General features: G+C 36.0%; 7 protein-coding genes and 1 long non-coding RNA gene across 8 annotated transcripts; 3 read left to right on the plus strand and 5 right to left on the minus strand.

Annotated features, from left to right (window-relative positions):
• The first annotated feature begins 12,477 nt into the window (after positions 1–12,477).
• LOC104115591 (uncharacterized) lies at positions 12,478–13,498 on the plus strand. Its single transcript, XM_009626261.2, has 2 exons — positions 12,478–13,188; positions 13,283–13,498. Exons 1-2 carry the CDS (start codon positions 12,478–12,480, stop codon positions 13,496–13,498), a joined length of 927 nt encoding a protein of 308 aa, XP_009624556.2.
• Positions 13,499–14,574: 1,076 nt separating this feature from the next.
• On the plus strand, positions 14,575–16,318 carry LOC104115590 (uncharacterized). The gene is made up of 2 exons (XM_009626260.1): positions 14,575–15,384; positions 15,761–16,318. The coding sequence occupies exons 1-2, from the start codon at positions 14,575–14,577 to the stop codon at positions 16,316–16,318; spliced, it is 1,368 nt and encodes a 455-aa protein (XP_009624555.1).
• Positions 16,319–24,928: 8,610 nt separating this feature from the next.
• Positions 24,929–26,647, minus strand: LOC104115589 (delta(8)-fatty-acid desaturase-like). The gene has a single exon (XM_009626259.4). The coding sequence runs from the start codon at positions 26,360–26,362 to the stop codon at positions 25,043–25,045; it is 1,320 nt and encodes a 439-aa protein (XP_009624554.1). The 5' UTR covers positions 26,363–26,647; the 3' UTR covers positions 24,929–25,042.
• A 1,109-nt stretch (positions 26,648–27,756) lies between these two features.
• On the plus strand, positions 27,757–30,712 carry LOC138896630 (uncharacterized). Its single transcript, XR_011410000.1, has 3 exons — positions 27,757–28,007; positions 29,060–29,178; positions 30,520–30,712. It is a non-coding gene; the product is annotated as an uncharacterized lncRNA (long non-coding RNA).
• Positions 30,713–60,386: 29,674 nt separating this feature from the next.
• On the minus strand, positions 60,387–62,254 carry LOC104095460 (delta(8)-fatty-acid desaturase-like). The gene has a single exon (XM_009601609.4). It carries the CDS (start codon positions 61,915–61,917, stop codon positions 60,598–60,600), a length of 1,320 nt encoding a protein of 439 aa, XP_009599904.1. The 5' UTR covers positions 61,918–62,254; the 3' UTR covers positions 60,387–60,597.
• A 23,804-nt stretch (positions 62,255–86,058) lies between these two features.
• Positions 86,059–86,514, minus strand: LOC117277377 (uncharacterized). The gene has a single exon (XM_033656796.1). It carries the CDS (start codon positions 86,512–86,514, stop codon positions 86,059–86,061), a length of 456 nt encoding a protein of 151 aa, XP_033512687.1.
• Positions 86,515–87,647: 1,133 nt separating this feature from the next.
• On the minus strand, positions 87,648–89,219 carry LOC104098848 (acidic endochitinase-like). Its single transcript, XM_009605675.4, has one exon. It carries the CDS (start codon positions 88,678–88,680, stop codon positions 87,784–87,786), a length of 897 nt encoding a protein of 298 aa, XP_009603970.1. The 5' UTR covers positions 88,681–89,219; the 3' UTR covers positions 87,648–87,783.
• Positions 89,220–93,023: 3,804 nt separating this feature from the next.
• On the minus strand, positions 93,024–95,813 carry LOC104098846 (reticulon-like protein B1). Its single transcript, XM_009605674.4, has 6 exons — positions 95,555–95,813; positions 94,324–94,504; positions 94,098–94,239; positions 93,520–93,589; positions 93,237–93,427; positions 93,024–93,123 (listed from the first exon to the last, which is right to left on the minus strand). Exons 1-5 carry the CDS (start codon positions 95,781–95,783, stop codon positions 93,258–93,260), a joined length of 792 nt encoding a protein of 263 aa, XP_009603969.1. The 5' UTR covers positions 95,784–95,813; the 3' UTR covers positions 93,024–93,123; positions 93,237–93,257.
• Positions 95,814–144,179: the final 48,366 nt, after the last annotated feature.

Below are 144,179 nucleotides of genomic sequence, written 5' to 3' on the forward strand. Positions count from 1 at the left end.
AGTGTAGAGAAGATACATATAGGGTTTATGTGACCTACTTGTTATTCTATACAATCTGCCATATATGTTATTTGATTTTTCATGTGCACTAGTAGAAACTATGCTTATAGGGAATCACACACTCACTCAACATGTTTTACTATGTTTACTGTCATGCATTATTAGACAACATGCCTATAGGAATAAGGTCTCCACTCCTTCAGTTTGTGCAACTGCAGTGTATTTACTAGATAACATGCCTGTAGGATTATATTAACTTATGATTCTCATCTAGATATCATGTCTATAGGACCTTAATTGATTAATTGGATACTGTTATTGATGTTTCCATTATATTGCTCGCCTAGAAAACATGCCTATAGGGATGATGTGTTATAGAATCAGTTTCAATTGCCAACTCTTAGAAATCCTGCCTATAGGATACTTTACTCGCCTGGAAAGTATGCCAATAAAATCAAACGCGGATAATTTTTAAGCTTTCAAACGGTTTTATTGCCTCATTGCGCAAACAATTTAGAGATCATGCCTATAGGATTTATAATACCTATAATCTGCAAATTAGTTGTTCCAGAACAATAGCACTGCCTGTACGCTTAAAAAATCAAAATCACATAGGAGCATGTCTATAGGACTTAAGGACTCTAATTCGTCTTAATTCTGAAATTTGTCTACTGTCTATAATATGAAATTGCTCGCGTGCATTTGTTTCTTATATGTGGAGGCCAACTTGAGTCATTTATCGTCGTTATGTGCAGTCCTACATGTTTTGAATGTCGCTTAGATTTATCATTTTTGAGCAACCTAAGTAAAGTCTAGAACCATCCAAATAGTAGGTCCAAAGCTTCCTGGGCCATAAGTATTGGACGGGTAGTGCACGTATAGGACACAACTTAGAACGCTTTAGGTAAACAGCTTTAACATAGTAATCGGGTAGCAGGAGATGATAGTCTGTGCCCGCTGAATAATATGAGCAACTCCTATCTAAAAGGAGTTGCGAAGTATTATTTATGTTGCACGGGGTAAAACTTTAGGCTAAAAAACTTAGGACCCTCCCCTTAGGACCCCCCTTTTTATATACTTGATATCTACATTTAGTCGTTTAAACATTGTAGTTGCATCCTTGTAGTCCTTAAGATTTGTACCAATTGTGTTATAATGAACTTCTCCAACCTTTATATTCTCTGTGTTTATTTGATCACCTTGTCTAATTACATAATCCACATAGTCCTAAGTGCGGCCGGGACCTACAGTTGTGGACCTCGAAGAGTGCCTAACACCTTCTCTTTGAGGTAATTTGAGCCCTTAACCAATCTTTGGTGACGTTGACTAGTCAAACAGAGTTATCTGCAAAATAGGTACCCTAACGCACCTTAAAAATTGTTAGGTGGCGATTCTTCTCTTTTAATCTCCTCCTTTAAAAGAGTTGTCACACGTCGAAACCCCGCTTTCGGGAAGAAGAAAAAGGGAGCGTGACACTTGGCTTGCACAATATTGGATTTGGCTTGTTCGAGGTAGGTAACTCTTCTAAAATTGGTGCTTACGGCATGAACCCCTGAATATACGTGATATGGGTTTGGTGTTGAGGTGACGCACATGCTAGGTGACGGGCGTGTGGGCGTGCACCGTGTGAATTATGACTCGGTTATTTTTGTGGTACTGTGTAGTTACCTAATCTTATTGGTATCTATGAAATCTCTATGTGCCAGAGAAATTGAGTTGTGATCCAAGTTAGAAACCATGTCTAGACTATATGCTTATCATGTTGGGACCCACTGAGGTCATTTCTGTTGTTGAGTTATTTGCTTACATTGAAATTACATACTTAGTCATACACATCCATTTGCATATCATATCTCAATCTCTGTTACCATTTATTAATATATCACATCATCATTTTGGGCTGATTTTTATGACATTATGTGCCCGAGAGACTGGAGATATTGATGACTGAGTGAGGCCGAGGGCCTGATGGTAAGAATATTGATGGGATCGGGTTGCACGCCACGGCATGTTTTTATTGATTTATGCCATGATTGGCTTGTTATAGCGCTTGGGCTGAAGGAGCTCCTCCGGAGTATGTACATACCCCAGTGAGCGCAGGTACCTACTGAGAGCAAGTGCCGAGAGCGAGTGCCGAGTGATTGGGAGGACTGAGTGTTTGTGAGGATTGAGTAACTGGGAGGACTAAGTGAACTGATACTCTGAGAGTATGCATGTGGTTTTATCACTGAGTTGCATTGCATTCGACATGCACACTTGGCATACATGCATAGAGATGTACTTTCCTCATGCCATTTGAAAATGAAACATTTACCTGTTGAAAGTTTTGGAAAAAATCACAATTTTATAAACGTACTCATATTTTGGTGATTTTGGCAAAAGATTTGGGTTTTCACCGACATACTTGAAAAGCATGCCTTTTTTCGGGAACTGTGAACGAGCTGAGCACTATATCTCTAAGTTACTTCTTCTATTACTTTTATTATGTTGTTATGAACTACTGTTGGCTATTGGTGTTGGACTCCAACCTTAGTTCCAGCTCGTCACTACTTTCAACCTAAGGTTAGGTTTATTACTTATTGAGCACATGAGGTCGGTTGTACTCATACTATACTTCTGCACCTTGCGTGCAGATGTTGCTGTGCACAGCGGGAGATGGATTTGAAGATGTACCTGCATTCTGGTCGTAGCTACCTCTTGATCTTGATAGCTTTAGAATTTTAATCCGTTCATGTATATTTCAAACAAATGATGTACTTTATTTCATACCAGCTTTTTAAATTTTAAATCTTAAAAGCTCATGATTTGTACTACCAGTCCTTGGGAAATTCTTGTATAAAGAAGTTGTATTTTCATTTCTTTTCTTAATAAATCTCATTTAAATTGGATAGTTATTAATTGGCTTACCTGACGGGTTGGGTTGGGTGCCATCACGACTAGGTGGATACCGGGCCCAGGCGGAAGGTTAACTAGATCCCAGACTTTGTTGGTTTTCATGGACTATAATTCTTCTTTCATTACTTTCATCCACTTATCTTTTTCAGGGCTCGATAAAGCCTTAGTCACAAACTTTGGCTCATCCATTTCTATGGGAGACACTAAGAAAATGTAATCTTCAATCTCATAAGTACGTTTGGGTATATTTTTTCTGGTATTCTTTCATAGTTGAAATTCAGATTCGTCAGAAGAATTTAGGGATTAAGAACTCCCACTCGGATCAAGAATACGAGTTAGAAGACACTTGCTGACTATCTGAGTTTAAAAATGTGTCATCTCGTGATTCAATCTCAGTAACACTTCCATCCTCTAATTCACGAATGAACGCATACCCTTTGGAGTATTCTGAATATCTTATGAAGATACATTTCTTGCCTTTTGGACCTAATTTTCCAAACTTGCTAAAAGAATCTTTTACATACGCAGCACAACTCCATGGTCGTAATTTATTTAAGTTTGGTTTATGACCAGTTCATAGTTCATAAGGAGAGGAAGAAACTGATTTAGAAGGTACTTTGTTCAATATATAGGCTGCAGTCAATAACGCATCTCCCCAAAAGGAGATACGTAAATTTGTCTGCGCCATCATAGATCTTATCATGTCCAACAGTGTTCTATTCCTCCTTTCTGCTACACCATTTTGTTGAGGTGTGTAACGAATAATTAACTGTCTGGTGATGCCCTTTTCATAACATAATTCTTTAAACTGATTTGATAGATATTCATGCCATTTATCGGTTCTTAAGGTCTTAATCCGTTTATCTAATTGAATTTCAACTTCATTCAAATATTTCTTAAAGCACTCTAGTGCTTCAAATTTATGAGAAATCAAATTGACATAAACAAAGCGCGTGAAATCGTCAATAAACATAATGAAATATAAAGCACCAGACCTAGCCCTCACATTTATTGGACGATAGATATCAGAATGGATTAATTGCAATGGAAAATCAGCTCTCTTAGACTTTTTAAATGGTTTACGTGTAATCTTTACGGCAAGACAATTTTCACAAGTTGGCATTTCAATTATAGAGAAAGAACCTAAATATCCTTCTTTAGCCAATATATTTATTCGATCCTGACCTATGTGACCTAATCTTGCTTTCCATGTAATAACATCAACACCATTATTACTAGAATAATATGCCATAATACAATGGTCATCATAATAGTTATACATAGAAAGATTACAATCTAACACAGGAAAAGCATCATAACGATGTCCAAAGCAATAAAAAGCATTGTCTAGAGTAATTCTAAGACCATTGCGACTAAAGTTCAAAATGAAATCTAAATCTAGAAGAACAGACACAAAGACTAAGTTTCATCGAATCTCTGGAACATATAGGACGTCATGCAACATCAAAGATCGGCCACCACACATGTCCATTCTGCAAGTACCTATCCCTTTGACTTCAAGCTTTGCATTATTTCCCACATATATATGCTTTTAATCCAGGTGAAACTTGATGAAACTCTATAAATACTTCTCTATCACGTCTCACATTATCGGTGGCCCCTGAGTCTACAATCCACACAAGATAAGATTCAGTTAGTAAATCAGTGCTAGAAACATATATAGCACTAAGAGATGCGTTTTGAAATGCTACCTTTTTCGGCTCAGTGCTCTCACGAGCAAAAAGCCCTGGAACTTGGCAATTGTAGCACTTCATCTTAGTCTTGTCTTTCTTCTTGTAGAATTGTTTTCCTTTCTTGGAATTTGGCTTGTTTATTTTCTTGGAGGATCCTTCTCCGGTCTCCTTACCCTTTCCATCATTTTTTTAGTTTCTCTTGCGCTTGAAGCTTGATCTTTTTGTACCACTTGATTCTATCACTAAGGCATTAGCAAAAGTTTCTAATTAGCAACAGTTTTGATGCTATCATTGTGGGTCAAGTTAATGTAACGACCCGATCGGTCGTTTTGGGAATTAGCGCCCCGTTCGGAGGCTTAAGGTCTCGAAAAGTTTTGTAATGTATATTATGACTTGAGTGTGTGGTCGAGATTGGTTTTCAGATGTTTCGGGATTTAATTAAAAGAACAATTTTTATTTTTGAAGCTTAAATAAAAAGAGTTGACCAAAATTTGACTTTTATGTAGACGACTTCAAAATCAAATTTTGATGATTTCAATAGCTTCGTATGGTGATTTTGGACTTAGGCGTGCGTCCGGATTTGGATTTGAAGGTCCGTAGGGTAACTTGATGTATTTTGGCAAAAGTTAGAAAAGTTGAAGTTTAGGAAGGTTGAGAGGTTTGACTGAGAGTTGATCTTGGTGATATCGTGGTCGAAATCTGATTCCTAGAGTTGCATTAGCTTTGTTATGTCATTTGGAACTAGCATGCAAAATTTGGCGTCATTTCGGGTTGATTTGATATGTTTCGGCGCGCGTTTTAGAAGTTAGAAAATTTGGAAATTTATAAGTTCGATTCGTGGTGAGATTTGTAGTTTCAACGTTCTTTGATGTGATTTGAGATCTCGAACGGGTCCGTGTTATATTATAGGACTTGTTGGTATATTCGTATGGGGTCCCGAGGGGCTCGGGTGAGTTTCGGATCAATTGGAGCATTTTTGGGTGAGGTTGGCTTGGGCTGAGTTCTGGTGTGGTCGCACCTGCGGACCACTGGGTGCAGGTACGATGTCTGCAGGTGCAAAAATGAAGGCGCAGAAGCGAAAAAGGTTGGGCTTGGCAGTCTTCACAGATGCGGAAATTGGTGCACATCTGCGGCTCCGTAGAAGCAAAATATTGGACGCAGAAGCGAGCTGGAGCGCAGAAGCGATTTGGGCATGCGCAGCTACGGTTCCGCAAAAGCGGAAGAATGCCCGCAGGTGTGAGAGGGAAGCTGGTCAGTGGGCTTCACAAGCACGGTTCTTTTGTTGCAAAAGCGATGCCGCAGAAGCGGCTAATTATGTCACATGTGCGAACAGGCCTGGGCAGACCCTATATTGTCGAGGGTTTTTGAGGATTCATTCATTTTTGGAGTTGTAGACCTTGGTTTTGGGAGAGTTTTCGCGGGTTTTTCAAGCAACTCCTTGGGGTAAGTGTTCTCTACCCGAATCTTGTTATATTTCATGAATCCATTGCTATTTTCATCATTTAATTAGTGAATTAAATTGAACATTTGGGGAAACTTTTGTAGAAATCTTTCAAACTGTAAAATGATAATTTGAAGGACGAATTGATATCGGAATTTGGTTATCCTTGTATGGTTGGACTCGTTATCGAATGGGTATTCGAATTTTTATAATTTAGGCCAGGTTCTGAGGTGCAGGCCCGGAGTTTGATTTTTGGGTTGACTTTTAGTTCTTGTTAAAGATTGAAGCTTTATTATCTAGAATTATTTTCTATGAGTTTTATTTATGAATTGTTTTCTTCGAGGTTTTGTCTGTATCTGCGAGGTCGCAGATACGGAGAAGGGTCGCAGGTGCGAAGTCTTGAAAGGGATCTTGGGCGCAAATGCCGAAAGTTTTCCACAGATGCGGATGCACATCTGCGCATTGGCAATCGCAGATGCGAAAGTGGAATTGATTCTTTGGATCGCAGAAGCCATGGGAAAACTGCAAAAGCGGGACCACAGATGTAGTTAAGTGGAGCGTAGGTGCGAAAAGGCCTGGCAGTGTATAAGATTCAAGGGTTCCGAGATTTTATCATTTTTGGACTTTGCAAGGTCGGATTAAGGCAATTTTTGAGAGGGATTTCGAGTGATTTCTTGAGGTAAGTTACCTTTGATCATTTTTATGCAATAATATTGATTACCCATTGAATTTCCCACCTAGTTTATGTATTTTTGAGGTGGAGTTTTGGGAGTTTTGGGCTAGGGATTAGAGAATGAAATTTGGGGATTTGAGTGACGATTTAGTGTCGGAATTTGGTAAATTTTGTATGGTTGGACTCGTGGTTAAATGGGTATTCGTATTTTATAACTTTTATCGAATTTCGAGACGTGCATTTGGGGTTGACTTTTTGAGTTAACTTTTTGACTTTTGATTTAAGAACTTAGCATTTTCATATGGAATTGATTCCAATAGCTTGAGTTGATTGTATCGAATTGTTTGTGGCTAGATTCGAGGCGTTTAGAGGCCGATTCGCGAGGCAAGGGCTTATTGAAGTAGAGATTTGCACGGTTTGAGGTAAGTAACACTTCTAAACTTGGTTCTAAGGGTACGAATCTCTGAATTACGTGTTATGTGATTGGTGTTGAGGTGACGCACATGCTGGGTGAGGGGCATTTGGGTGTGCACCGCATAAATTGTGATCTGAGGTATTCCGTGGTACTGTGTAGTCATCAGACCTTGTAGCCATTCATGTGATCTCTATGTGTTAGAGTAATTGAGTTACTCATTCATGTTAGAAATCATGTTAGGGTATATCACTACTAGAAATTCTGTAAAAACCGACCAAAAAAACCGATCAAAGTTGTTCGGTAATGGCCAATAACCGACCAAAACACGATCATTTACGTGTGGACGGTATTTTAGGAGTCGGAAAGGAATACCGATCAAAGTTGGTAAAAAATTACCAGCCAACTTTGGTCAGTCAATTAAATTCAAAAAACAAATATTGCAAAAAAAAAGACCAAAGTTGGTCGGTATTTTAATTATGTAATCAAAAGATTTACCATCTGGGAATCGAATCGGGGTCTGTACTATGGCAGGATACTATTCTACTACTAGACCATTGGTGCATTTTATTTTAAGACTATTTTTTATTTGATTTATACTCTTTAATTATATTTTCGCACGAAAATAACCGACCAAAGTTGGTCGGTTTTATTAAAAAGTAAAATTACCGACCAAAGTTGGTCAGTTTTTTTAAATGATTGGCCGAATTAACCGAACAATTTTGGTCGGTTTTTTTAATATTAATTCTTATTTATTTTAATTGAAAAACCGACCAAAGTTGGTCGGTTTCTTGAAAAATAAATTGCGCGGGACTCAAAAATAGTTTTCCGCATTTTTGCGCTAAATAAAACCGACCAAAGTTGGTCGGTTTCGTAAAAATAAATTAAAAAATAAAATATTTTGAAAAACCGACCAACTTTGGTAGGTTTTTTGGTCGGTCAGGTCGGTCGACCTTGGTCGGTTTTTGCCGAATTTTTAGTGGTGTATGTTTATCCTGTTGTGACCCACTCTGTTCATTTCTGCTGTTGAATGATTTGCTTAGATGATAATTTTGTACTCAGTCACATCCATTATTTGCATATTATATCTCAGTCCTTGTTACTATTATTGTTGCGTCATATATCATTGTTTGGGCTAATTGACATGAGATTTGTGAGCCCGAGAGATTAGAGAGATTGATGACTGAGCTGGGGCCTGAGAGTCGTGCTATGAGTGAGATTTGTGGATCAGGTTGCACGCCGCAACATGCCTTAGCGCTATATGTGGATCGGTTTGCACACCGCAACAAGCCTTATGGCTATATGTGGATCGCGTTACACGCTGCAACAAACCTTTTGGCTATATGTGGATCGGGTTGCACGTCGCAACAGGCCTTATGGCCATATGTGGATCGGGCTGCACGCCGCAGCAAGTATCGTACAGTGCTGAGTGATTGAGTGTGACGAGCGAGAATTGAGACTGTCAGATTGAGTGCTCTGAGAGTGTGAGTACTTGAGGGTTCATTGTGTTGCATCACATACAATATACATATTGACATGTAGATATAGAGGTGTCATATTCCTTATATCAGTCACACTTGGCATATTTTATCCGTATTGAACTTAACTGTTAAACTTGGAAGCATGTCTACATTTTCTGTATTGTTAAACTCTATACTTTTTCTGTATTGTTTGAGCTCGTCACTGCGCTCAGCCTAAAGGTTAGACTTGTTACTTATTGAGTTGGTTGTACTCACACTACACCCTATACTTCGTGTGCAGATCCAGGTAGTTGCTTTGGCATCCGCAGACCTTGACTCTCCTCCTCTATCTCTCAGTTTTTACTTGTATTGTTCTACCTTCTTAGACAGTGTTTCGGACTATGTTGTCGTATGGATGCTCATGTACTCAGTGACACCAGAATTTTGGGGAAAAAATTATATTCGATTCGCAGTTGTTTATATCGGCTATTTATGAGAGTTATTACTGTTAAACTTGCTTCATCTTATTTTTAATACAAAATACCTAGTTTTATTGTGAATGTTGGCTTGCCTAATTCTGTGATAGGCGTCATCACAACATGTTGAGTTTTAGGTCGTGACAATCCCACTCAACACAAACAAAAAGAAAGAAATTGAGAATGAATTATCCGAAGTCTCAATCTCCTTTGAAATCAAAAGGAAAAAGAAGTTACGCGAATCAAGACAAAAAACTAAAATAGCCGATGTAACAGACAAAATATTAATTAAAGTGGACCGGAGGGAGAAATAGAATGGACTTCAAAGAAGATAAGGAAGAAAAACTAAGATAACCGATATAAGTTTTCAATCATCTACGACATATATAACAAGAACAATTTAACTACTATATTTCGTAAGCTGACTCGTTATCCTTTCTCAAAAGCTATTGCTTCCTTATACCTTATTTTATCAATATCATAGTACATTTATGCATTTATCATGTTAAAAAAATAATAGAATTTCTGTTACCTTTAGTGTAGTTTTTCTTTTCTTTTGCCATTGTGTAATTTTTCTTTTCTACCTCATAGCCTTTGACATAGAGATAGCCAACCCTTGTAAGCATAATATATCAAGTTGCTCCTTTAAGTATTCCTGCTCCTCTTTCATATATTTAACCAAGAAGCAGTAGAATATCTCAGTTTTATACATTTGCACAAAAATATCCTAATTTTATACATATACGTATTAGAATTACCTAGAACACTTGCACCATTTCACTCCTTCTCTTTTTTGTTTATGCACTTCTTTCTCCATAAAGACTACACCCATTCTTCCCAAAAAGATAAAGAGGAGACAATATAGAAAAGAAAAATTACTCAAAGCCTTTGAAGAAATTAAAAAATAAAGTTAGGAGTTATTCAATTGAAATGAATGAAAATATGTATAGTTCATAAAACGATAAAATCTCTAGATGTGAAATAAAAAGATAAATTAGGCTCAACACTTACCCTAAAGTATTGTATGTATGAATATGCTCTCTTCTCTCTCCTGCGAATTAGGGCACCACTAGGGCAAACCCCATCCATGGCTGCTATGGCCGGCGGCCAGCCCTCTTCAATGGTTGACATGCCCTCCCAAACATCCCCAATTATCCCTAACCCTAACACACAAGCCAGAACGCCCCTGGATTACTCAAACATCCTGAAACCTAGTACAAGTAATTTATCCATTCTCGTGAAATCACATTGTCCTGTGATTGTCGAACCTATTCAAATTAGACGATTGACGTGTCTTAACGAGTAGCCATTAATCAAATTCACTGAATCAGAAGTGGATCGTATGAATATTATAGAAGGATTACAATATGTTGTGGTGGGTAAGTTTGCATACGGTTGGCCAGAACTGCAAGAAGTTCGTCGGATTGTTCCTGCTCAATGTGGTATCAAAGGAGAATGTCATATTGGTCTTCTAAGAGATAGGCATATTCTAATTCGACTAACTCTATGGGAAAAATTCATTAATTTTACAGCAAAAATGGCATTTTACGCCAAAGCAAAGGATGGCAATGAATACCAACTACGGCCACTCATTTACGATGCCAAATTTAAGGCCCGAGAAGAAACCCCAATGGCCATGGCATGGATTTCTTTCCCATGTTTGTTACCGACCTTTTTTGTAAAGGAATATTTATTTTTTCTAACTTCAGCTATTAGGAAACCTCAACACCTTGACATGGCTACTATCAATAAGGCTCGACCTAGTTGTGCAAGGGTCAATGTTCTTATTGATTTGTTAGCTGATCTTCCTAACAAAGTGAGAATGGATATTGAGAACGAGGTAACTGGGGAGATAAGAACTGAATGGGTTAAAATCTAATATGGCATGTTACCTAAGTATTGCAAGGAATGTAGATTACAAGGACATGATAAAATTAATTGTAAGCGTTTACATTCAGAACTGATGGTGAATGACAAAGGAAAGTAGGATGCAGATTTTAATAATAATAACAAGGGGCTGAACAAGGAGCCTTTGCAGATTCTTACGAGTGGAAAAGTAGTTGGGAATGTTGGGAAACAATGGAAAGAAGTAAGGGACAATCGCATGAAGAAAACTGCAAAACAAACAGAAGTTACTATTAAAATTAGGAATGAAATAGTTCCATCTGATGGAAATGTATCTCAGGAAGTTCAAATAGTTAATAAGTTTGCAGCATTAGAGGTGAAGGATGATGACCAAGAAGCAAACAGTCACTTAACTACTGCAGAGGAAAGAATTGTCCAACAAAACTCAAGAAATTACCAGACTAAAGTTGGGGGTTTAAATTCAGCAGCAGATGTTTTCACTCCTAAGCCTATTGGGATTGAATCGAAGATAGGAACCAACACAAATTCTATTGGGAAAAGGAATGAGGCTGCTGAGGGAATTCAAAAGGAATCAACAGCACAATGGGTGAATAGAACTTTTGTTGATAATCTTGTGACTTCCAACCAGGCTTATCAGGAGAAACAATATCAATCTTTGGAAAAATGTGCAACAGATGGTAGGTCCAGGGATGAGGAAACATTAATCCTTAGTGCAGGGAAGTTGAAGAGTGATCACGTTGAAGAAGACTCAGAGGAAGGTGAACTATCACATGGTGTCAATGGTAAAGAAAGCTCAACATATGAAGGGAATCAAGAGGAGGAGCAAAGTGTTAATGTTTAATCTGAACATATAATAGCTGGGCGCAAAGAACTTTACCTCACTAGAACATATAGCTATTTATTACTACCAATAGATACACCTAGATTGAAATCTACCTACGAATTACCAGTCCCTAGGAGGCACCATACAATAGGTGATGGACATTTGAATGCATTTGTGGCAGAAGAGAATAATAACATGACTCCAAACCAACAATAGCAAGACATATAATCACATGTTGATCTAGCAGTGTTTCACTACTCTGTAAGCAAACACAATGACACGATTATAGGTCAAACACAGATTCAGCAAGGATTTGAATCCATTAGCATTCAAGAGAACTAGCAGAAGTCAAGTGGAGATGAACTTCAGCTTGTTATGATACCCATGCAAGAAGGTGCAATTGAGCCAAGAGACATGGAGTGCATTATTGGGAGTAGGCAGCCACTACACATTCACCTCAACAGCCCAGTACATTCACCACTGCAAATGTTACATGCCCTGGTGACACATAAATTTGCACCTATGGAGCTTCAATAACCAACATATGATCAGGAGTTATTTGAAGATGAGGGGGAGGTTGTATCTACAGCAGGGAACTTTAAGGTAGTAGCAAGGGAGGCAGATTTATCTCCTAGAGTAGGTTACAAGAGTGGCAAAAAGGAAAGGAAGCAAGGCCAAAACAAAGAGATTCCACACACTAAAATAATACTGCCTAGAAGGGCAACCTCTATTACCAAATGATGATTAAGACATTAATTTGGAATATAAGGTCTGTCAAAACCCAACAGGCCTTTCAGAGGGTTATTAATCTGCATAGAGAGCATGCATTCTTCATAGTTGCACTAATGGAACCATTCCAGAAAACTAAGCACATTCAGAGATACATGAGAAGGCTAGGAATGGACAATGCATATTCAAACATAAATGGCAAGATATGGTTGTTCTTAGACAGAGTAGTGGAGTGGGAACTACTTAATGATACAGAACAACATGTGACTATCAAGGTCTATCATAAAGACATTGGTAAACACATTATTATAACTTTTATCTATGCTAAATGTTCTTCTCTTGAGAGGCTAGAATTGTGGGACAACTTATATAATATTGCTAATGACATGGAATTACCTTGGGTAGTTGGTGGAGACTTCAATGTTATATTGAGTGAGGAAGAAAAGATAGGAGGCCTTCCAGTTTACCCCTCAGAATATGAGGACTTCACATTTTGTGTAAATTCAAGTGGATTAATTGATCTTGGTTACGAAGAAAGCCCCTTTACATGGTGGAATGGAAGACCAAATGCTGAGTGTATTTTCAAGTGGTTGGACAGGATATTAGTCAATTTACCTTTCCAGAATCTGTTTTCCAGCATTGAAATGGAACATCTTATAAGAACAGGATCAGATCATGCACCTTTGTTGATGATTTGTGGAGAAAACACAACACATCTAGTAAAACCTTTTAAATTTCTGGACAAAGCATGAGACTTTCAAGGATGTAGTTAGCCAGAATTGGGTAGCAGACTTCATTGGAGATCCATTCTAGATGTTCAAACAGAAGTTGAGAAGGGTGAAGATAGCACTTTCTAGATGGAGTAAGCTGACAGATGGAGATATATTTAAGCAACTAGCCATTAGGGAAGATATAGTTAAAATAAAGGAAATGTTATTTGAGGAAGAACCAATTAACAACAGAATTATCTTCCAAAAGGCACCGACAGAATTGAAAAGATACTTGACCATTGAGGAGCAGTACTGGTAACAAAAAGCAGGCATGACATGGTATGAAGAAGGGGATAGAAATATTAGATTCTTTCATAACTTTGTCAATGGCAAGAGGCAGAAATTAAAGCTTAATAGGATCCAGAATGGAGATGGAGTGTGGATTGAAACACAAGACCAATTGGCTAAGGAAGTAGTAGACTTCTTTCAAAATCAGTTTAGTCAGGAGGATGATCCAACAAGCTATGATCTTCTGAGTAATGTTCCTTCTATGGTATCTATGGAACAAAATATGGAACTATGTAGAATGCCTACTATAGAAGAGGTAAAGGGAGCATTATTTGCTTTGAGTAGAGATAGTGAAAGTGGACCTGATGGTTTTACTGGTATCTTCTATCAGGAGTGTTGGGATATAGTAGGTGAAAATATCTTCAATATGCTGCAGATCTTCTACAGTGGAGCTCCATTACGAAAATCAGTAACTCACACAAATTTGGTTCTACTGCCAAAAAAAGCTTTGGTGAGCACATTCTCAGACTTAAGACCAATAAGTCTTAGTAATTTCATCAACAAGATCATATCAAGGGTTATGCATGATAGGTTGGAGAATATTCTTCCTTCTCTAATCTCCTCCAACCAATCTGGATTTGTTAAAGGAAAGACTATATTTGAGAATATTCTACTTACTCATGAAATTATAATTGATATAAGATTAAGGAGGAAGCCAGCTAATGTTGTCATCAAGTTGGATATGGCTAAGGCTTATGATAGGGTATCATGGAAATACCTAATTCATGTGCTGAGAAAAATGGAATTTGTTGAGCACTACATCAACATGATTTAGAATCTGCTCTCAAACAATTGGTACTTTGTCCTTGTTAATGGACAATCAACAGGGGTTTTCAAGTTCATAAGAGGTCTCAAGCAAGGAGATCCTTTATCACCAGCTTTATTCATCATTTTAGCCGAGGTACTATTAAGATCACTAAATATGTTGTTTGAAGATAAAAGATTTAAAGGTTTTGGTATGCCAAAGTAGACTGATCCTTTAAACCATTTGGCTTATGTTGATGACACAATCATCTTTGTTTCTGTTGATCCATATTCCATAGAAAAATGTGGTGGAGGTTATCACCCAATATGAGCACACTTCTGGACAGCTTAGCTAAAGTGGCAAGATCTATTTCCTCTACAGTAGGGACAATTACAGGATTTCAACAAGGGGAGTTTCCACTAACTTACCTAGGACGCCCTATATTCTACACAAGAAGGAGCAAGGATTACTACAATGAAGTCATAAGAAAGGTGAAAGCAAAGTTGCAATCCTGGAAAGGAAAGCCACTATCGTATGGTGGCAAGGCAACACTTATTACTAGTGTCCTTCAAAGTATGCCCACTCATATCCTATCAGTATTGGACCCTCCTCACAATGTGTTGGAACATTTGCACAAAACCTTTGCAAGATTTTTCTGGAGCAACAAAGAAGAAGGAAGAAGCAAACATTGGGAAAAATGTCTTAACTTAAGCTTACCAAAAGAGGAAGGTGGTCTAGGTTTTAGATCTATATTTCATATATCAAAGGCTTTATTTGCCAAGCTATGGTGGAAGTTCAGAACAACTAAGTCCATTTGGTCAAACTTCATGTGGAACAAGTACTGTAAGAAAGAACTTCCTATTGTTGTTCAATTTAGGCAAGGTTCACATGTATGGAAGAAAATGTTAGAAGTAAGGGAAGAGGTAGAGCATGACATATTATGGGAGATGAATAGGGGTTTTACAGATGTGTGGCATGACAATTGGACTAGTTTAGGTACTTTATATCATGTTGTTCCTCAATATTTTCCTATTAATGAAGAACTTCAGGAAGTGGCAGAACTGAGAGACCAAGACAGTTCTAGATCAATCATTCCCTGCAGAACATATAAGGTAAGAAGTGCACTTCAATGGCAGTGATGAATACTGGGATTCTCCTAAGTGGATGCCAACATCCACATAGAGATTTACAGTGGGAAGTGCTTGGCAGAATATAAGGTATAGGGCAGCTACAAATGAAGATTTCAACAGTATGTGGATTAAAGGTCTTCCTTTTAAAATCTCATTCTTCCTGTGGAGGTTGTAGAAAGGTAAGATACCAACAGATGATTTTTGGAGGAGAAATGATTATATGGTAGTATCTAAGTGTTAGTGTTGCTTGGATCCAACAGAAGACACAATCCAGCATATTTTCCTTAAAAGTAAAACTGCAAATAGGGTGTGAAAAACATTCCTTCAAGCATTAGGGATAATTGTCAACATGGTGCAGGTACATCAAGTTATAAGAGTATGCTGGAAAACACACTGCTGCCAAAAGTTTAAGCCACTAATCCAGGCACTGCCTTCAGTGGTTACATGGGAGCTTTGGAAGAGGAGAAATACAATGAAATATGGAGAGTTTGTATCGTGCAATAGGTTCATTCATGAGGTAAATAAGACTCTACATAGTCTGGCAAAGGCAAGATACCCTTGGATGCAAAATATTCCATTACTGTGGCCTGATATGATCAGGTTCTTTGAAGGTTACAAACCTTATGTAATGACCAAGAGAGTCACATGGAAGTTCCCTTTTGAGGGTTGGTTTAAGTGTAACATATATGGTGCTTCTAAAGGGAATCCAAGACCTAGTTCATATGGCTTTTGCATACGTGACTGTCAAGCAAATTTAGTGTATGCTAAAGCTAAGAAAATTGGTGAAACAACCAACATTGTAGCTGAAGCAAAAGCAATTGCAGAAGACATGGACTACTGTGTGGAAAAGAACCTGCACCCTCTCATAATTGAGACAGACTCTTTGATAACGAAGAAGATAATTGAAGGGGAATAGGATACACCATGGTGCATTGGAACAGATGTGAGGAGGATAAAGGAGAAGAAGGATCATTTCAATGTCATTTTCCAACACGAATTAAGGGAAGGAAATACAGTGACAGATTATTTAGTTAACCTTATTTTTTCTGATGCAAGTCCAGTTTCATTTCACTCTTTCTCTGAAATGCCGAAAGAAGGAAAGACATTAATCAATTATGACAAAGCACAGATTCCTAATCTTAGGATCCAGATAGCAAGGAAATTGACTCAACAATGATGGAAGTCTTCTACACTGCAATGCCTATGATTAGTAGAGTTTCATTTCATTGTACACTCCTTTTATCTTGGTTCAAGACTCAATATGAACATGTGGAGATTCCTTACTGTCCTTCAAGCAGTCGAGCAGTGCTACTTTGCTTTACAAAATTTTCAACACAAGAGCAGACAATACATTGTACACTTTCTTCAACTTTAAACTGCTGCAGCAACAGAGATGTTATTTTTATGAGCATTAAAGGATACATCGGTGTACATTGTGCAACGTACATGTATTCTTCAACACAGGTTGGTTATATGAGGATCTTCGATGGAAGGAGGGATTTACTTTTCCACCATACTTTCATGATATCACCATTGTTCTGCCATACCTGCTATGGATGTACACATGCATTGGAATATCATCTAATCTTAGAGTGGTGTTACCTTAGTTTAACACACATTATGTACATTTGGAGGCTCCATATTCTTCAGGTTCTACAACAACTCATTGCTATTGTAACAGAGAGGAAATTAGCAGTTAACATTGACCACTGCGTACATACATTTCATCAAAGGTTTGTAATAAGACAATCTCCTATGGAAAACTGAGTTTCACTGGTTCTGCAGGACATATTTGGACAGTTGTTTGACTGTATGGAGCCATGTCATTTCCCAGTGGTTTTAGAATTTTATAATGCTCATTCTGGGAAAGTCATAACATCATATGGGAAGGGACTGCATTCCAGCGTTGGGATATGTACAGCAGCTTGGTTTAATGAATTGTATCATGCAGCATTTCGTCTGATCAAAATGATGAAATAAACACACGTTATCATATTAACACAAATACTGGAGTTCCAGTACTTCCATACTACAATGAAGAGGTCAAATATACTGTAGTTTAGCTTTTGTCATCTATACATGTCTTCTACTTCGGTTTGTAGACGATGGCGCCCGATGAGAGCTTTGTTGGTGCTACACAAATTAGTTTGCAATTGGTGTGTCAAGTCAAAAGCAACACTACAAGATGGAAGTCTTTAAATACACATTGTGTTACTTTTATTTTTTATGATAGGCAAGTGCTACCATTATTTTTTTCATTTCATTTGAACTATTTGTAATATTTTGGATCCAGTGTGGGATTTATTTAATATAATAACTACTAGGTGAATAACCTAGTGGTATATTTACTTAAAACAAAAAAAAGATAAATTAGGATTTCATAACAAATGATACCTCCAGCACACCTTTACGAAGCACTTCCTATTTTCCAAGTTATCACGTTTCTTCTCATAAGCTTATTTCTATTTATTCTCATAAAAATTTACTGTTTAGAATATATAGTGCTTAGATGGAATATTAAGGGTTTATATAAAATAATGCTGTAACACTCTTTTAAACTAATTATTGTAAAAAAAAAAAATATTGTAACAAAAAAATAACCCCAATCAAGTAACAAAAAAATATTGTAACACTCTTTTAAACTAATTATTTATATAAATTATATAGTATATAGTAATAATAATAATAATAATAACAATAATAATAATAATAATAATAATTTAAAATAAATTTAGGGCCTTCAAATTTTGGGGGCATAAGGCAATGGCCTCACTGCTAAAAGCCTTAGAGTCGTCCTTGTGAATATGCAGTTTTTATGAACGTAATGGAGTACATCATATTGTTGTTCCTTAGAAACTACGTTCATGTTCGTATTTTTGTGAATTGAATTTGAAAATTAATGACCTGCTTATGTTTGTTATCTTATCTTCTCGTAGTTCTGCGTTAATTAGAGCCCGGTACTTTGAAGTGGATTCCATCTTTCTACCTTGTGGGTCATTTGTATGTTTCTTCCCGTTCTTCATCTTTTTCTTTTAAACATTTGGAATCACTATGAAATTATATTTTAATATAAAGAGAGAAATTATAGAAAAGAGAACGGAAGGTAAGGACATAAATATTAAATTGAATCAGGCAAATGCAAAGAGTAACCATTGGGAAGAGGAATAAAAGTAAAGTAATAAGAAAATGAATATCATTGCTCACTACTACTCTATTATTTATCTCTTTTCATAAAATCCCTCTATGTTTTGAGTTCTGTTTCTTCTTCTACAACAGGTATATACACGATCTTACTCTTGCCATGATGATGATTATTTCATAAAATCCGACAAATGCATCATGACATATAGAATTAGCAAATTAAATAAAAAAATTCACCTAAATGGTACATTAGACGGGGTATTAAAACAGGGGATTTTTTATTCATTAGAAATTTCAATCCCCAAATTAGTTTCGTCTTAACTACATTGAGAAATATAATAATCGCGTCACTAACTATCATCAGTTCGTCCAAAAGTATTGAAGGAGAAAAGAGATGTTTCACGTCAAGAATCTCAAAAGATCTTTTGTTGACAAGGGCTACAATGCTGTGACTACCAAACGAAAAATAAAAGGTCAGTTTATATTGTGTTTTTTCATGCTATTTGTCAAAATAAATTATAGAATAACGTGAACCCCTCATAACTATGGGTATATATAAGGATGATGACAAGAGCTACAAGCAGGGGCGAAGTTGCACTAAGGGTGGTCATGGCCGAAAAATTATACTCCGTATAAGGTAAAATATTACTTGTTATTGATTAAAAATAATCTTTGAATATTTTTACATAACCCACTGACAAAGATTTAAACACCCTTATTGAATTTTCTGGTTTCGCCGGCTACAACATCGAGTATGATGTGCCAAGGCTTGGGAATGAGCACGTGAAGATCACACTAAAAGATGAAATCTTGAGTACAAAAAAAGGAGTGTATGGAAGGAGCGATCAGATGTCTGAGTTTCGGTAATCAACAAGTTACTGATACTACAAAAACAACATTGTACTTGCGCCAACATTGTAATCTAAGATCTAATAATAAAACTATTTTTATTTGTCTTATCACAAAGATATAGAATTTTAGTTGTACGGATATAAATAAGAAATTAAAGTTGTCTTATATATATCTCAATTAAATTATTAAAAAATCATTTCAAAATTCATTAATGTTTTTTTACTAGTTACGTACTAATGAAAAGAAAGGCACGTGGGTGTGTGTATGTGTTGTATTTTCCTTATTTCTTTAATGTAAGTTTTGCAGAAGCAAACTTGTGTTCTCTTCTCTGGGCATTCGTAGGAAGCAGTGGCTGGATTTAAGTTTGGGACAGGGCATCTCTACAGCACATGAACTCATTAGAGATGATGGAAACCGTTAGTTAGTTAGTTAGGACTAAATGTATATCAGTTTTTCATAGTTAGAAGACTATTATTAATATTAATACACCCAGTGGCGGAGCCAGAATTTTGGTTAACGGGTGTCAAAATATATAAAAGTAAACATACGAGAAAATTAAGGGGAGTCAATACATAGTATATATATACATATATTTTTTTTACCTATCTACACAGTGTATTTTTCCCGCGAAGAGCAGTGGCGGAGCCAGAATTTTCATTAAGGGGAGTCAAAACATAAAAAAATAAACTCATCAAGAAATCAAGGGGTGTAATTATATAATATATATATACATATTTTAAAAATAATTACCTAGCTATACAGTATAATTTTCCGGCGAAGGAAGTGTCGGTTGACACACCTTTGGTGTATGTGGCTCCGCCACTGGCGAAGAGGTGTCATCTGACACCCCTTCTTGTAAGGCGGCTCCGCCACTGAATGCACCACATGATACATAAATTAAAGGACAAACAGGAGTAAAAGGCACTTTGATCTGTAAGAGCATATTGTTCCTAAAATTGGGATGACCTTGCTCGTTTTGTCTCTTCATAATTCATATAACAGTAAATAATAAAAAACAACAATAATTCAGTAAAATTTTACTAATGGGATATGGGGAGGGTAGTGTCTACGCAGACCTTACCCCTACCCCGAAGGAGTAGAGATGTTATTTCCGAAATACCCTCGGCTCAAAAAATAAAAAGACAAAAGGACAAAAAGGGAGACAATATTAGTATCACAACAACAACCATAGGATAAATAGGAACACCATGAAATCCAAAAAAAGATACAAAACAAAGGGAGACAATATTAGTAAATATTAGTATCACCACAACAGTCATAAGAAAAATAGGAACACTGTGAAATCTAGAAGAAAGATGCAAAACAAAAGCGATAGCTAGTAAATAGGACATTCACTGAAAAGCGAAATAGAAAGCCACAACATTCCCACTAGCTATCTTAGACAAAAACCCTACATGGCTAGTCCCACCATGGTATGAAGTAAGACACGACTCAACTACCTCCTAACCTACAACCCTAATACTCGACCTCCACATCTTCCTATCAAGTGTCATGTCCTCGGAAATCTGGAGCCTCGCCATATCCTTCCTGATCACCTCTCCCCAATACTTCTTAGGCCGCCCTCTACCTCTTCTCGTGCCCTCCGCAATCAGCTGTTCACACCTCCGTACCGGAGCATCTGGGCTGCTCCTCTGAACATGTCCGAACCATCTAAGCCCCGATTCTCTCATCTTGTCATCAATGGAAGCCACATGCACCTTCTACCAAATATCATCATTCCTAATCTTATCTATCCTAGTGTACCCGCACATCCACCACAACATCCTCATTTCTGCTACTTTCATCTTCTCGATATGTGAGTTCTTAACGGGCCAACACTCAGCCCCATATATCATGGCCGGTCTAACCACCGCTTTATAAAACTTACCTTTGAGTATCGGTGGCACTCTCTTGTCACACAGGACTCCAGATACTAACCTCCACTTCATCCATCCTACCCCAATACGGTGTGTGACATCCTCGTCGATCTCCCCTCCCCCGTGGATAACCGAACTAAGGTACTTGAAGCTGCCTCTACTCTGGATAACCTGCGAATCAAGCCTCACATTCACGCCCACTTCTCCTCGCTCAGTGCAGAACTTACACTCCAGGTATTCCGTCTTCGTACTGCTCAGCTTGAAACCCTTAGACTCAAGAGCCTGTCTCCAAACCTCCAGCCTCTCGTTAACACCAACTCGCGACTCATCAATCAGAATTATGTCATCGGCGAATAGCATGCACCATGGCACATCCCCTTGAATATGGTGTGTTAACGCGTCCATCACCAGGGCGAATAAGAACGGACTGAGCGCAGAACCTTGGTGTAACCCCATTACAACCGAAAAATGCTCAGAGTCACCTCCTACTGTCCTAACCCGAGTCTTAGCCCAATCATACATGTCCTTAATCGTCATAATGTAGGGAACCGACACACCTTTTGCCTTCAGGCATCTCTAGATAATTTCTCTAGGAACCTTGTCATACGATTTCTCTAGGTCAATAAACACCATGTGCAGATCCTTCTTCCTCTCTCTGTATAGTTCCACCAACTTTCTAACAAGGTGTATAGCTTCTGTAGTCGAACGACCCGGCATGAACCCGAACTGGTTGTCGGATACAGACACTGCCATCCTCACCCTCGCTTCAACCACCCTCTCCCACACTTTCATGGTATGACTCAGTAATTTGATACCCCTATAATTGTTACAACTCTGGATATCACCTTTATTCTTATACAATGGAACCACTGTACTCCACCGCCACTCATCCGGCATCCTTTTCCCCTTAAAAATAATATTAAACAACCTAGTCAACCACTACAAACCTGCTCTCCCCACACACTTCCAAAATTCCACCGAAAACTCATGTGGCCCGGTCGCTCTGCCCCTACTCATCTTACGCATAGCTCTCACGATCTCCTCAATATCGATACGCCTGCAGTACCCAAAGTCACGGTGACTCTCGGAATGCTCCAATTCTCCTAGCACAATATCCCGATCCCCTTCTTCATTCAAAAGTTTATGAAAGTAAGTCTGTCATCTCCTCTTAATCTGGGCATCTTCCATCAATAATCTACCATCTTCGTCCTTGATGCATCTCACTTGGTCCAAATCCCGAGCCTTTCTCTCTCTCAACTTGGCCAGCCGGAATAACTTCTTTTTCCCGCCTTTTTCCCCAATTCCTCGTACATACGACCATAAGCCGCAGTTTTAGCCTCTATGACCGCCAGCTTAGCCTCCTTCCTAGCTTCCTTATACCTCTCCATGCACACTCATCTCTCCTCCTCACCTATGCTCTCCACTAAATTCAGGTACGCCGCCTTCTTTGCTTCCACTTTACCTTGGACCACTTCATTCCACCACCAGACTCCTTTGTGCCAACCAGATACGCCAGTCGAGACCCTAACACCTCTCTCGCGGCCTCTCTAATACAGTCTGTTGTCGCTGACCACATAGTGCTCGCGTCACCACTGCTCTTCCAAGCTCCCATAGCCGACAACCGCCCCTTCAACGCTTGGTCTTTATCCTTAGTTAAGGCTCCCCACCTGATTCTCGGTCTTCCTCGAGTAGACCTTTTCCTCCTCTTTAACATAATACCAACGTCTATCACCAAGATCCTATGCTGCGTCGCGAGTATCTCATCCGGAATCACCTTGCAATCCTTGCACAACCCTCTGTCACACCTCCTGAGGAGGAGATAGTCAATCTGGGTCTTCGCCACCGTATTCTGAAAAGTGACCAAATGCCCCTCCCTCTTTCGAAAGATAGAGTTCGCAATCACTAACCTAAAAGCCTTAGCGAAATCCAACAACGATGTACCTCCTCCGTTCCTCTCCCCAAAACCGAAGCCTCCATGCACCTCGCCATAACCACCTGCGGTCGACCCAATATGCCCATTGAAATCCCCTCCTATGAATAGCTTCTCAGCAGGCGGAATCTGACGCACAATCTCATCTAACCCTTACCAGAAGCTCCGTTTAACCTCCTCATCTAGGCCCACATGCGGCGCATAGGCGCTGACGATGTTTAGTGTGCACTCTCCGACCACCAACTTAATAGTCATCAATCTATCATTTACTCGTCTAACCTCAACCACAGACTCTCTAAGTTCCCTATCCACCAAGATGCTCACTCCATTCTTACCTTTCTGGACTCCTGAGTACCAAAGTTTATACCCGTCTCAGTCCCTCGCCCTCGACCCTACCCACCTTGTCTCCTGGACACATGCTATATTGACCCTCCTCTTCTGGAGGATCTTCACCAACTCTATAGATTTACCCGTCAATGTACCTACGTTCCATGACCCAATTCTCAACCTACAGATACCCTTGTTCCCTTTACCTCCCGCCCCACCCCCTAAACCCTGCCCTACCTCCCGCCCCACCCCCGGTAAATAATAAGAAGGTTTCTTAAAATTGGCTGCTGCTTAAATATGGTGGTGTATATGATGCTATGGTCTAAGTAGTATAAGTGCGGCAGTGTCTGATTAATTAAAACCGAACAGTTGATGCGATTATGGGTGTTGAACGTTCATAGTGTGTTTATGTACAATCTCATGAGAGAGAGAACTGCACGAATAATCTTCTTTTATTTGAAGGATCAAAGTAAATGGTTAAAGAATCATATAAACAAAGTAGCATCTTCTAATTGGTTGCACCAACTTTCCTTTAACAGTCAATGCTAGCTAGTAATTAATTGGTTCTGAAGCAGGAAGATAAGTTCTCTGCTGGGAACAGAATAGCAATGAAAGATCCTTTAGTCAGTCATCAGTGGCGGAGCCAGAATTTTCATTAAGGGGAGTCAAAACATAAAAAAATAAACTCATCAAGAAATCTAAGAGGTGTCATTATAAATATATATATATATACATATTTTTAAAAAAATTACCTAGATATACAATGTAATTTTCCGACGAAGGGGATGTCGGTTGACACCCCTTTGGTGCATGTGGCTCCGCCACTGTCTGTCAATGCTAAATACTCCTACTAATGACGGACTATGTGAAGGAGGTAGCATTTCTATTGAAAGCCAAGGTTCAACTACTTACCTTCAAATTTGATCTTAATCCACACTAGTCTCCCACTCCAAATCATTCTGTGCAGGCATATCATTTTCCTTGTAGATAAAAACACTGTCTATAGAAATGCTGTTGTGTGCATGTACTTGCATGCACCAATTCAATTTTCATGGGGAGGGTTAATCTGTTGTTTTCACCCTCACCATCCCAAAATGTGTGATAGACATTTGTTTAGAAACCACACAAATTTGTTTAGAAAGTTTGACCAGAATAATGATGTTAGAGCCAAAAGCCTCATCTATCAGATAATTAACCAGATTCAAACTTTGATCATCTTGTAATGAAACCAGGATTAACAAATCATAGAAAGATGGAGATTATTATAAAGATATTTTAAGTATATGACTGCAGATTATACATGCATATGTTGAACAAGTTCTTTTTTGCACTAAATATGATCTAGCAATTTGATGGATGTTCCTGAAACACAATCACAAATCGTATTGCAAGATGCAGAGAAAGCACAACCATTTCCTCTCTGTTCCAACCAAATAACACGAATCCAAAAACAATATCCAATTGCAATTAAAATAAACAAAACTTAAAAAATTTCAACATAGTACAAAATTAATTAGCCATGAGTATTAACAGCTTCCCAGAGCAGATTCCTAGCCTGCATTGCCGCTACCCTAAGCGTCCTTATTGTCCACCTATTGGCTTCAAAGAAAGACAAACTCCTGTAGGGCAAATTGTGCTTTTTGCATAGCTCCTGTACAATAGGAGAAATTTTCCTCAATTGGCACCTAGGTAACCTTGGAAATAAATGATGCTCAAGCTGGAACTGCAATCCTCCAAAGAACCAATCCATCTGACGAGAACAAGCAATGTCAATAGTCCCAGCTGTTTGTTTCTCGAACCAATCGTTCCCCTTGGGCTGTCCAACATAGACGTCGGCAGCAAAATGGTTCAGACAGAATTGAACATGTTGAATCCCTGTCACAACAAAGCTTATGAGGACAAATAACACCCTTTCTGTCCAATTAGGCAAGATGGAAACAAGAAGCGGAAACCAAGTCCAGAAAACCATGATCCCCAATATGTTCATAAGTCTATCAGTCACTTTTCTCCTTGAGAACAATAGCAACAATGTCTGGATAAATAGATTCACCCTGGAAACACAGACGATCGGATAGAATGTAAAATGCTGATAGCTGACGAAGAATTTAGCCAGGGAATCGAATGTCAGCTCTCTTCCATAGAAGGTAGAGTTCAATGATTTAAACAAACTCGAAGAGACAGCAAAAACAGGCAAATGCTGAAGATCAGGGTCATAATCCAGACTATTGCAGGCCACATGATGAGCATTATGTGTCCAATTCCACCAAGCAATACTAATCCCAGTGATGCAATTGCCCGCGAGAATTTGTACTAATTTGTTGAAACCACGAGTTGTCATAATTAAGTAATGACCAGAATCATGACCCAAGTAAGAAACCTGCATCCAAGCCAACCCTAATAACCCCCCACAAAGCATGCGAATCCAGAAACTATTACTATAAAGGACACCATAGACAGTCAAGAAAAGCAAAAATGCTACAAAACATAAGGAATAAATCACCCCATGACCTTTCTTTTCAAATAATCCGGCTTTAGCAAACTCAGAACAGAGTTTCCTGTAATCCCTGGATACTTCAGATACCTCGTAATCCTCCAAATAATAGCCAGTAAAGAACTTGTCAAGATATTTCCAAGCAGTACCTGGATGGAAAGCAATGAAAGCATCAGTTGCTTCTTGGCCAGCCAGATTAAGAATAGGGATATCTCCACCTGGATGTTCCTTAATCCAATTTGTCGCATTGTAAACTTTCCCCTGTATTGAGATCCACAAATCCTCTGAATTGTTATGCTTCTTTAGCTCCTCAGCGGTAATGTACTTCTTAGAATCCCCCATTGTCACAAACAAACACCAAAGTTTAAATCTTTTTCTTATTTACAAGAAAACAAACAACCAATCTATGAATTTGTCCAAGAAATTGATAAATGCAGAACAGATCTAAACATTAACAATAAAACAAACCCCAAAATGTATTTTTTGAACAAAAGAAGAAGATGGGGTTGGTTCTTTATAGGGTTGTTTCGATCTGGTTCCCAAAAATTTTTGAACAGTGTCGATGCTTAGAGAGGAAGTTTTGATGCCTAAAGAGGATATGAGAGAGAGGAATGTGCCGAGACGGTGGGTTTAAAATGGTGTAATACTTGGAATAAATTTACTCGTTTTTTAAGGAAAAAGAAATGGGTGTCACCAGTGTTTCATAGATTTCTTTGCATTTTACACCCCTGAATTCAGAAGTGGAGGCAAAATTTTTACCAAAAATTTTAAAAATAAATATATATATATATATATATATATATATATATATATATATATATATATATATATATATATATAGTGCAATTATCCCGCAAAGAGATTCGAATATTCCCCTCTTCTATAATTTATATGTTTGCGCTCATGGATAATTCAGGAAAAAGAATATCTTTATTATTCTGCAAGGAAATAAAAGAATTACTTCATCCGTTTTAATTTATGTGAACGTATTTGATTAGGCATGTAATTTAAGAAAGAATAAAAAAATTTAAAATTTGTGATCTTAAATAAGCCATAACATTTGTATGACTATAATTCTTTTGAAACTTATAGTGTTAAACATGCTAGAGTGTTTGTATTGCTATAAAAACTTGTCATTGAAGGTAGAATTGAAAGTTTAATTTAAGCTAATTCCTTATTTAGAAAGAAATAATTTTTTTTGAAACAGAATAAAAAGAAATAGGTTTATATAAGTCAGAATAAAGGAAATTAATGCAAACTATTGAAAATACTAATAGAATAAGGTGAATTACAACAAAGATCATATAATTTGGGTGTAAAATGCAAAGAACTTCAGTTTTCCCATGTATACTATTAAGATTAAATTCCGTGCGCGTTCTGAGACTTTTTCCGTCTAGTGATAATTAAAAGGCGACTTTGTTGATGCTACATGCCAATTGCAAAACAGTAAAAGCTAAACAGACAAAAATGCTATTGGCATCATATAGTAAAGTTCAAAGTAATGTCACTTGCTGCAAGAGTAGTATCATAGTAACATGTGGCTATTGGCATATATGATATCATTACAAATATTTTGGCCTGACCTGCGCGATTATTTTCTAGTTACGGAGTAATATCGAAAGGGTCTCTCATTTGGTTGGTGTATTGGTAAAATCTGCCTCGACACGTGTTAGATTTACGTGGCAACACAATGTTGTTTGGGACAAATGTCATTCCGAGGATAAATGCATGACATGAATAACGAAAGTTTGTCCTCGCGAGAAACATCTTTAACTTGATGGCTCCTTTCCGGGGAGATAAGAGCGGTGCCTCATGAAGCACTCCGAAGACGGCTCCGGGGATCCATTAACGAAGCTATAATTCGGAGTCTTGTTTGGTCTTCAACCTCCTTTGAGATATTCGGGATCCACTAATATTTATTACATATAGCGTTTATCCCACAATTGACGAGTATCTCTGAAGTCAATAACCACCCAAAGAAACGTTTGTAAGTTGGATTAGGGATATGAACATTAGGTTTAGACAATAAATACCTCCACTTTCCTCATTTGTAACTCATTCTGATTTCGCTCTACTTATTCATAATTATAAGCTACTGCATTTATATCTTGTCAAGCTGAGGCAATTGAGCTTTACTTTGCAGTATTGTGGCTCATAAGCACTCTCAATAAGATCACTCTTTTCGTTATTTACCTACTTTGATCGCATTATTGCTTATTTGGTCTAGCCAAACAATTTATTCAACTAACCTTTAATTTGAACTGATTATTGTTACCTCATAAAATATAAATTCAATCGTTTATCATGAAGCTATTTTTGGGTTGAACAGTTGGAGCAGTTCTTTCTTTTTTTTTCAGTTTAGGTTAGTGACGAACGCAAACACAACACGAAATTTATGCTCGCTAGCCAAAGATAGTATAGTTATGATTATCGTCTTCACATGGATTGATCACTAGAAGATAGGAGTTGAGAAGAATTGATTTCTTATCAATGTGAGAAATAAGGGTCATGACAGGATAGGTGCAAGATAGTTATTGTAACAACCCGACCGATCATTTTGAGCATTTACGTTCTTTTCAACTATTTGAAATCTTGAATAGGTTCATATGATGTATTATGACGTGTGTGAGTAGTCGGTTTTGGTTTTCAGGTATTTCGGAATTAGCTCGGAAGAATGAATCTCATGTTTGAAGCTTTAAGTTGGACGAGTTGACCAAGTTTGACTTTTTAGTATTCGGCCTCAGATCGGAGTTTTGATGATTCCGTTAGGTCCGAATGGTGATTTGGGACTCGGGGAAAATTGTAAAAATTTTAATAAATAAATTTTTGGGATTTGAATGTCGATTCGGAGTCGGATTTGAGTGAAACTAGTATGGTTGGACTCGTAATTGAATGAGTTATCGGATTTTGTGAGTTTCGTTGGATTCCGAGATGTGGGTCCCACTGCCGATTTTTCGAGCGGAGTTGAGAATTTTTATAAATTATTAAATTGTAAGCATTTGGAGTATATTTTGATTAATTTGCACGTTGTTTGACTAGTTTCGAATCGTTTGGCTTGGAATTGAGGAGATAGGAAGGCATTCGGAGGTTGATACGCGCGGAATGGAATTTCTGGAGTATTGTTTATCTTGCTCGGCATTGGATTCGGCTTGTTCGAGGTAAGTAACATTTCTAAACTTCGAGCTGAGAGTAAACCACGAAAATACGTGTTATATAATTTGCTTGGGGGTGACGCACATGCTAGGTGACGGGCGTGTGGGCGTGCATCGTAGACACTATGACGTAATTATTTCCGTGGAATTGTATAGTCATCATGTTTAGCCTAATGTCCCATGTCTACGTGTTTTAAAATCTTACTTGCAATTTAAACAACATGCTTAGTTGAATTACCTGTTTTTCTTGAATTCGTATTCAGTCTTTAACTATAGGACTCATTGCTGTAAATTCGTCATTCCATAGGTTATGAGTAGTGTATTCACTTTTGGGACTACGAGGTGGTACCTCTGGAGCTCTCCTATTGCATATTTACTTTGGGGACTACGAGGCGGTACCTCAGGAGCTCCCCTGTTGCATATTTACTTTTGGGACTACGAGGCGGTACCTCGGGAGCTCCCCTGTTGCATATTTACTTTTGGGACTACGAGGCGGTACCTCGGGAGCTCCCTTGTTGCATATTTACTTTTAGGACTACGAGGCAGTACTTCGGGAGCGCCCTATTGTTTATTATCCAGATATTGATACAATAGCATGTGAGTTGTCCTTGCAGCACATGAGTTATCCGTGCGGATTATAGCGCTTCGGCTGAAGGAGCCCCTCCGGAGTCTGCCTCCCCCCTCCCCTTCCCCCCACAGTGAGCGCAATTGATTTTATATTTTCGGGATGGACTTCCATGGGCATGAATCTTGCCCGAATCATTTATTATATTTGGGATGGAGTTCCCTGGTCTGGATTGGCCCTGTACAGTACTGAGTGACTGAATGTCAGTTATTATGTATATATATGGGATGGATCTTCCCTCTGCTGGATTGTCCATATACAGTACTGAGTGATTGAGTACTCTAAGAGTGTAAGTACATGAGTTCATCATTGTGCTGCATTGCATTAGACATGCATACTTGATATATAGGCATAGAGAAGTATTTTTCCTCATGCCATCTCATAATGAAATTTCTTATCTGTCGTTAAAGTTTTTGAGAAAAATCACATATTTCAGACTTACTCATATTTCGGTGACTTTCGAAAAAAGAACTGAGTTTTACTATTATACTTGAAAAGAAAATATATATTTTTTTGGAATTGTATACGAGCTGAGAATTTTATTATTGAGTTATTACTTATGCTGTTTTAAATTTTACTGTTATGAGATGATTTTGGTTATTGGTATGGGCTCTGACCTTGGTACAAGCTTGTCACTACTTTCAATCTAAGGTTAGGTTTGTTACTTATTGAGTATATAGGGTCGGTTGTACTCATACTATATTTCTGCACCTTGTATGCAGGTTTCTGATGTTGATGTTGATGTGTATGGCGGGAGCTGGATCTGAAGATGTACCTGCGTTTTAGTCATAACTGCCTCTTGTTCATGGTAGCTTTAGAATTTTAATCTGTTCATGTATATTTCAAACAGATGTTGTATTTTATTTCATACTAGCTTTGTAAACACTAAATCTTAGAAGCTCATGATTTGTACTACCAGTCCTTGGGGAGTGTATTAGAGCCAGTTAAATATTAATTGAATCGAATTATTGTTATTTGGCTTACCTAGCAGGTGAGGTTATGTGTCATCATGACTAATTGGATTTTAGATCGTGACAGTTATTTGGGATCCAACTCTAGTTTAACTCACTCTAATGTTCTAATGATTCTCATGAATTCACTCGATGATTAATTCAAATGTGTAGTCAAGACTCCTCTCCCGATTAAATCTTAACTTGACGAGGTGAACTAATATAAAGCACTGTGAAAATCTGCAAGCATGCGTTACTGGATTAGTCTTCAAGAAAACTTCTCTCAAATATTCTCCTAACTTGATTTAATCAACAATTCAATAAGCTCTTTCGATTACTTAAGAGAATCACTGAATTAAACCAAATAAAATAATGCAAGATAATCACCACAATATTTCTCTTCCAATTAAATAAACTGGTGAATAAAGTTGCAAAATTCAAAGCTCCATAAACGAATTCATGCAAAGAACTAAAGTTAAAATCCACAAATATCAATTAAAATACTATATATGTCAAACCCTAAAGGAAACTACTCCATAATCATGGAGGAAGTCATCACAAATATAATTAAAGAGTAAGAAAATATCAATCTAACGTTACAATCAAAATTTTCGTATTGAATTGATGGAAAGATGATGAAATCTTGTGTCTTGTAGCCTCCAATTCTCTCCAAAATCTTCACAGGTCAAAAGTCCTCTAAAAATCGTATTTTGGTATATTTATACCATGTAAGAATGGGCCTGGACGAAACTACCCTTTCTAAGCTGAAACAGAAAAATACTTTGAGAATTTTGTACACGCGCGTCGTGCCTAGCGTTGCACCATGCGGTGTGGTAGTGGGGAAGTTCAGAGAGTAGATTCTCACATCCAACAGCAATTTACACTGCCGTGTCGCCCCACGCAGCGCGACAGTTTTAGTTTTTCAGAGTAATTCGTTTTCTTCACTTTTTGACATCCAGACTTGGCTCCTGACCCCCCAACACGATTCTGGTTTAATTCCATAGACTTTTACTCAGACTTCAAAGCTCCACATTGTCGATTTAGCTTCAAATTATCTTTTTAACTCGGAATCACTTCCTGCAAGGTATTAAACACACAATAAGTGTAATTCACTATTAAACACACAATAAGTGTAATTCACTATCATTTAAACTCAAATACAAGTAAAATACAGTAATTAGAGTGCAAACTATGACTAAAATACAGGTTTTCTAGCCTACCATCAGTTAGAATGGTTTATAAGAAATTTTTATAGATATCTTAACTCAGAAGGACGTCGTATAGTTTATTAATATTAAACTAGTATTTTAAATACTTCATTGTCTCATTTTATATATTTTAATTTAAAAATACAAAAAATAATATTTTTTTTTGAGCTTAAACTAAAGGTGTGTTTTAGCTAGGTGTCTAATAGGTTAAAGTTTGTTGAAGTGTTTATATTGAAAAGATTTAGCGACGTTGAGGGCTATCTATATCAGGGGCGGATGGTCTTTGGACTAAGGATTCAAGTGAACTTATAATTTTTAACACGAAGTGTAAATTTATATATAAAAATCTGTTAAATCTCAATAAATATTAGATTTGAACTCATAATTTTAATAGTATAATGAATTCTATGTTAAAAATCTTATAAATTGAAGGCCAAATATATAGACAACCCATTAAACTTGGCCCAATTTTTTATTTTGGCACTCTAACTCAATCTTGTTCCATTTTGGCCATCCAACCCCATTTCTTATGTTTCACTTTAACACAAAAGCTGACTAGATTTAGAGTGTAAGTTGCCTCACCCTGTAGGCGCTTGAGAGAGATATTTTTGGACAAATTTCCTTCTCCAACCCATTGAACTTGGCTCCATTTTTTTTTATTTTGGCACTCTATCTCAACCTTGTTCCATTTTGGCCCTCCAACTCTATTTCTTATGTTTCATTCTAACACGAAAGCTGACTAGTCACATATTGTGAATTGACTCACATGGTAGGTGTGTGAGGCAGATTGTTTATGGAAAAATTCCTTCTCCAACAATAATAAAGTAATTGTTGGCCCCATTTTTAATCTTCCAACTTCCTTCCCCCATATTTCATCTTCATTATTTCCTTCCCATTTACTGTTTCTATGAAAACCGACTGATTTTCAGTTGGTTTCTTAAAAAATAAATGTTGCGGGACACTAAAAGAGTTTCCTGCATTTTTATGCCCAAAAAAATGACCGAAGTTGGTCGGTTTCGTAAAAAAAAATTAAAAAATTAAATATTTTGAAATAAATTTTATATTTTGCGAAACGTGTGCGCATGCATATCCTGAATTACCCACAAATTTCATAAACTTTTAAACCGCTAAATTTTCGAAACCGTGAACTTTCGAACCCGTAATGGAACAAGGTTGACATAGAGTGCCAAAATGAAACATAAGAAATAGAGTTGGAGCTTGGAGGGCCAAAATGGAACAAGGTTGAGATAGAGTGCCAAAATAAAAAATGGAGTCAAGTTAAATGGGTTGTCTATGTATTTGGCTAAGCAAGTATGTATACGCGCTGCATTTTTACGTCGGATAAAAGTTTTTGTGTTAAAGTGAAACACAAGAAATGGGATTGGAAAGCCGAAATGGAACAAGATTGAGTTAGAGTGCCAAAATAAAAAATTGGATCAAGTTTAATGGGATGTCTACGTATTTGGCCTAAATTGAACTTATTAAACTTAAATCCCAAATCCGACTCTGATTTATATATGTATTTGGCCTAATGCAAAATAAACATCAATATTATAATAGAATCCTTAGAACCTCTAAAATCCTGAAGTCAAATTCACATGTGTCTTTACAATTCGTACAAAACAGTAAATAACGAAAAGTTTGACTCGTTTTGGGAAAAAGGAGTGGTTGTCACCATTTGTTGACTCAGTTTCCAACCAAAAAAAAGACTCAGTTTCACGTCAATTAAGATTGCGTTGCCCGGCGTTCGAAATTGCATACTATTCTGTCGTCCGTATGTATTCATGGTTGTCAAATTTTAATTAGTTAAAGTTATATACATATCAATATAAAGAATATTTTATACTATTATTCAAAGAATATTTATAATTTTAAAAATAAGACATACAACATATTCCGATAAATAAAGACGACTTGGTGATATTAATTTTTTTTATACTATAGTATATATAACTTAAACTCAATTATATTCATAAGGACACAAAATTTCACATTGTGAACTTCCCCGTGAAATTAACTTCAATACTTAGAGGAAGTTTCTTTTTTTGTTGTGTGTGTGTGTTTTTCACCTGGTGTCTAGCATCAGTATTGAAATCCGACTAAATCACACCAAAATTTCACATTAGGGAGTAAAATGCTCCTAATAAAGGTGATTCCATATACATTTTTCGAAATCGAAACATCTCATTGCTTAGAGGAAGTTTCGATGCCTAGAGAAGATATTTTAAGAGAGAGAAATGTGTCAAGACGGCTAGTCTAAAAATACTTGAATAATTTGACTGTTTTTTTGAGGAAAAAAACGGAAAGAAGAAATGGGCCGGGTGTCACCATCTGTTGAATCAGTTTCACATATATTAAGATTAGTAAATTCCATAGGCATTGACCGACTTTTTCCGTGCGTTTGGACATAAGAATTATAAAAAATAAAAAAAAAAATGAATTTTTTTTAAAGTAAAAATGATATTTAAAAATTAAAGTTGTGTTTGGACATGAATATAATTTTGGGTTATTTTTGAAGTTTTGTGAGTAATCTGAGTAAAAGTTTTGAAAAATAACTTTTTGAAATTTTTCAAAATTTTAAAAAATTCTAAAATACATTTTCAAGTGAAAATTAAAAATTTTATGAACAAACGCTGATTTCGAAAAAAATATTTTTTTTTTAAAAGATAAAAATTTCTTATGTCCAAACGGGCTCTTAGTGTTAAGAGGCTCTTTTAATGCCACATGTCCTACTTGCAGCCAATTGCAAAATATCTAAAGCAAACTAACTAAGTTTTCTTGCTTCTGTCAAAGTTCTAAGTAACGTGTTGTAAGACAACACCATGTGGTGATTGGAATACTATTGTACATATTTTGGCATAATCCGGATCCGCTATTATTTTCTTAATTACTAGCACAAAAAGCGAATTTCATTTCGTTGGAGAATAGTTTTATGGCAAAGGAGAAATTTTATAATCTTTAAGATGGATATCACTTGTTGATTATTATTAAACTTGTATTTAAATAAATAAATAAAAAAAAGAGTCTTCTGCCTTTGCAAACCTTAGGTAAAATTCATGGATGATATTCAAACAATCACAAATTACAAATTATTTAAGAACTTCAAGAGATCCATTTTCCCAATTAAAAATAACTACTAATATGCGTGTACATACACATATAAAGAGAGATTGCTATCGCTTTAAAATAATATAAATTAAGTATTAATCTGAAAGGAAAATGAAATGTATACTACCTGAATAGTTTCATGCGCAAACTCATCTTACTGTTTACATAAAATTCTACATAATTTATGAAAAAATCGACTCGTTTTGAGAAAAAAGAGGTATACGTAATTTACGAAAAAATCGACTCGTTTTGAGAGAAAAAGAAGCGTCTGTCACCATATGTTGAATCAGTTTCAATTCACATATATATGTTAAGAATTTGATGCTTTTATGTCCAAGTGGATGAATGTGCTCTTCATGTTACATGTCTTACTTGGCAATAGGGGCGGATCAACATATATCTTTGTGGATGCTAGAGCACCCATTGCTCCATTGGCGGTACCAAGTATTTTGTTAAGCACCCATCAACAAAGGAACTTCATGTGTGCTTTGGTTTGAGTTCGGAGAAAATTCGGTTGAACTAAAATGTTCTTAGATCGTATCTTTCGACGTTCATTTTTTTCCTTTTCAACTCATGCTTTTTCTTCTCTACCTTTTAGGCTTTTACCGTGAATTGCTTGCCTCTTTATCTTCTTTTGTTCCTTCCAAGAATTGCTTTCCTTTTTATTCTCTTTGCCATTTTTACTTTGCGCAAAACACAACACAAAATTATTACTCGCTAGTCAAAGATAATATAGTTTAATTATCGTCTCCACAAGAAATAGATTTAAACAGTTTTCGAATAATTTTCAGTTGATTACTATCTAGGAAAATTAGCACTTGATTTGATGATTATCAACTACGATTAACTACTAAAAATAAAGCAATTAACAATTGATGAAAAAAGACAGCAGATGAGCAACGAAGAAACATCAATGAGAGAAATAAGGGTAATTGACTAGATAGGTGAAAGATAATTGACTAGGGATCTAATTCTTGAGTTAGTTCACTCTATAATACTATTGATTCTCACGAATTCAACAGGTAATTAGATTACACTTGAAGTAAATGTTCCTCTTCCGATTAAACGCTAATTTCAGTAATTAATCCAATTGAAACACGGTAAACAATTGCAATGAATAAAATAATAGTTATGGTCTAAAGGGTAACTTCTCACGAATATTTTCCTATTTTCTAGTTTGATTAACAATTTAAAAGGCTCTTTTGATTACCTATTTAAATCACGAGCATAAGATGTAAAGAAATTCAATATCAAGATCCTCTTTCGATTAAGCAAAATAAGAAATAACTCCACAATACGAATTAAAACTCCATCAATTAATTCCAACAATTAACAAGAATCTAATCCCTAATCAAGTTATCAAAACACCGTATCTGTCAACACCCTACTGGAAATTACTCCATAGCAATGGAAAAAGTCATCTCAATAAGGTTTAAAAACAAAGAAAATATGAATGCTAATGATTCAATACAAACTCTAGTATTTCACCGATTGTTGGTTGAAATCTTGATAAATTTTTGTGTCTTCTTGCCTTGGTTGCTTCTCAAATCTTTCGTAGGTCAAAAGTCCCTTAAAATCGTATTTTTGGTATATTTATACCCTGTAGGAATGGGCCCGGACAAAACTTTCCTTTCCAAGCCGAAACAGGAATTACTCTAACCAAAATGCACAAATGTGGCGTAGGGCGTGGAACGCCTGAGGAGTTTATCAACAACCTTGAATTTTGTCTGTCATGCAAGTTTTTCACTGTTGCGCCTTGCGGCGCCCCATGCGGCGTGGCAGTGTAGTTTTCCCAGGGTAAATTGTTTCTTTCTCTGTTTGACATCTGGACTTGATCCTCGACCCCCGAGCGTGATTTCGGGTTAATTTCTTGGGCTATTACTCAGATTTCAAAGCTCCAACTTATTCGATTTAGCTCCAATTAATCCTTTTAAATCGTATTCAACTCTTGCAAGGTATAAAACACATAATAAGTACAGTTCATTATCATTTAAGCTCAAACATACGTAAAATGCAGTAATTAGAGTATAAACTGCTGCGAAAATATGGGTTTCTGACCTACCATCAATACCCCACACTTAAAAACCATTGCTCGTCCCCGGACAATCAAACTACACTTTACATAGGGACGACCTCTTGATCACACAACTTCCCTAACATATTATGCCAAGAATATTTAAAGCAGACTAAGCACCCTATCATAACATCCTAATCTCAAAGTTCGACTCAAAAATACCACGCATATTTTCACAACCTGCTCACTTATTCTAACATAGAGGTCAATGTCGTTACCTTTCCTTCACAAGTCATATGACCTCACACCAAAAATAGAGAGTAGTTCCACACACACAATAAAATTTAAGAACATATAGGAACTCAAGATAGACATAATTCACTCACTCTCAGAATCAAAATTCATGTGCCACAGAAGACGTACCATAGGCTTGCCCGTAGTATAATACCCTACTAATTGAGGTCATTCAGTCAAAGATCAAATAGGACTATAATTTGATTGTAATGTAGGCTGTGGGACGGGTAAGATACATTTTACAATAGCACAAACTGCCCTAAAATTCACATAATATTCACCAATTTTCAGCCATATAGGCACCCCCACCAAACTTTATCACAAAATAACTCCAATGCCACCACAACATATGAAAATTCATCTACATGCGTAATAACAACAAAAATCCCCACAAAAGCAAGTACATTCTCGGTAAAATTATGAAAGACAACTAAAAGATTAGCAAAAAGAAAACTACCTAGGGTTAGGTTAAACTAGACTAAAACTATCTAATTCTACAACTGAATAATAAGAAAAGGATAAGAGAAGAGAAGAAGAACTTACCTTGATGAGTGATGAAGGTGGGAGAATTTGAGTGGAAGAACTTCTAAGAGGAAGAATGAGGTATTTGGGGTTGAGTTAGAGATGAGAATGTGAGAAGAGAGAATAATGGGAAAGGAAGGGGGGGGGGGGGGGGGAACGGGTGTTAGAAAGAAAAGAGGCGTATGGTTTTTTTTTCAACTTTTTCAATATTTTTTATTTTTTTTAATTAATGAGCGAAAATTTTACACAACCGCGTCGTGGGGTACGGCGCCCCACGCAGCGCGGAAGTGGACATTATTAGGGAGCTTGCATTTTTTGTGAGAGGGTCGTTTGGCCTGGCGCGGCGCAGGGCACGGCGCCCCACGCGGCGCAGGGCACGGCGCCCCACGCGGCGCGCTAGGCCAATTTCCTCAGAGTTTCGTCATTTTTCAATTTGTAGCCCACTGGTTGCACCCCGACTCTATTATGTACTTATTTTATGTCCAATTCATACTTATACATGTCCAAAAAAATACCATAACTCCTAAACTCTAATAATCTTAAACTACAATAATCTAAATTATTCTACAAAAGCAAGAAAAAAGGATTAGAAATAGTTTTGAGTTATAGTCGTTAGCTTGACTCCGTCACTTAGGCTCATTTGATCACGATACTAGTGGATTGCTTGTCAAATCCTTTAACAAGGTATGGTTTCAACCTGTGCCCATTCACTTTAACGCTTTCATTTCCTTCATCGTCCTGTATTTCGGTGGCGCCATACTATGAAACATGTCTTACCATGTACGGGCATGTCCATCCTGACTTGAATTTTTCGGGGAACAACCTAAGTTTACTATTGTATAGTAAGACTTTGTCCCTTTCATGAAACTCCTTTGGCTTAATCAGACTATCATTCCACCTCTTTGTCTTTTCCTTTAATATTCGCGCATTTTCATACGCATCCAATCTAAACTCTTCCAATTCGTTCATCTGCGCCAACCTGTGTTCACCTGCAAGACTAAGATCAAGATTTAGCATCTTAATTGCCCAATAAGCCTTATGTTCTATGTCAACAAGTAGATGAAATGATTATTTATACACTAATTTGAGCGGTGAAGTCCCTATGGTTGTTTTGAACACAGTTCTGTATGCCCGTAGAGCTTCGTCCAACTTCACAGCCCAATCCTTACGAGAAGTACTAACCATTTTTTCAAGAATTAGTTTAAGCTCATGGTTAGCCACTTCAACTTGCCCACTAGTTTGGGCATGGTACGGGGTTCATGTTTTGTGTGTGACCCCATACTTGGGCAGTAGTGCAAAAAATTGCTTTATTCACAAAGTGCGACCCATTATCATTTATAATCACCCGAGGTGTCCCAAAGTGGGTAAAGATGTCCTTTTGTAGGAACTCACACACTACCCGAGCATCATTGATCCTAGTAGGGATTGCTTCGACCCATTTAGAGACGTAGTCAACGGCTACTAGGATATACTTATAAGAATGAGACGATGGGAACATGCCTATGAAGTCAATGCCCCAAACGTAAAAAAGTTTACATACTAGAATGGAGTTGAGAGGCATTTAATCCTTTTTTGCTAATATTACCTGCCCATTGACACTTTTCACATGCAGCTACAAATGCCTGTGCGTCTTTGTAAAAAGTAGGCCAATAGAAGTCGGATTCCATGACTTATGTTGTAGTGCGATTTCCACCATAGTATCCTCCAATTGCTTCATCATGTAAATGAGACAGAATGCTTGCCATCTCTCCTTGACGCACACATCTTCGAATCACACTATTTGCACACAGTTTAAACAAGAAAGGGTCATCCAAAAATAACTTTTTACCTTACCTTGAAGCTTCCTTATTTGATCACGAGAGAGGTCACAAGGCAACCATCTACTAGCCAAAAATTTGGCTACATCAGCATACCAAGGCGGCCTTTCGGAGACCGCAACAATGGAGAAAATATGCTTATGAAGGAACTCTTCCCTTATTTCAATTATTTCAACCAGAGGTCTCTCAAGTCGAGATAGATGATCTGTGACTTGATTTTCTGTGCCCTTCCTATACTTGATCTCCAAGTCAAACTCTTGGAGAAACAACACCCACCGCATCAGACGTGGCTTGGACTCCTTCTTACTCGACATGTATTTCAAGGATGAGTGGTAAGTATGTACAATCATTTTACTCCCCACTAGATAAGATCTAAACTTGTCAAAATCAAATACCACAGCAAAGAACTCTTTCTCAGTAGTGGCATAGTTGACTTGAGCATCATTCAACATTCTACTTGCATAATAGATGGGCCTAAACATTTTATCTTTTCTTTGCCCCAGTATTGCCCCCAACAACTACATCACTAGCATCACACATTATCTCAAATGGCTGGATCCAATCAGGTGTCACCAAAATAGGAGCACTCACAAGCTTTTTTTTTTATCAATTTGAATGCTCTTAAGCACTCCACAGTGAAAACAAACTTGACATCCTTCGCTAGCAATGAAGTTAAAGGCTTGGTAATGCTGGAAAAGTTTTTAATGAATCTTCTATAGAACCCAACATGTCCCAAGAAACTCCTTATACTCTTCACAAAAGTCAGTGGAGGGAGCTTAGCAACTACATCAATGTGGTGCGGGTGCCTATATGGCCGAAGATTGGTGAATATTGTGTGAATTTCAGAGCACTTTGTGCTATTGTTATAATGTGGTGATGTTATAGTTGTATTGGATGATGTGTTTGGAGTACAATTATGGGTGTTTTATGCTCAAATTAAAGTTGAAGAAAGTATTGACACTAATGCCTATTACATGTTTGAAAAAATGCCACAATGACTCCAATAGTGAAGTATGAACACAAAGTTGATTCTTGTGACTTAGTAATGAACTTGTTGTTACAAGATAAGTGTGGGTGGGCGGTCATGTTCTTATGTTGTAAAACTTTAACGTGTTAGCCCAAGTTCCAATCGATTGACCACCCCATGCTAATGTCTTGCTGGTTGCTAATTGGGGTGTCTTATTCATGTTAAGTACTTGTGTAATGTTGTATTGTAACTTCTTAATTTTGTTAGTAGTAAGTTAGTATAACTTCTTATTTTTCTTTTCTTAGTTACTAGTTTAGCTTCTTAATTTTATATTTTACACTAGTGTAGTTCGTGGCTATGTTGTTATAATATTATATTGGTGGTTGGGTGGGTTGATGATTACTTGTGGCGTGCTTTTAGTGGGGTAGTCATAGTCCCTGATATATATTGTACTTGTGAACATGCCTATGACATAAGTGTGGGGTGGTTCCCCGTTCGGTTTCTTGTTATTCTATATGTCGTGGCTAATGTTGTTCGTCTCGTACAGGTATAATGTCTCGCTTACCCAACAAACGTGCTAATACTGGTTCTTCTAGGGTTTCTTCTAGCAGTTGTAGAGGAGGTAGGCGGTCACCACTCTCTTGCCCAGTTGAGGAAGGGATGGAGCGCATAGACCCGGATGCTAACAGGTCCTAGAGTGCAAATTTGGTATTCGTGCTGTCACAACCCATGCTAGACATTGGTTCCAGATGTTCGTGCCTGCATTAAACTAGGAGCCTGAGGTTGCTATCGATGATGGTACATTGAGATCTACAACAACATTCGGGCTATAGGTTTTGACAGTCTGTTCTGTCCCGGTAATGCGGTGAACGTGAACCTTGTAAAGGGGTTTTATGCCAACTAGCAACCTAGAGCCAACCCGGATGTTATGTACGAGGTACGGGTACGAGGTAAAGTGATTCCCTTCTCCTCCCAAGTGATCAATCGGATTTTAGGATTCACAAAGCACTCCCACAAGCTCTTTCAGAGGTTTCTCTGTCGGCCAGACTATGTTGATATCCGCCGACAGCTATGTGGAGCTGACTCTTCTGCCGCATGGATACGGGATGTTAATGAGTTCCACAAGGACATGAAGAAGGGCACATTCCAGCACCCGACCAGGTTATCTTGCGGTTGATCAATGCCAAAATCATGCCTACCCAAAGTGACACTGATGTCTCACAACTGAAAGTGTGTTTGATTTATGCCTTTTTGACAAGGATACGGTTTAATCTCGAAAAGGTCATGCTTGAGCACATGGCGAGAGTGCGACCAATTGGGGCCCGGGGGCCCGCTGTTGATGGTAGGATATAATATCATATTTTAATCAATTATTACACTCTAATTTACTGTATTTTAATTGAGTTGGAGCTTTAATCGCTAGTGTTTTGCATTAATTATGTGTTTTATGCCTTGTAGGAGTGATTCCGATCTATGTAGATGTTATGCAATGAATTCAAGCTATTTGGGAGCTTCGAAATCTGATTAAAAGCTCAAGGATTAAGTCGAAATCGTGTTGGGATATCAACAGATGATAGTGCATTTTAAGAACAAAACGAAGAATTGAGCAGTCATCTTGTGCATTGTCCAGTAAAATGCACATAACTTTTCGCTTAGAACTCTGTTTGGGCTCCACAATATATCGTTAGAAATCTGTTTAAAAGGGATACAACTTTCATGTTTTACATTTTCCAAAATTCTCAACAGAACACCATCCACATGCGCGGTCGTGCACAGGTCGCGCATTGGGCGCGCACTAGAGGCAGAACAGGGTAAAAATGCGCGGCCAAGTGCGCGAGCACACTTCTAGGTGCGCGGCTACGCATGCCCAGTCCGAAACAAGTGTCTTATTTCGCGTAAGAGAAAGTGTATTTGTTTGGGCCCGACCCTACTTGGTATATATATATGGAAAAATGGAATTTGAGGACTTTTGACATAATTTAGACCTAAGGAATCTAAGGAGAAGAGGGAGAAGCAAGAGCACAAGGATTTCACCATTCATCCTCACTCAAGATAAGGGTTTGGATGTTTTATGTTTTCCTTTGACTTAAACGTAATTGTGATGAATTTTTGCATATCCATGGAGTAATTCTTCCTTAGGGATTGATGGATTTGATGTTTTGAGAATATTTTGTGGATATTAACTCTAGTTTTATGTATTGAAGCGTTTGGGGTATTTTTATTGTTGCATATATATTTACTTGTTTATGCAATCGAAAGAGGCATAATTTGTGATATTTTGCATTATCTTATTGGTTGAATTCATTGATTCTTGTTAGTAATCGAAAGAGGCTAGTTGAATTAAAGTTTAGACCCAGTTAGGAGGATAATCGAAAGAGGTTCTCCAAAGGATCAATCCACTACGAATTCTTGCATATATTCACCAAGCTTAACTTAGTTCATATCGTAAGGTTGAGACTTAATCGAGAGAGGAGTTTCTACTGAATGTTTGAACATAATAGAGTTAATTCGAGAGACTCACTTGAACCATAAAAGTGAAGTAACTAGAGTTAATTCCCAAACAAGTATCTTACATTTATCCAATCAACCCCTATTTTCTCCCTTTGATATCTTCTTGCTTACTCTTGTTGCGATTGTCATTATCCAATAGTTTAGACTTCGAGTAAATTTTAGTTTTAAATCACTCAACTCTAATTGTTGATCATCTTGGATAACAATTAAAACTAGAAGCTACGAAAACATTGTTTAAATCCAATCGATGGGGATACGATATTTTCTATACTATATTCTACTAGCGAGCATAATTTTGTGTTATGTTTTTAGCTCGTCCAATTTTGGCGTCGTTGCCGGGGATTGGCAATCAATAGTGTTGGAAATAGTTTGTAGTGCTAATTCAGGAATTTTTTTTATTTTGTTTTTCTCTTTTTACGTTTGGTGTTTTTTGACTGTGCGCAGGCTATAGGTTAGATTGGTGCATGACCCGATCTTCTGGGAAGGAATTGCTACCATACGAGCCGGAAATTGAAAAGCAATTGTGATATCTAAAGAAAGAAATAAATATCCCCGTGAATACAGAGAAGGTTGGGTAATCCTCAACCAAAGAAGTTATGGTGGGAGATGAGGATAATGTTTATTTGGCTGCAAGAGAGGCAACCCAACAAAGATAAATAACTGCACGAGATGCGGATGAGACAACTCTTCGAAATGCACAACTTGTCTATGAGGAGGAGATGGCTCAAAGAATTGCACAGAATCGACTTGTGGGTGCAGACTAATTCAAAAATATAGCTCCCGGTGCCGGAAGACCACTTGGTGATTATGTTAGACCGGTCTACAACCAAGGTTTATCGAGTGTGAGACCACCTCATGTTGCAGCTAATAATTTTGAGTTAAAGCAGAGGTTATTTCAAACCCTCCAAAACAACTGTGTCTTTAGAGGAAAGATAAACGAAGATCCAAATAATCATCTGATGGGAGAGGTTCACAACTCATTATTAGAAGGGAAATCCACAACTTCTATCAGAATGAGACTAAAACAGTGTTTGAAGCTTGGGAGAGGTTCAAAGAAATAGTGCGTAAGTGTCAACATAGTGGAATAGAACTCTGGATGTAACTCCAGGATTTTTGGGATGGATTGACACCAATTTCACGCAGAACATTGAGCAACGCAGCTGGAGGTCTATTGATAAAAAAGACTCGAGAGGAGATAGTCACTATTCTAGATGAGTTGTCTGAGGATGCAAATCAGTGGCCCTCTAAAGTTGTTGAAAGAAGAAAAATGACTGTTGTTCATCAAGTTGACGCTAACACATCTGTGCAGGTACAACTTGATGCCATGGCAAAGGAAATAAGGAAGCTAACTTTAGCTTCAATACACAGTGAGCTTCCTGCAGCATGTGACATATGTGGAAGAGGACACCCTACTCATGAGTGTTAAGCCTCGATTGAGGAAGTTAATGTTGCTGGTAATTACAACTTCAATGCAATTAGTCAGAAGCACCCAAGCTTTTCATGGAGTTCACCTGGGGTACAAGAAATGCATGACAACAAAATAACTCCAGATTTCAAGGAGCTCTTGGTTTTGTGAATCAGCAGAGGCCGCAATTTCAACCTCAACAGCCAATTCAGCCTAGGTTAGAAGATCTGATGAAGTCATTCATTGTCAAGACATATGAGAGATTAGATGCTAATGGTGCAACTATTAAAGAACTTGGGACAGGTTTGCGAAGTTTGGAGAGACAAGTGGGATAAATTGCAACTATATTATCCGAGAGAATCCCAGGTACTCTACCAGCTAATACTGAAAAGAATCCCAAAAAAACGGTAAATGTTGTGACCTTGAAAAGTGGACAAGTGTTGAAAGATCCCATTCCAATTCACAAAGAAGCTGCGCCTGAAAAAGAAAGTGGGAAGGAGCTGAAAATTGAAGATGATGATAAAAGACTGAGAAGAAGAAAGGCAAAAAGGGAGCTGAGAAAAAGAAAAAGGAGGAAACTTCAAGAAGGGAGAAATCCAATGAAGAGATCAAGCACATGCCTGCATTAACTTTTCCCCAAATATCTATAGAGAAAAGATGGATAAGCAGTTTGAGAGATTTCTAGATATGCTGAGACAGGTTAATGTAAATTTGCCATTCACGGAAGTTCTCTCACAAATACCAGCTTACGCAAAGTTCTTGAATGAGATCCTTACAAAGAAGAGGAAGATAGAATAGACCCCAGTGGTCAAACTTACAGAGCATTGCAGTGCAATATTGCAAAATAAACTCCCACAAAAGTGTGGAGATCCAGGGAGTTTTACGATACCTTGCTCTTTAGGCACTCTTAACTTTGATAATCTTTATATGACTCTAATGCCTCAATTAATCTAATGCCATTTTCTATTTACAAGAAATTAGAGAAGGAGATTGGAGAGATAAGGTCGGTGCCAATATCTTTGCAGCTGGCAGACCAAATGACTATAATACCCGCGGGGATAGTAGAAGATATTTTGGTGCGGGTGGATAAGTTTGTATTCCCTGTAGATTTCATAGTGATGAATATGGAGGAGAACAAGGAGGTCCCCCTCATCATAGGAAGACCATTTTTAGCAACGGGTAGAGCTATACTGGATATACATGATAGAAAACTCATGCTTAGTGTGGGTGAGTAAACGGTGACTTTTTAGATGAATGTAACAACTTGAGTGAAAAAGGAGAAGCCGGCTGCAAGTGTTGAGTGGAAGCTGAAGAGTTCAAAAGAGAAGGCTCCAGTGATTGAAAAATACAAGTGCGGGGTATACCCCAAGAAGGCTGAGAAGAAGTTGTCTGCGTAGATGTGTGCACTAGTTTGGGCGCGTGGAATGGAGCCCGACTTCGACTCAGACCCTAATTGAAAATTCAGGGAAGTTTCCTTTACCTTATGCTTTTTAATTGTGTGTCATGGGGACATGCCACAACTTAAAGTGTGGGGTAGGGGATATTTATATGTTGTATGTATATGTATTTTTGTTTTTATTAATTTTAGTAGTTAGAGATAGAAAAAATTTAAAAAACATAAAAATTTTAAAAATTTTGATTTTTTCCGACGATGGATATCATTCGACAGGTTTCTTGAGGGAATTAAGTCGAAAGAAAAAGATAAAAAGATTTTCTTTTGTAGTTAGTATATTAATTACCCCTTGATTTTTCTTTGTGCCGCAGTTCTTTTCCAAGGGTTTTGTTTGAACCGGGTGTGACGCTTGTGCTATGATTTGAAATGGAAGCAATATCTCTTGACTTGATCATGCCTTGAGAATAGTTAGTGCTTTGGTTGTGACGCTTAGGCTCAGTTTTTAACTCTTGTATAAATGTATTAAATTGTATGATCTTAACTTTGTTTAACTGCTTTGACTAGGGTGTCTTGATGATCCAATTTTGAGTAAGTTATGTGCCATATGTGTGTGAGGTTTGGTGTATTCTGTGCATTGTATTTGATGTCTAGAACTTACCCCGTGTGTTTGCAAAGCGAAATAGTATTTTTGTTCAGTCTTGGAAGTGATATAGGCGTTTCTTTGTTGAGCCAACTATATAGTTTACCCACCAACTTGTTATGTATCGTAGTTAACCCCGTTGAGCCTGTAATCCTATTTTTTGGCAACCACTTTACAAGACTTACCCGTTTGTTATAATTGACTATTTATTTGAACCATTTACCTCTCTTGAGCACTTGAAATTATATGAGCTTTATAAAAATTAAAGTGTGGGCTGATTGGATTGGCTTTTGAGTGGAGCTAATGAAATAAGGAGAAGGTGCACTGAATTGAAAAAGTAAGAGCCACTTGAAAAAAATAAAAAAATAAAAAATTATGTAGTTGTATGATTGTGAAAAATGATCTTTGATAAGTGATAACTCTTGATGTAATTGTGCTTAAAGAAGAAGAGAATTAATGCATATTGATGTTAAGGTGGAGTATGGTTTGACATACGTGTGGAGTTTTGAATGTTAAATGTATGTATTAAAGTGCTTAGGGAGGTGTAGTCACTCTTATATCCAAATATATCTTACCCATCCCGCAACCGACATTACAACCAATAAAAGTCCTACTTGATCCTTGACTGAATGAGCTCAATTAGTATAGTAGTACACTACGGGCAAGCTTATGGTACATCTTTTGTGGCATATGAATGTTGTTTCTGAGAGTGAGTGAGTTCTTTCTATCTTGAGTTCCTGATTGTTCTAAATTTTTATAGTGTGTGGAACTACTCTCTTTTGTTGTGTGAGGGCACTTGATTCATGAAGGAAAGGTAATGTCATTAACCTCTATGTTAGAGTAAGTGAGTAAGTTGTGAATAATGCGTGGTGCTTGTGAGTCAATTCTTGAGGTGTAGATGTTACACTATTGTGCTTAGTCTATTTTAAATATTCTTGGTATGATGAGTTATGAGAGTTGTTTAAAAAGGTCGTGTCATTATGAGGTGTAGTTTGATTGCTCGAGGACGAGCAATGGTTTAACTGTGGGGTATTGATGGTAGGCTATAATCTCATATTTTAGTCGATTATTACACTCTAATTTACTGCACTTTAATTGAGTTGGAGCTTTAATCGCTAGTATTTTGCACTAATTGTGTGTTTTATGCCTTGTAGTAGTGATTCCGATATATGTAGATGTTATGGAATGAATTCAAGCTATTCGGGAGCTTTGAAGTCTGAGTAAAATCCCAAGGATTAAGTCGGGATCGTGTTCGGGGATCAACGGATGATATTGCATTTTAAGAACGAAACGAAGAATCGAGCAGGCATCTTGCACATTATCAAGTAAAATGCACATAATGTTTCGCTAAGAACTCTGTTTCAGCTCCATAATATATTGTTGGAAAGTTGTTAATAAAGGCTACAACTTTCATGTTTTACATTTTCCCAAATTCTCAGCATAACTCCATCCACGTGCACTGCCGCTCACTTGTCGCACATTGGACGTGCACTGGAGGCAGAACGGGGTGAAAAATGCATGGCCAAGTGTGCAAGCATACTTCCAGGTGCGCGGCCGCGCACGTCTTGTCCGGAAAAAGTGTCTTATTTCGCGTACGAGAAGGTGTATTTATTTGAGCCTGACCCTACTTGGTATATATACATGGAAAAATGGTATTTTGAGGACTTTTAACATAATTTAGACCTATGGAAGCTAAAGAGAAAAGGGAGAAGCAAGAGCACAAGGATTTCACTATTCATCCTCACTCAATACAAGGGTTTGGATGTTTTATGTTTTCCTTTGACTTAAACTTAATTGTGATGAATTTTTGCATATCCATGGAGTAATTCTTCCTTAGGGATTGATAGATTTGGAGTTTTGAGAATTGTTTATGGATATTAACTCTAGTTTTAGGTATTGAAGCATTTTGGGTGTTTTTATTGTTGCATATATATTCATTTGTTTATGTAATCGAAAGAGGCATAATTTGTGATGTTTTGCATTATCTTATTAGTTGAATTCATTGATTCTTGTTAGTAATCGAAAGAGGCTAGTTGAATTAATGTTTAGACCTAGTTAGGAGGATAATCGAAAGAGGTTCTCCTAAGGATCAATCCACTACGAATTCTTGCATATCTTCACCAAGCTTAACTTAGTTCATATCGTAAGGTTGAGACTTAATCGAGAGAGGAGTTTCTACTGAATGTTTGAATATAATAGAGTGAATTCGAGAGACTCACTTGAACCATAAAAGTGAAGTAACTAGAGTTAATTCCCAAACAAGTATCTTACACCTATCCAATCAACCCATATTTTCTCCCTTTGATACCTTCTTGCTTATTCTGGTTGCGATTGTCATTAGCCAATAGTTTAGACTTCTAGTAATTTTAGTTTTAAATCACACAACTCTAAATTATTGATCATCTTGGATAGTAATTAAAACTATAAGCTACGAAAATACTGTTTAAATCCAATCCATATGGATACGATATTTTCTATACTATATTCGACTAGCGAGCATAAATTTGTATTGTGTTTTTAGCTTGTCAAACCTATGCTACCCGAGTATGACCACTCAGCAGTTGAGGACGCACCATGTAGAGGAGGAGTTTCATTATGACCGGACCATCCTAGTGTCATATCCTACTTGATCTTACCCGTCCTACAGCCTACATTACAACTAAATTAAAGTCATACTTGATCTTTGTCTGGATGAGCTCAATTAGTAGACTATTACACTACGGGCAAGCTTATGGTACATCTTCTGTGGAACATGAATTTTGATTCTAAGAGTGAGTGAATTCTGTCTATCTTGAGTTCCTATCTCTTCTTGAATTTTATTGTGTGTGGAACTACTCTCTATTTTTGGTGTGAGGGCACATGACTTGCGAAGGAAAGGTAATGACTTTGACCTCTGTGTTAGAATAGGTGAGAAGGTTGTGAAAACATTCGTGGTATTTTTGAGTCGAGCTTTGAGGTTAGGATGTTATGATAGGGTGCTTAGTCTGGTTTAAATATTCTTGGCATAATGTGTTAGGGAAGTTGTTTGATGAAGAGGTCGTCCTTATGTGAAGTGTAGTTTGATTGCTCGGGGACGAGCAACGGTTTAAGTGTGGTGTATTGATGATAGGCCAGGAACCCATATTTTAGCCTTAATTATACTCTAATTACTGCATTTGATGTGTGTTTGAGCTTAAATGATAATGAATTGTACTTATTATGAGTTTTATGCCTTGCAGGAGTTGATTGCGAGTTGAAAAGCTGAATTGGAGCTAAATCGAACATGTTGGAACTTTGAAGTTTAAGTAAAAGCCCAAAAAATTAAGTCGGGATCACACTCGGAGGTCGAGGATCAAGTCCAGATGTCAAAAAGTGAGAGAAACAATTTACTATGGGAAAACTACACTGCCACGCCGCATGGGGCACCGTGGCAGTGAAAAACTTGCCTAATAGACAAAATTCAAGGCCGCTGATAAACTCCACAGGCGCATCTCATGGGCCGCCGCGCCCTGCGCCGCATCTGTGCATTTTGGTTAGAGTAATTAATGTATCGACTTGGAACATGTAGTTTCGTCCGGGCTCGTTCCTACAGGGTATAAATACACCAAAAATACATTTTTGAAGGGACTTTTGACCTACGGAAGATTTGAGAAGCAACCAAGGTAAGAAAACACAAGAATTCATCAAGATTTTAACTAACAATCGGTGCAATATAGGAGTTTGTGTCGATTCGTTAGCATTGATGTTTTCTTTGTTTTTAAATCTTATTGAGATGACTTTTTCCATTTCTATGGAGTAATTTTCAGTAGGGTGTTGATAGATACAATGTTTTAATAACTTGATTAGGGATTCGATTCTTGATAATTATTGGAATTAATTAATGGAGTTTTAATTCGTATTTTAGAGTTATTTCTTATTTTGCTTAATCGAAAGAGGAGCTTGATATTGAATTTATTTACATCTTATGCTCTAATTTAAATTCGTGATTCAAATAGGTAATCGAAAGAGTCTCTTGAATTATTAATCGAACTAGAAAATAGGGAAATATTCGTGAGAAGTTATCCTTAAGACCATAACCATCATTTTATTCGTTACAATATTTTACCGTATTTCAATTGGATTAATTACTGAAATTAATGTTTAATCAGAAGAGGAACATTAACTTCAAGTGTAATCTAATTATCTGTTGAATTCGTGAGAATCAACAGTATTATAGAGTGAAATAACTCAAGAATTGGACCCCGAGTTAATTATCTTGCACATATCTAGTCAATTACCCTTATTTCTCTCTTTGATATTTCTTCGTTGCTCATCTGCTGTCTTTCGTGATCAATTGTTAATTGCTTAATTTTTAGTAGTTAATCGTAGTTGATAATCATCAAATCAAGTGTTAATTTTCCAGAATGGTAATCAACTGAAGATTATTCGAATACTGTTTAAATCCAATCCCAATGGAGACGATAATTAAACTAAACTATCTTTGACTAGCGAGCCCTATTTTCTAGTTCGATTACCTATTTGAATCATGAATTTAAACTAGAGTATAAGATGTAAAGAAATTCAATATCAAGCTGCTCATTCGATTAAGCAAAATAAGAAATAACTCTACAATACGAATTAAAACTCCATCAATTAATTCCAACAATTATCAAGAATCGAATCCCTAATCAAGTTATCAAAACACTGTATCTGTCAACACCCTACTGGAAATTACTCTATAGCAATGGAAAAAATCATCTCAATAAGATTTAAAAACAAAGAAAACACAAATGCTAGTGATTCGATACAAATTCCCATATTGCACCGATTGTTGGCTGAAATCTTGATAAATTCTTGTGTATTCTTGCCTTGGTTGCTTCTCAAATCTTTCGTAGGTCAAAAGTCCCTTCAAAAACGTATTTTTGGTGTATTTATACCCTGTAGGAACGGGCCCGGACGAAACTACCATTTCCCAGCTGAAACAGAAATTACTCTAACCAAAATGCACAGATGCGGCGCGCCTGTGGAGTTTATCAGCGGCCTTGAATTTTGTCTGTCAGCCAAGTTTTTCACTATCGCGCTGCCCCTCGTGCCGCCCCATGCGGTGTGGCTGTGTAATTTTCCAGAGTAAATTGTTTCTTTCACTGTGTGACATCTGGATTTGGTCCTCGACCCCCGAGCATGATCCTAGCTTAATTTCTTAGGCTTTTACTCAGACTTCAAAGCTGCAATTTGTTCGATTTATCCCCAATTCATCTTTTTAACTCGGAATCAACTCCTGCAAGGCATAAAATACATAATAAGTACAATTCATTATTGAGAGCACCTAATTTTTGACTATATTTAAATTTTTATCACCTTCTACTATGTAAATATTTTCAGAATTTAATATATATATTTTTTAGCTTTGTTACACTTATACATATATATATAGAAAAATTATTAATAATTTAAAAGGTCAATTATTACTATTACTATTAGTATTATTTTTATCTTTATTTTTAAATAAAATGAATTAAAAACTAAAAATAAATAAAAATTAATTATTATTATTTTTAAAAAAATAAATTTCGGATGGGAATTAAAAAAATAAGAAAAGTAGAAATATAAAATTAAAAAGTAAAAGTAAAAGTAGGTAGAATTGTTTAATAAAAAAAGTAAAAAAAAGTGGAAAATTAAAAAAATAAAAGTAAAAGAATGTGAAAATTTAAAAAATAAAATGTAAAATAAAGTTGGAATTAAAAAATAAAAGTAAGGGTATCTGATTTTTTTTAAAAAAAAGTAAAAGTAAGTGGGAAATAAAAAAAGAAAAGTAAAATAAGTGGGAAATAAAAAAAAAAGTAAAAAAGTGAAATTTTAAATATATTAAAAGTAAAAAAAGTAAAAAATTAAAAAATAAAAGTAAAGGAAAGTGAGAAATTATTTTTTAAAAAAAATAAGAAAAATGGGAAGTGGAAATTCTTTTTAATTAAAAATAAAAAATAAATTAAAAAAATCTGAAAATTCCGAAAAGGTTTTCTATAAATAGAAGAGAAATGTGATGAAAAAGAAAGAGAGAGAGAGAGAAAGGAAAAAATAGGGAGGAAGGAATTGAGAAAAAAAGTATTTTCTTCTTCTAGGATAAGGAAATTTTTACTGGTGTCATTCTTTCTTCGGCTTTCTTTCAAAAAATCCAGCAATTCATCACCTAAACTCCAGCCCCGAACCAACTGAAAACCAAGCTAAAAAGCACCACAAAAATGAGCCGAAAATCCGGCGAAACAGTCCCTTTTTGTATAGAAAACAATAGCTCCAAAGTTGAGTCGTCGAGTTCGAGCTCCATTTGTCGATTTTGGTCGAGGCTCCATTTATATCCTTGTCCATTGTCCGAGTTTCAAAACAGTCTTGTAAAGGTCCATTTATCTCATCATTGTTTTATTAAGATATTATGCTTGAATATATAATTTGATCTTATTTAGATTCATGAAGATTGAAATAATTTTTTTTGTATTAATTGTTAGGTCTCATTAGCTTTGTTAAATTTTGCTACTTTCTTGATGATTAACATGAAGATTTATAAAAAATAATTTTTGGGCACGTAGTGAATGTTTGAACTTTGGGGATAAAATCTATGTATGCTAGTTGAAATTGAAAAATGAGGTTTGGACTTAAAAATAAAATAAAATGATTGGGCCCGGTGGTTGGGCTATGCTTAATGAAACATGTACTACTACAATTGACTAATTGATAAGGGAGTAGCTTGATGAACTAGTATCTGGGCATACTTATTAATTGGCTTTAAAGGGCAAATTGTACAACGATCCAATTTAATTTATCTGGTCCAAAATAGTTTCTGTCAGGCCCAATTTAGTAAGAGCAAAAGCTGACCCATTTTCCATAATTGATTTCCATAGCTCTTGACCTTACACAGATCTCAAACCCGTAAGAAAAAACAAATCATGAACACGTGCTAGTTGCTTTAGGCGCGATTAATAAATCATCGTGACTATGGGTATGGTTCCTATGGCATGGTCACGATACGTAAACCCCAACTCAAGTGCGCGTTTCACGCGACTTGACTTCAACTTCGAATAATAATAAAAATAAACATGTTGTAAATCGCGGGTGCGTTTCACGTGACGCGATTCGCAATATGTACAAAAACAAATGAGTTTGGGACATCGCGACTTATTCAAATAAGTTCCATAAATATTAAAAAGCAGTAAAAGACAAAAATGCACAATAGGTTTAAAATATGTAATAAATCAGATAATTACGTCAAGTATTAATTGTTAAGCGACCGTGCTAAAACCACGGAACTTGGGAGTGCCTCACACCTTTTTCCAGGTTAACAGAATTTCTTACCCGATCTTCTGTGTTCGCGGACCAAAAATAAGAGTCAAATTTCCTCGATTTGGGATTTTAAAATAAACCGGTAACTTGGGACACCATAAATTATTCCAAGTGGCGACTCTGAATTAAATAAATAATCTCATTTCGAATAATGTCACTTAAATTGGAAAAACTCTCTATCCCCTATCCCCTCGGGAAAAAGAAGGTGTGACAATTATTATTTAAGCTCAAACACACGTAAAATATAGTAATTAAATTATAAACTACGGCTAAAACACGAATTTCTGGCCTACTACCATCATTACCTTTTCTTTTTAGTATATTCTCTTTCCAATTTTTACTATCGTTTCCATTTCCTGGACCTGCTATCTTCCTATATTGCTTTATTTCTCAATTTGCTCTTCCTTTTTATACTTCTTTTCTTCCTCTAGTTGATTTCAACAATTTAACTTTTCCCTCGAAATAATTCTCCCTTCTCTTTTCGTTTTCTCAATATGACCTTTGTGACTGAAGTCAATAATTAACTTTTGAAATTTTTATTCTTTTTTCATTTGTGTAAAAAAGACTTTTCAATTCATATCGACCTAGATCAATGTTGTACTGAATTTGATGTTGGAAATTTAGTGTAACTAATAATGATATTATTCATCGTTTCAAAAGTATGAAAACACCAAGACAAATGTGAATATACTAATCTTTTGATAATAATATTTTATATATACTTGTTCAAATATTTTATCATCAAGTTCTAAATGGTTGTGCAATTGTAATTTATGGTTGTAATAAGTCTCCATTATAGGTAATTGAGCACCCACGACTTTAAAATTCTGGATCCGCAATTAGCAATTGTCAAATACTGATAAGGAAACAAATTAACTTGTCTTCTTGCCCAAGTAAAATATTGATGTTTAATTTTTGTTCTAATTAACGTCACTTTTTTGTTAGAGAGCAACATGAGGTAGTCAGGGGCGGATTTATAGTCCCAATCATGGGGCATGTGCACCTATAATCACACTGTCAAACTAGGTATTTTATGTATATATTTTTTAGAATTAGTTTAATATTATCTATTGACATTCATGCTCCAAAAAGATTGAATTGTGCGTTTGGTTGAATATTGGATTATTTAACCTGAGGAACATAGATTAATTCCCACTTAATATTTTTTATTTATTTATTTTAATGGTGCATCCATATTCAAGGAATTCTAAATCCGCCTTGGGAGGTAATTGGTCAATCACCTTACATCATCATTCTAAATATTTTGACATGAATTATATTTAGTTTTCTAATTACTAATATGGAATCACCCAATGTAACAAACAAACACCAAACTATGAATCTTTTTGGTTTTCATAAGTAAATAACCAGAGTATGAATATACGATAAGAATGATAAATGCAGACCGTGTCTAGCCATTAGCAACAAACCAACCCCCTTATGTATATTAATGAATCAAAAGTATAAGATTGAGTGATTTTTTAATAGGGTTGTTTGATCTAGTTCTTTCGGGGTGTGACGTCGGTCTGAATATACAGATTCGATAGAATGTAGTAACTTTAGCCCAAATCAAAATATATCTTAAAAAATTTATTTAATATGTAAATTAAATACTAATTACTAGCACTTAAAGTCGTTGTCAAAAGATTCAGAACTTATAAAATTAAAATTCTAAATGCATCTGACGTAACTGTGTCTAAATGGGATAACCTGAGAGAAAATTTGGACTTTGTGTTTTTCTTTTTTCTAAAGTTGTATCTGGATTTAGTCGATGCTTAGAAGAAGGTTCGATGCGTTAAAAAGATATTTTAAGAGAGAGAAATGTACCTAGACGGGGTCTAAAAATAATTATTTGAATAATTTGACTTGTTATTTAGGAGGAAAAAAAAAAAGGAAGTGGGTGTCACCACTTGTTGACTCAGTTTCACATATAATTAAAGATTAAATAAATTCCGTAAGCATTATGCTACATGCCCCACTTAGCACTTTCCAATTGTAAAATATTGAAAGCAAACTAAGTAAGTTTTCTTGCTCTCCTAAAGTTCAAAGTAACGTGACGTGATCGGCATATTTATTATATAAATTTTGGCATGACCTGCGATTATAAATTATGCAAAGGCACTTTGAATAATTTTAAAGTGATGAATTGTCAACAATGGTCTAATACCCTTAGGAGGTAGTACTGAGTTAAATTACTAAGTATTGGCATGGAAGTCAGCCCTTTGGTTGGAGGATTTCCTTTCCAAATTAGGTTAGAATAGTTTTAAAGGAAAATTTTATTCATCAATATTAAGATAGACATGCCTTATTTTATTATTGCCAAACTAGTATTTTAAAATACTACACCTGAATAAAGTCAAATGGCCTTATGCATTTCTTCATATCGGAACAGCCAATTGGAGGAGAATTTGCTGTCATTATGACAAAACTAGAAGGTTTATTTATACATAAAATATTTGCTTGACAAGAATTTGTGGGTTCAATGCTAACTCATTTTCCCCCCACTTCTTTTTAATTATTAATAGGGAGTAATGAAAGAATAAAACGATCAATTTTTGAAATTAGGCATGAACATAACACCAAACTAAGGTAGTATTGTGGAGTAATTGAGGGAGTTCAAATGCCTGTCTTAGTTTGAGATCGGATCTTGTTTTATGAAAAACATAGACAACGCCTTAAACTTTTTCATATTTTTTACTTAGACATTTTATCCAAAAAAGTGTTAAAAGTGTATAATTAAAGACCAAAATGACAATCTCCGAGAAAAATGAAGCGTGTGATTCTCACGCACCAAGCAATGAATTAATAACTGACACGTGGAACTTTTAAAAAAATCACTTTTCAATTTAATTTGACTCGAGAAGACTCCTTTTCGGGTCGACTCCAATGCTTTATCTAATAAGGCTTGTGCCTTAGGCCCCAAATTTGGGGGCCCATTTGTTTTTAGAAATAATAGGTATAAGATTATTTAAATAAAATAAATTCTAGAGTTTTTAGTACGAAAGTAGATTTTTCATATAAAACGAAAAAAAACTAGATATATAAATAAAGTAACGATTTGACTTACTTAAAAATTGGCAATATGAATAAGTTTTCTAACGTGTGAATAAAACTGATTTGACAAGAAAAAATAGTACAAATAGAAGATACCATGTACTCAATCAAATAAAAAGTTGATTGATTTTTTTCTAAATATTTGTATTGCTTATACAATAGTGTTATCAGTTCAAATAACAGTTTCCTAAGCGGAAACAAGTTTTTCAAAATTAAAATTGATAAATCTTAGCGAAGATCAATAATGACTTCAGAAAGATTAAATGGATTACTTATAATACCAATTGAGAAGGAATTAACAACTTTGCATCTCAAAAAACTAAAAGAATAGATTTCACAAAAAAAAATATTAAAATTTTTTTAAAAAATAAATTAGGCCTCATATTAAAATTGGCTTTAGGCCACATATGAACTTAAACTGCCCTGCTCATTTTCCACTTCGAAGGGAAATTCCCTAGCCTTTCCTCCCACTATAGGGTTGATACAAGTATGTGAGCATCAAATTACTTTGTTTGCTGGCCATTTTTTAATCAATATCTTGAGTGTTGAGACTCCTTTACAGGCTAAAAGCTATTGATGTCTAATGATATAATATATGCATATAACAGATAAACATCGCTTGACATTCTAAAACCCTTTTGCGCAAATGACCTATTTTTTACATTCGGCATGCTTGCACTTCATTTGGAACTCCTTTATAACCTTAATCTATATTGAATTATTAAGAGCAAAAGATTTTAACCTCCTAAACTATTAGCTACTTCCCGATTTACACCTTAAATTATTCTACTTAGCATTTTCTTTCTTCAACTCTCTACATTTTGTTCAAAAATTTATACCTTAATTTAGTTTGTTAAATTCATCTCCAAAATGATGCCGTACCCGTGTTGGATTCTCCAAAAAATGCACTACTTTTGGAGGGAGGGATCCGATACGCACCCGACAACATTTTAGGAGAGTCCGAGCAACATAAGCTAGCCATCTTTGGCACAATTTCTTGGAGGGAAGTTGTCCTCTTGATCTCTGGTGACTGGTGAGTCGTTTTGGATGGAATTGAGTTTGATATCAAGAGAAGAACAAACCAATACTGGGTTGAAGTTTTCAGATATCTTTTCCATAAACAGCAACAGAGGCTAGCCAGGTTCATTTTAGGGCAGCCTTGCAATGCCCATTTCTTGATATGCTTGGGTTGCGAGCGCCTAAAAAGACAACTCTATAATTGTGGACAAAATTCTACGATGCAACATAAAAAAAAATACACTTCTAAGAGTTCATGTCTATCTATAAGATTCCTGAAAGCAAATGGAATTCACCTATTCTGATTTCTGGCTAAGAAATTTCCATGGGCTTCCAACTGCATCTGATGCAACAAGAACACGGAACACAGGCGGCTCAAAGGGGAGGCTAGTAAAGCAATTTACTTGGGGCTCAAAAAAAATTTATAGGAGATTTTATAATTTATTTTTCCTTCAAAGAAAGAAAAAAAAAGTACAAATTTTTTATAAAGAAAGGCTGCATATTTTTTTAATAATAAAATTCTTATAACAGGAATCTACGATAATATATTATGAACACATGACCGACATCTTATTAATTCGAATTAGTTATTATCAATATAAATAATAATATACTCTTTGATGTTGTAAATTTAATGGCTTTATCTCTTGTAAAAATACTATACTGTGAACTGTATTAGGGTGAAATATGATATGACACGTGGTTATCTAAAGGAAAGACACGTGAAACCCTAGACGGGGATGGCCGAAGATCGAACACAGCCATTCCGCTTGTCACCGGAAGGGGTAACGTTCATAAAGGTGTATTAAATGCTTTGCGCCTGGTAGCATTTAATAAGGAATATTCTGCAGCATTAAGAGCAACGACCCGTTACAGAGAATTTGACATTTATATCCACCGTTACATCTTCATCAATAACCCTCATAATTGACATTAAAGGAGGGTACGATCCTAGGACTTCCTTCCCCAGACACAGCTATAGCCCAGTTATCATTGTGAAGTACACGAAATTTTCTGACAAAACTTACACCATACAAAACTTAATACAATCTTACTTTTCCGTTTATTCATCTCATCATTGTTGTGCCCGGAAACCTTGTTCCCGGAACTATCATCTTTGTTGTTTCATATACATTTTAAGGCTAAGTATTGTATATTTCTTCAATTATTGCATTATTTCAGGATCAAATTAGTTCACTTGTCTAGAAACCATGTATAAATTCAACTGTACCGTATAAATTCATAGTTGCACGAGATGAAAGTTGTACCCTTTACATATCACTAATTGATGAAGTTTCCAACGCCCAAAGGAAGCAAGCAGATAAGAGGTGATCAACCGACAACAAGAGAGATGAAAGTAATTTCAGTTTCTAGTAGCAAAGGGAAGGAACACACGACATAGCAATTACAGGAATCGGCACCTATTCCGGAGCTAGAAGAAGTTAGCCCGGGAGTAGAGTCGTCAGAACATTATCAGGTGCAGAGATATTTCCAAGTTCCAGAAGAGACGGACGCAACAAAGTCCACGGTGGAGGAACTGGAGCAAGTTGCATTGTTCGAAAAATTCCTAGAAAGATGACTCTCATAATTGACATTAAAGGATGGCACGATCCTAGGACCTTCTTCCCTAGACGTAGCTATAAATAGTGAGCCCAATTATCATTGTAAAGGATACAAAATTTTCTGGCAAAACTTACACTACATTCTATACAAAGCTTAATACAATCTTACTTTTCCGCTTTTTCATTTCATCATTGTTGTGCCCAAAAATCTTGTTCCCGGAACTATCATCTCTGCTGTTTCATCTACATTTTAAGGCTAAGTATTGTATATTTCTTCAATTATTGCATTATTTCAGGATCAAATCTTGTTTAGAAACCACGTATAAATTCAATTGTACCGTTTTACGGGTAAACATGAACAAGTATGAAAAAAGAAATGCGACACTAACTTCTTGCATTTTAAGCATATATGTGTGTGGGAAGTCGCTTTGTTACGTGTGGGAAACTTGACTTTACAAGTACTAAGATATAAGGAGGGATTATGCTATAGTCCAAAGAATTATTCTATGGAGATGTCAAGACACTTTTACTCCCTTTCTAAATAAACTATGTATGTACACACTCCAAAACTAGTCTCTGAACTCTAATTCTTCCTGGGTTAGAATATTTGAAACTTATATTGGTAGTAAGCTAAAATTCTCCGGTGGGATAATGGATATAATGAAAGACACAATTTGGCCGCGGAATGTGCCCATAAATATTAAAAGTTTCCCTGAATTACAATGTTATAGCCAGTCTCATCCCTTGACCAAAGGATAATCTGAACAAACTAAAGAGAAACCATAGAAATAGGCAAAAAATTATAAATATACCGATATGAAAAGTCCAAATAATATATGCTCCTAAATCATGTTTTCTTTTCATTAAACATATGCTGAAGCAATTTTAAGGATGTTCCTGAAACAGAAATCACAACGCGCAAACTGCTAAGACAGCATACACATTCCCTCTTTGTTCCAATCCAGCAATACAAATTCAAATAAACATTATTCAATTGTAATGACAATAAATAGACTTACGAAGATCTTCAATATCGTGCGCAAAATAACTAGCCATGAGTATTAACAGCTTCCCATAGCAGACTTCTAGCCTGCATTGCCGCTACCCTGAGTGTCCTTATTGTCCACCTATTGGCCTCATAGAAAGACAAACTCCTGTACGGCAAATTGTGCTTCTTGCATAGATCCTGTACAATAGGAGAAATTTTCCTCAATTGGCACCTAGGTAGCCTTGGGAAGAGATGATGCTCAAGCTGGAACTGCAATCCTCCAAAGAACCAATCCATCCGAGGAGAACAAGCAATGTCAATAGTCCCAGCTGTTTGTTTCTCGAACCAATCGTTCCCCTTGGGCTGTCCAACATAGACATCGGCAGCAAAATGGTTCAGACAGAATTGAACGTGTTGAATCCCTGTCACAGCAAAGCTTATGAGGACAAATAACACCCTCTCTGTCCAATTAGGCAAGGTGGAAACAAGAAGCGGAAACCAAGTCCAGAAAACCATGATCCCCAATATGTTCATAAGTCTATTAGTCACTTTTCTCCTTGAGAACAATAGTAACAATGTCTGGATAAATAGATTGACCCTGGAAACACAGACGATTGGATAGAATGTAAAATGCTGATAGCTGACGAAGAATTTAGACAGGGAATCGAATGTGAGCTCTCTTCCGTAGAAGGTAGAGTTCAATGATTTAAACAGACTAGAAGAGACAGCAAAAACAGGCAAGTGCTGAAGATCAGGATCATAATCCAGACTATTGCAGGCCACATGATGAGCATTATGTGTCCAATTCCACCAAGCAATACTAATCCCAGTGATGCAATTTCCCGCGAGAATTTGTACCAATTTGTTGAAACCACGAGTTGTCATAATTAAGTAATGACCAGAATCATGACCCAAGTAAGAAACCTGCATCCAAGCCAACCCTAATAATCCCCCACAAAGCATGCGAATCCAGAAACTATTACTATAAAGGACACCATAGACAGTCAAGAAAAGCAAAAATGCTACAAAACATAAGGAATAAATCACCCCATGGCCTTTCTTTTCAAACAATCCAGCTTTAGCAAACTCAGAACAGAGTTTCCTGTAATCTTTAGATACCTCAGAAACCTTGTAATCTTCAAGATAATAGCCAGTAAAGAACTTATCAAGATATTTCCAAGCAGTACCTGGATGAAAAGCAATGAATGCATCAGTTGCTTCTTGGCCAGCCAGATTAAGAATAGGGATATCCCCACCTGGATGTTCTTTTATCCAATTTGTCGCATTGTAAACTTTCCCCTGTATAGAGATCCACAAATCCTCTGCTTTGTTATGCTTTCTTAGCTCTTCAGCAGTTATGTACTTCTTATCATCAGCCATTTTGACAAACACCCACAAAACTATGAATCTTTCTTTCTCTATATATAAACAAACAACCAAACTATAAATCTATCAAAGAAGAATGATAAAATGCAGTACAGATCTAACCATTAACAACAAAACAACCCCATTCTGTATAAAATGGGACGGTTCTTTATAGGGGCTGTTTCTGAATATGGTCTATTTGTTGTCTGATAGTTTTGGTTAGAAAGGAAAGAACTAAGAGGAAATGGAACTTTATGCTCTTGTTCTTGTACAGGCGGTATGGAGTTACTTTCTATGCAATGAGAAGATATTTTTGAGAGGGATAAATGTGCGATTGGCGGTGGGCGACAAATAGGGTACTCCAATTAAAAAATGGACAAACTCTTAAATAAATGATTTTTAAAGTGGAATACCAAGTTAATACTAGATTAGTAAAAAGAAATGGAGGGATTAACTGATAGGGGCCAATTATAAAGTCAACTACGATTAAAGATTATGGCGAGATGAAATGAAAATTTTTATCCTTAATACTCCCTTTGTTTAAAACAAATTGTCTTAGGTTGATTTGGTATAAATTTTAACAAAAAAGGAAAAACTTTCGAGATATATAATGTTAAATAAATTATAATCGTAAATCAAGTAATAATATTTATATGGTTATAAATATTTTCTACTAAAAAAATATTGAATAGTATCAATGTTTTAGAAATATAAATAAAAAAAATAATATCAATCTTTTTCAACCGAATGGAGTAAAAAATTTCAAACTCAAGTCTCAAGACTTTGGTATTAATGAATTTTAAAGTATATGAATTAAATTAAAGGGGCTTTAATGTGAATATATTAAGGACTGAGTAAAAAGTATCTCCTAGTAAAAAATATCTACTGGTTTAAGAAAAAAGGAATAGCTGTCAAATACATGTTGACTCATTTTCACATGATAGCTGTCTGCACTAACTAACTGACTCGCTTTCACATCTGTTGAGATGGCACGCGTACTCTTTCAGTATTAGATTCTCTTGTCTGTCGTGGAGCCCTATTTGCCAAGTGCTACATACTTGTAACTTGGGTGTTCCTTGTTTTCTCCTTGATTTTGGAGTTTATTCGCTCTTGGGAAAATTGTTCAAATTTATTCCTCTAGTATTCGAATATATTTAATTTTATATTCTTTTGGATCGTTTGGTTGCCTGTTAGAGTTATGCAAGTATTAGTTATACATATATTAGTTATGCAGGAATAAGTAATGCATGAATAAATTATGCATGATTGAGGTATATTGGGATTAGTTATGCATAGATTAGTTATGCATGAATTAGTTATGTGGAGATTAGTTATGCGGTAGTTATATAAGGATTAGTAATATAAATGTAATGTGAGTTTTATTTATTATTAGCTTATTTTATTTTATTAAAATTGTTAGTATAGTTTAAATATATATTTTTAAATAAAAAAAATACAAGTTTGAATAAAGGGTATTCTTGTCATTTTGTGTGTTAATACAAGTATTACTAATATATGTATAAGTTATTCCACCTTTTACCCTGCATAAATAATACATAGATTCCCTCATAACTTATACATGTATTAGTTATGCGAAAAATAAAAATATGAACCAAATATTGTATTAGCAATGCTACATTTTATGTGGAAAAAAGGAAAAAACAATCAAACATTGTATAACTTATGCTAGCTTCTATGTGAAGATTATTTTTTCTCCTTCTTTTAATCAAATAATACATAAAGTTAGCCAAATTTTAATACATATATAACTCTTCTCTAACCGGCTACCAAACGACCCCTTTGTTATTAGGAACTTGTCTGACTCGATATGTCCAAAATTTATGGGGAAAAAAGAGTCCACGTTCACCATCAATATTTATTACTCTTAAATTGGTGCTCCCTCAATATAAACGAGACATTTTCCTAACCACAATGCTAATATTAATCCAAAATTTTGACGCTGCATAAAATTACTCAATTTCAAATTATACATGAACTTTAACCCTTTTTCCTTACTTTTGTGAAGTTTTGATGTTAGGTAGGTGCTTGAAAAATATTACTCCGTTAGAGTGAAAATATTATTTAAGATTAAGTTGAGAAAGAATATTTCAAGGTTAAAGTTACGTTTTGCCGTTCTGACATACAATTTTATTTTTAACAAAGTTCCAATTTTTGTTGAAAAAATTAGGACAAAAAATGTACTCCCTCCGTTTCAAATTAGATGAATTACTTTCTTATTTAGTCAATTTCAAAATAAATAATATATTTTTAAATTTAAAAATAATTCAACTTTAAACTCTTAATTTTATCCATTTTACCCTTAATGAGAAGTTTTTATAATCACAAAAATATCATGGACCCACAAAGCTTTTAAGACCACAAATTTTAAAATTTCTTTTTTTTAAAAAAAATTTCATGCCGAGTCAAACTACCCATCTAAATTGAAACGAATTGAGTAATATTTTGACGTGATCACTGAATAATTAACCATGCTCAATAATATGGAAATCAAGTCTCATCCGTTAGATTATTTTTATAGCAATATTTTCCAAGTGCATGTGAAGACTTGGTCAGTCTTTGCTACTTGGTGCTTTATTTTAGGTCTATCGAAAATAGTCTCACTAATTCTATGAAGTTGAGATAAAATATGCGTACATACTATCCTCCGAAACATACGAGGGGTTTTCCGAGGGGTTGTTGTTGTTGATGTGAAGATTTGGTGCAGGTAAACCGAATCAAGAGACATGATTAAAGCGATAGATTGCGAAAAGGTTTTTACGTATAACGAATATTGGAACAAAGATAGTGCGATTTCATGCAATTTCTATTCCGCCCACCCACCCACGTTATATATATGACACACACAAGCATATTTTCAATTCACTCAACTTTTAGTCCTTTTTACTAAACATCCAATATCCTGAATCAATCATTCGTTCTTAATTTGAATTCGCACAACTTGGAACCATTTAAAGGTGAAGTATTCCTTATACGATTTTATTTTTATTTTTAGGGCTTGAATTCGAAACTTTTAATTAAGGGGGAACGATCTCATTTATGATACCACACCTCTTAGTAACAAGCTTTTTATCCTTTTAGAACTCTATTACAAATATATATCTCTCGAAAATAGTATTTGTACCTTTAGTAGATAGAGGTGTTATATGTGTGCACATTATCCTCTCCAAACACCATTCATACGTAAAATTAAACTGGATTTGTTGCTTTAAAAATATCTATCTCCTACATGTAGCACGCCGAAACTTAAAGTTAAGAGTTAAGTGCAAAATAAAGTCATTACAAGCTACAATAACCCCTAAAGTATTACTAGTAGTTATTTTCTACCCACTTTTCTCACTTCAATTCGCTAGACTTTATTATAAACTACTTTCGTCAAGGTAGCCGTTAAACCAATGAAAATTGTTGTATCAATTCTTTATTTCTTTTCTATCTTATATTTGGATATTGGAACTAATATTTCTCTAATTACCTTTTCTTAATAAACTAAAATACTTTTTACAATTAAAAGGTTTTTCCAATGACACGAAACAAAAGAGTTTTTCCTTTCTTATCTAACTGAATAATCACATGGATTGCACGAAAGGGTGTATAAAGAGAAAATTAGAAGAAGAAAAAACTACTAAAAGAAGGGGACGTTATAGTTATTTTTTTTTTGGTTCAAAGGGGACGTTATAGTTAGAATACTATACATGACTCAAAAAGACATGCCAAAGTAAGTATAGCTTTTGTTATGCACGAAAGGGTGCATAACGAGATTATTATTAGGAAAAAATCTTTAAAAAGACATGCCAAAGTTAGTATACCATATACATGACTTAAAATGAATTAGTAAAAGAAATAAAATTAAACACTATGAGTAATTTGTAATATTTAACAATTTACTCAATATCTCTGTATTAACGTCTTTTGTATTTTCATATCCATCGTCTTTCCACCAAATGGAATCGTCCAATTACTTGAGTTATTTTGAAGTATTATTAACTCGTGACAATTACTCTTTTGTTGTGGAACTTGTGATAGTTATTAAGAATCAGACATTTGGCTCAAACTAATTTTACACACGGGCAATAATAGCACTTAAAACGATAAAAGTGCTCTTATATGGTTCTTTTGGTTAGAAAAAGTTAGACATACATAGTAATATAAAAATTAGTAGTGTAGAGATTAATAATATAATACATATAATTTAAAAATTATATTTTATTGAATATTTGATTCTTTGTACAAAATATGGGATATATATGATAAATTTTTATAATATATGTTTATAATTAAACTTAATGAAGTTGAAAGAGTGAATGCTCGTCATTTTTCCATTTTTGTTGTAATAGGCTTCTTATGCACTCTTGTTGTATGTAATAATTTTTCTTTGTTAAATATGAAAGGCAAGTATGACGCCGGTAGAATTTTGATACTTGTCATCGATAAAATTAATGAATAAAATGTCAAAATTCTGTAGCATCTCAAAATACTATTATAAAAGTAGATGAAAGATGAGAGAACACTTCTTTTGTCTTTACTAACCGCAAAAAACGTGTGCAACAGAACTGCTACAAATCATAAAATTGAAGGGGGTCTACAATTTTTATTTTTATTTTTTTGTTTAGCGGTCCTTAAAATAGACAGACTTTCTATCAAGACTAAAATCTGAGAATTTTAGTTGAAAATGAGAGAGTATTTATTACGCCACCGTAATAATTATTTGGTTACAATTCAGTTTATAATATTCTAAGTGACTTTAATGAGCGGTCCAAAACATTATAAATTTCTTCAAAAAATCTTAAACGACCCATGAGGGAAGAATGTCTTTTTTTAACAATCGAATGGTGACATTGAAACATGAGACATGAAGTAACCAAGAAAATGACATAAAAATTGGCCCCTTAAGCACTTTTAGTCCTTAAAGTTTGTTAAAAGTGGTATTTTTATATTTGTTAAATATTTAACAAAGAATGTTAAAGTTAACGAAAGCTGTGGAGTTTTTTTTTTTTAAAAAAAAACTAGAAATGCTATGGCAGTCCCACGAATATTAGAAACTGCAACATTAAAAGTTGCACACCACGCTAGAAATAGATTAACAAAAAATTAGTAAAACTGCACCTCACAAAGTCACGCCAGATTCAAGAAAGAAATAATAATCGAAAATTGAATTATACCTTCAAATGTGAGATCATTTTAAATCCTTTTTATTCCAAAAATAACAAAAAGATAGTATGTACGCGGACTTTACCCCAACCCTTTTTCATAGTTGATATAAATATAACAAACATATTTTATTAAATATTTAATAACAATATTAAATATTCACTTTTAACATATTTAACTGACCAAATTACTCAAAAATATATTTAAAGGATCATTTTAAATCTATCCCGAATATAAGGGACCATTTTTAGCCTTTTATCTAAAGTAACCAAAGGAAACCAAACTAGTGGCCAGAGGAGAGATTAAAAGGTTGTGCCAAAAGTAATCGCGTAAAGAAGATGCATAATGTTTGCTAGAAAGAAAATGCAATATAACTCTTTGGGGTTGCCCATTTGGTTTGGAGGGTGGTCATTTATACATGACCTGGGATCGAATTCCTCCTCAATGCCTTGTGAGTTGAGTCTGTCATACAGGGTTCGCCTAGTGCAATTTACATCTCCTGTGTGGTTTGCATGCTATTACACATGGGAAGATTTACTCAGTGCGCACAAAGTACTTACCACAGAGTGCTCACCCGAAGGGCAGAGGCTGTGACAGAGGTTGTAGCGGCTGCGATTTTTCCCTCTTACCAAAAAAAAAGAAAGAAAAGAAAATGCAATATGCCATATCAATAAAATTATATCGTTTCTTTTATATAAGTCACACAATCTTGTTTTATCACATACAAAATCACAAGAAACTCACCAGGATAACAAAAAAGTCACAATGGCTAAAAGTTTAACTTTCCTATGCACAGAAATATTTTTGTTGGCTTAAATAGCCATATAATCAGCATATTTCACATTTTAACTTATTTGTTTAATTTAATGAAGACCCAACCCCTGCTTTAAAAAAAACCTTACCCTACAATATCCAAAATCCATCAGGTAATATAGAAATTAAAACAATATAATCCAAACATTCTCCCAAAATATTCGATATTATGATTTAAGGGACCATCACAATGCTGAATCTTTAAGGACCACCACAATGCTTTCGGTGCACTTGCTGGTGACCACCCGAGGCTAATATTTAAAGACCTAACATCAATTAATGTTTGCATCTGATAGCCTCTTTATACCCAGATTTAGTAGGCGTATCGAGATAAATTCCAAGTTTGTTTTTGGAATTTGGAATTTCACTAATATTTGGTTTGAAGATGAAGTTCTATTTGATTATAACTTTTGCAATGTATCTGGATGTACTTTTTTCCAAAATCATGAAATATGATTTACACTTTACAATTTGTAAAAACTATCAAAATCATCCCAACTTGGCTATCATAACTTGAAACAAACAATTAACTTGATTAATACTTAACTGCAATCGCATTTTTTTTAGAAGAAAAGATAGTGAAAGTCGATGAAACAGATTTTTCTGAAGATGAAGAAAATTTGACAATCAAAACGTAGGATTTTGTTGGTAAAGGTTCTTCTCTCATTACTTTGATCTTCTTACTGTTTTAACTCAGTTATAGTTTCACTCAACTGTAGACAATAATAAGGGAAAATGGGTGTTTGATGCTAAATTAGGTATTTTATTCTACTGGGTAGATGGGGTCCTTTTATTAATTCCAAAAAGTTGGGGTAAATTTTAAAATCTAAAAGTTTCCAAGTTTAGATTTTCAGTGAAAAACTAGTTCAAAGCATTTTTACAAATTTAAAAATCCATTTTCAAGTTGGAATTGAAAATTTGTAAAATTCTCATTACCAAACATTGTTTTGAAAATAAAAATTGGAAAAAAGGAAAAAATATTTATGTCCAAACAGGCCCTTAGCATCTTATGTCCAAAATATTTCTGAATCTAGTATTTTTATCGTAGAACAAAATATCATAGGTAAAAATTTATTAATACTGTAATAAATAAAGTATATGAACCATAATCTAAAACTATAATAGGGTCAATGTTAAGAACTTTAAAGTTGAACTCATAAAAACTTAAGCTTGAATAACCAAGTTTAAATTAGTTTCTTTAATTTTATTTTGCCTTGTAGTATTTTTTTATTATCTTATATCTATCATTTCCTGGTCAAATGTTCAGGTGTGTTGTATGGAAATTGGCCTAATATATAAAATGGGGAAGGGGCTTTCATTTCATCTAGCTAATAGGTGCTACTCTGAGGGTTTTTTGGCACAATATTTTAGGCCTCAGCCCTCGAAAAAAGTGGCCCAAACTATTAAAAAATGTGGTATCTGATCAAAGGAAATTATCAGAGTTATGTCCGTTTATAAGTAAATTGTTATAAAAATTAGTTACTTTATAAAATATTATAAATATTAGTCAAAATGCTACTAATATTAGCCAATTACTTATATGTGACAAAAAAAAAGGTCAAATTTTTGCTTTCTTTTGAGTGTGTGTTGTTGGAATAGATCGGATACATGTTACCGAGTTTGAATCTCAATTTTGGGATGATTTAGTAGAGTTTGAGGTGGTTTGAATTAAAAATTCAAAGTAGAAGATGAATATGGAAAAAGATGATATGTATATCATACTGTGTATCATTTATGTATCACATATGTATCATATGTATATCAAATATATATAACATGTATACATGTGTGTGATATACATGCGTGATACTTGTTTGATACGTGTGTTGCAGAAGAATTTTTAAAACTCGATTTTAACTACGAATTTCGATACCAAATCAGTCCAAATCACCTCCAATCTTTGCTTAAATCTTGTGATACATATGTTTTCAATGAATTCCAACCATACTTATTGAAACAAATCCTTTTTTGCCTAATTTTTTTAATATTGTATATCGTTGATAATGAATTTTGTCTCCAAACTAGTCTAATTCACCTTCAATCTTCCTCAAATTTTGTATATTGTCTCATCTATGTGTTTTGTGGTATTGTAACCTTTTTCCTAAGGCCACATTTTTCTAATGTTGCTTTAAAAGTCACGTTTTAAAAGTGTGGCCTATAATGTACAAAGGCCTAAAGCTGTCACCAAAGACTACCCCAAAAAGTGTTGCCCCAAGTATTTTTCACAATATTTTTCAAGCGTCGTCTAAAATTAGTGTGGCCTTAGGCCAAATTTGTTGTAGTGTGGTTTTTTATTAGCTAAACAAATGAAATGATAATTTATGAGATTTACTTTGTGATTATATAGGTCTCACAATGTAAATTACATTAAAGTCGAGAAAATTTACAGAAGTTGGTTGTAAAAAAGACACTCGGTAGCCATTCTAAAGGGTTGTTATTTAGGAATTAGTCAGTACTCTGAATTTCAGTTTTTCAGTTTAATTTTTCAGGACAAAAATGCCCTAAATTGTTCTAAAGTTAAAATTTTTAATTTAAAATTTCAGGACAAAATAAGTATTGGTTAATCTCTAAATAACATCCCTGAGAATGACTATATGTGCACTTGATTCAACAAGGTAAAAGAAGAATTACTTACAGAAAAATCTAATTAGATTATCTTTACTAATAACAAGATAAGTAAATATACTGGGTAGTATTAAATATAGGAATATTTATATTTTTCTCGGAAATATTATATGAAATAGCTATTTTAATTATAATCATTGAAAGCGGGGAGCATTTCCTACTTAAATTCAATGAAGTCAAACATGTGAAACACATTCTAAATTAGTCAAGGGTTAGTTTGTCGCGCACCTTAATTAATTTCATCGGTTGTATACTACCTTTCACCAATCCAAATATCTAATAATTCTATCCATTCAAATCAAGGGATCGAATTTTATTAAAGTTCCCTTTTCCCGTTTTGCTGTTTCTATTTTTTTTTTTTGTCTTTTCTTTCTTTCTTGTTTCGTTTTGTCATTTTTTTTTAAAATAATTCTTTGAGTTTCAATATCTCCAAAATATCAAAATTCTCATCTGACTCCTCTCTCTGTCTCAGTCTTCAGCAACACTTTTACAACAAAGGTTATCGTTTCTCAATTTCTTTATCATCTCTCTCCTTTTTCTTTCTCTTCAACATTTTCTTTGATTTGTGAAGTATTTTTTTTTCAAATAATGATGTTATTGTTGATTGTGTTAGAAAAAATATTGGATTATGGAGAATAAGATTTAGCTTGAGGCGTGTCAAGGACACTGTCTTTAAGGATATTTCGCCCACACCGTGATAAATATTATTAGGTGTATCTCCAGAATTCAACAAATTCTTAGTATAACTAGGAGCAAAAACAAGAAAGATTAAATAAAAGGACTTATATAGTCCAACAAATGATAAAACAAAACCGTTGCCTGCATAATAGCCATTATGGCTATACAAATGAATAGATTTGACTTTTTCAAAACTAACATAAAGAATCCCATAATAGCTATTCAATGATCCGATTTAATTTGTAGAAATTGAATTCAAACTTGAGTTACAAATCTTAAAGAAATATATTCAAAATAATAAATGTAATAAAGACCCCATTAAAAGAAATAACCTAGACATTGATTTAGAATATTTCTTTTTGAGATATTAAAAATTATTTTTTCTAGCAATCCCCCACATAGCTCAAAAAGAATATTAAAGAATAGAATAAAATATGAAGTTTTACTGGGTTTTCACAAATGAGCACAATGCGTCGAATCTGTTGTCTCTTGGGTTATGAACCAGACCTAGATAAAATAAGATTAAACTTATAGAACAAATGGTGAAGTTTAGAACTTCTATGAACACAAAATTCTTTTGTAAGTTTAGTGTCTTATCTATCACATTATACTCGCACACACTTTGTTGTTTGTCGCGGTTTTGCGCTAATAAGCCATGCGCGCGCCTCATTTTCATAAGTAATCTAGAAATTTTTTGCCATAAGTTTCATAGGAGCGGCCCCACTCTACACTCATGTAGGTCCATTCATCAAGTGTATTCTGCAGCGTAATACACCACCTATAAAAGGCTATGGATTATTGGATTAAGAGTTTAATAACTCAGCCTCTCATTTCTTGCAGTCTTGCACTATACACCCACACCATAGGAAGGAATATAATTTAATTGTGCATATTTTATCAATTAATGACTTGCTATTACCCATATGAACCAACTACATAGGATCTCCAATCACATAGGTTGGGTTACCATCATTGTTGATATAACTCAAATTGGCAATAGTCCCATTTCCCTTGATGTTTCAGATATTAATTTTCTTCCCAAAGGTTTAGTTAGTGGATCAGCCAACTTCACTTCTGACTCACATAATCTATGAAAATAATTCCATCTCTCAGCAGCTGCTTTATCACACTATGTCTCAATTGAATATGTCTACTCTTCTCATTGAAGAATTTATTTTTAGCAATGGCTATTGCAGCTTGGCAATCACAATGCATCGACACAGAAGGTGTCAGTTTAATTCCCAGTGGAATACTTGCCTAGAGATATTTTAACCACTCAGCTTCATTGCCAGCCAATTTCAATGCCACAAACTCAGATTCCATGGTAGGTCTACTATTATTGTTTGTTTAGCTAACTTCCATGCCACAACACCCCCACCAAGGGTGAATACATAACTACTCGTGAATTTTGTCTCATCTGAATCAGAGATCCAATTAGTATCACTGTATCCTTCTAGTACAGTGGAAAATCCACTATATTTAATACCATAGTTCATGGTACCTCTCAAATATTTTATTATTCTTACTAATGCATTCCAATTATCATAACTCGGGTTTTGAGTATATCTACCCAATCTACACACAACATATGCAATATCAAGTTTAGTAAAATTCATCAAATGCATTAGGCTACCAATAATTTAAGCATATTTATTTTTATCTAAAATATCTCCCTTATTCTTTTTTAATTGACTACTAGTTTCATAAGGAGTGCTTACAGGTACCACATCAAAATTATCAATTTTTTTAAAAATTCTTTCAACATAATGTTCTTGAGTCAACATCAAGCTATTGCCATCTCTTATAATTTTCATGCCTAAAATAACACTAGCTTTTCCCATGTCTTTCATCTCAAAATTAGAAGACAAGAAAAATTTGGTTTTATGTACTAAATCAAGACTAGAACTAAAAATAAGCATGTCATCCACATAAAAGTAAATAACAACACATGTACCATCTACACAATTTGTATAAACATATTTATCTACTTCAATTGATGAAAAACCATCATTAAGCAATACTTGATCAAATTTTCATGCCACTGTTTAGGTGCTTGCTTTAGACCATACAATGATTTTAGCAATTTACATACTTTGTTTTCTTGGCCAGACACTATACAATCCTCAAGTTACTTCATGTAAATTTTCTCTTCTAAATCACCATTTAAAAATGTAGTTTTAACATCCATTTGATTAATAAAAAGTTTATAAATAGAAACCAGGGCAAGTAAAACACAAATTAAGAAAATTCTAGTTATAGGAGCATAAGTATCAAAATAATTAACATTTTGCTTTTGAGTAAAACCTTTTTCAACAAGTCTAGCTTTGTATTTATCAATGGAACCATCCGTATTGAGTTTCTTCTTAAAAATCCATTTACAACCAATGAGTTTAGCTACCAGAGGTAATCAACTAAAATTCAAGTTTTATTTTGTAAAATTGAATTATTTCTACATCAATAGTTTCTTTCCAAAATGAGGCATCAGATGAAGAAATAACTTCAGAATATATTAAAAGATCATTATCCACAAGATAAGTATAAAAATCATTACCAAAAGATTTTTCTTTCCTTGGTCTTTTGCTTCTTCTTAAGTCTTCACTTTCAAAATTATTTTGAATAATTGGAACATGTGAAATATTATCACTTGGAATAATAGGAGTATCAGAAATGTTCTCAAATTTTAAAGGAAAAATATTTTCAAAAAATTCAGCATTTTTGTTTCAACAATAGTATTGTGTTCAAGTACATCACTTTTGACTACTAAAAATCTATATGCTGCACTACTTTCAGAATACCCAATAAACATATAATCAGATGATTTAGATCTTATTTTTCTTTTCTTAGGATGTGGTAACATAACTTTGGCAAGGCACCCCCACACTTTTAAATATTTTAAATTAGGGGGATAGCCTTTCCACAACTTATAAGGACTTTTACCCATTTTCTTATAGGGAATTCTATTTTGTAAATGACACGCATATAATATGGCTTCACCCCAAATATTATCCGAAGCACCAAACTAACAAGTATACTATTAATCATTTCCTTTAAGGTCCTATTTTTCCTTTCTGCTACACCATTTGATTGTGGAGAATATGGCGGAGTTATCTCGTGTATTATACCTTCTTTCTCACAATAATCATTCAAAAAAATAAATTTCCCTAGTCATAGTTTGTTTCAAGTCTCCTAAATCAGTATGGATTAAACTTAACAATTCAGATTCTCTAAATACAGAAGCACATGATTTCTTAGTTTGTTTAGCTTCCGCAAAAACTTCACACTTATCAATATTTGAATAATTAATATTTGAAGTGAACCTTCAGAATCTATTTTCTTAATATAAGATAAATTAACATGTCATAATCTAGTATGCCATAAATTAAAAGAGTCAATGAAGTAAGCAGACGAACTAGCATTTTCATCCATAATATTGAGTACAAACAAGTCATGGTTATAATAACCCTTGCTAACAAAATTATTATTCTTGGTCAACACAACCTTATCAGATTCAAAAGAAACATTCACCCCCACTTTTTCTAATAATCACATAGAGACCAAATTGGCTCGGTTACTAGGAACATGCAACACATCATTCAATGCCAAAGTTTTTCCAGATGTGAGTTTGAGAAGAACTTTGCCTTTTTCCAAGAACTTTAGGAGTTCTTGAGTCACCAAGATAGACAACTTCTTCTCGTTCCTCAACTTGGGTGTAAGACACAAAGTCCTTTTTAGCATATATGTGCATAGTAACACCGGAATCTAACACCCAATCTTTCACATTGGCCACAAAGTTCACTTGGAAAACAATCACAACAATTATCTCATCCGCTTTAGCTTCAGTTAAATTTACTTTAGCCTTAGCGAAATTGTCATTCCCAATCCATTTTCGGCATTGAGCAACATAGTGGCCAGGTTTTTCACACACAAAGCAATTGCCTTTTTTCTTGAAGGTTTGATTGTTGGTTTTGGGCTTATAACAATTTCTTTTGTCATACCTGTTGTTTGATTTTCTTTGACGTTTGTTGTCCTCCACAAGGTTGCTTCTAGTAGCAATCTCTTTTCCTTTGTCAGCAACAACTTGCTTGCGATTAAAATTATCTCCACCAAAAATCTCAATTTTCGTAACATTAGGAAAAGATTTGCCATAGGTAATTGGTAATGGAACAAAAAAAAAAGTAGGTACAACGGGTGTAGTAGCGTCAATAGCAATATTAGCAATGTTATTCTCCGTAATAATAGCGTGAAAATATCCTTAAGATTATGAATTTATTTCTTCGTCTTTTTGACAATAAATCAGAATTTTCATGGAGAATAGGCGAATATACGAGATTATACTAACCAACACATATGATTCGATTAAGGTCTGCATAATCAGGAATCCTATCTTCTTTTTTATCAGAAAAATCCGAACTAAATAATTTCTGCCTCGCCTGATCGTTGGTTTGGAAAAAATATTGGATTATGGAGAATAAGATTTAGCTTGAGGCGTGTCAAAGACACTGTCCTTAAGGATAATTCACTCATACCGTGATAAATTATTAGGCGTATCCCCAGGATTCAACAAGCTCTTCTAGTATAACTAGGAGCAGAAACAACAAAGATTGAATAAAAGAAAACCAGCACAAAAGAAAGAGGAGAAGATGTTTTCTTAGTTTTTTTCTTCTCTATTCAAAGTGATCACAAAGGACTTATATAGTCCAACAAATGATAAAAAAAAAAACGTTGCCTGCATAATAGCCATTATGGCTATACAAATGAATAGATTTGACCTTTTCAAAACTAACATAAAGAATCCCATAATAGCTATTCAATGATCAGATTTAATTTGTAGAAATTGAATTCAAACTTGAGTTACAAATCTTAAAGAAATATATTCAAAGTAATTAATGTAATAAAGACCCCATTAAAAGAATGAACCTAGACATGATTTAGAATATTTCTTTTTGAGATATTAAAAATTATTTTTTCTAACATGTTGTTTCCAATGTATGAAAGCTCGTTAAGCATAATTGTAAATTGAATAATTAATGTTTTTTTGTGATAATTGTATTAACTTGTTTGTTCGTCAAGTTATTATCATGATAGAATTTTATGAAATCAAACCAAATGGCAGTATAGTGCACCCATTCTTTTAAAATTTTAAATACGCCTCTTGCCATAGCTATGTTTATGTATATAGCTGCTCATGGAAAGATATATCACTGTTATTGGACGAGACAAGAACTTGGAGGCAGTGACGATTTCGATGATTACAAAGCTTCTAAAAAAATCAAGCAGCTCCTAATTGCCGCAACGTATCGCATACTCTAATATGATTTTTAACTATTAATACTTAATTTAACTAATAAGTATTTCGTTTATATCAATTTATGTGATGCAGTTTGACTTGGAACAAAATTTAAGAAAGAAATAAAGTCTTTTGAAGTTTATAGTATAACAATTATGTGGTTAAAAGACTTTTATAACTTGTATGATCTTAAACATATCATAATATTTGTGTGATTATAATAACTTCCATTAAAGATAAAATGAGAAATTAAAAGTTAAATTATCTTTCAAGTATAGAAAAGCATTGTTTTCTGGAACAAACTAAAAATAAAATAGTACATGAATAAACGGTACAGAGAGAGTATACATAGTTGAAAACTTTATTTTGGTACACCTAAGTTTCAATGATGACAATAGTGCAAATCTAATCTAATCTACTTGATTGCAGGGAATTATGATGATAATGCTAAATCAGAGGGAGCCAAAGGAAATCAAGATGTCAAGGCCATCAAAAAGGAAACAAGATCAATTGCAGTCATTATGGGAAGCCAGTTCATACTTCAAGGATCAGTTTGGTAAAAGAAATCGGAAGATTCTGATGATTGATCAATCAAGTCGCAAATTACTCCCTTAATCAAGAATGCGGAAAGGAAGAAAATCATTGAATCCAGCCAATCTCCTGAGCAGGATTCAGAGGCAACCCTTGGGTCAAAACTCTTAGAATATCTTTGCCTCAATCAATGGTCAATCTGCAACGGCTAGTTCACAAAGAAGATTGCATGATCTCAAGACTCTCATATAAGAAGACTGAAAGGCTCAAGAAAAAGATTACGCAATTTACCATTGTTTCTATACTTTTCTAATTCTTTGCATAAACACTCTAATTCTTAGCACAAACACTGTATTCTTGAGTTTACAAGCGTCATAAAAGATAGGAAGAGTTAGAAAACAAAACAAACGTTGTGTCAAGTTTAGAGAAATACTATTGCTGAAAATCGTTGGTGGTGAACGATCCAAAAACCACTATTGTTGTAACGAATTATTGAAGATATAAGAGAACCCTTGTGATCCAAGGGAATTGGATGTAGGTACCACATCGGTATTGAACTAGTATAAAATTCCTGTGTTCTTAGCTTTTAATTCTACGCAATTTATTTCTGTTGCAAATCAAACCTGTTGAAAGAGTTTAGTCGACTGATTCCTTTTTAAGTCAGACTAAGTTTTTGATTTGGTTACAATTCACCCCCTCTCGTTATGTTGTAGCTTCTAATTTACAAAGAATACTGATATAGATACGTGGATACAAAGTATACATAGTTTTCATAGCTTCTAATTTACAAAGAATACTGATATAGATACGTGGATACAAAGTATACATAGTTGAAAACTACCTTGATTTATGCTGTTGGACTTGCCCAACCACTCGATTAAGAATAAAGAGGCAAATCTATGCTGTTACTTGGGCTTAACCGATCTATGTTTGACGTTGGATTGTTACTGGCCTGGCCCAAGGTGATCATTTTGGCCCCTACAAGCAGAGGTAGAACCAAGATTTGAAGTTTTATCGGTTCGAAATTCTAACCCGCACCGACGATGCTAGCTCCGCCCCTGTTACAAGATACAAATTTAGTGTTTGGTGCTGGATTTTCTTAGACAAGAAGCAAATGTGAAATAATGACTATATATTATTAGTCTCTTAGAGATCATGTATACTAGCGCTTTTGTCTTGCCTGGTAATTGCAGCTCAGAAATCATGTGTAATTGACTAATTGTTCTCGGTATTGCCTGAGAACCTAAGGAAAATCATTATCTGCTTCAGAAATCTACAAAACTTACTGATAAGCTTAATAGGAAAAAAGACACAAGAGCCTCTAAAATGATACATATACAAAATTGACGTCTTGTTTCTGTTAAGCATTCTGATAGAATTCGAGGGTCTACCAAATTATGTAGAGAACCAGGTTCTCTATAAGTTTTTACAGATATAAGTTTGCACAGATTCCATGCATACTGCAGTAGGTAAATGACAAGAGAAATTTTACGTGGAAAATTCCCAGCTCAACGGGATTAAAAATCACGACCAACCCTTGTAGGATTTCAACTTCACTACTGAGCAAACTTTAGATTACAACCTATTGTAATCTAGGAATTAACCTCTTATTCCCTCACTAACTTGTAACAACTCTATTACAAGCCACTTTGTAATAACTCTATTACAAAGACTTAATCTCTCACTAACTTGTAACAACTCTATTACAAGCCACTTTGTAATAACTCTATTACAAAGACTTTACAACTTGACTAAACTAGCCAAGACATAAACATCGGGGTTTATGATTTACAAAGGTTTCCTACATAATACTTCTAACTAAGCTAAGCAGGAATTAAAAGTAAAGAACTTTAACAAAGATGCAACACAACTAAGGACATGTAATGACTCAATACAGGAAGCTGGTCCTTCGTTGTGTTGTTCTTTCTTCTTGATGCCCTTGAGAATCACTTGCAAGATTGACACTACACTTGAGAGAGAGCTTGATTGATTCTAGAGTGTGCAAGTGTTGTTTTGCCTTTCCTTCATGTTAATATTGCATAAATGACCTCACTTGAATGATGTAAGCATGTTTAGTACAAAGGCATTCCCCATAAAGTTGACTGCTGTACTATTTTTGCACTGTTGCGTGTGCAGGCAGCAACTTTACAGCTGTGGGGAGTTGACTGAGTACGGTCACCAGGGGAACCGATGTCCATCTGTTCCCCTTGTTATTTCTTTGTCGTCTGAAGAGTTGATTTATATCTCCAGCTTGAGACTTGTTATTCCCACGTACTTGAGGGTGTGTATCAGGTTCCTTATCTGGTTCTTATCATTAAGTTTGTTAGATCATCAAAACATAACAGGGATACATATATTACCTATCAATTTTTCCTTTTTTGATGATGACAAACTTATAATTGAAGTTCCCCCTAAGAACCAGAATGGCATACACATAACCTGTATTGCCCTGAATCTATTCACCAGCTTGTTCCCCATCAATTATTTTCCCCCTTTTGGCATCATAAAAAGATCAGTAGCAAGCAATAAGCAAAAAGAAGTCTAGCTTGGTTAACGCATGCCATATGTGTGCACACAATCATGACTAAAAGCAGACCACAAGAGCAAGATATACACAGCAAAAGGATGAAACTTCTATTAACTTTTGGAAATTAAGTAGGGAGCAGTTCCATTGTTACCAACACATCCACAAAATAAAAACAGCAAAAACAGAAGTACCAGTCATAAACATCATCAGAACTAAAACAAAGGACAATCACTAAGACTTGGCACAGGAAAGGGAACACTTTATAGGGAGCACTGGAAGGGGAAGGCTTAGATGAAGAGGCAAGGGTTTTAAGAAGGATGTCCATTCGAGCATTTGCTGACATCTGCTCATTGAGCAGTTTCTCCTTCAGGTCCTCAACCTGTTTTCTGAGGTCGGCATTTTCTTTGGTCAGACGGGCAACCTCTGTGCTGTGAGAGCTGCTGGAACCAGGTGCCTCCTGAAGCTGACTTAGCTGACCCTCAAGAATGGCATTCCTTGCCTTTAGCTTCCTTATCTTATCAGTGGCACTGTTTTGGGCGTTGATTAACTGGGAGATAGTAGAAGTGCTGCCAACCCCTCCAACCTTATCAATGCACTCACATTCCTCGAGGGTGGTCTTGGAGAAAGTTTGCTTACAAGTAACCATTTTAGCTTTTCCCAAAAGGACTTTGAAGAATTCAAAAACCTTAGTGAGGAGGAACCCGTAAGGCAGCCCATGATTACCATCCTTGAACTCTGCCACCTTCTGCATGTGTTCTACCATGATATCAGGCAGGTTGATAGTTGTGTAGCCATCCAGTGCTTCCATGAGAACCAGGTCTGCTCGAGATGTAATGGACCTTTGTTCTGCACGAGGAAGAAAAACCTTGTTCACCAATTCAAACAGCAGTTGGTACACTGGAAGGAGGGCCTTCTTGTGTACCCGTTCCCCTTACTGAACTACCTTATCCTTCAAGATAGCATTTCTAAAGTTCGAAGAGCAGGTTCCCTGAATAGAAGACACAACCTCAATAGGCACTCCCAAAATTGTTCCCAGCACAACAGAGTCCATCACAAAATCAACACCATTTACCATAATACAAATATGATCATCCTCAACTGTAAGGAAGTCGGCATAAAGACTGCACACTTCTTCCTCATAAACTCTGGGACTATCACTTATGAACAAGTGGGTCCACTGTTGGAATTCACATATCTCCACCAATTGGCACATGCCAGCCATGTCCAGAATATCAGTGGCAAATGTATGGCCCTACAACAACTTTTGATTTTTTAATTTTTTCTTGCCAGCATCCTGGGCATCACCAACCTTGGTCTTCTTGGAGGAACCAGGTTCCTCACTGGCATCAGCCTTCCTTTTCACTGATTTTCTAGCACTCTTTCTTTTCTTCGCAGATGTTTCAGACACCTTTTTCTTAGACACTTTTTCAACCAGTTCTTCAGTCTCTTTCTCTCCAAGTTCCTCAACCACCTTTCCACCAGATGTTTCACCTTTATCATTCTTCAAAACCATACCACTTACAAATGAGTCTTTCTTGGACGTTGGAATTGTAAGTTTCTTTGAGGACTTACGAACTAATGAACCAGGTTCCTCATCCACCTCATCATCAGTATCGACAACTGGTGCCGGAGGCACTACCCTCTCATTTATAATCTTCCCATCCTTCACTGTTCTCATTCTCCTCCTCAAACAGAGATCGCATCGCAGGAACCATAATTGTTAATGGCTCAGCGTTAAAATGAGGAGAGGAGGCGGGATCAGTACTGACCTGGGGTTCTTGTGAAGAACTAGGGGTTTTATCCCTATTAGAACCAGAGGGTTCTTCTGGGATGAAGGGATCAGGTCCCTCAGTTGGTTCCCCAGTAGTACTGTCAGGTGCCAAGGTTTTGACAGGCACCATTTCCCTATCCTCGACCTCTGTACCATTTTCTTCCACCTGAAACTCAGACATACCCTCATAACCTCCAATCAGACTTCCCTCAGCAGTGATTGAAAGCATATTTTCTATAGCTTCCTGTTCTTGTGACTCCAAAGTAACTTCAGAAGGCATAAGAGGATCATTACCTGTAGGATCAAAGCCCGGGGATGCCATTGTCGATTCATCACGGTTATGACCCACACCTTGGTCTTTAGCAGAACTTTCTTCCAATGGTAGACTAGAAATTTCTTAATTTTCTTCTCCATCCACTGTATCTTTGTCAACCATCTTTTTCGGCGAGGCAGAAGTAGAAGTCACAGCCACAAATTTCTTGGGAGTCAGTGTTTTGCGACTCCGATGAGAACCAGAACTCGACTGGGTTGGAAAGGAAACAGAGGGTGGTTGTGACTCTAGCTTAGGGTTTGGACTAGTCAGAACAGGGAGTGTGGGCTCTATCACTGGTGTTTCAATGGATGAGGACACGGTGAGGACGATGCTTGGAACATTTTGTGTTTCCTGATTATCACACATGGTGGAGTGTAGTTAGTTGAAGAAGAGAGTTTGAAGAAAGAAAAGGGGAATTTTGGATTCTTGATGTGAACAGTTCTGAAAGTGACTGTGAATAAATTTATTTAAGAGGGGTGAGAGACCGGTTGAGTATCAATTTTGGGTAGTCGGGTCGCTTCATAAAGGGTGAGACGCTTGGATTCAAGTTGCAACAAAGAGGAAACTGGCAATGTAATGATGTGGCACCATTTCAGCCGTTTAAAAAATTATGCATGAGAGTACATAGGAACTACTAACCTATGTCAAAGGAACCAGGTTCCCTGACAGAGTTTGAAAATGTAAGCCTCATCCTTTGACCAACGTGCAATGCATTAGCTACTTGTCTGCTCTGTAATCGTCATGTGTGTCTACCTGTAACGGTATAGAGGTGAGTTAGACTACACCAGAAAATACTTTTTAGCTATTTTACCTGTACATTTCTTTCATAGCCAATCATCGAGGGACCAGGTCCTCAGCTTGATTTTATCAACCACAGTGCAAAACGATTCTTCTCAAAGTGCTCTCTGCTCAGTGCTTTGGTAAAGATATCTACAATTTGATCTTCTGTACATCATGTAGATAAGCCCCTTTTCAACATTATCTCTGAGGAAATGCGGTCTCACATCAATGTGCTTTGTTCTCTTATGTTGAACTGGATTCTTTGCCATGTTGAGAGCACTGGTGTTGTCACATAGTAAGGGCACATAATAAGAAAATACACCAAAAACATCTAGTTGTTGCTTGATCCACAGTAGTTGAGCACAGTAAGAGGCAGCCGCCACATACTCAGCTTCTACCATTGATAGAGCCACTGAGTTTTGTTTTCTTGTACCCCATGAAATTAGACACGAACCTAGAAAGTGTGCCATTCCAGAAGTGTTTTTCCTATCCACCAGATAACTAGCATAATCAGCGTCAGCATACCCGATCAAGTCGAAATTGTCTCCTGATGGATAGTAGAGAACCAGGTCCTGAGTTCCTTTGAGATACCTAAGGATTCTTTTGGCAGCCTTCAGATGAGATTCCTTTGGATTAGATTGAAACCTCTGTACATAGTCTCGTTCACAGAGGAACCAAGTTCATCCATATCCGGACGAGTGGTAGTGGCAATAGGTGTATCAATGATCTTTTAACTTTCCATCTCAAATCTCTTCAGAAGCTCTTTGATGTACTTTTGCTGATTTATCATTGTGCCCTGAGGAGTTTGTCTGACTTGTAGACCTAAGAAGAAATTCAATTCCCCCATCATGCGCATCTCGAACTCACTTCCCATGAGTTTTGCAAATTCCTCACACAATGAATCGTTTGTTGCTCCGAAGATGATGTCATCAACATAGACTTGCATAATGAGTAGGTTCCTCCCTCGTTTCTTCAAAAATAAGGTGTTATCAATTTTTCCTCTTGTAAAGTCATTTGCTAGAAAAAATTTGGACAACCTTTCATACCAAACACGAGGAGCCTGCTTAGCCCATATAGTGCCTTGTCAAGTTTGAAAACATGCTCGGATGTTCATGATTCTCAAATCCAGGAGGTTGCTAAGACTTCTTCTTTTAGAAAGCCATTCAGAAATGCACTTTTGACATCCATTTGGAACAATTTCAATTCCATATGAGACGCAAATGCAATGAGGATTCTGATTGCCTCTATTCGAGAAACTGGAGCAAATGTTCCATCATAGTCAATCCTTTCTTCCTGATTGTACCCTTGAACTGCCAGCCTTGCCTTATTTCTAGTTGTGTTTCCAATTAGACACCTGAAACTTGTTATGGGGTGGTCTAGGTATTTCTGAATGTGATTCTCTTTCTGCATATGGGGTCCCTTGATCTGTATCAACAACTCTATTTTCAGCTTCAATTGTTGTGATTGAGGAACCGGGTTCCTCTATGTCAGTTGGAGATTCAGCTATGCCATTGTCATTTGAATCCTTGACCTGACTCATCATGTTAGTTTTTCCATTTTCCATGTCAATGACTTCACCAGGGACAGTTGACTATTCTCCCTCTTGATCAATCTTATCATGTGAATCCTTCCCATATTAGTGGTAAGATTCATCAAAGATAACATGTATACTTTCCTCAACACATTGCATCGCACACATTGTGATCCTTGAAGCTTGAGTTGGGCAGGCCACGAACCAGGTCCTTCTTGACCAACTTGTTCAGCAACGTGAAACTTACATGACCCAGCCTTCTGTGCCATAGTTCAGCATCATCTTCAACAACACTTAGACAACTGAGATCACCACTCTTGTTTCCCTTGTCACAGATTTGGGAGATACTTAACAGGCTGTACTTCAACCCATTAACATAGTACACATTTTCAATTGAGTGAGAATGAAGCTTCCCAATTCTTCCAATTTCCAGAATGTATCCCTTTTTGCCGTCTCCAAAGGATATACTCCCTCCTTGCAGGGCTTTGAGTGAAAGGAAATCATTTGTGCTTTCAGTCATGTACTTCGAGCAACCACTATCCATGTACCATTTTTGGCTGCTCTCTTTCACTGCTCCCTGCACAAGGAAATCAAGGGTTAGACTTAGGAACCCAAACAAGTTTGGGTCCCTTGTAATGAGGAAAGGGATGAATCAGGACCTTTTTTGTCCAAGCAGGTATCATGCGTGTTTTATATGAAGGACCAGGTTCTCTAACAGTAGTTACATTTTTAGCAAAAACTTTATTTTTCCGTTGAGACTGAAACTTGGCCTTACAGGTTTCCTTAAAGTGCCCAGTGTTACCATAGTGGGTGCAAAGCCAGTTATCAGGTACAGTAACATACTTGCTATGAGAGTTGTAAGGAGTCTTTTTTATTTGGAACCCTATCCCTTGCCTGTTCCCCCCATTGTTTTTATACAAGGCAGTGATAGCATCAGAGGACCAGGTTTACTTGAGTAATTTTTCCAGAGCATTCTTAACTCTGCCTAAATCTTTCTGAAGCTGTTTGTTTCTCTCAAGTTCAGCACACAGACTAGATTTCACTGATTTTAGCTCATCTTCAAGTCTAAGGTGTGCCTCACTTGCAACTTCCTTTCCCTTTTGGGTGAACTCATGCCTACCTTCCCTTTTTAGTTCCTCAATTGTTTCCTTTAGGTCCACGACTACTTCTAATAGGTTATCTCTCTCATGCTCTATGTTTGCAATTATCTCAGTCAAAGTATCTTTTTCCCTTTTTAAACTCTCAATGGTCTCTCTTAGATCAATCGCAACTACCACTAGATCATCTCTCTCGTGTTCTATTTCTCCTAGTTCCGTGGTTAGCATATTTTTATCATTAATGAGACTGTGATAAGTATCAATTAAAATATTAGACAAAGATATAAGCTTCTTTTGAGAATAGAATTTCAAATTTCTTTGAACATCCAGAAAGTTTACCTCATCTTCATCGTCATCTTCCTCATCCTCATTTGATTTAGCCATTAGAGCAAATATGGAATCATATTCAGCTGCTTCACTTTCTACTGCCATCATGGAGTTGTCACCTTGATCATCATCATTTCCAGATTCTCTAGAGGAGTCTCCCCATGCAGCAAGAGCTTGCTTCACAATATTGTCAGCGACATTCTTACTCTTGAAGCGTTTATCAGGAACCGGGTTCCTCTTGGCTGCTTTGTCTGTGTTGTGATTGAATTGATCTTGATTTAGGAGGGGACAGTCCTTGATGAAGTGTCCTGGCTTGCCACATTTATGACATAGGTCATAATATTTTGGCTTGCTAGAACTGCCCCTTTTTGGAATGCCTCAATTTCTGCGAACCATTTTCTGAACTCTCTTTGTCAAGTAAGCCATGTCAGCATCCTCACCACTTGATTCATTGTTGTCTGTCTTGAGGACCAGGTTCTTCTCCCTTTTGGGCTCTCTTCTCTCATTGTCCTTCTTCTTCTTCATTTCATAGGATTTCAGATTGCCAACAAGTTCATCGATGGTTAGCTTCTGTAGGTCCTTTGCCTCTGTGATAGCATTCACTTTGCTTTCCCAGGAGCTGGGAAAAACATTGAGTATTTTCCTGACAAGTTTGTTTCTTGGAATGATTTCTCCCATAGAGTAAAGCTCATTGATGGATTCATCATCTTTCATTCTGAAAAGTTCATATTTTGTGGTAAGCATGTCAATCTTTTCTTATATTCTGTGGTAAGCATGTCAATCTTTAATTGCTTAACTTGTGTTGTTCCCTCATGGGCTGTTTGGAGAGCTTCCCAGATCTCCTTAGCAGATTGGCATACTGAGATCCTGTTATATTCATCAGGGCCGATACCACAGACAAGAATTTTCTTTGCACGAAAGTTCTTTTCTATGGCCTTGCGGTCAATATCATTGAACTCCTTTCTTGTTTTGGGGATTGTCACAGTTAGGTCGCCACTGGTTTTTGTAGGGTCGAAGGGTCCATCCCAGATGACGTCCCATAGCTTTGAATCTTTAGCCATGATGAAGTCGTGCATCCTAGTCTTCCACCATCCATAATATTGGCCGTTGAACCTTGATGGTCTGTAAGTAGACTGGCCTTCTTCGAAGTTTGGCGAAGCAGCCATGAGGATCCTTTCTAGGTGTTAACCTGATAGAAAGAACCTGCTCTGATACCAATTAATAGAATTTGAGGGTCCACCAAACTATGTAGAGAACCAGGTTCTCTATAAGTTCCCACAGATATAAGTTTGCACAGAAACCATGCACATTGCAGTAGGTAAATGACAAGAGGAATTTTACGTGAAAAATTTCCAGCTTAACGGGATTAAAAACCACGACCTACCCTTGTAGGATTTCAACTTCACTACTGAGCAAACTTTAGATTACAACCTATTATAATCTAGGAATTAACCTCTTAATCCCTCTCTAACTTGTAACAACTCTATTACAAGCCACTTTGTAATAACTCTATTACAAAGACTTAATCACTCACTAACTTGTAACAACTCTATTACAAGTCACTTTGTAATAACTCTATTACAAAGCCTTTACAACTCGACTAAACTAGCCAAGACATAAACACCAGGGTTTATGATTTACAAAGATTTCCTACACAATACTTCTAACTAAGTTAAGCAGGAATTACAAGTAAAGAACTTTACCAAAGATGCAACACAACTAAGGACATGTAATGACTCAATACAGGAAGCTGGTCCTTCGTTGTATTGTTCTTTCTTCTTGATGCCCTTGAGAATCACTTGCAAGATTGACACTACACTTGAGAGAGAGCTTGATTGATTCTAGAGTGTGCAAGTGTTGTTTTGCCTTTCCTTCATGTTAATATTGCATAAGTGACCTCATTTGAATGATGTAAGCATGTTTAGTACAAATGCATTCTCCATAAAGTTGATTGTTGCACTATTTTTGCACTGTTGCGTGTGCAGGCAGCAACTTTACAGTTGTGGGGAGTTGACTGGGTACGATCACCAGGGGAACCGATGTCCATCTGTTCCCCTTGTCGTTTCTTTGTCGCCTGAAGAGTTGATTTACATCTCCAACTTGAGACTTGTTATTCCCACGTACTTGAGGGTGTGTATCGGGTTTTTTATCTGGTTCTTATCATTAAGTTTGTTAGATTATTAAAATATAACAAGGATACATGTATAACCCATCACATTCATTTCTAGCATAGTAGTTCTGTTGTTTTGTTTTCTGCGGTAAGAGGAGGTTTGACGATTAAATAGGAGAGCACGACTCATATATCGAAAAATTATTTTCATAATGTTCTATACATATATATGGTTACAGATAAAAAGAGATACTATTAGATACATATGTATTTTCCCCAAGCACGTATATAGTCACTAAAAAGACTTAACATATGGCTCACCATTTCAGACATCACTCTTGATTGAGGAGCTATAATTAGTCTGATCGTCATAGTATTTAGACCACAGCATAACTCCACCATACTTAGCTGAGCTTTTTATTTTAGGAAGAACTTGAGAAGTGAGATCATCAGCTGGAATAAATCCACTCCCCGCGGCTGCAGGAGCCGCTGGTAATCCCAGAAAAATCTTTGTAGCCGGAATATCTGAAGTCCATTGTTCCCATGCAGATTCAAGATTGTTAATATCACCAGAACTGTATTGACAAGGAGGATTGTTATAGAATTGAACCCAAACGTAATCGAAAACCCCTGTTTTTAATGCATTTCCAATCCAAGCATCAGGGAATGGGCATTGCGGGGCTGCTGTTAAATACACCTTTTTTCCCATACTGCTATATGCAGAAAGTGACTTGGCCAAAATATCCCAATATAGATTTGTTCCACCTTCAATATCAAAGTCTATTCCATCCAAAACAGCATTGCCAAGAGGACGATTGCTCGATTCTCCTCCTAAGAAGTTGTTCCAAAGATAAGTAGCAACTTCCCTAGCATCGTCAGCAGAGGAAAGGTAATAAAATCCAGCACCACCTCCAATTGATAGGATCACTTTGATTCCTTTTGATTGGCACGATTTTATGTCTGAACTTAATTTGGTGCACTCGCCAAGACTTGGATCACAATGACCGGCAAGATTTATCGTAGGTTGTTGGCCATTGCCAAAAGTTGCTAGAAATGCTATGTTCACAATTTCGTAGTTTCCCGTGGCACAAGTTTCTGCTAGAGTTCCTTCATTTGCATTTTGGCCCCAGTAAATAGAAATTCCACCAGCATTACAAGAAAGAGCAAGTGTCAAAATGAATAAGGAGAAGATTGGCATATATGTTTTCATAGAAAATGCCATAGTTATGCAAATTTTCGGATTGATTGGTAGACTAGAGAAGTAGTAATAGTTGAATTGTGGAGAATGTGTTAGAGGAACATGGTTTTTATAGGAGGGATCCTTAATAAAACAGAGGGCTATTGTTTTGTACTTATGTAATGAGGGTGTTGCTTCACAGTCGCGCAGTTCCTATTTTATAGGTATGAATTAGCCACAGATTTGGCTTATGCTGTTGGTTTCACATCACCAGTGCGTAGAGTCTCAAAAGCTTCGTGGTATTGTCTAGTAGCTCTTGTCAATTAATTATAAGACACAGGCAAGTTTCTGAAACAAGTGAAATTGTGCCTTTGAACCCTCAGATATTACTATGGACACTACGTAGTGCCAACCATTAATCTCCCTTTTGGCTTTATTTTTTCAAAAAAAAAATTGAAGACATTATTTGTTTATGAAATATGGTCATGCTATGAAAAAAAAAATCATAAATTTTCAAGTTACCAAAAAATAGTTTAGGGCAGTTTTTGATTTTTAAGGTTCCCATCGGCCGCTGGCTAAAAGTGATATTTGCCCCATTTGCTTATCAAGAGGGCTGAAAGTGGACGGGCCATCAGAGGGCCAAAGTTTCATCTTGGGTCAAGCCCATAGAGTTTGAAACATCAAGCACTAAAGAAGAACCCAAAGACAATTCTCATCCATCCTAAGTCCTAACTCTGCATTAAAGATGAAGCATATGTAACTTGATCAAAAGCTAAAATGGTATTCATACAAATTTTTATGTCCGACCATAAGAAACTATAAACATGAGCGTGGAGGGGAAGAGGGAAGGCGATTTGATTTTTAAGAAAAAATATTTTGGCAATCCAATTTTTTAAACATTTGCATTTGTTACTGAAATTGCAAGAGATGTTTTTGTATAATAAATAATTTAATTTTTTCGGGTTTTCAGTTATTTTCTTTATTGAATCTTCGGAATATTGCGTCCTCTTGTACGAATACTTAGATAAATTGGTGGAAAAATGAAATTAAGACAAATTCTCTCACGTGACAATATATTACAATAGCTTCTCAAGCATGAAAATGAGAAAAGACCTAACCAAGCAGTCTTACCATATGATACAGTACTCTTATAATTTGCTTAGCAAATCAACCGTAGCTTCTTCATCAGTTAACATTCATTTTTTGGCATTAGAAACATCTGGTTGCATTCTGGGCTCAATGTTCCCTATGTCTAGGTTAGGCGTTAAATATTTTACTAATCTTTTGCTAATAACTGTCACTTTCATTGTTTCTGTTGTCTGAATAAGCAGGGGCGGAGATAGAGTACGGGATGCGGGTTCGGCCGAACCCACTAGCTTTGTTCAAACCATGTATTTGTCTTAAGAAATCCCTTGAAATGTACAACTTATTAATTTAAAACCCGGTAACTTAGAAGGATTACAATTCCGAACTCATAAGGTTCAAATTTTGGCTCCGCCTCTGTGAATAAGTCATAGCAATTAAGACAAAGTACACTATTTTATAACAACGGAAAAGGGTTAAATTTACTCCTCTACTATTCGAATATTATTATGTTTGCCATCCGTTATACTAGCGGTCCACCGGTGCCCTGACATTATAAAAATAGCCTAGAATTACCCTTCAACCGTTAACCTTTCCACCATGGCCAACACCATACCATATAACTTGACATTTGGGTGAAGTGGACGCTACGTGTCATTCCACCTCACCACCCTGACCCCCAGTTTACCCCTCCCTCAATACCTTCTAGAGTAGCAACTTTTGGTTATAGACTAGCGCTCCATAGACAGCAATATAGAAATAAAAAATGCTGCTTATAATTCCTTGTAAGAACCAATCAAACATATATCTATTAAAAGCACCAGACATAATGCTTGAGTTGACCTCTAGCTCTCCTTTTAAGCTTAGTGAATCTTCATTTTTGCCATTCAAGAGTCGAAGCTGAAGGATAAAAGAATCTAAAATGGACCAGAAAAAAGAAGTAAATGCAATTTCAAAATAAAGTTGGGATGGTGAGGTGGTATGCCACGTGATGTTCACATTACCCAAATGACAGGCGGCCATGTGGGATGATATTGGCCATAGTGGAAGAGTTAATGGTTGAAGGGTAATTTTGGACCATTATTATAAAATTAGGGGCACCGGTGGATCGATAGTTGGGGTGTTAGTTGGTCGGTACGGTACGATATTTAGATATTTCAGTTCGATATTTTCGATATCCGATCTCTTAAAATGTTGTACCAATACTATACCTAATTAAATTCGGTATAGTTCGGCTTTTCTCCTTTCGATTTCGATTTATTCCGCCTGATAACTACGGTTTGTTCGGCTCGAATATTAACTAGTGCATAAAGTCATAGGCTATAATATTCTTAACTAAGGTACTTAATATAATGAAAAAAGAAGAAGATGAAAACCAAAAAGCTAAACCGAGACGGGAGAAATGTTAAATGTAAGTAGGCAATCAAAGAAAAGAGGGTAAGGCAAGTATAGTTGGAAAAAAAAAGGGTGGTAATGGTTAAAGAAAATTATAAAAATAACAGAAAGTAAAATTTAGAACTTTAATATTTATGTTATAATCAATAATATGTGTATTGTGTAATTTAATATATATTTCAGTACGGTATCGGTATTTCAATATATTATTTTTAAATACCGAATACCATACCTAATATCAAATTTTTAAAAGAACTTAAACCAAATACCAAAATATCGAATACCAATACCAAAATTCTCGATTTCGGTATGCTAATTTGATATTTATCAAATTATGCACAACCCTAACGGATAGCATAACAGAGGATAAAATTAATCCTTTTCAAATACTAAAGGGTTAAATTTGACCTTTTTCATCTTAGTTATTTTGATCCCTGTATTTATCTAGTGGGCACTTTGTAAATAAATCTCATAAATCTTCAAGGTAAAAAATTTACATATTACCTCAATTTTAGGAGTTTACTTTTACTATAATTTGGTGTAACAAGAAAACAATACATAATATAAATGTTATAGTTGAATTCTTTAATAATTACATAAATATGCCATATAAATTTGTTCAAATGAACGACGCATTGTCATCTAAATTGTGATGTTCATTTATTTAATAACTAAGTTAAGCTTTAAATATCATTTCCACCTTCAAATCTTCTAACTTTAAACTTCGTTATCCGATTAATTACCGCTTGATTCAGTAACATGTCAAAGAATGTCAAATCAATATTTTTTTAACTTTATTTTTTGGGGTTAAAGTAAAATATTCAACTATACTTCGTGAAGTTCATAAAATAAAAGTATATTGATAATCCAACTTAATAGATATATCTAAAATTGGCAGTGTTTTCAGTGTTGTTGCACACTAGATGCATCATGAACTAAAAGCTTAATTTAACAGGTAATGCCGGCTTGATGAAACTTTTTAATTCCCCACGGTAATGAGAAAGTCCCATTTGTCTTGTGATCCACCATTTTTTTTATGGAGATGAAGCATCAATGAATCGAAGGGGCCTGGATTGGACTATTCAAGGTTTCAGTGTGGTTCATGTTAAAAGATTAATAGTGAAACTGGAGTTGGGTTCACTGTTTTTATCTCTTGAAAGTCCTTTCTAGTCTCTTTATGTACAAATATTTGTTGCAGATATGTGTATTATTTAGAAAAATATGTTTCTTAATATAAGAGCATCGTCATTTTTTGAGAACATTTTTGTTGTTTACTAATTCCCTCCAATTCTAAGGTATTTGACAGACAAACTGTTTTTTTTTTCTTTTTCTTTGGGGAGGGGGGTTTAACCTAGTGTCCAGCATAAGAACGAAAGAGTACTTACCTCCACAATAACCCGTGTTGGCCAAACTGTTATTAATACAACAATATATGCTCTTTACAATAGAAAAGAAGCAATAAAAGGCATATACATAAGATGTTGGATGTATGGAAGGTTGTCTTCTTTCAACAAGTGACATCCGTGAGCACCATTTGAAAGATTTTCGACATCCTTGAGTCAGATAATTTATAATATTGGTGTCACCTGATAACTAATTACTTTCAATTTGTCTCGCCGCACATGTGCCTCGACAGTGCAGCTAATACTCCCTATATCCTCAAATATTACCATTTGAACAAACTGAATTTGTTTCAAAATATTTTTACGATTTTCATTTCTTACCTTTTTCAAAAAAATTCTTACAATTTCTATTAGTGGAGTGTTAATTAAATAAAACGTTGAAAATAACATATAGAGTACATTAGACAAATGTTCTAATGATTATAATTATAAAATATATTTCTTTAAGGGGTATGCAAAAAGTTTAAAAGACAAACAATACGAACAAGAGGGAGTACCAAAGAGCCATTCTAAAAACTTTCAATTTAGCCTTATTACCATTCATTCCAACTTCGATTTGTTCTTACATAGTTTAAGCTAACAAAAAGGAGAAACACCACAATCATCTCTGGAAACAAATCACCAACTAATAAGTATCAGTAAATAGACAAGTAAGATGCCTAAAGGCCTATGTAAACACAAGAAATATTACAGTAAATTCTGAAAACTCATTATCCTTACCAGGCTACTAGCTCGTCACATTTACGCTTTCTTTTTATCTCGTAATGGCCCTTTGGGAATTTTACTCAAAACCTTGGCATCAAAGACAGCATACTGTTTCTTGATCTCCTTCACTGCTTTCTCAACTAATGGATCCACTTTATCTTCATACTTCTCGTAAAGAACCGGAACTGTATGGAGGAGCACAAATGCTGGTGCATTGGAGGAAGATACAATGAGTATCAGTTAGAGCAGATAGCAAATACAAAAGGACCAAATAGCCACCTGGAAAATTTGCACTTACATATGTAGAACAGTGTCAAAAAGTTGCAGCAATTGCCAAGCACAGAGAGGACCCATAAACCGGCAATAACCTGATAATGTGAGTAATTTATGTAAACAAAGACGATTCCAATAAATTAACAGAAATAGAACATCATAGTGACAATTACTCAGTCACAGGTGTACTCTTCTGCACCTACTTAAAAATAAACTAAAAATGCTTAGTGAGTCCAAGGACCTATAAGAATCGGAATACAAGGATGAATTTCAGCAAAGACGATTGCTCAGCCTATTTAAAGAGGCAGAGATAATCCACAAGGCAGAAGACAAAAAATTTAGCATTCGCAGGAAATATAAGCTAATAAGCATCCAATTCGAGTTTTTCTACAGTAAGTGCTTTCATTAGCTACAAGAGGAAAGCCTACTCTTTACTTAGCCAGCATAAGTCGAAGGAGCAAGGAATTTAAGTACACACATGACGTGAAATCTAATATGGATGAACAAGAAAATCGCTTTCAGTAACGCTGATGGCAAAGGAGGAACAACAGAGTCTCAAGGTTAAATTTTATACAGGGAAAGTACAGTAACTGAGCAACTTACAGAAAGGAACTTCGTAAGATCTCTCCCAGATGCAATTTCTCGCAACACACGGAGAGTATAGTTAATTTCAATCCTCAGAGCAGAAGCAATCTCAAGGATCGGCTCCTCTGGAAGGTGAACTTCTGGGATATGTGGACGTTTCCTGTACAGAAAAATGTCAGAAAAACGTTCTCAACAAGTGGTTAAGCAAAATTGAAGCTTATATTAATGCAAAACTTAAGCTCACTTGTTAATAAAGGTTGTTGCATTAGACCACAAGAATAAGATTGCAAGGGTGAAGATCAAAAGGTGACAAACAAGACCAAGCAGGTGGTACTCGAGCAATTCAAAAAGAACCCATATTGCAGTTGCTCCACCAAGTACACTAGCAGATACCTTCTTGTTCCTCCACAAGAATACATCAGCAGCTGCATAAAAGCACACATAATCAAACTGATGTTTCTCTTCTCAAAAAGCTAACTCATAACAAACTCTTCGTATAACCTAGGTAACTAGATGCCTCACTTTACTCTAACAACCCAATAAAGCAACCAAACATCAGTTTGTGCCTAAAGCCACATTATTTATCAATTCACTATTACAAGCAGATGCAAAAAATCCAAACTTTAGCTTCCTCCGAGCCCTAAAACACTTGAAAAGCACCCAGTATGACAGCTAAGATCAGAGACGAGTACGGGATTTGAACTTTATTGGTTTTGAATTGTAGGACATTAACCTTAAATGCTAGTAACTGAATTCTAAATATAATTTTTTTTTAGTAGATTTCTTAACACATACACAGGGTTTGGGCTACTAGGTTCCGCCGAACCCATATCTTAAAGCCAGCATCCCCACCCTAGCTAAGATAAGATGAAGAACATGAATACAAGCATGATATATACACCTAAGAGCATATTTGATCTCAACATTCTTACTCTTTATGATATTTCTTTTGTACCTGAGGTATTACTGTTTCCAACTTCCAAACACAGTATATAATAGGACGTTCTCCACTTAAATACACTTTATTTCGACACACTTTTCTTTTTAGTCCGTCCAAAAAATAGTGGCACGTTTCTATACTTAAAAACAATTCTAACTTTAAATTTGCAATTTTGCCTTTTAAGGTTTATAGCCACAGAAATATCTAGCTTATTTTAAATCACAAGTTTCAAAAAACTTTCTTTCTTTCTTTCTTGATTGAAATTTGTAACCAGTCAAACACCATCACATAAAATTAAATAGAGAGAGTACTAGACTTGATTCACTAGAACTCAGTAATGTAAGCCTACCACACATCTGTAATGTACTACCGAACCAAACTCCTGGGACAGATCTCTTAAGATACTTCAAAACACCAAACCCTAACCCTAATCCATTACTCAATAAGCAATCACTTAACCAAATTAAGTTTGAATTATTGAACAAAATAATATAAATAGGTAAAGTAGAAAACAAAGTAGAGTATAAGACTGTACGTTTGCCTCCACCAAACACTTGGTGTACGGGCTTTTCTCGTCCAAACAGCCGCCAAATCGCGGCCTTTACTGACGACGGAGACGCTGCCTCCGGCGCAGACGCAGGTTTCTTCTCGGTGTCGGAATCCGACGACGAGGACGAGAAATGGTCGAAGTGAATCTTGTCTTCTATTTTCTCGATCAACGACTCTTCTTCGTTGTACTCTGAATGATCAGCGTGCTCTGCCATTTTCAGTAAAAACAAGTAAAAGTTAGAGGGGATTTCTTTCTTATATACATATAGGGACATCCGAGCCGCTAGGCGCGGTTCATACACCGAGCCTGAATTAAATTCTATTGAGTGATTTTTTTTTTTCCTTCAAAAAAGTTAGTAGTTGTTATAAATATATTATATTATGGATGTTTATTTAGTACTCCGTTTTAAATAAGTTTCCTGAAGAAACTTATTCATATGATACTTCGCCGTAAATATGTTTATCTATTTAGTACTCTATTGGAAATAAGCCTCCTGAAGAAGCTTATCATTTCGGTACTCCGTTATGAATAAATATTACTCATGGTAGAAGATTATCTATATCTGGCACAACAGCTTAGAGTAGCAGCTTACACAACAGCTTACAAGCAGCTTATACAGCAGCTTACACAGCAGCTTCCTTTCTTCTATAAATAAAGGAGAATTCAGTTCATTATGTACATAAGTTTGAAGTTTGAATAATATATCAGTTTCTCTCTATACTTGTCTTTACTTTACTGTCTTTATTTTATAACACGTTATCAGCACGAGACTCTGCCATCTCAAAAAAATACTTTGAAAGTATCAGAGGTACGAACTTTCTTTTTCTAAATAATGTCAAATCTTTCTAAACTTGAGTTTGTAGCCTTGGATATATCGGGCAAAAGCTACATGTCTTGGGTGCTTGATGCCGAAATTCATGTTGATGCGATGGGTCTGCAGACACCATCAAAGATAAAAATCAGGCATCAAACCAAGACTATGCCAAAGCAATAATATTCATACGCCATCACCTTGATGAGAGCCTGAAAATGGAATATCTTACTGTTAAAGATCCAGTCATACTGTGGAATAATTTGAAAGATAGATATGACCACCTGAAGATGGTCGTTCTTCCACAAGCACGTTATGATTGGACTCATCTAAGGCTACAAGATTTTAAATCTATCAGTGAGTATAATTCTGCTATGTTCAGAATTATTTCCCAATTGAAACTATGTGGTAACAATATTACTAATCATGATATGTTGGAGAAAACTTTTACTACTTTTCATGCCTTGAATATGCTCCTGCAGCAGCAATATCGAGAGATGGGATTCAAAAAGTATTCTGAACTTATCTCACATCTTCTTGTAGCCGAGAAACATAATGGGCTATTAATGAAAAACCATGAAAGCCGACCTACTAGTTCTTGTCCATTCCCTGAAGTGAATGAGACGAACTTCCACCAAGCTAAGCGTGGAAGAGGACGTGGCCCCAGTCGTGGCCATGGCCGTGGTCGGGGAGGAAACTCTAATCGTGGTAATAACAATGCACCAAAGAACCCTCCTCACCACCAGCAGTGCAAAAGGAAGGAACAAAAGCATGAAGCGGTGCAAGCAGCAAAGCTTAAAAATGCAGGCTATAGATGTGGAGGAAAGGGGCACTGGTCACTTACATGTCGTACGCCAAAGCACCTGGTTGAGCTGTATCAAGCCTCCCTGAAGAAGACAGAGTAAAATGCTAAAGCAAATTTTATTTCTGAAGATAATTTAGACTTCATGCATTTGGATGTAGCTGATTATATTGCACTCCCAGAAGGAGAAACAAGTCATGTGATCGGTAGTGAATATGTAGAAATGTAAATATTTTAATTTTTTGTTGTTTGTAGTAGATAGTATGGTTATGTAATTGTTGTACATAAATAAAAGTTATGCTTTGAAAATGATGTTTACTATCATATTTATTTTGTTTATGTCATTTTGAAGAATATGGATAATCCTCAAATTATGTTTGGATCAAAGACTGTCATGACCCGAAATTCTTACCTTCGGACAGTGATGGCGCCTAACATTTCACTTGCTAGGCAAGCCAACGTTAGAATAATATTAACTAATTTTTAAATAATTTTTAAATTATTAATAATCAAAGAAACAAATACGGAAGCAAAGTTTGAAATATAGTGAATAATCCATAAAAATAACGGTGTCTAAATATCATCCCAGAATTGGTGTCACAAGTGCACGAGCTTCTAGAATAATACTAATAAAGATCTGAATAAAATGAAGCTGTCTGAAAATAAACACACAGCTAAAGTAAAATAGACGGGGACTTCAAAACTGCGGACGCCATGCAGTTATACCTCAAGTCTCCTCCGAGTAGCTAAAATCCGAGCAAGTCTATGGCACGCCGCTAGGACCAACTCTGAAATCTGTACAAGAAGTGCAGAGTGTAGTATCAGTACAACCGACCCCATCTACTGGTAAGTGCTGAGCCTAACCTCGACGAAGTAGTGACGAGGCTAAGGCGGTTCACTTACATTAACATGTACGTAATATTAGTAACAACAGCAATAATAGAAATAAATCACGTAACTCATTTATAATGATTGAAGCCCACTCAGCAGTTATAACCAATTATCATTTCCATTAATTCTGTTGCAGCGTGCAACCCGCTCTCACAATATATTCCTTTTAACCAAGTCTGTTGCGGCGTGCAACCCGATCCCCCAATATATATATATATGTATGTCGACTTTTAAATAAGTCTGTTGCGGCGTGCAACCCGATCCTCTAATATATTCATTATAATTAATTTTGTTGCGGCGTGCAACCCGATCCTCCAATATATTTATTATAATCAATCCTATTGCGGCGTGCAACCCGCTCCTCCAACATATTTATTTACCAATTCTTATAGAAGAATTTTCCCAATAAATACAATAATTAATATAAAATTATTAAAAAAATAAGTATACAATAATTATGATTTAATTACGAAACAACAAAGGCAAATAGCAAATTATTATAGTAATCAGAGAGAAAATATGCAGTTTAATATTTAATATGTTAAATGTCAAATAACAATTAAGGCACATAATTCAAATGCATGTAACAATTAATGTAGGAATTCAAGAATTAATATTTGACAAAGAATAGGAGAAAAACAACTATTATAATAATTAATTCATGATTTAAAACAATTTATGATTTTTCAAGTAAGCAGGCAAACAATTAATTTGACGACGTATAGACACTCGTCACCTCGCCTATACGTCATTCACATGCAATTCACATAACAATTAATTTAAGGGTTCTATTCCCTCAAGTCAAGATTAACCACGACACTTACCTCGCTTTACAAATTCCAATCAATTACTCAACCACAACTTTCCATTTAAATTTGTCTCCGAAAGCTTCAAATCTATTCACAAACAATTCAATATACTCAATACGAATCATAGAAATTAATTCCATATGAATTTATTAATTTTTCGGATAAAATCCAAAATTCATTAAAATATTCGGCAGTGGAATCCACGTCTCAAATCTCGGAAAAACTTACGAAATTCGAACACCCATTCCGAGACGAGTCCAACCATAGAAAAATTATCCAATTCTGATATCAAATGGACCTTCAAATCTTAAATTTTCGTTTTTGGAAGAATTTATAAAAATCTGATTTTTCTTCCATAAATTCAGGGATTCATGATATAAATGAGCATGAAATCATGAAATATAATCAATATAGGATAAGGAACACTTACCCCAATATTTTCTCATGAAAATCGCCCAAAAATCGCCTCTTGAGGTTTAGGGTTCGAAAAATTGAAGAATGAATGAAAACTCCCGTCTAAGTCCAAAGTTATCAGCTGCGGACGTCGCATTTGCGACCTGAGCTGCGCAATTGCGAAGCTCACAAACGCGGAGGGGTCATCGCGAATGCGAGATCCTTCACATTTTCGCTGCCTTCGCATCTGCGAAGAATATGTCACATTTGCGACAATTGGCCCATCGCATTTGCGGGCAGATATTCGCATTTGCGAACATACCCTTCCCCAGCCCCCATCGCAATTGCGAGAATATGCTGGCCTAGGCCTTCTTTGTAATTGCTATAGATACCTCGCAATTACCAGGCCTGCTTAGTTCGCAATTGCGAAGCCTGATCTCGCAATTGCGAGATCAGGAGGCCTGCTACAGACACCAGTTACACCAGCAATTCTCTAAGTTCTAAAATCACTCCGTAGCCTATCCGAAACTCACCCGAGCCCTCGAGGCTCCAAACCAAACATACAAGCAAGTCTAAAAACATCATACGAACTTGTTCGTGTGATCAAATTACAAATATAACACCTAAAACTATAGATTTAGCACCAAAACTCATGAATTCCTCAAGAACATTTCAAAACTACTATCTTCTCAACCGGACGTCCGAATCACGTTAAATCAACTCCGATTTCTACCAAATTTCATAGACATGAGTTATATATTATATTAAACCTGTACCGGGTGCCGAAATCAAAATACGTGCTCGATACCAACGAGATCAAACATTAATCAATTTCTTTAAATCCATGGAATTTCAGTCTTAGAATTTTTATTAAAAATTCATTTCTCGAGCTAGGGACCTCGGAATTCGATTCCGGACATACGCCCAAGTCCCATAATTTACTACAATCCTTCTGGGAATGTCAGAACACGGATCCGGGTTCGTTTACTCAAAACATTAATCAAAGTCAACTAAAAATCAATTTTAAATCCCAAAAATTATTACTTCATAAATTTCCACATAAAGGCTTTCCGGATTTATGCCCGGACTGTGCATGTAAATCGAGGTGAGTAAAAATAAGATTTTTAAGGCTAACGGGCCCGGAATAGAGTCTTAATTCACAAGATGACTCTTTGGGTCATCACAATCTCCACCTCTAAAACAAACGTTCGTCCTCGAACGAACATAGAAAAGTATCTGAACTGGCGAACAAGTGGGGATATCTACTCCGCATGTCCGACTCGGACTCCCAAGTAGCTACCTCAACAGGCTGACTTCTCTACTGCACTCAAACTGAAGGGTAACTCTTTGACCTCAACTGACGAACTTGCCGGTCTAGAATGGCTACCGGCTCCTCCTCATAAGTTAAATTCTTGTCCAATTGGACAGAGCTGAAATCTAACACGTGGGACGGGTCGCCATGATATTTTCGAAGCATAGACACATGGAACACAGGATGAACCGCTAATAAACTAGGTGGTAATGCAAGCCTGTAGGCTACTTTACCCGCCCTTTCAAGAATTTCAAAGGGTCTGATATACCTAGGGCTCAACTTGCCCTTCTTTCCGAACCTCATTATACCTTTCATAAGTGAAACCCGGAGCAATATTCTTTCTCCAACCATGAATGCAATATCACGAACTTTACGGTCGGCATAACTCTTTTACCTAGACTGAGCTGTGCGAAGTCGATTCTGAATAATCTTGACCTTATCCAAGGCATCCTGTACCAAATCGGTACCCAACAACCGAGCCTCTCCCGGTTCAAACCAACCAACTGGCGATCAACATCATCTTCCATATAATGCCTCATATAGAGCCATCTGAATGCTTGACTGGTAGCTATTATTATAAGCAAACTCTGCAAGTGGCAAGAAATGATCCCAAGAGCCTCCAAAGTCTATAACACAAGTGCGGAGCATATCTTCCAATATCTGAATAGTACGCTCTGACTGTCCGTCTGTCTGTGGATGAAATGTTGTACTCAACTCCACTCGCGGGCCTAACTCACGTTGTAAAGCCCTCCAGAAATGTGAGGTAAACTGCGTACCTTGATCTGAAATAATAGACACGTGCACACCGTAAAGGCGGACAATCTCACGAATGTAAATTTCAGCTAACCTATTTGAAGAATAGGTAACTGCCGCTGGAATGAAACGTGCTGACTTGGTCAACCTGTTCACAATGACCCAAACTACATCAAATTTTCTCTGAGTCCGTGGGAGCCCAACAACAAAATCCATAGTAATATGCTCCCACTTCCGCTCGGGAATTTCTAACTTCTGAAGCAAACCACCAGGTCTCTGATGCTCGTACTTAACTTGCTGACAATTCAGACACCAAGCTACATATGCAACTATATCCTTTTTCATTCTCCTCCATCAATAATGTTGCCGCAAATCTTGATACATTTTGGTGGTATCTGGATGAATAGAATACATGGAACTGTGTGCTTCTTCAAGAATTAATTCACGAAGCCCATCCACATTAGGCACACAAATACGACCCTGCATTCGCAGAACCCCATCTTCCTCCACAGCAACCTGTTTGACATCACTGTGCCACACAATGTCCTTAAGGACAGGTAAATGAGGATCATCATATTGCCTCTCTCTAATGCGCTCATATAAAGAAGACCGAACGACTGTGCAAGCTAGAACCCGACTGGGTTCTGAAATATCTAACCTCACGAACTGATTAGCCAAAGTCTGAACATCTGCAGCTAATGGCCTCTCACCAACCGGAATATACGCAAGACTGCCCATACTCACAGCCTTTCTGCTCAAAGCATCGGCCACCACATTGGCCTTTCCGGGGTGCTACAAAATGGTGATATCATAGTCTTTCAACAACTCCAACCATCTTCTCTGCCTCAAATTAAGGTATTTTTGTTTGAATAGATACTGAAGGCTACGATGATCAGTAAATACCTCACACGAGACACCGTAGAGGTAATGCCTCCAAATCTTCAGCGCATGAACAATGGCTGCCAATTCTAAGTCATTAACAGGATAATTCTTCTCGTGAACTTTCAACTGCCGCGACGCATATGCAATTACCTTGCCATCTTGCATTAGTACTGCACCAAGCCCAATGTGAGATGCGTCACAATACATTGTATACGATCCTGAACCTGTGGGTAATACCAACACTGGCGCCGTAGTCAAAGCGGTCTTGAGCTTCTGAAAGCTCAACTCACACTCGTCTGACCATCTGAATGGGACACCTTTCTGGGTCAATCTGATCAATGGGCTTGCTATAGACGAAAACCCTTCCCCGAACCCACGATAAATAACCTGCTAAACCCAGGAAACTCCGGATTTCTGTAACTGAAGTAGGTCTAGGCCAATTCTGAACAACCTCAATCATCTTAGGATCCACTTTTATTCCTTCTGCCGATACAACATGCCCCTAAAAGGCAACTGAGTCTAACCAAAACTCACAGTTTGAAAACTTGGCATATAACTGATTATTCTTCAAGGTGTGAAGCACACTTCGAAGATGCTGCTCATGTTCCTCTCGACTGCTGGAGTAAATCAAGATATCATCAATGAATACAACCACAAAAGAATCCAAATAAGGCTTAAACACCCGATTCATCAAATCCATAAATGTTGTTGGGCCATTTGTCAACCCAAATGACATCACTAGTAATTTGTAATGCCCATACCGAGTTCGAAAAGCTATTTTAGGGATATCAGATGCCCTAATCTTCAACTGATGGTAACCAGACCTCAAATCATTCTTCGAAAATACCTTGGCACCCTGAAGCTGATCAAATAAGTCATCAATTCTTGGCAACGAATATTTATTTTTTATAGTGGCCTTGTTCAACTGCCGATAATCTATACACATCCGTATAGAGCCATCTTTCTTCTTTACAAATAATACTGATGCACCCCAGACGAGACACTGGGTCTAATAAATTCCTGATCAAGCAAGTCTTGTAACTGCTCTTTCAATTCTTTCAACTCCAGCGGGGCCATACGGTATGGTGGAATAGAAATGGGCTGAGTGCCCGGAGCCAAATCAATACAGAAGTCAATATCTCTGTCGGGTGGCATCCCCGGCAAATCTGCAGGAAATACTTCTGGAAATTCACGAACAACTGGTACTGAGTCCATAGAAGGGACATCCGCATTGGGATAGCGAATATAAGCCAAATAAGCTAGACACCCTTTCTTTACCATACACCGAGCTTTCATATAAGAAATAACCCTGCTGGCAAAATGGCCAAGATTCCCTCTCCACTCTAATCGAGGCAACCCCTGCAAGGCTAAGGTCACTGTCTTGGCGTGGAAATCTAATATAGCATGATAAGGTGACAGCCAATCCATACCCAGTATGACATCAAAATCAACCATGTAAAGAAGTAAAAGATCTACATAAGTCTCGAGACTCCCAATGGTGACCACACACGAACGATAAACATTATCTACAATAATAGCATCTTCCACTGGTGTGGACACATGCACAGGAGCACTCAAACAATCACGGGACACAACCAAATAGGATCAAATAGAACTGAAGCATCTCTACTGCAAACTGAAATAGTACCTGTGATAACAGCGTCATATGACTCAGCCTCAGGTCTGGCTGGGAAAGCATAACACCGGGGACGGCCTCTGACTGGCTGGCCTCCACCTCTAACGGTTTGACCTCCACCTCTAATGGCCTGACCTCCACCTCTAATAGCTTGACCTCTACCTCTAGCTGCCTGACCCCTAACTCTAGCTGGTTGAGCAGGCGATGAAGCAACTGGTGCTGGTTTGATGGCACGAGAATCTTGCCGAGATCTGTTACTCGCCAATCGAGGGCAATACCTCCTGATGTGACCAATGTTCCTACACTCATAACACCCATCTTGATGCTGTTACTGCTGAAGCGGAAGCTGAACCAAATGGTCCGTATAACCGTTGTAGTAACTCTGGAGTGGTGGTGCACTGATATGAGCTGAATGTGCACTGAATGCTGGCTGCCCAGTGTAAGGCATAATAGGACCGTGACTCCCTGAAGCACCGGGAGATGCATGAAGTGCTGAATGAAACGGTCTGGGAGGATGACCCATACCAAAATTAACTCTGCCTCCAGACGAGGCACCACTGAAACCACCGAACTGACGAGGCCTCTTATCGGACCTCTACCATCTCTCCTGTGCAAGAACCATCTCGATCTTCCTTGCGACATTAGCAGCCGCCTGAAAAGAAATCTCACTTCCGGTATCCTTGGCTATCTGAAGTTTGATAGGGTGAGTGAGTCCCTCAATAAACCTCCTCACTCTCTCTCCCTATGTAGGTAGTAAAAGGAGAGCATGACGGGCCAAATCCACAAAACGGGACTCATACTGAGTAACAGTTATAGTGCCCTGCTGTAGACGCTCAAATTATTTGCAGAATTCCTCTCTCAGTGTGATAGGGAGGAACTTTTCCAGAAATAGCTGAGAGAACTGCTCCCATGTAAATGCAGGCGATCCGACTGGTCGGGTCAATGTATAATCTCTCCACCACCTTTTGGCAGAACCCGTCATCTGAAATACAGCAAAATCAACTCCATTGGTCTCAACTATACCTATGTTTTGCAGCACCTCGTGGCAGCGTTCAAGATAATCCTATGGGTCCTCAGAAGGTGTACCACTGAAGTGAACTGGAAAGAGCTTAGTAAACTTATCCAGTCTCAATAAGGCCTCAAAAGACATGGCGGGCCTATCACCGGTCTGTGCCGCAACAACTGGCTGAACTACCCCAACCGGTGTGGCTGCTGGAGCCTGATTCTGGGGAGCCATCTGCTCCGGAGTGGGAGTAGTGGGAGTTTGTGCTCCTCCCCCAGCCTGTGAAATGGCTGGTGCCATTGGAAATATACCATTCTGGGTCACGCCCTCCATAAGACTCACCAAATGGACTAGAGCATCCTGAAGTACTGGAGTAGCTATGAATCCTTCCAGGACCTGAACTGGTCTAGCTGGTACATTCTGAATTGGAACCTCCTCCTGAAGGTCCACCTGAGGTTCTTCAGCAGGTGCAGCTGCTCGAGCTCTGGACTGAGCTCTACCTCAGCCTCTGCCTCGGCCTCTAGCACGACCTCTACCCCTGGCCATAGTTGCCACCGGGGGTTCTGGTCCCTGATCATCAGTAGAGGTATTACGTGTTCTCACCATATGCGAGAGAATAAGAGTAGAATGGTCCAATCATCGATGATAGAATAAAATCGCACGACAGAATAAGAAAGAAGTGATATTGTTCCTAAATTGCATAGCCTCTGAGAGATAAGTATGGACGTCTCTGTATCGATCCTTTAGACTCTACTAAGATTGCTCGTGAATCGTGAGACCTATGTAACCTAGTGCTCTGATACCAACTGTCACGACCCGAAATTCCCACCTTTAGACCGTGATGGCGCCTAATATTTCACTTGCTAGGCAAGCCAACGTTAGAATAATATTAACCAATTTTTAAACAATTTTTAAATTATTAATAACCAAAGAAATAAATGCGGAAGCAAAGTTTGAAATATAGTGAATAATCTATAAAAACAACGATGTCTAAATACCATCCCAGAATTGGTGTCACAAGTGCACGAGCTTCTAGAATAATACAAATAAAGGTCTGAATAAAATGAAGCTGTCTCGAAATAATCACACAGCTAAAGTAAAATAGATGGGGACTTCAGAACTGCGGACGCCATGCAGTTATACCTCAAGTCTCCTCCGAGTAGCTGAAATCCGAGCAAGTCTATGGCACGCCACTGGGACCAACTCTGAAATCTGTACAAGAAGTGCAGAGTGTAGTATCAGTACAACCGACCCCATGTACTGGTAAGTGCTGAGCCTAACCTCGATGAAGTAGTGACGAGGCTAAGGCGGTTCACTTACATTAACCCGTATGCAATATTAGTAACAACAACAATAATAGAAATAAATCAGGTAACTCATTTATAATGATTGAAGCCCACTCAGCAAATATAACCAATTATCATTTCTATCAATTCTGTTGTAGCGTGCAACCCCCTCTCACAATATATTCCTTTTAATCAAGTCTGTTGCGGCGTGCAACCCGATCCCCCAATATATATATATGTCGACTTTTAAATATATATATATATATATATATGTCGACTTTTAAATAAGTCTGTTGCGGTGTGCAACCCGATCCTCCAATATGGACTTTTAATAAGTCTATTGAGGCGTGCAACCCGATCCTCTAATATGGACTTTTAATAAGTCTGTTGCGGCGTGCAACCCAATCCTCCAATATGAACTTTTAATAAGTTTGTTGCGGCGTGCAACCCGATCCTCCAATATGAACTTTTAATAAGTCTGTTGCGGCGTACAACCTGATCCTCTAATATATTCATTATAATTAATTTTGTTGCGGCGTGCAACCCGATCCTCCAATATATTCATTATAATCAATTCTGTTACGGCGTGCAACCTGCTCCTCCAACATATTTATTTACCAATTCTTATAGAAGAATTTCCCCAATAAATGCAATAATTAATATAAAATTATAAAAAAACAAGCATACAATAATTATGATTTAATTACGAAACAACAAAGGCAAATAGCAAATTATTATAGTAATCAGAAAGAAAATATACAGTTTAATATTTAATATGCTAAATATCAAATAACAATTAAGGCACATAATTCAAATAGCATGTAACAATTAATGTAGGAATTCAAGAATTAATATTTGACAAAGAATAGGAGAGAAACAACTATTATAATAATTAATTCATGATTTAAAATAATTTATGATTTTTCAAGTAAGCGGGCAAATAATTAATTTGATGACGTATAGACACTCGTCACCTCGCCTATACGTCGTTCACATGCAATTCACATAACAATTAATTTAAGGGTTCTATTCCTTCAAGTCAAAGTTAACCACGACACTTATCTCGCTTTGCAAATTTCAATCAATTACTCAACCACAGCTTTTCCTTTTAAATTTATCTATGAAAGCTTCAAATCTATTCACAAATAATTCAATATACTCAATACGAATCATAGGAATTAATTCCATATGAATTTACTAATTTTCCAGATAAAATCCAAAATTCATTAAAATATTCGACAGTGGGACTCACGTCTCAAATCTCGGAAAAACTTATGAAATCCGAACACCCATTCCGAGACGAGTCCAACCATACAAAAATTATCCAATTCCGATATCAAATGGACCTTCAAATCTTAAATTTTTGATTTTGGAAGAATTTATAAAAATATAATTTTTCTTCCATAAATTCACGAATTCATGATATAAATGAGTATGAAATAATGAAATATAATCAATATAGGATAAGGAACACTTACCCCAATATGTTCCCGTGAAAATCGCCCAAAAATCACCTCTTAAGGTTTAGGGTTCGAAAAATTGAAGAATGAATGAAAAATCCCGTCTAAGTCCAAAGTTATCAGCTGCGGATGTCGCATTTGTGACCTGAGCTTCGCAATTGCGAAGCTCGCAAATGCGAAGGGGTCATCACAAATGCGAGATCCTTCACATTTCCGCTGCCTTCGCATTTGCGACAATTGTCCCCATCGCATTTGCGAGTAGATATTCGCATTTGCGAACATACACTTCCTCAAACCCCCATCGCAATTGCGAGAACATGCTGGCCCAGGCCTTCTTCGCAATTACGATAGATACCTCGCAATTTCCCTACAGACACCAGTTACACCAGCAGTTCTCTAAGTTCTAAAATCACTCTGTAGCCTATCCGAAACTCACCCGAGCCCTCGGGGCTCCAAACCAAACATGCACGCAAGTCTAAAAATATTATACGAACTTGCTCGTGTGATCAGATCATAAACATAGCACCTAAAACTATGGATTTAGCACTAAAACTCATGAATTCCTCAAGAACATTTCAAAACTACTATCTTCTCAACCAGACGTCCGAACCACGTCAAATCAACTCCGATTTCTACCAAATTTCACAGACATGACTTATATATTATATTAAACCTGTACCGAGATCCGAAACCAAAATACGGGCCCGATACCAACGAGATCAAACATTAATCAATTTCTTTAAATTCATAGAATTTCAGTCTTACAATTTTCATCAAAAATTCATTTCTCGGGCTAGGGACCTCGGAATTCGATTTCGGGCATACGTCCAAGTCCCATATTTTACTACGGACTTTCCGAGAATGTCGGAACACGGATACGGGTCCGTTTACTCAAAATGTTGACCAAAGTAAACTAAAACTCAATTTTAAATCCTTAAAATTATTACTTCATTAATTTCCACATAAAGGCTTTCCGGATTTACGCCTGGACTGCGCACGTAAATTGAGGTGAGTAAAAATAAAGTTTGTAAGGCTAACGGGCCAAAAATATAGTCTTAATTCACAAGATGACCCTTTGGGTCATCACAAAGACCAATCGTGAAGATATTTGTGTAATTGATAGTGGAACAACTTTTCTTTGGGTCATGCCATATTCACAAGATGACCCTTTGGGTCATGCCATATTCAAAAATCAGAAAAACTTTTCTTATTTGCATAAGGAAAAAGCAAATGTTTCAACAATTTCTGGTAATATAAGTTTGATTGAAGGCTCCGGAAGAGCCATTATATTTCTATCTAAGGGAACAAAACTTATTATCGACAATGCATTGTTCTCCTCCAAGTCCCGAAGAAGCTTGTTGAGTTTTATAGATATCCGCCGAAATGGGTATCATGTTGAGACAATTGATGAAATGAACGTGGAATATCTTTATATTACAAAGAATATTTCTGGCCAGAAATGCATTGTAGAAAAGTTACCAACTTTATCTTCTGGCTTATACTATTCAAAGATTAGTACAGTTGAATCACACTCTATCGTAAACTAGAAGTTTACTGATTCAAATACTTTTGTGCTTTGGCATGGCCGTTTGGGCCATCCTGGATCAATAATGATGAGATGAATTACTAAAAATTCAAGTGGGCATCCATTAAAGAACCTGAATATTCTTACAAATGATGACTTTTCTTGTGATGCTTGTTATCAAGGCAAAATTATCACTAGACCATCACCAATGAAGGTTGGCATTGAGTCCCCTGCCTTTTTAGAACGTATACATGGGGATATATGTGGACCTATTCACCCACCAAGTGGGCTGTTTAGATATTTTATGGTCCTAATAGATGCATCTTCAAGATGGTCTCATGTGTGCTTACTATCATCTCGCAACCTGGCGTTTGCAAAGCTATTAGCCCAAATAATTCGATTAAGGGCACAATTCCCAGATTATCCTATAAAGGCTATTCGCCTTGATAATGCTGGAGAATTATCATCTCAAACTTTTGATGATTACTGTCTATCAGTTGGGAAAAAAGTTGAACATCCTGTAGCATATGTTTATACTCAAAATGGCCTTGCAGAGTCATTTATTAAACGCCTACAATTGATAGCAAGACCACTACTTATGAAAACACAATTGCCCACTATTGTTTGGGGCCATGCTATCTTGCACGCAGCATCACTTATCCGTCTCAGACCATCACATTATAATAAATATTCTCCGTCATAATTAGTTTTTGGTCATGAACCAAATATTGTCCATCTACGAATTTTTGGATGTGCTGTACACTAATAAAAAAATGCAAAATTCCCAAGAAAATTTCCCATAGATATATTATCAGTGGCAGTTCCCACTGCAATTTAGAAAAACTCAGTGAAAAATAGAAGGGTTTTCTTTTACTTTTTTCTTTAAAAACATTCCCACAGACTATAGGTGGAAATTATTTGGCGCAAAAAAGAGTGCAATTTGTTTCCCACCGAATCAGTGGAAAATACATCAAAAAAATTACTATATAAAATTGTTAAACTTTTTTCAATGAAACAATGGGAATCTAAAGATAAAAAATTATTTTAATGTTCCCACAGATGCAGTGGGAAATGGAAGGGTTTTCTTTTACCTTTTTTTTAAAACGTTCCCACAGACTATAGGTGGAAATTATTTGGCGCAAAAAACGTGCAATTTGTTTTCCACCGAATCAGTGGGAAATACATTAGAAAAATTATTAAATAAAATTATTAAACTCTTTCCAGTGAAACGGTGGGAATTTAAAGATAAACAATTATTTTAATGTTCCCACATATGTAATGGAAAATTCAAAATTTTGAAATTTAAATTTTGGTCCAAAAAACCCGCGAGGTTAAAAACATTTCACAAAAAAATGAATTAAATAAGACAATTCCCACAAATATTCCTAGTGAATCAGTGGGAATGTATTTCCTATTATAATACATCTCTTCTTTTTTTTTTTCATTTTCTCTCTCATTCTCTTCTTTGCAAATCCTCCATTCTTGTCCAAGGAGTTTTCACTCCTGTAAAATCAAAGGTAATATCATATTCACATATGTAAAATCAAATGTTAGAGGATTATTATTAGATTTCGAACTCGATTTAGCTTTATGAAGCCTGAAAGCTTTTCCTTTCATATAATAGTTGTAACTTTTTTGTAGAATACTTTTAAACAATCATTGGAGGAGTTCATTAAAAGCCAATCAACCGATGATCAAGGAAAGCGAATCCAACCATCCCAGGAGAGTTATATGGACTTGCGGAATTTCAAACAATCGTTGGAGGAGTTCATTCAATTGGATAAGATTGAATGTTGAATTTTTTATTTGAGTGTTTAATTGCATTATTGGTTTATTGTATTTCTGTTTTTATTGGATGTTTATGAAATGGATCAGATCAATGTTGAATTTTGTATGTGAATGTTTAATTATATTTAGGCTTGTTGTTGGTGGTTGTATTTTTTCTTTGGTAGGTGATGCAGTATAAAAAGCAGCACAATGCACAAAATTATTTTTCAGACTTCCCACTGAATCCGTGGGAAGGTTCGTCCTTTTAATTACAGATCTTGCATGATTCCCACTGATATCGGTGGGAAAGTTCATACTTTTATTTTCATTACATGCATTTTTCCCACCACTTCCCTGGCTAATATATTAAAATAATAAAAATTACTAATAATATTTCCCACAGATTGTTGGTGGAAAACTTTATTATTTTTCCTATTAAATCTTCGTTGGGAAAATTGTGGGAAACTTCCCACTACTTCTTTGGGAAGTTTTTTCCCACCATGCTTTTTTTCCGGGTGATCCGTTTCAGTGGGAATTCGGTGTGAAAATTTAATTTTTCCACTAATATTTCACTGATTTTGCCGTGGGAAAACCATGTATTTCTAGTAGTGGTATATGTGCCAGTAGCACCACCACAGTGCAGTAAGATGGGTCCCCAAAGAAGGTTAGAAATATATATTGGGTTTGAATCACCCTCTATTATTCGCTATCTTGAACTATTGACGTGAGATTTATTTACTGCTCGATTTGTAGATTGTCGATTTGATGAAACAAATTTTTCACAATTAGGGGGAGAGAAAAAGGAAATCAAAAGAGAAATTGTGTGGAAAGTTTCATCATTATCTCACTTTGATCCACGTACCCCTATATGTAATTAGGAGGTCCAGAAGATCATCCATTTACAGAATATAGAAAATCAAATGTCAGACGCATTTACTGATTTGAAAAGGATAACTAAGTCGCATATCCCTGCAGACAATGTGCCTATCCAAATTGATGTCCCAGCAGGACCATCTACTAGCATGAGAGCTAGTGAACCTAAAGCATGCCTGAAGCGTGGTAGACCTTTGGATTCTAAGGATCGAAATCCTAGAAAAAGTAAATCGACAAATGATCAAAATGATATTATGAAGGGATCTCCTGAAGGGACCCAAGATCTGATTAGTTCTGAGATTCATGAAGAAATCAATAAACCTGAGACTCAAGTGAGTGAGAAACTTTTAATAAGTTCTACTGGTAATGGAATTAATTTAAATCGATCTGAAATAATGGTGGATAATATTTTTGTATATAATATTGCACTTAACATTATGCAAGATAGTGAGAATCTTGAACCACGATCTGTCGAAGAATGTCGACAAAGATCTGATTGGCCAAAATGGCAAGAGTCAATTCAATCGGAATATAAGTCACTTGCTAAAAGAGAGGTCTTTGGACCAGTAGTCCAAACACCTGCTGGTATAAAGTCAGTTGGTCATAAATGGATTTTTGTGCGAAAAAGGAATGACAAAAATGAAGTTGAAAGATACAAGCCTCGCCTTGTTGCACAAGGATTCTCACAACGACCTGGAGTCGATTATTAAGAAACATATTCACCAGTTATGGATGCCATAACATTTCGATATCTCATCAGTTTAGCCTTACGTGAAAGGCTTGAAATATATCTAATGGATATGGTTACAACTTATCTGTATGGGTCACTTGATAATGAAATTTACATGAAAATCCCCGAAGCATATTCAAAATCTCGGAAAATGTACTTAATCAGATTACAAAAATCTTTGTATGGTTTAAAGCAATCTGGGCGCATGTGGTATAATCGCCTCAGTAAATATTTGCTGAAAGAGGGTTACATAAATGATATTATTTGTCCATGTATTTTTATAAAGAAAATGGCTTCAGAATTTGTTATACTTGCTGTTTATGTTGTGACATAAATCTTGTTGGAACTTCAGAAGAGCTCCAAAAGGCAATTGAATATCTTAAGAAAGAATTTGAGATGAAAGATCTTGGAAAGACAAAACTTTGTCTTGGTCTGCAAATTGAACATTTAGCAGACGTGATCTTTATCCATCAATTTGCCTATACAGAAAGGGTCTTAAAATACTTTTACAAAGACAAAGCGCACACATTGAGTACACCAATGGTTGTTCGATCACTTGAAGTGAATAAAGATTTGTTCCGACCTCCAGAAGAGGATGGGGAACTCCTTGGTCCCGAAGTACCCTATCTCAGTGCAATTGGTACACTAATGTATCTTGCTAATGCTACAACGCCTGACATATCATTTTTGTTAATTTACTAGCAAGATATAATTCTTCTCCTATATAGAGACATTGGAACGGGATTAAGCATATATTGCGATATTTAAAGGAAACTCTTGATATGAGTTTGTTTTATGCTAACAAAGATAGTGCAGATCTTATTGGTTATGCAGATGCGGGTTATTTATCTGATCCCCATAAAGCTAGATCTCAAACCGGGTATGTTTTTTTTACATGTGGAGGTACTATCATATCATGGCGCTCCACAAAGCAATCTATTATTGCTATTTCTTCAAATCATGCTGAAATAATAGCTATTCATGAAGCAAGTAGAGAATGCGTATGGTTGAGATCAATAATTCATTTTATTCGAGAAAAATGTGGTTTGGAATGTGAGAAAAGACCCACAATTTTATACGAAGACAATGCTGCATGCATAGCCCAATTGAAGGGAGAATTTATAAAAGGTGATAGAACGAAGCACATTTCATCAAAATTATTCTACACACACGATCTTCAGAAAAAATGATGATATTGATGTGCAACAAATCCGTTCAGGTGACAAACCGACAGATTTATTCACTAAATCTTTACCAACTTCAACTTTTGAGAAGATGGTATACAAGATTGGAATGTGGAGACTTAAATATTTGAAACAAGGTTTTCATCAGGGGGAATAAAATACGCGATGTACTCTTTTTTTCTTACTAAGGTTTTTTTTCCCACAGGGTTTTCCTTATAAGGTTTTTAATGAGGCAGCTAGCAATGCGTATTACTAAATATGTGTATTTTTTTTTCCTTCACTAGAATTTTTTTCCAAAGGATTGTTTCCTAGTAAGTTTTTAATGAGGCACATTATCTTGTAATGAACATTCAAGGGGGAGTGTTATAAATATATTATATTATGGATGTTCATTTAGTACTCCGTTGTAAATAAGCTTCCTGAAGAACTTATCCATATGAGACTCCGCCGTAAATATGTTTATCTATTTAGTACTCTATTGGAAATAAGCCTCCTGAAGAAGCTTATCCTTTCGGTACTCCATTATGGATAAATATTACCCATGGTAGAAGATTATCTATATCTGGCATAACAACTTAGAGTAGCAGCTTACAATCAGTTTACACAACAGCTTACAAGCAGCTTACACAACAACTTACAAGCAGCTTACACAGCAGCTTGCAACAGCAGCTTACAAGCAACTTACACAGCAGCTTGCAGTAGCAACTTACAAAACAACTTCCTTTCTTCTATGAATAGAGGAGAATTCAGTTCATTATATACATAAGTTTGAAGTTTGAATAATATATCAATTTCTCTCTATACTTATCTTTACTTTACTGTCTTTATTTTAGAACAGTAGTACTTTTTTAAAAGTTATTTTACTTTGGAGAATCATAATAGTGTAGTTAGTTGGTTATTTGAACTTTCAATTTTTTGATAATATAATAAAAAGATTTTAAAAAAAATTACTACTTTTTATGTTGAGGGAGTAGATTTGATTTTTTTTGAAAATATTTGCCACCTCGCTATTTCTATTTTTAAATTGATATGCAAGTTCGAGCTTTGTATATAATAGTGTTTGTAATTTGATATATTTCTTAACTGAAATTGATTTGGTATAAATTAATTAACGAGTTGAACCAAAAGTTTTGATTTTTAAATAAATTATTTAATTTAAAGTATTCTATGATTTAATAATTTATTTAATTATTTGAAAAACTATGTTATTTAGATGAAAAATTGAGAAGGTCCAATTAATCTCGAATGGAACACTTGGCATGGAGTGCTTCCACTCTAAAGAGTGGTTTGACTAAGTTTTTTCAACGCTAAAAGTATTTTTTTTAAGTGCTTTTTTTTTTTTTTGAGTTAAAGCGTTTGACCAAGCTTTTAGAAGAAAAAAAGTATTTTTGAGTAGAAGTAGAATGAAAAATATAGTTTTTCTTATGAAGCTTTTTTTTAAAAAGTACTTTTGAGAAAATACACTTACAAACACTTTTTTATAGCTTGGCCAAACACTAATTGATGCTCATAAGTGCTTTTTAAATTAATTAACCAAACACAAATTACTTCTCACCAAAGTACTTTTGAGCAAAGCGCTTTTAAGAAAAAACACTTATCAAAATAAGCTGATTTTAGAAGTTTGGCCAAACAGCCTATAAATAAATTCTACATAACAAATTTGAATTAGGATGGCTATCTGAAAGCTAAAAAAGAAGATTTTTAAAAAATATTACTCCTTCTGTTTTAATTTAGATAACACACTTTTCTTATTAGTCCGTTCCAAAAAGAATGATACATTTCTAAAATTGAAAATAATTCAATTTTAACCTCTTCGTTTTACCTATTTTACCCTTAATGAAAGCTTTGATAACCATACAAATGTCATGACACCATAAATCTTTTACCCCTTAAACTATTTAGACCACAAATTTCAAATAAAAAAAAAATTTCTTAAACTTTGTACTGACTCAAACTAACTCATCTAAATTAATACGGAGAGTATAATATTTGATCTTTAGGTTCCAAACAAATAGTGGGTCGCCGACCGTGATAAGTTGGGGCCACGTTGCAGGGAGAATCACAAAAAGAAAGCCTTCTCCTTTTGTGCTTCTTTCTCATATTCTTTTCGCTTTTTACCTTCTTCTTTGGTTTTTAATTAAATAAACGGAGAAAGAGAATAGAAGCCAAATCGGCTATATTTGTATTTCCATAATGCTAATAATTTGAGCAAAATATTTGACTTCTTGCCATTTTGCGTCCTTGATATAGTTTTTATTTTATTTTATGATTTGCATCCTATTTTCTTATTATTTTTTGCAAAACAATAAAAGCAACAGTAGAAACTAAATACTCCTACTAGAGGAATTAGATCGTTCGTTTTTGCTTTGTTGTTGTAGTTGTTTTTGCTTTGTGATTAGTAAAAAAAAGTTAATGGTGACTGAAACAAAATTTCGATCCTAAAAAAAATCATATTGAGTAATTTGATTCATGCTTTATAGTTGATATATTTGAATTTTAATAACGCAACTACGGGATAAAAATATTATAAAAAAAAATTTAAAGAAAAAGATAATAAAACGCTAGAACGACAGAATCTAATTATAGAAGCATATAATTTGATCTCAAAATAAAATTTTATTTTTTCAATTTATTTGTTGTGCTGCTTGAGAACTTGAGAAAGAATGACAAACAAAAGGCAATTTTAATTTACTCGGTGCATTTAATTCCTTATTGTTTTTTTTATAACAGACAGTTTAGTAAGAGAAACAAAAGAGAATATAAAATACTAATTTTATTACGATAAGAAAAAAAGTATAAATATGAGAAATTTACACAAATATACAGCCCAACACAACATTTACATTCGCAGCTATATTTTTAATTTACATTTGCATAGCCAATATTTCTTTTTGCAATATTATTTATACACTCTTATACATTATATAAGAGTGTATACATTTTCCTCAGATATTATATTCATTCGTTCTCTTGCTATATAGTATATATATCAAGAAGAGATCTCACTACTAAAAATCACCTGTTTACCGACACAAATTATCGAAGGACGTCCCTCGGTAACAAGGCTTTCCCGAAGATAAACAAGAGGGATATTACTTAACGATACCACTAATAAACCTCTACTTACTTTAATTATCAATTTAAAGATAAACTATCACTAACATTTCTCACAAATAGCATTAATACACTTCCGTTTAGTGTATACTTATCAATGTATAGGTTAATCAATCATTAACATTACTTATATAAGGATGTCACTAGTTCACTAATACTTGGTGCTATTATCAATGCATATAGGCTTAATCAATCACCAACATTATTTACAGATATATTATTAATACACTTATACTTTGTGTAATTATCAATCTATAAGTTAAATGCAACTAATATACTTTCACTTAGTATATTATCAATGTGTATGATAATCAATTATTAACGTTACTTAAGGACACCATTAATACACTTCTACTTACAGTAATTATCAATTTATAAGATAAATCATCATTAATATTTCTTACAAAAATGACTAATACACTTCTTCTTAGTGTGTAATTATTAATGTATAGGTTAATCAATATAGTTAAGGAAACTACAAATTCACTTTTACTTTGTGTAATTATAAGTTACTAAGCTAATTACCACTAATATATCTTTAAGTAGAGTGATTACCATGAATACAGTTCCACTTAGTGTAATTTTTAATAAATAGGCTAATCAACCACTAAGATAATTAAGTAAATACTTACCGAGGGTCTTACCGACGGCTTCCCTCGCTATAGTGTAATAAAAAATACAAAATAATATTGTATAAGATTATATATTTAAATTACCGACGGAAATCCATCGGTACTGTAAGAACAAAATTTAAAATATTATGTAAATGCAATAGTGATTGAGTCCGTCGATAACTTTATTTTCTTTTTTCTTTTTTTAAATGCACCGAGAGACACCGTCGGTACCTAAAAAAATAATTCAAAAATATAAATACAAAATATTGCGAGAGAGTATCCGACGGAGTGCATTGGTACAACCAATTAAATTTTGACCGGTCAAAGTATCATTATTAACCGAGAGTTGTCCGCCGGTAATTTTTTTAAAAAAATAGAAATTAGAAAGTTCAAAATACCGAGGGACTCCGACGGAAAGTCCCTCGGAATAGGGCAGTACTACTGCGTCGTCGGTAAACAGGTATTTTTTAGTAGTGAGAGATCTTATTCAGACTAGCAGGGGTTCTTGATTATCTGAGAATGCTTTTAGCATCTGAATAATGATCGTGAATTTGGTTGGCTGTTGGGTAAAAGAAAAATATATAGAGCGAATAATATATGCTCAATCAGGTAAAATATGGCGATATGAGCTCATTTTGGTCATAAATCAGTTAGACCGTAAGAAAATCTATTAATATTAAGATGTAAATCACCATCAGTCACCATCAATTTTATTGGCTGAATAATTCTTTTTCTTATTTATAAAGATCTTATACCTTTTTATCATAATATAAAAAGAATTGAAGAAAAATTACCGTAGAATTAAAAATAGGTGAATATTATTTATATCCCCAAGCTCAGTAATGGAAACTTCTAAAATCACTAGAAAGGAGTGTCGGTGTTTTTTCACAGTTCATGATCATATTTAGTACGTAGTGTAGATTCCACAACTAGCGAAAGAATCAATAGTCAATACCAGAATAAACCTTTGAAAAGGAATTCTCTCACTTCATACAAAAAAAAAGGTCAAAACAGAAAAAGAGAAACTATTAGCAGTAGTAAATTCCAACCGCCATACACTTGAAAGAAAAAACTTATTCACACTTCCAAACTAGTAATACCAAAATTCCATAATTCTACCGAGTCAATTAATGCCTCCGAGAAAGTGGGACCACCTCCGACGACGGTGTAGATAACGACGTGGGTAACAGAGAGTTCCGACAAATTGGGCACGAAGCGTTCAACTTCAGCCACGTGTCTACACACATCACATGAAAATAATGCCTACAGTGTCCGGTAGGGGTGGCAAGTGGGCCGGGCCCGATCCTAAGTGGGCCGGTCCGGTCCTAAACGGTCCTGGGCTTCGCGGGCTTATTGCTGGAATCGGCTCGGGACCGAAACCACGAAATAACGGGTCCGGGTTAAGTGGGCCGATCCCGAGCCTAAACGGGCCCAACAGAAACTTTCTATTTTTAATTTTTTATTTATAGAAGTTAGAGAAAAAAATAGTAATAAAGATATATAAGCTATATTCGATTTATATACTATATATACATCTTAAAATATATATATACTATATTATATATACATAGTATACATCTTAAAATATACTATATATACATCTTAAGATATACTATATATATATAGTATAGTATAGTAGATCTTAAGATATATATACATCTTAAGATATATAAGCTATATATATATATATATATATATATAGTAAGATGTATATATAGTATATCTTAAGATGTATACTATCGAATATGACTTATAAACTATGTATATATATTATAGTATATATATAGTATATTATAGTATATATATAGTTATATACACACTACACTATATATACATAGTATATTCGATATACTATACTATATATACATATATATATATTATACTATATATACATAGCAGACTATCAATCTCTTTTTTGCAAAATTCCACCAATTCTGCATTCATCTGACAAGGTCGAGATTTAGTAGGAATATCATCCTCAGTGAAATTATCTTCATATGGAAGAGTAACAATATGCTTTTTTCGATTCCAAAAAGCACTAGGATGCTCAGCACAAATATCAATAGCAATCTGCTCGGAAATCAATTTGATTTTTTCCTGTACTTTAGTAGAATTCAGAGTATCAAATATATTCATACTAAACATTTCTAATTGTAAAGAATCAACATGTTTTTGCTTCATATCAATTAAAGCATTAATATCTCTAGTTACTGGATCTGTAACAAAAGTATAACTTATCTCTTTATCCTTATAAGTAGCAGTAAAACCTTTCGAGTCTATGCTAGTAAAAGGATAAACGGCGTTAATAAACGGTGTTCCAAGTATAATTGGAGGGTATAACTGGTTTTTTACCAAGAAAAAGAAGTGAGGAATACAGACTTTATTCTGACAAATACCCGTATTAGGAAGTTTATACTTTATATCTAAAGCATGTCCGGATGCAGATCTAACCATATGAGTAGTTTTTTGAAAATATTTCGTAGGTACTAAACCTTCTTGAATGCAGCTAACATCTGCTCCACTATCAATCATGGCAATGTTTGTAATTGAGAAACTATTATCAATGAGAATAGTACATTTGATGTACCATTTATGAGCAGTAATAATTTGCATCATTCCTAAAAACATATCATGTTTAGGATTAAAATTAATAGGTTTTTCTTCAATATCATTTTCAAAAATACCTTTATTTTTATCATTAGATTTCTCAGCTGGAGAATTGATTTTCTCAATCTGAGTAATCCTATGATCACAAATCATTTGATTTTGTTTAAGAGATTTGATCTCTCGTTTTAAGTTATCAACTTCAATTTTTAAATCATCGAAAGAAGAATCTCTTGCTGGAGTTGCATTTTTGTTTAACAAACGGTTATTAACCTCTAGTAAGGAATAAGGCGGGGAATATTCAAATTCTTTTTCAAAAGGTTTTGCAAAACCAGAACTTGAATTAGAACTTGAACTAGCAGCCAAATTAATAATTTTTTCACGAAGTTTTTCATCATTAACTTCTTTTAAAAGTTCTATTACATTATCAGAAGTAATAGTTTTCATGTTTAGGTCTTGAAACTGTGATTGTAATTTATAAAATTCATCATCACAAGTACATGTATCACCTTTGCAAGTTGTACAAGTATTATCAATATTTTTATCACTATCAGATAAATCAAGCAAATCAATTTCAGCTTCGGATTCTGATTCAGAATAATAATCAGATTCCGATCCAGAAGTGTATAACAAACTATAAACCTTATCACGTAGTTCATCTTCTAGTCCTAAGGTTTTCAGCTTTTGAAGCTTACAATTTGGAGCTATATGGCCAAATTTACCACACTTATAACACTTAATGTCAGCAAGATCTCGCTTAGACCTATTTTTGGTAAATCTAGTAGACTTGCGATGTGCTTTCTTGGCTTCTCGTTCTTCTTTGGATCTATATCTAGATCTCTTTTTCCTATAAGGACTGTCTTGGTTGGGGTATCTATGATACTTATGTTTCTTTTTCCTATGAGTAGAAGTCTCGGGTAAACCGAACTGGGCGCAAAAGTCCCCTAACTGGTTTCTTTCTTTAAGCTTATCCATCTTAAGTTGTCTGGACAATCTTAATTCATTGCACAGGTTTAATCCTTCCTGTGTGCAAATTCCTATTAATTTACCATAGGTATAGTCTGCGTAAGGAATTTCTCCATAACTACCTCTTAAAACCTTTCTAACTCTTTCGGCAAATAAAGAGGGAAGGCCATCTATGAACTTAGCTTTCCAATGTTCAAACTTATTTTCTGGTAGTTCCATCACTCTACTCATAAAGGTGTCTTTATACCACCTAAACTCACTTAAAGTCTTACATCTAAGGCTATTAAGGAGAGTACGAACAGTTTCATTTTGGTTGGTAAATCTACCATTGAAGTGTTCTAATATAGTAAGAATAAGGGTATAAACGGCATCTTCTCTATTTGCCACTAGGGCCATGCCTAAGTTATCAAGTCCTTCGTCAACGGCTTTAGCGTTAATAACCATTGCCCTTTCGTCGACAGACAAATAATTGTCCCACCAGCCACGAAGTTGGCCAGTAAAACCTGCAACAATCATTCTGCAAATATTCCTATCTGTATTTTTTACACTTTTACAGATAGTTGCATACATAAGCATTCTATGTACTAGAATAGTTAACTGCCTATCAGTCAAACCATCAAGATTCCATTCGTAAATTTTGGAACCACTGTAAGACGTATTAGTCTGATTCCAATCACGTTCCTCTATTAAAACATCTTGAGGAGTAGGACGATTGTAATAATAAGTCTGCATTCTAGGTTTATCAGCATATCTGCTATCTGCAAACTTACTATTCTTTTTGGGGTAACTTCTGAGTTTATTAAACTCTGACAAAATATCCTTTTTATAGTCAAAAGTAGAATCTAATTTATCAGCAAAATCATTTGATAAATCAATGGGTTTGATATTCAAACCGGATAACTTTTTATCAAGAAGTTCTTCTAAGTCTCCAAAAGATTTAAATTTAAAATCCTGAATATCAGGAGGTCTTTGAATATGAGTAACAACAATCTGAGGTTCTGATTTGCTTCCTGAAGAAGAGGCAATATCAGTCAAAGTCTTTTTCGTATTCATCTCCTTAATCAAGACTGTTAAATCATCAAGTTTTTTATTAAGAAAACTAACGTTTTCACCCAAAACTTTAACATATAAACTCAAATAATTATTTTGAGAAATTAATTTATTAATTTCTGCGATGCTGACTGCAGCAACATCTTCATCAATAAATTTTTGAAATGCAGTAAAAGTAATACCTGTATTATTAGGTAAAACAAAAGATGATTGAGGAGGGTAAATGGCTTTAGTAATATTGCCACTCCCGTCTTTATAAGATCTTTCCAAAACTTTTATAAAAAGTGGTAAATATGTGGTTATAAACCAAGGAACAAAATACATAATTTGATTATGTAAAGCACAAGTTTCATAAAACTCTTGTGAAATATTGTTTAAATCTTCCTTACTATAAGTATCAAAAAACCAAGTTTTAAACTGGTTCCATTTATCAGTAAAAAATTCTTTTTGAATATAACCTCTAGCTTGTGACCCTGGACTAAAATCAATTTGGTGTGGAATCATTAAGAATCATTGGGGTCAAAATCCATTTCGGACGCAGAAGGAATATCCTTATCAGAAATATTATCACTATCCTGAACAATATTTGTTTTGGGGTTAATCTTAACCCTTTCAACAGGTTTATCACCTACTTTAGTAGAAATTGTGTGTAAAGATGCAGCACGATTTCTAGCTGGTCTATAGACTGGTTCAACAGGAGAAATGTGTTGAATATCAGGCAACAGTCTACGACTAGTAAAGGAATGTCTGTTATAACTAGAACTAATAGTAGGCAACAGTCTATTATTAGAAAATGACTGTCTACTATAAGTGGAACTATTATCGTCAAACTGAATGCAAATCCTACCATCCGGATTTTGAGTAATATGAGAATACTCAGTATTACTAACAGTATCAGTTATCTGACTGGGGGATATAACCGAATCCAAAGTCCATGTGGTTGGAAAATTAATTTCTTCCCACTTAATAGGTCTTCTCGTGGTGACCTTAGACTTTGCAAAATTCGTTTCCAATAGAATAGTCTGATCAGATGTATCATATAATTTACATCTGGGGTTTAACGTAGATAGTAATTTAAAATATATTCTATAAGATAAACATATCAGTTCAGAACTAGACGCATAATTATAACCATGCGTTTTCACATTTAATGTTAATGCATCAAGTATATTAACATCAGATAAAGATAATTGCAAATTGGGTTGAGTATTAAAATATACTGGGCCATAGGCAACAGTAGATTCAATAGAACCCATCAGAGACTGTCTAAAATTCAAATTTCTGGCATCTCTGAGAGCAGCCAAAAATGTCTCTGGTAACCCTTTAAGGGTTAAAGGCTTAAAAGCAATTTGAACCATACCAATATGCAAATAATTATACTGGTGTTTATAAACATCTACATCATGCTTGTTTAACAAACGAATAGTCTGTTCAGACGAATTTAAAGCTAAAGATTGCTCAGTTGTTTTAACAAGTTGTTTAGAAGAGAGTTTATCAAACCATCCATAATCATAGATTGTTCTAATAGGGACTTTAGGAATAGTCCATTTGTTTAACAAATCAAGGTTTTGAGGTATATCTACCTCTTCCAATCTAGTATTTTTCATACTAGTTTCTCCTAAATCCATATTTCAGAAACATATCTATGTCGAATATTTCATATCTATCTTATATATACCATGAAAGTACCTAGGCTCTGATACCATTTAACAGGATCAAGTGGCGGGCGGTAATCCGCCATGCCTTCTCAATTAAATTAAAACAGAAATCACCGTTTGACCGGGAACTGGACTTGTTTCACACCTCACATCTGGCTTTTATATGCCTGGAAGGTTTCCACCAGTTAAAGATTTCTATTTTAACATATTTGAGAATTCTTAATCTAGCTAATTCAGTACCCTTATATTTAAAGACTGGCGGTAATCCGCACAATCAGTAAGGATAAGAATTAAAATATACTTGAATTTTATATATAGTTTAATGACTGTATGGAAGGTTAAAAACCTTTACTCAAGCAAGGGGTCTGTCATAATATAATACATACTTTTATTGAGCCCATGTGTCTAGCAGTTCTAACCGTGAAAGAAGATGCCCTTTTAACTCCTTTATCGGGCTGAGGTTCACGGCTGGCTAGACGGAGCCACTAAGGCAAAGCCAATAAGAGTAGTGTTATATCAGACTGTACCAACCATCTTGACACCAAGTCAAAACTCTATATATAAAACTCATTTATATTTTAATAGATGCCGTCGCTTTCATAGTGTATATAGGAGAGAAGTTAGATACTCAACATAGATATGAAGTCTCTTAGCCGGACATCGTCACGGCCAGAGAGGAGAGACTAGAAGAAAATCTAAACTAAGAAAGACAGAAGTATGTACCTTGTGGCCAAGAAGAAAGGCCCTGAAGATGAATTATTTATTTGTTCTTCTATTACAATCTACAAACTTCAAACTAACTCTTTACTTACACTTAGAGAGAGAGAGAGAGAGTTCTAGAGAGATGGAGTCTTAACGTCTGCCTCCTAAGAATGAACGAATGACTTCTATAAATAGAAAAAGAAAAGGAATCTATGAACAGTAAAAGTGGGTCCCCGTGGGTCCCTGTAACAGTGTTTCTACTGTTGAAACAGTGTATTTACTGTTGATGAACAATGTATCTACTGTTCGAGTGGGTCCGGCGGCTTCACTATGCTGTAGGTCCGGCGGCTTCACTGTTTGAGTGGGGTCCAGCTATTTCACTGTGCTGGTTTCTTTTCCGCTTTTTTCAATTTGCGGATGAATTCTTCTGTATCACGTAAGTCTTGTTCAGATAATATCCTTTCTGCTTCAATGGGCTGAGAATCTTCAGCAATATCATCGTTGCTTGTTTCACTTTGCATTGACGTATCTGACTTTTCATATTGATTAATGGAAGACAGTAAATTTCTTTTAACCTCTTCCAAGTAACTGTTAATCATCTCTGTTTTATCTCCTTCTTGAAAGGAGATCCTTCTGGCAATATGCCTCACTGAACTGTCATCAATTACCTCTTTCTGAGGTTTACTGGAATATTCTTGGATCTTCATCTCGATTGAATCCAAGAGCTCTTGACCATATAAGGTCTTTGTTTTGGGATCCTTCTTCATTAACTTGTCCCAAAAATTGTTGTAAAAAGTCCTATATAAGCAGGGGACTTGTTCTTCAGTGAATCCGACTTCTGGATTCCATTTGTGTATCCAAGGGATAGAAAATTCCAGAAAGAAATATATTTGGTTAATTTTTTCTGGGTAGCAGATATGATCTGCGTGATATAAATCGTTAATAAAAGGAGAAATTTTTATCCATTCTTTGTATAACATGAGAAATGGATCTGGTAAAATCTTTATTGTTGGACCGTGGTATGACCACCAGTTTAGAAACCAATTAGGAACAGTTATTGCAAATATCTTTGCACATACTTTTATAAACCAAGTATGTTTGTGTCTATCATTATTGTAGTATAATACTTTATCAAAAGCTTGGATATAATCCCAATAAGTAAAATTCATTTTTTTTTTGTTAAGGCTTATCTGCCTTTCCTTCATTGTGGATATACCCCAGTCTTCAACAGATATAATCTGTTTAATTATAATCTTCGAGAAGTTATAAACGTTCTCGTCTGTGCTATACCCAGAAAAGTGCTGAAAATCTGCACTTCCAGTACTGGTCAGTATCGTTTCATAGTAGGAACGGGTTTTGTATGACTCACCCGGATAATATAACCCATTTATCAAATACCTTTGGAATATCTTCCATGGTTCTTCTTTTCTCTGAATGTCAGAATTTTCTAAGAGAAATATCATTTCTCTTTTTGGCACTTTCTCGTATGACTTGATATCATCATTGTCATCTTTAGTAATGGAAGCAAAAGTATTACTTTGCTTAACAGAAGTATCTTTCTGTTTTTGAGCAGTCAAATATGCCTGCAAATGTGCGTATAACGGACTATCTTCTGGAATATCTTCCAGATGGACGGATGGTCCAATCGATGATTCTTCTCTGAGAGATATCCTCTCATTGACTAAACTCCTTCTTCCCATTTGTATAACTGGGGAGTTTGATGAGGATCCGTATGACGATCCCGAAGGTGATGACCTTCCTTTGGACTGTGGGGATGATCTTCCCCAACCTCTACCTCTTCCCCTACCCCAGGGGGGTTCCATCCTGTAAATATTCACGAGATAAGAAATCTGGTAGAGAATTATCAATTCCCTTTTTATATTGTATTTCAAAATCAAAAGGGGCTAATTGAGCTTGCCATCTTGCAAATATCATTTTTGAGGCATCATGTTTAAAATCTTTATTAAACATATATTTAACAGATTGTGCGTCAGTTTTTATCAAAAACTTTTGATTGTATAAGTCGTCCTGAAATTTTAAAACACATTTTACTATGGTTAACATTTCATGTGCCACAGTAGCGTATTTTCTCTGGGCTTCAGACCATTTACCAGAGTAAAATCTAATCAGATATTCATGTTTATCAATGGGATTTATCTGTTTTAATATCCCTCCATAACCAATATTAGACGCATCAGTCTCTATAATTTTTTGCCATGTAGGATTAGCAAGGGTTAAGCAAGGTAAAGATTTAACACGTTGTTTAATATTTTTTACCAAAGTAGTGTGACTATCAGTCCAAGGGTTTTTATAATTCTTTTTTAACCTATCATATAAGGGGGCTAAATCACGTGACAGATCTTTATAAAAAGGTGAAATATAATTTAAACTTCCCAAAAATCTTTGTAACTGAGTTCTATCAGTAATAACATCGGGAAATTTTGAGGCAAAATCAATCGATCGTTGAATAGGAGTAATCTTCCCCTGACAAATATAATGTCCTAGGAATCGAATGTTAGTTTGAAATAAGCTCATTTTTTGTTTTGAGATTACCAAACCATTTTGTATAACAATTCTTTTGAAAATATCTAAATGCTTAATATGCATTTCAAGTGTTTTGGAAAATACCAAAATGTCATCGATATATACAATGACGAAGTCTAGATAAGGGTTGAAAATATCATTCATAATTTTTTGGAATTCTGAAGGGGCATTTTTTAAACCAAAAGGCATAACATTCCATTCATATTGCCCAAATGGAACATTAAAAGCAGTTCTATAAGTATGCTCTTTAAATATTTGAATCTGCCAATAACCAGATTTTAAATCAAATTTTAAAAATATATTGGCGTCATATAATCTAGACAATAAATCTCTTTTATTAGGAATAGGAATAGTATAGTATATACTATATATACATCTTAAGATATACTATATATACATATATATCTACTATATATATCAAGTATATCTAGTATACTATGTATATATAGTATATCTTAAGATGTATATATAGTATAGTATATATAGTATATCTTAAGATGTATATATAGTATATCTAATATAGTTTATATATCTTATGAGATGTATATATAGTATAGACTATAGTATAGTATAAATATAAGATTATATGTATACTATACTATACTATAATATATATACATCTTACTATATATAAGCTATATTCGATTTATATACTATATATACATCTTAAGATATACTATATATACATGTATATCTACTATATATATCTAGTATATCTAGTATACTATGTATATATAGTATATCTTAAGATGTATATATAGTATAGTATATATAGTATATCTTAAGATGTATATATAGTATATCGAATATAGTTTATATATCTTATGAGATGTATATATAGTATAGACTATAGTATAATAGGGAGAATAAGGAAAAAATATTTTTTAAACTTTTTTCTCATAGAATCAATAGCAAGTTAAAAAATTTCCCCACCATCTGAAAAATGATCAAACAAATTTGCAAGTTCTGCAATATAAACTAAACAGTTAGAAATAGTAGGATAATATTGCCCAGAAAATTCATTTGTAGCAATATGAAATTTTTCTAAAAAATCTACAAGCATTTTAACATTAGCCCAATCCGCATTTGTAAGGTGCTCATCATCATCACTTACATGAGCATTAAACGTTGAGTTTATGGGGTTTCTATATTCATATGCAATAACTAAACTTTCATACATGTAATTCCATCTAGTTGGACAAGGTTTAGGAACCTTTCTTTCTCTTAGGCCAAATTCATCGCATCTTTTAAAATATTCTCTAAGTCTACTTCTACGATTTGAATAAAAAAGCCAATTAAGAGCCATTTTAACTTTTTCAATTTCAACATTTAAAATTCGCATGCCATCACCCACAATTAAATGGTAAATATGACAAATACATCTAACATGAAAAATATTACTAAATACAGGACTTAGTATCGTGGTAAGCAAGGCTACAGCATTTGTGTTACTAGTAGCATTATCCATTAAAACTGATATTATTTTATCACTAATGCAAAAATATCTACAAATATCCGCAATCGTGCTAGAAATAAACTGCCCTGTGTGACGTGAATTAATTATTCTATAAGCAATAATGCGCTTTTGCATTATCCAATGCTCATCAATCCAATGACTGGTAACAGTAAGGTAATCACAGTCATTACCACTTCTACCAATATCAGTTGTAATAGCAAGACGACAATTATATGAGTAAATAAATAGCGCAAATATTGTTCATATTCATGTTTATATTTATAAATATCACTCTTTACGGTTGTGCGAGGAAAACCTTTATAAGTAGGATTATAAATTTTTCTAATATAATGCACAAAGTGGGGGTTAGAAGGAAAACTATAGGGTAAGCACATAACAGTGACCATTTTGCCAAATCTTCCCGATCTTTTTTTGGATCATAATATAAAATACCACCGGTAACAGTGTTAATTCCCGGTTGAAATTGATTTGACCCGGTACTAAGGTCAGCCTGACTAGGTGCACTTGTCCCCTCCGCCAAAGCTTTCATACGAAAATATCTAGCTTTATCTTGAGGGTGTAGCAATATGTGTCTAGTCAAACTTTCCGCCCCCCCCGACTTCCAACATATTGAAAAACTAACTCTTTGCCACAAGTTTTACACTTAGCCCTATTTTTTTCTCTTAGTTGAGTAAAAAATTGCCAAACAAGAGATGTTTCTGCCCGTTTAGGAGGTCGTCTAGAAAAAGTAGGGGCACTAATAGGAGGGTCAGATGGGGGATCATCTAGATTATTATTAGTTGGGTTAACTTCAGGAGCAGGACTAGTGGATGTATCATCATCCGGTTGTGTTTCATCAAAATCTATTTCTTCATCATCATTTTCATCAATAGTTGGATTACCAGAAAGAGCATTCATATATTCATGGTTTAATTGTTCACCGGGTGCTATATTATGAAAAAATTGACTCTCGGTAAATTGTAATAAACTATTATCGCTATCAAGAATAGGAGGTGTAGGACGGGTAACATGTTTGGGTCGGGGAGCCGGGGGAAGTGGAGGAGGAACATATTGGCCACTAGATTCACCACTCTTCGATTTTCCCTTATTTTTACTAAACATATTTTTTAAGGAATAAGCCATCTTAATTAATCAAGCAAAGTAAATAAAACAAATAAAATTATAATATTAAAACTTAAGAGTTGGAACGAGTTTACCGAATTGACGAACAACTTGTTGGAAATTGATTATCGTTGAAGACTTCAATTCACCAACTTCACAATTGTTTCACAAATTGTAACAATAAAGTAAGCAATAGTAGAAGTAAATTAGAGAGAGAGATTGTGATAGATTGATGATTTTGTAAGAAAAAATGAAATAATAATGGGGTATTTATAGTTGAAAATAGGGAAAAAGTGTAATTATAAAAAGTTTGGGATTAAAACAAAGTTGAGGGGTTAAATAGCTATTTCATAAATAGCCAACGGCTATTTTTGACAGCCCAACGTTTTTTTTTTAAAATTTTTGTTTTTTTAAAAAAAAAAGTCGTTGGGCCCGCTAGGCCCGCTAAGGGACCGGGCTGGTCCCGGGCCCTGGCTGGCCAAACGGTCCCTGGCCTGACGGGCCCAATCATAGGACCGGCCCACAAGACCGGACCAGGCCCGCTAAAACCGGACCAAACGGTCCTGGCCCGTTTAGCCGTTTGACTCGTCTGGCCCGCGGTCCTGGGCCGGTCCCGGGCCTGGACCGGCCCACTTGCCAGGCCTAGTGTCCGGTAACATCCTTGACATCTCAGAATCCTTGTACTCGCACAAAAAAATAAAACATACGACGTCCTTTCCACTTCCATTTCTTTTGGAGTAAACTAATTTCGGGTACGAGTTAATTACGGCTTGATCAATGCCTAAAATAGTATTTTGGGATGAAACGTCGTCGTTTTCTTCTTCATCAGCAACAAAAATTAGGCGGGGGAGATATATTCTGTTATTTTCGGTATTCGCATTTCGGGCTTGGGCTTGACGGCGGCAGAGCGACAGCAGAGGTACGAGGAAAGTAGGAAGAGGAAGCCAAGCGCAATTGCAATTGCGTATTTTGTTGAGGTCTTGGATAAGGGTATTAGTGGTGGTTAGAGGAGGAGGAGGAGGAGGTGGTGGTGGGCCCGTAGACGGAGGAGGAAACGGTGGACATTGGGAGAAGAGGAAGAGTAGTGTTAAAAGGTCCATTAGATTAAGAGAAGGAAGAAAAGTGGATGGGTGAGTGGCTTAGATGCTGCATTAAATAGCGTGGTTTGAAAACGGAGAAAAAGTCATTTAATGGCCAACTTGGAAGTATAGAGATGATAGTGATGACTTTGCTGCATATGCATATTTGGTGTTTAGTCTAAAATGGTTAACCCAAAGCCAAGAATGTTGGTTCCTTTGTTCATATTTTGAGAAAATTCGAAAAAATAAAAAGAATGAAACTTTTATTTATTAAAATATATAGGGTAAAGAAGTAGAGATGAAGGACAATATAGGAAATACAGGAACTTTTGAGGTACTAGAATGATAATCATGGTAGAGAAATTTGTATTCGGTCAATCCCTTGTAACAATCACAGTATAACTTTGCCGTATTATTTTCCAGCTCCAATGAACTGAGAAGGCCTTAAATTTGTATGCGGTTTGTACGTGCTGTACTCAAATTAACAGTATTACCAAAGTGTTTATCCCAAAATTGGATAACAATTAAATTTGTACGCGATTTTAAGGATACGTAGTTTGATTCAACACAAATAATTAAGAATATTAGACAAATAAATTAAAGGCAAATTAAGCGATCAAACCGATTATGATGTTATGGTCAAGCCTAAACTTAGACTGAACTGTGACCTCGTCCTCGATTGGACCCTCGGTTCGAGCCCAGTCGTGAATGAAGAACAAAATAAGTGAACAAGAACCTTAACAGTAGCTAAAAGACAGAAAATAAACTTGTATTGCTTTGATTTGCGTATTACAATGTGTTTTATAAAAGAACAATTCGTCTTTTATATAGTAGGAGAGTTTCTTCCCTAGTATAAGTCTAAAAAGGGTAAAAATCTTCCTTTTCCAGTAACTACTGATCTATAATCGACCTCGAGTGAGATCCGCTCCGTGATATCCGGTCGAGTATGAATATCAGGGCACTCTATCCGTCATGTGTAACCGTTTACCATATTTTCCGAAGTCTTAGAACTCATTCTCGGCCCGGGGCGTGTCGCTTTATCATACCCGATGGCGAGCACATAGTTCACTCTTCCGGGATCTCAATACGAAGGGTCTCTAACCTCGATTACAATCTCGTGCATCCGTGCCCTTCCTCCGTTTTCTTACCGGGAAATCATGGTAGACATTACCCCTAATTTTACCTGTACATAGATAGTCCCCTCGTTTTCCGGAGAGTAGGTTTACCGAAATGATAGGAAGCGATAGATAAACCTCGGTTCCTTCCTTCGTACGTTACAATCGAGATGACGGGTCAATCGAAACGTCCAATTAGTCGCATCGTTCTGACTTTGGACACGTGTCACCTGCCGTTTGACCGTCCTCAAACGCGAAACGCCGCGCATTGATTGTTCTTCCTCTATAAAAGCTCTGTCCCTTTTTCACTTCTTCCGCTTTATGATTCAAGAATTTACCCTCAAACTCTCTAATTGATTTTAACTCCTCCAAATCTTCATACATTTCTCCTTAAACCTTCATATATTCATCTTCAATCCTCATACATTTTCTTTGGATATTCAACCCAGACCTTCATACCATCTTCAAATCTTCATATTTTTCTTCAAACCTTCATATTTCTCAGATTACGATGGCAAATCAGTGCCTCAGCAGACTGCTCCTTCATCTTCCCACTCAGCCCACAAATGCTGAGGTGGTCGTTCCCGAGGTGGCTCAGGATCCCCCTATGAAGAGCTTCGTACCCGGGGACTGCTCTATCGGGAACGACTTTTACGTTGAGAAGGCCTCTAGTTAACAGGACCGAGGCGAGGGAGCATGGAGATACATATGCTCCGTTATTGATGAAATACTACCCATAGTCCGATCAGACTGTAACTGGGAGGGTAAAGAGGTGGTCATCCCCGGGCCTAATGACGACACCACTACTCACGTGGAGGAGTACTTAAGTGTTTACACTTACCCCTTCATGCTCTCCCCAGTGGACCCCATAGTCCTTGCCTTCTGCAAAAGGTATGAGGTGTGCCTTAGGCAAATCCACTCATCCTTTTGGAGGATCGTGATCCTCCTATGACATTTCGTGAATAATAATGAAGCCTCTCGGTTCACCCTCGACCACCTACTCCGCCTATATAGTCACTGAATCTTCCGAGAGGGGCTGATCAAGCTCGTCCGCCTGGAAAGCAAGGCTTCGTTCTCGAGTATCGACGAGGACCGAGATCGAGGATGGTAGGGGAGGTTCGTTCGGGTGAAAATCGAAGACCTCATCCCTTCTGAGTTTCTGTTGTTCCCCGAGAAGTGGAACACACACCGTAAGTATTTTCCTTCTCTAGTATTTGTCATTTCCTTTTCTTCTTTTAGCCGTTACCCAAGTTCCCAATGCAGTTCCCCGCTTCAAGGAGTGGATCAAGGGGATCTGCAAACAAATGCCATACTCTGAACGCTCATGGCGCAAGATCTCAAAGGGCAAATGGGAGGCCCGTTCCCATGGTGAGGTTCTTTCCCGAATAATTTCTTTCGTACTTTTAGCTTACACATTGCTAAGTCTTCTTTTTTTCTTACAGGTTTGCCCAAGACCACCGAACTCAGGCCGTTGGATGAGGACGCAGATCCTTCCTCGCTTGTTGAACCCTCCGCTTCAGGACAGCCCGGGGTTGCCGCTAAGGAGGAGAAGAAGAAGAAAAAAAAGTCCCCGGGTTCCCCAAATGTCGAGGCGAAGAAGAAGAAGGTGACCATCCGGGTCCAAAAGAGCACCAAGTCCAGGGTACCGGACTCTGGTTCCCTCTACCGGCTCAAAGATGAGCCTGAGGATGATGATCTGTTTATTGCTCATGGGTCGACCCTTAACAAGGGGGAGCAGGCGATGATCGGGAAAGAGGAACATGAGGTCGATCCCTCTCTAACTCGGGAACCAGAGGGAGAGACGAAGGCTGCGCCCCCCGAAAATCCGCTCCTGTCCCGAAGGAGGCAGCCACTGTCATTGACATCGTAGAGACACCCCCCTATACCGAGTCAGAGCTCAAAGAGGCCCAAGCGGGCAAAGAGAAATCAAGTGAGACAGCGCCGGGCCCAGATGATGCCCTCAACACGTTCTTTGATGGCATGGATATGGCCGCGCTGGAGTAGGTCCCGAAAAAAGATGTGCCATCGGGAGCGGGTGAGTCGAGCTCGAGCCCGAAAATAGTGAAATAATTCCCTGCCCCAAGCGTGGACCCTAAGCATAAAAGAACAGTCGTTTTTACAATCCTGGCGAACACCCGGGTCCTGTCTGCTCTGGTGGGCATAGCTAGCTACCTTCGATGCCTTGTGACCGAGGAGGACCAGGCAAAGATGAACAAAGTGGGCACGTTGAGCCTCTTCAATGAGGCGCAACAGGCGCTGAACCGGGTAAGCGTCTGCCCTTTGTACCCCTTTGTGAATCTTACTTGGTTTTTGATGTGCTCTAATAACTTCATCATTTTTTCAGGCTTCAGTGCTTCATCATGAAAGCTTTCTCCGGTCCCGCTTAGAGATCAGCCAGCTCGGGTTCGAGCTTAAAGAGTAAGTCTAAAAGAAGGACATTTACAGGGCTCTTAGTGAGAAGCAGGAAGAGGCCCTCAAGGACTTCCCGATTCTCTAGGCCGAGCTAGAAAAAGCCCAGAAGGAGGCCTCGACCCTGAAGCGGGAACACGCCGACCTGGTTAAGAAGGTAAAGATCTTTGAGTCTAAAAACGAGCAGCTAGCCGTGGTGACTAACAACACAACTTCACGGGTCTAAGAGAAGATAGAACTGATCGACCAATTTTGGGCTGAGGTCAAGGCCACGACCGAGGCGTGGAAGGGCAGGATAGACCTGCTGGCTTTGGAGAAAGAAGCTGCAAAAGAGGAACTGGCATCGGCCGAGAGCCAACTTCGGGTGGCAAAGGACAAAGCCGATAAGTGGTCTCGGCTAAATGATGATCTCCAGGCACAGCTAAGCTCGACCGTCACGGAACGAGATTCCCTCGGTAAAGAATACACCGTACTGAGGTCCAAATTGGACGCAACTTCTTCTGACGTTGAGGAAATGTTGGCCCAGTATAAGGCTGATGTGGTGGTATCCGAGACCCGCTTAAAGACAACGACTGAGTACATAAAGCGGCTATCCCGAAGAGAGACCCTCGAAGAGATCTATGCCCGAGGTTTTGACCTATCGGTCGAGATTGAGGAAGCCAGGAGACTCGAGGCTGAGGTAAAGAAGCTCTATGGGACTGAGGGTCCCGAAGGCTCCGAGGGTTCCGAAGGTTCCATTGGTTCTGGCGACAAGTCGAGCCCCAGTGAAGACCAGGCGTAGATGCCTTAGTTCTTTTTCAATTTTTCCTTATGTATTTGTTTTTGTTTATTTTGAGGCCGTTTTATCGTGCCTTTGTAAATATTTTTTGGAATATATAAAAATTTTCGCCTTTCGGCAATACCGTGTCTTTACTTTTCCAACATCTACTTGCAGTTTTCTATTTTCGTATTGTTTTTAATGCCTTAGCATAAAATCAGACGTAGTTCTAGAGCATCCATTTGTCGGAGGTTCGAACGGAGCCCGACTTCGATGCAGGGTTACTTGTGGCTTCGAATCTTTGGTAAATCCGAAGGCCTTTAAGATGCTCAAGTATTTTTAGATGATGTTTTTGCTGAGGGTAACCTTTTAGGTTTCGATTTTTTGTAAGGGCCTTACTTTCTGGTTACAGACTTTGGACGTCTCCGAGCCATTTTTAGGGTGGCCGTAGCCTTTCATATTCGGGCACCGCCTAATGGGCTTGGTGCCTACGGGATTCGATAGCCCGGGTCGTCCGAATTTTTATCGGACGACGGTCCCCGAGTAGGGGTAGTCCATGGGCTTGATAGTCCTCGAACAGGGGTAGCCTGTGGGCTTTAGGATCCAGATCGAAGAAGCAAAATACACAGTAACAAAGTGTAAGGTAAGTAGAAATTTCTTTCATTACTTAATATGTAGGGTACATGATCAAAGACGCATAAAAATTATGTTGTGGCTAGAGTGGACTATGTGGACACGGTTCATACGACCGTTTGACCCATACAATTTGAAGTTTGGAAGTTTTTCCAAGCTTGACCGTAGGTTGACTTTTTGGCTATCGGGTTCGAAATTTGGTTTTAGAATTTGGAATAGGTCTGTTTTGCTATTTGAAAATTGTTTACAAAATTTGGTGTCATTTGGAGTTGGTTTGATAGGATTCAGATGCTCGATCGCAATTCTAGAGGTTCTTGTGTTTTCTTTTAAAATTCATGCATTTTGATGTTCGATTCATAGTTCTAAATATTATTTTTGTGTTTTGATCGTGTGTGCGAGTTCGTATGATATTTTTAGATTTGTTTGAATGTTTGGTTTGGAGCCTCAAAAGCTCAGGTAAATTTCGGATGTATTTTAGAATAGTTTTGAATTGAATCAGGTTGCTGGTGTGCTGGTGTCTCTGATGTCGCTATTGCAAGCACCAACATCGCAATTGTGATCATAGCAGAGGGGATTTAGGTATCGCATTTGCAAGAAATAGGCTAGACTGGGTAATATTGTATTTGCGATAAATTCATCGCATTTGCGATGGGGATAGGCTTCGCAAATGCGAAGCCAATGTCGCATTTGCGACCTCCCCCTTAGGTTGTCAGTAGCCGCAATTGCGAGATTTTCTTTGTAATTGCGAACCCAATTTCGCAATTGCATCATCTACAACTGAACAAAAGGGTTGGGAGTCGGGATTTCATCTAATTTTCTCTTATTTTAGAATCCTAGACTCGGTAGGAGGCGATTTGGAGAGGGAAGTTTTACCTACAATCATTGGGTAAGTAGTTTTAATCAATTTTCAACTTTATTTCATGATTATATGTGATATTTAACATCAAATTTGTGAGAATCAAAGAGGAATTTTGGGAATTTTTGTCTAAGTTGTGAGAAATAAAAATTTAGATTTTGAGAGTCGATTTGGACTTGGATTTGAAAACAAAATACATATATAGACTCGTAGGATTATGAGTAGTCGGTATCTACCTTTGGACTCGGGTTTTGACCGAGCGAGGTTGACTTGTGGGGAATTATGTAAAGATCATAGCTTTATCTATCGTAATTGATTTTTCTTGCATTGTTTGATGATATTAAGTCATTTTTTATTAGATTTGAGCCATGTGGTGGCGAGTTTTAAGGAAAGAGCTATTTTTTTTAGGGTTGATTTGGCCTAGTCAAGGTAAGTATCTTGCCTAATTTTGTATGGGAGAACTACCCTGTCACGCTCCAAACTCGGGGAGTGCGACCGGCGCTCAACCGAGTGAACCTGGTCAAGCAAGCATGTTGAATACTTTCTACCCAAACTCACCCGTTATTTAAAGAGAATACATAACTTTGTTAATTAACCAATAAGGAGATCATGTAGACAATACCGAATTCATTACCAATAGTTACGTCATTTAATAAGTCTCAAAACACACACATACTTTCATGGTTCAAAGTGGAACAAGTGATCTAATTACAACACGACTTGTTAATCATTTCCAGCACCCATATACAACCCACACTAGGTCGCCCCTTAACAATGCTACGATGGCCCACCATACTAAATAACTTCAATTTACAACAATGGAACATATTTGCGCCAATATTAGTAAGATTTCTATACTTTAAGTCATTTAGACTTTTTAGCAAACATCTAGTGTGCATATCTTCCTACAACCTCCTTCAATGGAATTTCTTCACCTAACAACTACCTTCCACACTAATGATTCACCTCACAACTTCTGTTAGCACATGCATGCCCAACACTTCACTCCCAACCCATAAATGTTATCAATTAATTTATTTTACAATCTCTACAGTACCAACACAACCTAGGTTAGGCACTTATGGCTTCCAATCACCATCTCATAAGTCATAACACATATTTCATACATAATTAATCACCATAGATTAGTTAGAGATGGTAGACATACCTCTTATAGTGAAACTCCTGAGAATCCCAACTTGTAGTATTCTTGATCAATTTGGGGATTTAAATAGAAATTTATGGATTTTCAAGATTAATCTTTGTTAATATAAGTGTTTAGGAGTAGTAATCAACTCAAAATACTCTAAAAATATTACCTTAGTTCATGGGAGGGAAGTATAGGACAGATTTCCCTTGATAGAGCAAGCCCTAGCTCAAAAAAATGACTTAGCCACTCTCCCTAGCCGGCCTTGGGGGTATTTATGTGGCTCCTACTGCGAGGCCATGCACCTGGGCAAGTGGTCACGCATCTGGCCGCTCACACAAGGCAGAAACTCCCAAATATGCGCGGCCGCGCATCTGGCGCGCATATGACATATGTCCGGTAAAATAGCCATAAATTTATGTATACATATCCAAATAATGAACGGTTTGATGCGTTGGAAGCTAGACTCAAAGAGATTTAATTTGATAGGTAGTTCACCTCCTAAGTCTTTATATTTTGGTACAAACATACGTTTGAAGTCGGATCTTATGCAATTTTTTCTGAAACTTTACCCCATTACATAGTTCCCAACATGGCTTAGTCCTAGGGATCTCCTTAGGCCCTCAACAATATCCAATACAACTACTACACGTATTATCATGATTATATAAGTTGTTATAGTCCTTAACCCCTCGTGGAAGGCAAGACGACACTTAAGCGATTTGTGAGTGTGCTTGTGGCCTCGGACTAATAGGAAATTTTTTTGAGGGGCCTCACATAACCCTTAGAATTTGAGTTGATTATGTTATTTGAATTATGCGAAATATGTGTACACGAGGTGTCGAGTATGTACACGGACTTATATGTAGTAATTTGACCGGTTTAGACTCTTAGGCATCTTCTATGCATTTAATTTAAATTGTCATAACATGTTATATCTTCCATTGTCAAATTTACTCTCACATGCTCTATTTGACGTTGTTAGCACATGTTCTATCTTTTTATTGTCATGTTTGCTCATATATGTTTTAGTTGAAATGGTTACCTCTCTTATTGTTTTATTTCCTCTTTTATTGTTGAATTATTCTTATTTAAAGTTGTTATTACATGATGTCTCTTCGTGTAGTTTTATTCTTATGCACTTAGATATAGTTATTTCATGCTATCTTATTCATCGTTAAGCTTATGCTATACACTTGCATGGGAAATTGTCATTTCATGGGAATACATTCATTTTGAGTTATTGAAGTTGAAGTTGTGAAAGCTATGAACATATTAAGGTTGAAGTTGTTGATTATAAAGATATCTTTCCTCGTTGAGTTTCTCATCCATTTTACTATTATTGAGATTTTTGTTCACATTGTGGTTAAGCGTGAGCTATATATCATGGTAACATTGGTATTGTTGATTTTGACAAGTGTTGTGACATATGGACACATATGGTGCAAGTTGACTATTGTGTTAGTGATATTGGTATGCATGCGGTGGTATAAGGATAGGGGTTGATACGTATGTAGTGAGATAAGGTGGGATTTATACGCGTGTTGCTAGTAAGGGAATTACTTGAAGCCACACGAAGAGATAATGGGATAAAATGCGTGTAACTATTTCGGAGAAAAATATTTTCAAAATAAATGCAAAACTCACGTGGTGATATAAGGAAGATTGTGATTGTAACTTGTGAAATGAGATTATAAGGTGTGGTACCTCATTTGTGATTCTTGTTATACATTCCATGTAAAACGGCTTGTTGATTTGGAACAATCATTATCTTTTCTTCATTGTTTTTAATTGTATTTTACGGTACTTGATCACTTCTTGTTCCTATCATTATGTTTGATCACTTGTTACTCCTATTATTGTGTTGAACACTTGTTGTTTCTATTATATGTTCACTTTTTATTGCCGTTATTGTCTAAATTTCCGTTGTTAGCCCTACATTATTGTACTACTTGTTGTCATTTATTTCCTTGCTTCCCCTCTTAGATTATATTATACTATGTTCAGTTCTTCTTTGTCCTAGTAAGTTTCTTGGCCTGGCCTCATCACTACTCTACCGAGGTTAGGCTCGATACTTACTGGGTACCGTTGTGGTGTACTCATGCTACACTTTTGTATATTTTTGTGCAGATCCAGGTACATCCGTCCGTGCTGGATGCCAGTGATTGATCAGTTATTTTCGCATATTTCAAGGTACACCTGCTCGACATTCGCGGGCCTTGAAGTCACCTTCTGGTTTTAGTTGTATTATTGTTTATTTTCTATTCAAACAGTATTGTATTTCGAGATTATTAGTACACTCTTTGTAAAGCTTATGACTCAGTTCTACCAAGGTTTGGGAATTATTTGACAGTTGTATCTGTTTGGTTTTTATTATGATAGATTACTAGCTTAAGTCGATATTTAAATCATTATTTTTTCTAATCTTGATGTGTATTAAGTGTGCCATCACGATATCCTAAGGTAAAAATTTGGGGTCGTGACGTAGACGGGCTGAAATATGGAGACCAAAATACCAAATTCTTTCATGGAATGATGAAGTCTAGAAGGAGTAGTAATAGAGTGTTCACCATTAGTGATTCCAATGAGAACACTAAAACTGATCCAAAAGAGATAGCATAGGCTTTCATCGAGTTTAACTCGGAGTTACTGGGTACAAAAAGGAATGAAAGATAACATGTATGAATCAGATTGGTGAGGGAAGGTCCAAGAGTATCAAAAGAGAAGAGGAGCTATTTAGAAGCAGACTTTACTACCGCAGATGTTAAAGAGGCACCATGGGCAATGGCAGGACCAGACATGTATGAAAGTGAGTTTTTCAAGAATTGATAAGCAAATGTGGGAAGGGATATAAGCTCTAAACAACACTGTTATTAATTTAGTACCTAAAAGTACTCATGCAGCAGGGGGGGACATTATAAACCTATTTCTTGTTGCAATAATCAGATAATAATTAGATGTTGTGCAAACGACTGAAAGGAGTACTACCTGATATCATTGCTGATAATCAGATTGCTTTTGTATCTGAGAGGACAATTGTGCAAAATATTCTCACTTGTCATGACTTGGTAAGACTATACAATAGGAAAAATACTACTAAGAGTTGCTTGATAAAGATTGATCTTAAAAGGGCGTATGACACTGTAGAATGGAAATTTAATTTGTAGAAGAGATAATGCATGCTCTGAATTTCCTTCACAAATTTATAAAATGGGTGATGACTTGCATAAGTACAATTCAATACACAATAGCATCAACATTTCTTCCTTTGTTGAGTCAGTATAATTGTAGACAGTAAATTTGCGTTTAAGAAGATAATCGAGACCAAAAAATATTGCAACAATCATAGTGTTTTATTTCAAATAATTTGATTATTACAATCTATATGATTCTTTTTGTTCTTCTTTCCAATAGTAAATAATTCAAGGCCTTTGAGCTTGAGCTTGAATATATGTTTGTTGCCACGAACGATGATATTTAATTCAACTAGCACGAACTTTGATTTGAACTCGTATTCTTTGAATCTTGATTTGTTGTTCGCTCTTGAGCTTGAGATTGAATTCTTGAACTTAAACTTGATTGTTTGCTTCTTGTTACAACTTCTGGTGTATTTTTTGAGTTATGACGACCTATGTTTATAGTTGTAGGGTGGGGAGAGTTGTGATGAGAACAAACTTTTTTCGACCAATCAGACCGAAGTGTGACAAGGCCGTATTTGATTGGACATAACATGTCACTTGCACATATGGCGTGGCTTCTTTGGCCTTTTAATTTGACTTGGCATGCCTTGTCATTTTGACATGTGGCATGATCATATTGGCTCTTTCGTTTGACTTGGCGTGCAACGTCAATTGACACGTGGCACCAAACTGGGCCTCCAGGAAGATGACATATTGGGCTTAATGAAGTAGTCTCATTACTTGTAGCCCAATTAAATGGGCTAGCCCAATAGATTTGGACTTTTTTATTTAAGACATATGTATTAGACTGTATAATTGATCTAATTATATTAGCTCATAATATTTATTTGGACTGAAATATATTTAATTGAGATTAAATCTGGATTTCTTATGAATTTAAATTCAATACAATCTACTAGTTGAAAAAAGGAGGATCCGTTGAATTTTATTGTCATGTTTGCTCATATATGTTTTAGTTGAAGTGGTTACCTCTCTTATTGTCTTATTTTCTTTTTTATTGTTGAATTATTCTTATTTGAAGTTGTTATTACATGATGTCTCTTCGTGTAGTTTTATTCTTATGCACTTAGATATAGTTATTTCATGCTATCTTATTCATCGTTAAACTTATGCTATACACTTGCATTGAAAATTGTCATTTCGTGGGAATACATTCATTTTGAGTTATTGAAGTTGAAGTTGTGAAAGCTATGAACATATTAAGGTTGAAGTTGTTGATTATAAAGATATCTTTCTTCGTTGAGTTTCTCATCCATTTTACTATTATTGAGATTTTTGTTCACATTGTGGTTGAGCGTGAGCTATATGTTGTGGTAACATTGGTATTGTTGATTTTGACAAGTGTTGTGACATATGGATACATATGGTGCGAGTTGACTATTGTGTTAGTGATATTGGTATGCATGCGGTGGTATAAGGATATGGGTTGATACGCATGCAGTGAGATAAGGTGGGATTTATACGCGTGTTGCTAGTAAGGGAATTACTTGAAGCCACGCGATTAGATAATGGGCTAAAATGCGTGTAGCTATTTCGGAGAAAAATATTTTCAAAATAAATGCAAAGCTCACGCGGTGATATAAGGAAGATTATAATTGTGACTTGTGAAATGAGATTATAAGGTGTGGTACCTCACTTATGATTCTTGTTGTACATTCCATGTAAAAAGGCTTGTTGATTTGGAACAATCATTATCTTTTCTTCATTGTTTTTACTTGTATTTTAGGGTACTTGATCACTTCTTGTTCTTATCATTATGTTTGATCACTTGTTACTCCTATTATTGTGTTTGAACACTTGTTGTTTCTATTATATGTTCACTTTTTATTGCAGTTATTGTCTAAATTTCCGTTGTTAGCCCTACATTATTGTACTACTTGTTTTCATTTATTTCCTTGCTTCCCCTCTTAGATTATATTATACTATGTTCAGCTCTTCTTTGTCCTAGTAAGTTTCTTGGCCTAGCCTCATCACTACTCTACCGAGGTTAGGCTCGATACTTACTGGGTACCGTTGTGGTGTACTCATGCTACACTTTTGTACATTTTTATGCAGATCCAGGTACATCCGTCCGTGCCGGATGCCAGTGATTGATAAGTTATTTTCGCATATTTCAAGGTATACCTGCTCGACGTTCGCGGGCCTCGAAGTCACCTTCTGGTTTTAGATGTATTATTATTTATTTTCTATTCAAACAGTATTGTATTTCGAGATTATTAGTACACTCTCTATAAAGCTTATGACTCAGTTCTACCAAGGTTTGGGAATTATTTGACAGTTGTATCTGTTTGGTTTTTATTATGATAGATTACTAGTTTAAGTCGATACTTAAATCGTTATTTTTTCTAATCTTGATGTGTATTAGGTGTGCCATCACGATATCCTAAGGTAGAAATTTGGGGTCGTGACATAGACGGGCTGAAATATGGAGACCAAAATACCAAATTCTTTCATGGAATGATGAAGCCTAGAAGGAGTAGTAATAGAGTGTTCACCATTAGTGATTCCAATGGGAACACTAAAACTGATCCAAAAGAGATAGCATAGGCTTTCATCGAGTTTAACTCGGAGTTACTGGGTACCAAAAGGAATGAAAGATAACATGTATGAAGCAGATTGGTGAGGGAAGGTCCAAGAGTATCAAAAGAGAAGAGGAGCTATTTAGAAGCAGACTTTACTATCGCAGATGTTAAAGAGGCACCATGGGCAGCAGGACCAGACATGTATGAAAGTGAGTTTTTCAAGAATTGATAGGCAAATGTGGAAGGGATATAAGCTCTAAACAACACTGTTATTAATTTAGTACCTAAAAGTACTCATGCAGCAGGGGTGGGATATTATAAACCTATTTCCTGTTGCAATAATCAGATAATAATCAGATGATGTGCAAACGACTGAAAGGAGTACTACCTGATATCATTGCTAATAATCAGATTGCTTTTGTATCTGAGAGGACAATTGTGCAAAATATTCTCACTTGTCATGACTTGGTAAGACTATACAATAGGAAAAATACTACTAAGAGTTGCTTGATAAAGATTGATCTTAAAAGGGCGTATGACACTGTAGAATGGAAATTTAATTTGTAGAAGAGATAATGCATGCTCTGAATTTCCTTCACAAATTTATAAAATGGGTGATGACTTGCATAAGTACAATTCAATACAATATTAGCTTTGAATGACTGGCATCATGAATGCATAGAAGGAAAGAGGGGATTGAGGCAGGGTGATCCCATTTCACCTCTTATTTTTGTAATATGTATGGAGTACTACTTCTCCAGAATAATGAATCAAGTTGCTAAATAAGCTGGGTTTGAGTATCATACAAGGTGTAAATGGATTAAATTGAATCATCTATGCTTTGTGGATGATGATGTTCTATTGTTTTTCAAAGGGGAGTTTCAGACTATAATGTGGATGTTAAGGGGGTTGAAAACCTTCTCAGAAGCCTCTGAATTGTTCACA

The sequence above is a fragment of the Nicotiana tomentosiformis genome, chromosome 8 (assembly GCF_000390325.3).
Source record: "Nicotiana tomentosiformis chromosome 8, ASM39032v3, whole genome shotgun sequence".
Lineage (NCBI taxonomy): Eukaryota > Viridiplantae > Streptophyta > Magnoliopsida > Solanales > Solanaceae > Nicotiana > Nicotiana tomentosiformis.

Coding starts and splice junctions, on each gene's coding strand:
- LOC104115590 (XM_009626260.1), top strand. CDS start 14,575: ATGTGGTGGAGGTTATCACCCAATATGAGCACACTTCTGGACAGCTTA. Junction 15,385..15,760: donor TTCCCTGCAGAACATATAAG/GTAAGAAGTGCA, acceptor AACATGGTGCAG/GTACATCAAGTTATAAGAGT.
- LOC104098848 (XM_009605675.4), bottom strand. CDS start 88,680: ATGGCATTTTCTATGAAAACATATATGCCAATCTTCTCCTTATTCATT.
- LOC117277377 (XM_033656796.1), bottom strand. CDS start 86,514: ATGGCTGCTTCGCCAAACTTCGAAGAAGGCCAGTCTACTTACAGACCA.
- LOC104115591 (XM_009626261.2), top strand. CDS start 12,478: ATGATGATTAAGACATTAATTTGGAATATAAGGTCTGTCAAAACCCAA. Junction 13,189..13,282: donor GAGAAAACACAACACATCTA/GTAAAACCTTTT, acceptor GATCCATTCTAG/ATGTTCAAACAGAAGTTGAG.
- LOC104095460 (XM_009601609.4), bottom strand. CDS start 61,917: ATGGCTGATGATAAGAAGTACATAACTGCTGAAGAGCTAAGAAAGCAT.
- LOC104098846 (XM_009605674.4), bottom strand. CDS start 95,783: ATGGCAGAGCACGCTGATCATTCAGAGTACAACGAAGAAGAGTCGTTG. Junction 93,590..94,097: donor ATCTTACGAAGTTCCTTTCT/GTAAGTTGCTCA, acceptor TCACATTATCAG/GTTATTGCCGGTTTATGGGT. Junction 93,428..93,519: donor TTTGACACTGTTCTACATAT/GTAAGTGCAAAT, acceptor CCAATGCACCAG/CATTTGTGCTCCTCCATACA.
- LOC104115589 (XM_009626259.4), bottom strand. CDS start 26,362: ATGGGGGATTCTAAGAAGTACATTACCGCTGAGGAGCTAAAGAAGCAT.